Consider the following 115,692-nt stretch of genomic DNA (forward strand, 5'->3'; position numbering starts at 1 on the left):
AAGCAAAGAAAAGATGGACAGCTTTGAACATAATGCATAGTATTTATTATATAGGCTTTCTTGAAATGGAAATTTATTACTCAATATTTTGAATCCTTTCTTTTTAATATTCTTTTTTTTTTTGGAGGAGGAAAGGCAGGGCAATTGGGGTTAAGTGACTTGCCCAAGGTCACACAGCTAATAAGTGTGTCAAGTGTCTGAGGCTGGATTTGAACTCAGGTGCTCCTGACTCCAAAGTTGGTGTTCTACTCACTGCACCATCTAGCCGCCCTGTGAATCCTTTCTTATGTTCTGCTGTGCACATGGCAATGCTTTTTTTCTTTTCTTGTTTAGTATTTGTTTTAATATTTAAGCTTATAATATGTTTCTTTTTCTTTTGTTACTGTGCATTTAAGTTTTTTGTAATTAAGTTTAAAATAAATTAATTTTTTAAAAAAGAAAAAAAAAACCCAGAATACAATGTCTTGGTTGCCAGACAGATTCTTTCCTGGGCTGGGTCAAGCAGGCCAGGCTTCTCATTGGTCTTGGTGGCTGTGGCTCCTTGACTTAGCAATGGATGCCCCTAGGTAGACCTCTCATTACTCTCCCAACCTTTAGAAGCTGACAAGGTCATAACTTGGTTTGTTTTTTCTCCAATATTTATTTATCTAGGATCAGGAAAGAATATGTTCTACAGAGAAATGGAGACAGAAACAGTCAGTCAATAAACATTTATTAAGTATCACCTATGTGCCAGGCATCATGCCAAGTGCTAGAGATACAAATAAAAGCAAAAACCAGTCTCTGCCCTCAAGTAGTTACAGTCTAACGGGAGACAACAAGCAAACAAATATATACAAAGTAAGCCACATACAGGATAAATAGGAATTAGTCAATGGAGGGAAGTCATTAGAATTAAGGGGATCGGGGAGGACTTTCTGTGGAAGGTGAGATTTTAGGACTTGAAAGAAGCCAGGATGTGGAGAGGAGGAGGGAGAACGTTCCAGACATGATAGATAACCACCTAATTATTATTAATATTACAGCTAATACTAATAATAGCTAACATTTATATAGTGTCTTAAGGCTTCATTTTATGCTCAAAATCACCCTGGTTAGTAAGTTGCCATTATCATTTTCAATTTACAGATGAGGAAACTGAGGCAGACAAAAGTCAAGTGACTTGCCCAGGGCTGTATAGCTAGTAAGTGTCTGAGGTCAAATCTTAGCTGGCTCCCCACATCTGAACTTAGGTCCTTTAGACTCCAGGTCTAACACTCTGTCCAGTGTAACAATTATCTGCCTCTGAGGTGATATCGAAAGTCTCATAGGGGTCCCACTAACTCATAACATACAGAAGTACACATATTTGTTAGCCTGGTTCCAAGGGAAGCATTTCTCTGTATTTAGTGCATATTCTGAGTCCTCTGCCCAAAGCAGGACCTCTTCTCTCAAATTCTGACTTAATCCAGGGCCATGGTAATTTGGGGGGCAGAGAGAAGGATGGCAAAGAATTTCTGGTGATCTCCATGACCCTTTCTCTCACTGAGTAACATCTGTACTGTTCAAATGAGATAATGTTTTTAAAGTGCTTAGCACAGTGTCCAGTATATAGTAAGTGCTTAATAAGTGTTTGTTTTCCCTCTTCTTCCTTGCTAGCCTAATTCCAATTGGCAAGAAGGTGATCAATAGACTTGTCTATTTTTGTTGTTGTGGAGTCATTCACATTCACAACTCTTTGCAACCCCATTTGAGGTTTTCTTGGTAAAGATACCAGAGCAGCTTGCTATTTCCCTCTCTAGCTCATTTTACAGATGAGGAAATGGAGGCAAACAGCGTGAAGTGACTTGGTTGGGGTCACACGTAGTAAGTGTCCTGAGGTTGGATTTGAACTCATGTCCTTCCGACTCCAGGGCTGGCCCTCTATCCACTGCGTCACCTAGCTCCTAGAGCGGTCTATGCCATTCATCTATTCAACAAACTCCTGTGGCTCTAATCCTTCAAGATAAAATGTAAAATCCTCTATTGGGCTTTTAAAGCTCTTCACAAACTGGTCCCTTCCTATCTTTCCAGTCTTTTTACATACACTTCCTTCGCCTTCACATACTCTGTGATCCAGTGAAAATGACCTCCTTTACAAATAGCTCTCCATCTTCTTTTTAGGGGAGGCAATTGGGGTTAAGTGACTTGCCCAAGGTCCCACAGCTAGTAAGCGTCTGAGGCAGAATTTGAACTCAGGTCCTTCTGACTCAAAGGCTGGTACTTTATCCACTGCATCACGTAGCTGCCCCTGCTCTCCACCTTCTGATGCCAGGCATTTTCACTGGCTGTCCCCCATGTCTGGAACTCCCTCTGTCCTCATTTTTATTTCTTGGCTTCCTTCAAGTCTGTAATGTTAATGGAATAGGAAGATCTTCCCTGTCTATTAATAAGGCCTCTGTGACCATATGTGTTCAATCATGGATGCTTTGAACTCCAGCTCACAGCTGTAATACATCCTGAGTCACATAGAGCCCATTGGGGGAGGAACTTGTTTAAAGGAGAAGCTTGCTTATGAGGAGGCTTGCTTGTAGGAAGGCTTTCACACCTTTTGGTACTTAGCTAATTAGGCACTGAGTCACAAGGGTTGTGATGCCTTCTGGCTCTGAGCCTATTAGCCAAAAGGGCATATATACTCTGAGGCAGTATTTTGCTTTCGGGGTTCGCTTATCAGAAGGATCTTTTGATTCTCTGGATGGGACTTTGAATAGCTATTTGTTAAGAGATCCTGGACCACTCAAATGTATCTGAGCTCCCCTGATCCAGTGGTATATGTAGGTGGTTGTATTGCTTTGCTCAGGCAGTTGGAGCCCCTGTCTGTTGGTCTTTGTGCTAACTTCTCCGCTTGTATTTTCTCCATGTTCAGGGTGCTGACCTTTCCCTTGAACTAGTGAATGTAATTAAAGACTCCTTTAAAAGCGTATTATAGAACTGTGCTAGCAGGCCGTCCTGGATGTGCCAGGGTGCTTGCTGTTACAGTCTCAATTCAAATCCCTTTTGCCTTTCTGATCCCCCTTAATTCTAACACCTTCCCTCTGAGACCACTCCCGATTTATCCTGTCTATATCATGTTTTGTACATCATTCTTTGCTTATTGCTCCCCCCATTAGATTATAAGCTCCCAGAGGGCAGGGATCATTTTTGCATTTCTTGCCTACCACAGTGCCTAACTAGCAGTAAGCACTTAACAGATGCTTGATGACAGATGCTTGTTGAGAAAGGAGGGAAACAAGTGCTAGAGACTGGTATCCAGGGGTGATTTTCTTTTCTTTGCCCTTGAGAGAGATTTCCATTCTGCCACACCACATATAAGGGAGTGAGAAGGCAGCCCGAGTTTCTGTCTGCCAGCCACAAAAAACTGGCAAGACTATTGGCTTCAGAGATGGCCTAGAGTGATAGACTCATATCAATGCCAGTGACTTAAGCAGCTGATGGACTACAGTAGGCAAAAACTCGGCAGCTAGCGTGACTTCTGTTAGATGGATGAGAAGGGTGGAAGACAGCTTCACCCCCTGGCCTTCCTCTTATCACCCCTTGATATAGCCCTAACCCTAAGTCTGGCTCCTAGGCACACATCCCCTCCCTTTGATTTTTCTTGCAACCTGTGCTAGTCCTGGAGTTACAGATGCTTCTGGACTGTCCCTGGGGGAATGAAAAGCTGAGAGGGCACATCAGAAGAAGTTTCGGGACACAGTTGGAGGTAGAGTGTTCCAAGCAGGACAGCTGTAACCTTTTTACATCCTTATTTTTTGTTTTGTTAAATAAACTATCTGGCCATGGTCTTATTGCCTTTGTTCTGTATGGAATGTTAGGGATCACTTGGCCTGAGAGAGGAAAGACCAGATGTGGGATGAGGGTGAGATTTTTCTTTTGTCTTAAATAATTCTAGGCAATATTTCATTAAGACTTGGTTAAAATTTAGCACCTGGCCAGCATGATTTTTAACTGACTAGAGTGACTCTTTGTTTGTAGGTACGACTAAAGGGCAAAAAAGCCCCAAAAGGAACAGATCATAAGCCAATGTGGATTAGCCTGGCTACTTCGGTGGCCCAGGTTTCTTATGGTGCACACACAAAGAGGCACAGAGGGCCCACAGGTGTCTATCCTATTTCACATTTATCTGCCGGCTGGCTGGACAGTTTCACAGCTTTGGCCCTCTGATGCTGTTGAATCTATTATTTGTTGGCACCAGGCCAAGTGTCTGCCTTGTGAAGCATCCAAAGAAAGGGATGAGCTCATTCCTGGGCTTTTACCAAGCCCGATGCAGTGTGGGAGCTCTGCCCCTTGCAGGCTGGGACAAATGACCTATTTTGCAACCCAAATCTCCAGAGGCCACAATTTGAATTTCTTTCTTCTCTCCCTTCAGCTGAAATTTGTTAAAACATGGCACTATCTTGGGTGAATTTTTTCCTTTTTTTTTTTTCTATTGATGCCACCATCTTCTCACAAAGGAAAACACTGAACACTAATAGAATATGTAATCCCTCACAGCCACAGTCCTCACCCCTCTACTGAGAGGGGAAAAACCAGTTTCATTATCTGTCCTCTGGAACCAACATTAGTGATTGCTTTTAAGCTGAAAGTCTTGCCTTCTGAAACAAAGTTGGGAGGAAGGCGACAGAATTCCTACCTCTCCCTCAGCCAGGATATATGCTATAGATCTGACCTCAGATACTCGCTAACTGTGTGACCCTGGGCAAGTCACGTAACCTGTTTGTCTCAGTTTCCTTATCTGCAAAAAGGGAATTATAATGGCACCTACCCCTCAGAGTTATTGAGGAGGATCAAATGAGATATTATTTATAAAATGCTTACAATAAAGTACTTTATTATACTTTAAAGTACTATAATTTTAAAATACTTTATTAACCTTTAACTTTAAAGTACTATAACTTTAATGTATTATATAAAGTTTAAAGTACTATATAAATGCTAGCTAGATATTATGATTCAAGAAATATCCTAGGTGGCACAGTGGATAGCATGCTGGGCCTGGACTCAGGAAGACTCATCTTCTTGAGTTCAAATGTGACTTCAGACATGTACTAGCTTTGTGACTCTGGGCAAGTTAAGTCTGTTTGCCTCAGTTTCCTCATCTGTGAAATGAGCTGGAGAAGGAAATGGCAAACTACTCCAGTATCTTTGCTAAGAAAATCTCAAATGGGGTCACGAACAGTCAGACATGACTAAAACATCTGAACTGATATTAGGGTAGTAATGGCTGGTGAGAAATATAGTGAGGGACCACATTGGAATGAGTATTTGAGCTGATAGCAGTAGAAGAATCTTTATCATCATTGTAGCTAGCATTTATATAGTGCCTACTGTGTGCCAGGCACTATGATAAGGACTTTACAACCCTTGAGGGCAATGTAGCCAATTGCACTCTGGAGCCTCAACCTGTTTTTGGAGAGTAAGTTGTTACATTTCTATCACCCAACAGAGTGCCTCACACATAGCAGCTGCTTAATAAATGCCTTTTGGCAAGGAAAGGGGGGCAATGCCCACTGTTCCCCCATCATCTTTGCCCCCTTTTCTCATTCTAACAGCCATTTCCATCCCCTAATTGTGCCCCAACCACCATGCTCATTTATCTTGCCAGTGTCGACTTGAAAATAAAAACGTCATCTCAGGCTGCATAGCAGATGTGAGGACCTGACTTACCATGGGGGGAAGGGATGTTGGTATCGATGGGCTCAACACGCTCTGTCATCACATTAGTCCTCAGGCTCAAGGAGATTAAAAGAGCTAACAGTCCAGAGGGAATCAAGTCATCTGCTGCTGTCTCTTCCCTCTATTTCTGGACTCCAGAGAGGCGATGTTGCTATAGTCTGTGGTAGATTTTGGCAGTCTGTTCTCCTGCCCTACTGACTTAAGGCTTCCTAGGGAAAATAACCAGATTTAATTCTTATCTATCCTTTACATATTTGTCTTGAATTCAAGAATCATTTGTTAAAGCACTCAACACATACAAGGTACTTGGCTAGGCCTGGGAGATATAAAGGTGAAACAGATACCATCTTTGTGATCAAAGAGTTTATGGAGGGATAGATATGCGCATAAATACTTAATTTTTTAGTTAAGAGACTTGCCCAAGGTCACGCAGCTAGTAAGTGCATCAAGTGTCTGAGGCCAGACTTGAACTCAGTTCCTCCTGCCTCCAGGGCTGGTGCCCTATTCCCTGAGCCACCTAGCTGCCCCTTGTTTGCATAAATAAATAGGATAAATGGTAGAGTGTGTTGAGGCAAAGGGGAGATGTAGATGAAGGGATCTCAGAAAATTTGAGGAGAGAAGGAACACTTACACCTTCGGGAACAGGAAGGGCTTCATGGAGAAGGCACCACCTGAATTGGGACTTTGAAAGGAAAGGATCCCAAAGGTGGAGACATAGAGAGAGGGCATTCTAAGTGGGGGTGACGGCTTGAGCAAATGCATGAAGGTGGGTAAGTGAAGGAGATCAGAGAAAGGCTAGTAAGCTAGTCTGGCCAGAACACAGAATGTATAGAGGTAAGTAGTATGAAATAAGACTGGAAAAGGTAGGTTAGAGATAGTGGTATGCCTTAAATGTCATCAGATTTTATCCTATTGGCAATAGGGAGTCACTGATGGGTTTTGTTTTGTTTTGAGCAAGGAAGAGACATATTCTGACTTGTGCCTTATGAAGATTCTTTTTTTTCCCCCAACTCTGTAAAGGATGTATTGGAGGAAGGAGTTATTGGAGTCAGAAAGACCAGTTAGGAGACTGTTATGATAGAGCTGATGAGTTTGGTCTTGTATAGACTATGTTTGAGATGCTAATAGGACATCTAGCGGGCAGTTGTAGCTGTGGGACAGAAGCTTAAATGGTGAGTGTGTGTGTGTGTGTGTGTGTGTGTGTGTGTGTGTGTGTAGCCTGGCTATTAATTCCATATAGTGATAATAATTGAAGCTGTGACAATAGCTCACCTAGCCAGAGTGTAAGGAGAGAACCAAAGAGGTCAGAGGATAGAGCCTTGGGATGGGAGGAAAATGATGAACAAAGAAAGGAGAAATTATCCAGAAGAAGGGGGCGGTCATCAATATCAAAGACTGCAGAAAGGTCACAGAGGATAAAGATTGAGAAAAAGCCATTCAATGTATCTGGCAATTAAAGAGATCACTAGTGACCTTGGTGAGAGCAATTTCAGTATAATATTAAAAGCAAAAGTTGCTGAAAACGCTTAAGGAGGGGGTGAAGAATGAAATAGAGGCAGTTAGGGTAGATTTCATCCTAGAAATTTAGTCTCACTTTCTTCTATACAAAGCACATACCCTTACAGCCACAATATTTCGGGTCCCTCATCCCTATCTCATCAGCATTCCAGTCTAACTGGCTCAGCAAAGACTCCTTGAATCATACAAGGAGACAGCTGTCAACGAGGAGGTTTAAATGAGCCTGTTGTGTAATATCTGCTTTGGCCACAAGGTGGTGGTAAAAGCCAACAAACCTCTGAGCCAGCCTCAGTCTGAACACACCAAGGGTTGGCAGCTTTCCCTGCCCACAATGTGATGTTTCTTTTCACATGTGGTTTTTCCTTTCATTCCTGTGCTCGGTGTAGTCTAAGAAATGAAACAGGACGTTGGACAATTATGAAAATGTGACCTCTGCTTTTTATATCTGGTTTCCACCCCTCAAGAGTGTTACACTGTCTCAGACTTTCTCTTTCTTTCCTTCTTTCTTTCTTTCTTTTTCTTTCTTTCTTTCTTTCTTTCTTTCTTTCTTTCTTTCTTTCTTTCTTTCTTTCGTTCCCTCTTTCCTTCTTTCTTTCTCTCTCTTTCTCTTTCTTTCCTTCCTTCTTTCTCTCTTTCCTTCTTTCTTTCTTTTTCTTTCTTTCTTTCTTTCTTTCTTTCTTTCTTTCTTTCTTTCTTTCTTCCTTCCTTCCTTCCTTCCCTCCTTCTTTCTTCCTTCCTTCCTTCCTTTCTTCCTTTCTTTCCTTCTTCCTTCCTTCTTTCCTTCCTCCCTCCCTTTCTTCCTTCCTTCCTTCTTTCCTTTTTTCTCCCTTTCTCCCTTTCTGTTTTTTCTCCCTGCCTCCCTCCCTTCCCCCCATTTCTTTTTTTTCTATTTTATTTTTCAATCAGCAGAAATCTAATCTATTTTATTTCCCTCCCTCCACTCCTAACCAAAAGAGAAAAAAAAACATCAAACCTCTCTACAAGGAGGTGACGAGCATGTTTCACCAAGTCATTATGTTTATCAGAGTGCCTAAGTCTGTCAAATTCTCAGTCCACTTTCCACTGTACTCAGACACTTAGTATTAGTATATTCATAGTAGAATAAGATGCCAAATAAAGACAAACTTTACTGTGTCTGCACTGTCAGATACGCTCCAGATTCATTCTTTACCTTTTTGGGGTCCTGGAGTCCTTGGGCAGAGTCTGGTGAAGCCTATGGGTTCCTTCTCAGAATCATGTTTTTAAACATATAAAATAAAATACAAAGGACTACACAGGAAGCCAGAGGTTAGTGAAAATAAAGAGATTTTTTTCCTCTCCAAGTTCATAAACCCCCTGAAATGGGTGATTCATGGACCCCCATTAGGGACCCCAGCCTTAAGCCATAGTTCGTGGGCATGTAGTTGTTTGCATATTGTCTCTCCTATCGGATATGAGCTCCCTGATGGAGGTGACTGTTTTTGTCTTTCTTTGTATCTCCAGTGATTAGCACTGGGCAGAGCAAATAGTGAGCCCTTGGTAATTTAGTTAGCTAGCATATGTAGAGCACTTTACAGTTTGCAAAGCACTTTACAAATATCTCATTTTATCCTCACTACAACCCCAGAAGGTAAGTGCTACTATTATCCCCATTTTACAGATGGGAAAATTGTGTCAGGGGTTAAGTGACTTACCTTTGGGTCACATAGCTAGTGCAAGTCTGAGGCAAGATTTGAAACTAGGTCTTCCTGACTCCAGGTGTAGCGCTCTCTCCATTGCCTAGCTGCCTTTACTGGATTAGCCATACATCTGGGGCTCGTCATAAGGAAAGGAGGGAGGAGCCTTCATGATCATTCTCCCTCTCTGGTCTCAGGATCATAGATTGAAGACAAAGACGGGGAAGGAAGCCTAAGCTTCTCCAGCTGGACAGCCTGAGAGGCCCAAGAATTGTCTTAGTAGATGTGGGGCCTTAGATGATCCTGGGCCTTCAAGGGAAGGTTCTCTCCAAAGTTACCAGTGACCTTTTGATTGCTAAATCTAATATTCTTTTCTTAGTCCTTGTGTTTTTTGATCTCTCTGCAGACTTCCTTGCACACTTTTTCTCTCTAGGTTTTGGAGACACACCTCTTTCTCTCCTGGTTCTAGTCCTACCTGTATGACTCTGTCTTCTTTGCTGTATCTTCCTCCAGGTCACTGACAGTGGGGGTCCCCCAAGGCTCTGTCCGGGCTCCTCTTCTCTTCTCCCTTTATATTCCTTCACTTGGTGATCTTATGGGTGTCTTTGGTTTCAACCATCATCTCTATGCTGATGATTCTCAAATCTATTTGTCTAGTCCTAAGGTCTCTGCTGGACCAGGTGATTCTGAAGATCCTTTCTATGTCCTATGATTCTATGGGTCTCCTAAGTCTTTCCCTACTATTCTAGGTCATCTTTTTCAAGCATTGGCTTTAGTTCATTTGGAAAAGGACTTGGCAACTTCATTAAAATGCAGAGTAACCTTGAAAACCTTCCCATCAGAGTTCTGGAACATGTACCAAGTACCAATTTTGTCATAGGCGCAATTGACTATCACAGGATTAGACTTCTCCAAATATATACAGAGTCTAAAGCAGCTCCTTGAGTGGTTTGGAGTAGAACTTATACCATAGGGTCTCCAATTATAGCAGTTGCCTGGATTGACCTCCTGGAGCCAGGAGTCATTAACCATCTTCACCCCAAGCTAAATCTCAGCTGCTGGGGTTTAGGAAACTGTCTAGACCCTTTAGGTCAGCTGTCATCCCCTCACCCCACCCCTCTGCAGAGCCACAGAGCTCTCTGGAGCTGCCTCCCCCCACCAATGCTGTCACATGCCTCTCCACCCCTATCTGGCTAATCTCCTAGACTGGCAGAGGAGACAGCCACATCAGCATACTCTTGAATTAGCAGCCAATTTGGTCTTCTGGGAGTGTGTTCGTGTGTATGTTTAGATGTGCTTGTGGATGGGCAGGGATATGTTATGGTCTATGTGGGCATTTACACACACACACACACACACACACACACACTCACACGCACAATCGTACCCTCTCTCCCAAAGCCTGTGGCTTGTGTACACAGCCATCATCACTGGAAATGTCGATAGAGGTAACTGCTCACTGGTAATGAGCCAGAAATTAACTGAGGAGGTAGGAAGGTGTAACAATAAAAACCTACTGGGGCCAGGGAGCATGTTCTATAGAGGGCTGCCAGGTCTGGACTCAAAAAGACTGGGTCAGTCCTGAGAGGAAGGCTGGCCAGGGGTACATTTCTGTTTGTTTATTGTTTCTTCCAACCCAAAGGAAAACTGAGGAAAATCTCTATAGAAATGTTTGGGTAGGTCTGGTGTCAAGAGTCTTCCCAAAACAGGTCATCAGGGTACCTTCCACAAAGGTAGTCAAAGAACGAAGTAGATATGAGGTCAGTAAAATGGTATTTATTAGGTGTCTGTTAGGTGCCTGGCATTGTAGCTGATTGCTGGGGATATGAAGAAAAGCAAAAATGTCCTGGCTCTCAGGTGTTTACAGCTGATGAGAGATGAGGACAACTGTGTACTAACAAGATATGGGCTGATATTATTCATATGTGTACATAGAGACCACTTATATATCACATCTATGCTATATCTTACATATGTATATATTGACATTTTACATATTATACCTATATTATACAATATATTTTATGTATGTATATGGAGACACCTTATATATTATATATAGTATATCTTATATCTGTATGTAGAGATACCTTCTATCTCATATCTATCTTATATCTGTATATAGAGACACCTTCTATCTTACATCTATATTATATCTTATATCTGTACATAGAAACACTTTATATCTTACATCTGTGTTACGTCTTGTATCTCTATATAGAGACACTTTGTATCTTACATCTATATTATATCTTATATCTGTACATAGAAACACTTTATATCTTACATCTGTGTTACGTCTTGTATCTCTATATAGAGACACTTTGTATTTTACATCTATATTATATCTTATATCTGTAAATAGAGACACTTTATATCTCACATCTGTATTACATCTTATCTCTCTATATAGAGACCCTTTATATCTCACATCTGTATCACATCTTATATCTCTACATAGAGACACCTCTATTTTACATCTATATTTATCTTAAATCTGTATATATTGTTGTTGTCCTTTAATTGTTTTTCAGTCATGTTCCTGACTCCAAGCCCAGTATTCTGCCCACCGTGCCACCTAGCTGCCCTGTCTATATATTACCTCTATTTGTTGTGTTGTTTCAGTTGTGTCTGACTCCTTGTGACTCCATTTGGGGTTCTCTTGGCAAAGATACTGGAGAGATTTGCCATTTCCTTCTCCAGCTCATTTTACAGATGAGAAAACTGAAACAGATAGGGTGAAGTGACTTGCCCAGGGTCACCCAGCTAGTTTCTGAAGCTGGATTTAGTCCTTCTGATTCCAGGCCTAGCACTCTATCCACTGTGTGACCCTAGCTGCCCCTATATTACATCTATATTATATTATGTATGCATATATACATATACACACATGTGCATATATCATATATAAGTATGTATCTATATAGAGGCACCTTATATATTACATCTATATCTTATCTCTCTGTATTTGATAAATAGGAGATATTCTTAGAGGGAAGGCAGTGAGATTAAGGACTAAGAAAGACTTCTTGTAGAAAGTAGGACTTTAGAGGTGTGGTTTGTCTTTCATTCTCAAAGAGGACCATGCTATCAGGGAAATGATGACATGACTTGCAGTTGACTTTGATTTGAGTGAGGGAGGGCTGTGCAAGGTCACCAGCCTCACTTTCTTCTCCAGAGCCATCTGGGTCCGGTGGCCAGATATTGATCAGGGGGACTTCAGATGAGACTTGAAGAGAGCTAGGGAAGCCCCAGGCATGAGGCACAGCCTGAGAAAAGGCCTGGAGGTGGGACATGAGCATCTTAGGAGCTAAGGAGATCAGTGTCACTGGAGTGAAGAGTACCTGGGGGGGCAATAAGGTGTAAGAAGACTTACTAGGTAGGAGGGGGCTGGGCTGTGAATGCCAAACAAAGGGCTCATGTCCCATGAGGTATGGGACAACTATAGGTTTCCTCCACTAGGAAAGAAATGCTTGAGACCCAAACTAACAAGAGGCAACATTTCTCTAGCGCTTCAAGGCCTGTAAGCTACTTTGTTTAAACCAGTCCTCTCAACAGCCCTGGGTGTTGGGTGCTAAGTAGTCACCAGCAAAGACATTGATGATGAGGAGGATGATAACGATAGCTAGCATTTTGAGATTACTCTAACGTATGCATTGAACATATGCCACCTCATTTGTCCCTCAAAACCACCCTGTGAGGTAGGAGCTGTTGTTATCTCCACTTCGTTGTTGTTCAGTCGTGTCTGACTCTTAATGACCCCCTTTGGAGTATTTTTGGCAAAGACACTGTAGTGGTTTGCCATTTCTTTCTCCGGCTCTTTTTACAGATGAGGAAATTGAGGCAGACAGGATTAAGGTACTTGCCCAAGATCACACAGCTAGTAAGTATCTGAGGCCAGATTTGAACTCATGTCTTCCTGATTTCCTCTCTTCAGGCCAGGTACTCTCTCCACCGTGTCACCTATCTGCCCTGCCTTACAGATGTGGAAACTGAGGTTGAGAGAGAGGAACTTGCTCAGGGTCACACAGCTAACAGGTGTCTTGGGCAGGATTTGAACTCAGGTCATTATACTATCAATTTTTCTACCTAGCAGGCTACCTCAGAAATGCCACATTGACAAAGATAAAACATTAAACAGTAAGCCCTAACTACTATTTTCTTCTCCTGGGAGGTTGATATGTAAAACCATATTGAAAATCCATGAAACATTTTGTGGAATGGCTGAATAATCACTTGGTCTTTACCTAAGCTCAGTCCTATGTGAATATCTCCTTCAAGGTTCAGATCTTCCAGAAAGCCAGACTATGGCTTAGGCTCCTTCTTCTGGCCATGGGCATCTTCTCCTCTAAGAAGCATCATAGGATCTGCAGAATGGTTGGATCATTTCAGAGCATCACCAGCCATGCATTAATATTCCTGTTTTCTTGTAGTCTCTCCAGCACTTTCCTTTTGTGTCGTCTCTGATGTGTGAGAGATGGGACTTGGGAGTTACTTTCATTTGCATCTAATTCTATCTTCACCAATTTTTGTGCAAAACCTTTTTCAATTTTTGTAACCAAAATTGTCTATTTTATCTTTTATGATCTCCTCTGTTTAGACCTTGTTTAATCACAAATTTTCTCTTTGTCCACAGCTGTCAAAAGTACTTTCTTCCATTCTCCTGTCATTTCTAAATGGTCTGGCCTTTCAGGTCTCTTACCTATTCTGAATTTATTATGGTACACAATGTAAGATATTAGTCCAAATCTAAAGTCTGTCAACTTGCTTTTCAGTTTTTTTTTTTAGCAGTTCTTGTCAAAAAAGAAGCCATTCCTTCAATTCAGATCCCTTCTGGAGGAGGTCACACATTCAGAGGATAAGTGTGGGGTGAGGGGTTCTCATTGGAATCTTAGGGAGGAGCCATAAGAATAATTATTTCCTTTTTGTGGAGAGTCCAAACCATGAGGGGGCACTACATGTTTAGTGTGGGAAGGCACTTTACCTGAGGGAAAGAAGGACTTTCTGGACCGTGGGGGTGGGAGTGATGTTTTGTCCCATTGGCAACCCCAAGCTCAATTGTTTTCAGAGGGAAATTCAAACCACTACGTGATACTAAAATCTAGGGGATTTTTAGGACCCTGCATTAAAAAGATAAATGCCATTAAGGCAGAAATATGTTTTTATATGGTTTGTTGGGAGTCTGTTAACATGGTTTCTGTATTGCTTATGGGCTATTAGGAATCCTTGGTGTTTATGATGGGGTGCTTGTGCTTGAATCCTAATTCTAACATCACATTTCCCCTTAGCCTCTGCTTGGGTGCCTGTACCTGAACTCCAGTTCTAAAATCACATCTCTCCCTAGCTTCAAAGCATTGGTCCTAGCAGTCTCTCTCTCTGGCTAAGAGGCAGCATGCCACAAAGTTATCTCTGCTTCTTCCTCAGTAAGCAGCTATGCCCAATTATAGATTGATTTCCAGATGATACACTGAGTCTGACATATATCCTAGACATAGTCAAATGCATATTCCCTTACATTAATCTTGTCTAACAAGACACGTGATGGAGTCCACCCGGATATCCCCAGTCAGTCGTGAACTTTTGGTGACTTAGTGGTGTTTCACAGCAAAAACCACACCCACAGGTAGCCCCCCTCCCCTTGGGCCATTTCCCAGTGACTCTGGGTAAGATACTTATGCAGTAGACACAAAAAGTGCATGTTCCTTTAAGAACTGATCACTTCTTAATCATGCCTTAAACACTCCCTAATCCCACCCCAAAACACCTAATTGACAGGTTTCATCCCTAAATCTTGTACTTAAACTTTCCCTGTAGCCCTGTATGGTTGCAGGTTCCCTAAGAACTCTTGCCCACTTTATTTACATAAAGCGTAATAAATCTTTGCCTCCTTGACTTAAAGAATGCTTGGGTCCCCGAATTCATTCCAGGCAGCCTTGCCTTGGGAACTTTGGTTTGGGATTCCTACATCTCAGGATTTCTTTTCTCCCTCGACATTTCCACATAATTTGTGGGGTTAAACAAAAACTGACCAGTACCCTACAAATGCATATCATCTTGAGTGCTTGTACAGGATCTAAGAGCTGTTTTTTCACTCACATCTATGGAAACTGAGACCTGTATTCAGAGATTTTCTCAGAGTATTATGAGTCAGTTACCCTTGAGATCTGATCTGATCCATGTGAGCCCAGAGGAAGGGATGCCAAAGATTTCATGTGTACATGTTATATTCTGTCATCCTTCCTTGGTGTCTGGATTACTAATGCCCTCTCCACAAATTGTCATATAATTATCCACATACATGTTATATCCCTTCCATCGCCTTCCCTACCTCCCCGCCCTGCCCCCCCCCCCATGTAAGTTCCTTGAGGTAAGAAACTATTTTTCATTTTATATCTTTGTACCAACAGCACAATGCCTTACACATAGTAAATTCTTGGACAGTCAAATTCTAGACCCCCAAGTAACACTTTACAAAGGAGTCTTCTTCTCTCCAGTGACCCCCATCACCACCCCCTTGTCCTAGGTCCTGGGGCTACCTGTCTGTGGTAGTTCTATCTCAGCAAAGGAAGCATCCAAAGAATTAATATCCTCTCTTTTCTCAGGAGAGAGGTGGGGACCTATGGATATAGAATACTGCATACATGCACACAGCCACTGTTCTGATTAGTTTTGCCTAACTTTTTCTTTGCTACAATTTTCTGTGTTACAATTTCAATTGTAGGTGGAGTAGGGGCTGTGCAGGGGTGGGACGGCATACTCAGAAATGTGAACTAAGAGCAAAAAGGCATCGGTAAAGATAGCTAAAAAGAAAGAATGAATTTCACTCATTGCATTTTCTTGTGTTGCATTACTTCGATTTTATTTGTTTAGTCAGAGGCACTATGAGCCATAGTAGGCTTCCCCCCAAAATATTTTTTATCATCCAGAGGCTTCCCAAAAAAGTTAAATTGCTTTTTGTCCTGCTCACAACTACAATAAAACACAAAAGTTCCCAAGGTAATACAGGAACGGGAAGTGTTTTTAAGGCCCACCACCAACATGTCTTTCTAGGCCTAAATTTGGACACTGATCAGCCTCCCATCTGGGCCACTAAGGTGTCTTGCTGACTTCCTAGGTTGTCTAGTCCTGGTAGCCTCAGGATCCACTGGAAGTCATTGCCCCAGATAAATGGAGGAGATGTCCCCCTGATGTCTCGTCAGCAATGCAACCGACTTAGAGTTTCACAGATTGCAAAAAGCCTTAGAAAAATCCATCCCATGCGTAGGAGTGAATGTCTCATCAAGCTTGGAGTCAAAAACACACAAAACAAAAACACACAAACCCACACACATGGTGTGGTATCCTGAAGCTCTCTCCAAAAAAACCCTATAATAAGCACTTAGCATGCGGGGACAGAAATAGATGAGGCATCATGGGAGAGCTCACATCTCAGCATCCCAAAGGGATTCAGGCCCATCACCCCTATAGCAAAGATGATCATTTCTGACAGCTCTCAGGGCTTTGTCTCTCTGGTGATGCTGGCCCAGGCCAAGAAACTTCATGAAATGTCACAAGATTTATTTTGGGAGTTGGGAGGAATCTTAGAGATAGATCACTCAGTTCAGAGGCTCTTCACCTGGGGTCTTTGAACTTGTTTTTAAAAATATTTTGATAACTATATTTCAATCTTATTGGTGTTATTTGAAATTCCTCTGTATTTTATTTTATGCATTTAAGATATTCTTCTGAGAAGGGGTCCATAGGCTTCACCAGACTGACTGCCAGAGGGTCAAGGACATGCAAAAAAGGTTAAGAGACCCCATAACTAGTCCAGCTTCTTAATTTTCAAAAGGTTGGACCTGAAGAATCTGAGCAAGTTTAGGGAGGTATGAGACTGTAGAATCATAGATTTAGAGATGGGAAATTAGAGGTCTTTTAGTCGAACTTCCTCATTTTAGAGAGAAGGAAAGGGAACGAGTCAGTCTAGATCACAGAGGTAGCAAGGGGCAAGCAGAATTTGAACTCAGGCCCTTTGACTCCCTTTGTGTCTCAGGAGACTGCCATTTGCCCAGAGTCAGAGGGATAAGGAACAGAGCTGGGAGTGGAACCCAGAACCCCTGTGCTCCAGATTTGATTTTTTTTTCTTCTACTACATTATGTTGTCAAGGGAAGGTGGTTTATAAGGGCCACTGAACACATCGACTCACAGTGGACCATGCAGGCACTGGGCATCCCTAAGTGTTGCCTGCTGGGAATCAGACATGTGTATAGTGAATCAGAGAGGAAGGGCCACATGGGTCAGGCAAACATCCCTCTTCTTTGTAATTCAAATGTGTAACCGTTTTTGAATGGTGCTGGTGTTTTTTCAATCTTCAAAGTGGAGCAGCGATATATTCATCTTCTGGCCAATCAACTCCCCCCCTCTTCCCTCCAAGGCACCTCTATTCGTAGAAATACTGTTTAAAATTGAATTTTGAGAGCTGGCACCAAACAGTCATTGTGGTTAGGTATGAAGTACATATGGCAACAGCTGGCCTGGGGCTGGGCTTGTTCCAGGTCTGGAGCAGCAGCTGTGATTTGTACCTGGGGTAAATGGTACAAGTCGGGGGAGAGTAGGGTGAGGCAGGTTCACCTGAGTTCTTGGAGGTGGGGCCTGGACCACTGAGAGATATTTAAACTCCTCAAGGGAGGGGAACTCCACCTCAGGACAAGACCGCCACTAAAGAGATGGAATCTGGAGAGCTGTTGGCACCCTCTAGGTTTTTCCACTCTTGAGCAGAGCTCTAATCACCCAGCCCATGTTATGCTTCTATTGGGGAAGAAGGAGCTGGCTGTCAATTTATTCTTAAGGAGAAGGGGAAACAGAAGAAAAGAGGGAAAGGAGTTTTCTGAATGAGCACTCTACCAAACCCTATTCAACTAATGCCCAAGAAACACTAATGCCTTAGGGAAGAGAAATTCCATTTAGCAAACTCTCAAGGCCATTATTTATCAGTTCAGCTTTTCACTAACTGGAGTCACACTGGGCCAGTGGACAATCAACACACGTTCTATGGTGGTTCCTTCAGTCCTAGGAATTAATTTCTCTCCAGGGAATTGCTTAAGCAAGATGCCATAGGAGGACCTGGTCTGGATGACCAAAGTGAATAAAGTTTGTTCCCCCAGAGAAATGGCCCCAGGGAGTCTACATTCCAGGAGAATGCAAGCTCCTGAGGGTAGGACTTTTTAGTTTTTTTGTATTTTGTATGCTATTCAGTGCCTTGCACATAGTAGGTCTTTAATAGATACTTGTTGGATGGAGCTAATGGAAAATGGGAAAGGGAGAGAAAGGAGAAGGAAAAGGCCAGGGATGCATGGAAAGTTGTCACATCTACACTGTGAGGTTGTGAGTGCCTCATTTAATTGAGTACTTTTCATTTCTTGATGGGGTGGGGGCAGGGCATGCAGCTGGGGAACAAGGCCAATGCATTTCTGTAAAACAGTTTTTGTAAGAAAATGGGGCAGGACTCTCACTCCAGATAGACCTCTTGGAGAAAGAGGGCTGCCCTGCAGGAAGTGTTTTAAGAAAAGGTCCCAAGTACTATCCCTGGACTCTTGGGGAAACAGCCTGGGATCTCTCTCTCTTAATAAGCTTCACAGAAGGGTGGGGGTAGTAGAGATAGGATTGGAGATCATAGGATGCCAGATGTTGAGTTGGAAGAGCCTTTGAGGCCAGCTGGTCCAACCACCTATTTTTACAGAGGCCCAGGGAGATTGTTAAGTGATATGTCCAAGGTCACTCAGCTGGTAGGTGTCAAAGGTAGGGTTTGAATTCACATCCTCTGACTCTGGAGTCCCAGTCACAAACTCTGAGTGATGTTTCTATTACTTAAATGTAGTGATAAAGAAAGCCGAATCTTTTCCTTCTCTGGTGAGAAATGCTATTGGCCATCTAATCCTTTTGACTTGGAAAGCTATTACCAGAACCCGGAAAATATACTAGCTGTTTGATCCCATCTCTAGGGTTGGACCCAACATGGTGGGAACCATGGAACCTCTGAGGATAGAGAAGGACCTTTCCCACTCCCTGGTCCCAACCTTGGCCTCACTCCAGAAAAAAGGCACAGAGGAGGGCAATCAGCCTAACTAGAAATGGCATTGAGGATCCTTGGGCTGATATCCCCAAGCAGGGCACAGAATGTCTGGTGTCTATTCTCTCCCCCTCTCTACCAATCCATGTAGTCCCCTAGACTCGGAGCTAGCCTGGGGTTGGGCAAGCTGACCCACTGCAGCTAATGTTTGATGTAGGGCAGAGTGGATACATATTAAGGGGTGTGCCTGGATCCTCTGAGGAGAAAGTCAGGGATAGAAGTGTGAGGAGGGCTCGCCAGGAATGAAGTGGCTAAGGACATCCACAGGGAAGCTAGAGGCATCATCCCCTTGAGAGGTGAATCCTAAATGGAGCTTGTGGGCAAAGTCAGATTGAATCTGGTGTCCTTCAGACCTTCTTTTGTCCACAGAGGAATTGACCCTCCCCCCTTCCATTTGCCCGAGAAGCGAAGGTGGATTGGGAGACCTAGAGACTGTTGCATGTGAATCTGAGTGCACTCTAGGGGTGAGGGGCAAGATATGTCACATACAGCTTTTTTCCAGACCCCACTCCATCCCCATGCAGACATCAAAATGGACCCAGCCAAAGGAAGAAAAAGCAATTTCCAAGAAAGTGTTGGACCTGGGAATATGGGAAGAGGTATGGGGAAGGTGGAGGGAATGAGGGAGGGGGATGCCAAGCCCATCCACAGGGTCAAGGCACCACGTGCCACCACTTGAAGGCAAAGGGCTTCCGGCAGACATTGGTACCACAGTGGACCTCGCCCATTAATTTGTGATAGGAGGAAATGTCATCGATGAAGGTACAGGAGAAACCCAGGGGCTGCAGAAGTGAGCACACGTGAGCTTCCAGGCAGCACTGCTCATCGATCAGGGGCCCATAGGGCTTGGGCACACCCAGGTCCTTGTCAAGCACAATCATATTCACCTGTATGGGGAGAGGGAGGTACATGTTTGTTGTGTGTAGGAGGAGAAGGCTTGTCTGAGGTTACTGGTGCAGCCTGACAGGGTAGGAAAGGAGCAAAGGTGGATGTCAGTAGTGGAATAAGGGCTGGACTTGGAGATCTGGCTAGAAGTTCCAGTTCTTAAACTTAATAGATGTGGGATCAGAGAAAGGACTCTTATTTCTCTAAGCCTGTTTCCTCATCTGTAAGACCGGGCTGGCAATAGGAAATAACAGGATTTTAGAATAAGAAGGACTCATCTAATCTAGATAGCTCATTTTACAGATGAGGAAACTGAGGCCCAGAGAAGTTCAATGACTTGCCTAAGGTCACGCAGGTAGTAAAGGCAGCATTTGAACCCAGGTCTTCTGACTAAAAATCCAGTGCCAATTGTCTCTGTCAAAGGGCCATTGTGAGGCAAGTGCTTTATGAGTCTCCAAGCACTAAAGAAATATGAATTATCATCATTTACTCAGATGATCCAAAAAATAGAGGGTACGGTAATAATGATAGTTAGCATTTCTATGGCACTTTAAGGTTGGCAAAGCACGTGACAAAAGGATAGGTCAGATTTCTGGGCCAATCTGAGAGGTTGAGAACATGGAGGCGGTGACAAGACGGGGGCTCCCCCCCAACACCGGCCAAGGCCAGCTCGTCGTGCCTTCCCTTCCCCTCATCTTCTCCTTGATAGCTATTGTAGAATTGTAGCTTCAGCACTGGACAGCACCTCAGAGGTGCTACTCTGATCCCTTCATTCTACAAAGAGAACCCAGCTCCCCTGACTCCGGAACCAGCTCTCATTCGATTGCCACTGTGGCGCCTCATTGATCAATGAAACAGCTTCCATCCCAGGACAAGGGAACCCTTTGTCCTCTGTCGAATGTTAAAGGTCAAGGGTGAGAATTGGTACCACAGAACAGTAGAGGGCATAAAGAAATCCCTCCCCTAACTGATTCTCCTCCCTTTCTTTCTTCTACAGGGGATAATTGCTTCAGGAGCCCAACCTAGATCGACTGAACATCAGAGGATCTTCCCTATGCCTAAAGGAAGACCTGAGGTCAAACCCAGCTTCAGACACTTACTGGTTGTGTGATCCTGAACAAGTCACTTAATCCTCTGTCTGCCTCAGTTTCTTCATTTATAAAATGTGGATAACAATAGCACTTACCCCTGAGGGTTGTTGTGAGGAGAAAATGAGATATTTATGAAGGGCATTGCAAAGGCTAAAGCATCATATAAACGCTAATTGTCATCATGGTCAACTTCACCACCAGAGTGCCATGCTGGGCTGAGCAATGAGGGTACAGGACAACGAGGGATGAAACAGGGTCTGGGAGCATAGGGCTGAGGTAGGATAGAAGGGACAGGAAGAGTTTCTGGAAGTCCAGGCAGGATGGAAGGTCTTCAAAAGTGGACAGGAGGGCCATTTGTTAGGAATGCTGAGGAAGGGCTCCTTTCTATCCATGGACAGGGGGGCCTGGACATCCTCTGAAGTTGCTTCTAGACTTGAGATCCTGCCCTGTATTTCAGATCCCCCCTCAATCAGGATCTTCAATAATGGTTTGAAATACCGAGCTCTGCCATTAACTAGCTTTGTGACACTGGGCTAATTACTTAACCTCTCTGAGATGGGTAAATTCCCTTCTTTATCCTCCCATCTTACACTTTTTAGCATCTTAGCAAGAATGCCTCCCTTATTTAAGCTCATCTGTGATCTAAGGATAAAACACTACTATATCACAGGGTTGTGAGGAAAGGAAAACCTAAGATAATGTGTGAGTATGAATTGTTATTGATCTCCCTAAAGTTCAGGCCTGATCATATCACCCGGGTCAAAAGTTACTAGAAAGCCACAATTTAAAAGGTGAGAGAAGAGACTACTTAGCAAAAGTATCATTTCCTAGTCAAGTACCATGATTCAAGTATCAGAATCTCCCATGAAGGTATACGGGTCAGAGAAGTCTGGGATGGGGGGGAGTAATAAAGGGGCACGTCAATGTTATGGGTATATTTTACCTCGAAGGCAGCTCAGTGCATCTCACTACTCCCCAATTCAATAAACTCTAATGGCTCTTAATGACCTCCACTATGAAATATGAAATTCTCTGCCTTTAAAGCCCCGCACAACCTATTCCTCCAACCCCCACCTTCCCAAGCATCTTCCAGCTTACACTTTCCTCCCTCCCCCAACCAGTGATGCTGGTTACCTGACTGTTCCTCACAATCAACACTCCCTGGGCATTTTCTTTGGCTGTCCCTCATCCCTGGAGTGCTCTCCATGGCTCCAGTGCTCCAATGGCTCCTGGCTTCCCTGGCTTCAAGTCCCAGATAAAATCCCACTTTTTACGGGAAGCTTTTCCTGAAGCCCCTTAATGCTAGCGCTGTCTCTCTTTTGATTATCTCCAATTATATGCATATATAGTAATATATATTATGTAATAATATGTAATAATATATCTCTACAATATACAGATACATGAAAATATATAGTGTCACTATATATAGTATCTCTATTTATATGTATATACATACACATATATATATATATATATATATATATATACATAGGTACAATCCATCTGTATCTCTCTCTCTCTTTCTCTCTCTCTCCATATATCCAGGCAATAGACACAATCTATCTGTATCTGTATCTTTTTTGTACATAGTTCTTTTCATTTTTCACTATTTGGAGAGCTTCTTCAGAGTGTCTTTTTGCCTTTCTTTGTATCTCCAGCCCTTAAGCATGTTGCCTGGCACACAGTAGGTACTTAGTAAACTCCTATTTACATGATGCTTTTAAATTAAAAAATGCACTGACTTTGCCTTTCAACCTCAGTGTCTTCCTCTGTAAAATGGGATCAGTACATGGGTACTTCTTCCTTAACAGGGTTGTGAGGAAAGTGTTTATTATTTTTAAAAATATTTTAATAAATAATTTAAATAAAATATGATTTTATTAAAGTTCTCTAAAAGAGGGAGTTACTGTTATTCTTAGATGCTCTCAGCAGGGAATTTAGTTGTTATTAACTCTGGGAGGAAGGTCAGGATCTGGATCTGGAGTTAGGAAGACATGAATTCCAATCCTGCCTCAGATGCTTACCAGCTGAGGGGCCTTGGGCAAGTTGCTTAACTACTCTCAGCCTCAGTTTCCTCATTTGTAAAATGGGTATTAATAATATTAGTGGGTATTAATAATACTATAATATTATTGTTATATTAATGGCTAATTAATTACTAATGATGGTAATAATAATAACCACAGGGTGGTTGGGAGGAGCAAATGAGTTAAGATATGCAAAGTATTTTGCAAAGCTTAAAGTGTTATATAAATGCTAGCTGTTATTCATAGTGACTTGCTAGTCACTAGTGAGTTACTATAGCACAGTGAGTTATTAGTAAGCTGGGCTAACTAGAAACTTGGATCAACCAAGTAGCCAGTCTGTGATCTAGGTAGGGGTGGAGAAATACATCCCTCCTGGGACCTCATCTGAACCATTGTGTTGACTGGGTGGTAGTGACCAGAGTCCTGAATCAGAATTAGGAGACTTAGGTTTGAATCTTAGCTTCACTACCTACTAAAGGAGTGACCTTGGCCAAGTCATCTAAGTCCTGTGGGCCTCAGTTTCTTCATCTGTAAAATGAGAGGGTTTGGGCTAGATGGCCTCGGAAGTCCTGTCTGTCTGTAGAATCTATGAATTCACATCAGTGTCTTCACATTTCTAGTGGCTTGGAGGGGGTGGTGAGGAAGGGGAGTGAGCTGCTTACCATGTTGGGGAAATAAGCCATGGCTTGGCCATACTCATTCAACTTGAACAGAGCTGGGAGGTCGATGATATCTTTCTCTGTCAACCCCAATTCTTTTTTCAGGATGTCCCGGTTCCAATCCAGGCATCGCTGAGGAGAAAATGGGGGAGGGGTGAGAAAGCAGGGATAAAAATATACTTAGTGTTGGGATACTGGTAGTACTCTAGAGCCCCAAGCCCCTTGCTACCTTGGGCAAGTCATGTCCCCTCTTTGGTACTCAGTTTCCTAATGTATCAAATGAAGGGGTTGGACTTGGCCCCCTCTGGCTCTGGCTCTAGGATCCTATGATTATAATATTTCTATGATCCAACCTCTAACAGGTGTCCCTAAATAATAGTTTAAGGGCCACTGGGACCCCGCTATTATCTTTAATGAGCTCTTCCTTCTGATCTGTCATCACCCTCAGCTGGAAATGAGAAGGAAGAGAGAAGACCAAACTAAGCAATGACAGCCTTAAATCTTTCTCTGACTCTCTCTCTCTGTTTCTCTCTCTCTCTCCTGCTTTCTCAGTCTCTCTCTGTCTCTCCCTCTGTCTCTCTGTCTCTCTCTTTCTGTCTTTCTCTCTCTCTCTCTCTCTCTCTGTTTCTCTCTCTCTCTCTCTCTCTCTCTCTGTCTTTTCCTCTCTCTCTCTCTGTTTCTCTCTCTCTGTCTTTTCCTCTCTCTGTTTCTCTCTGTCTCTGTCTCTCTGTCTTTTCCTTTCTCTGTTTCTCTCTCTGTTTCTCTCTCTCTCTCTCTCTCTTTCTTCTTCTTCTTCTTCTTCTTCTTCTTCTTCTTCTTCTTCTTCTTCTTCTTCTTCTTCTCTCTGCCACTCTCTCCTGCTCTGTTATTAATCAATATGCTAATTGTTTTGTCAAGGAATATACTGTTGTGAATGTTTGGAGGGATTGTGTTTATTGGGAAGTATTTACTGTGTAACATCAAAATGAATCAATAAATTCTTAAGAGAAATGAGAATAAAAATAAAATTGAATTAAAAAAAAGAAATGAGAGTCTTCAGGGAGTCAAAAAGTTAATTTGGGAAACTCTACCATACATGCAAAAGTATGTAAATGAACATGAGGTTTAATAGTTTGAAACTGCACTAAGACTTTTGGTACACCCTAAGTATGGGTCCTCGTGACTGTTTCTCACATCAGGATGTGGCCCCTGACATCCTGGTCCTAAGAGCGACTTTAGCTCCCCTGTGATACATGGCACCCTTCACAAGGGTAACCCTGCCTGCTTCCGATATGTTCTCAGCCCTCCGTGGACCAAGGCTCTTCACTATCACATTCCTGCTAAGTTTGCATGATTTGGGCAAAGCCCTGAGCACTCCTAGTCCCTATGCCCACAGGAACTTCTTTGTCCCCATGTCCCCGCTTTGGATAATGGTTCATATCCTTTGAGCGCCTTTGCATTGGGGAGTGGCTGCTGACGTTATACATTTATGTACATTCCCTACATACACTGGATCTCAGACTTTTATCAGCGATGCAGACATTCCCTTGCCCTATCCTCTCACCATTTGGGCTTCTCTATTTATTCTATTTTCATTGATTTTATGTGTGTAAATCTTTTTAAAATTTGATGTGATTGAAATTAGCCTATTCCCCATGCCATTCCTGATGGATAAAGCCAGAGGATCTGGGGCTGGCCCACCAAGGCATCCAGCAGGGCGATGCCCCTCCTGCTCTGCCAGGCTCCAGGCTCTGCCCTTACCTGGGCATACAGGTTCTGCTGCACCAGACTCTCATTGGACAGGATCTTATTGATGGTAATCCGTTTGTTGCTCATGCCCCCCAAGCCTGCAGAGGGGGAAAGGACAGGACGGTCATAGCCCGAGGCTCCTGGCACAGTCTGGAATATTTAGGCTATTCCCTGTGATTCTAACAGCCAAGTGAGTAGAACACAAGACTAAACATCAGGAAGACCTGAGTTTGAATCCTGCCTCAAACGCTGCCAAGGCTGTGCGGCCCAGGCAAGGCAGTAACCTCTCTCAGACTCAGCGACCTGATCTATAAAGTGGGAATAACAGTTGTTCCTACCTCACAGGGTTCTTTTGAGGAGCAAACGAGATAACCTATGTAAAGGACATAGCTTAGAGCCCTTAAAAATTACAGATCATCATCATCATCTTCATTATTGTCCTCCTCATCGTCATCATCGCCATCATCTTTGCTGTTGACTACTTGTGTGGCCTTGAGTGGTGGCTTCACCTCTCCTGTGAGGTGAGGGAGATGGGATGGATGATCTTGAAAGTCCCTTCTGCTTCTACAATCTATGATTCAATGGAAGGAGAGTTGGCCAGGCATGTCTGATGAGGGCAGAGAGCATGGCATCTGAGATGCTTCCAAATCACCTACTCTTTCTCCCGGAGGTATATACCTGTGCCTCTACATCACATTTCTGTAGTTTTTCTGGTGCACTCAGAATACAAGAGAGACCCTCTAATGGGCTCTAGCTTTGGGATCTAGGCCCTTGGGCCCTCAAAGTATGGTGTTTTTGCCCACCATGGCACTACAGGCTGATATAACTGCATGGCTATGCTTATAAATGCATACGTCTACCTTTAAGGTAAGCAGCTAGGTGGCGCCATAGTGCATAGAGCACCAGGCCTGAAGTCAGGAAGATTCATCTCTCTGAGACACAAGCTGTGTGACCCTAGGCGAGTCACTTAACCCTTTTTGCCTCAGTTTCCTCATCTATAAAATGAATTGGAGAAGGAAATGGCGAACCACACCAGTAGCTTTGCAAGAAAACCCCAAATGGGGTCATGATGAGTCGGACATGACCGAAATGACTGAACAATGATTTTTTTTCCTCCCTCAGTGTTGAGGAACTTAAAGTCCGACTTCATCTAGTTTGCTTGTCTCTTAACAACTGTATGACTCTGGGCAAGCTATCTGGCCTTCCTGTGGCCCAGTGTCCTTGATTCAGCAAATATTTACTAATCATCTAATAAGTGCAAGACAGAAGCTGTCAGGGACACAAAAACAAAAGAGAAATAGTTCTTGCCCTCAAGGGGCTTCCATTCTGTAGGAAAGATACAACATTTAAATAGACCCATACAATGTACTTGGAGGTGAGAAGAGAGCATTAACAAAGGCTTCCAGTAAGAGGGGGTACCTTGCTTGAACCTTGGAAGACACCTGAGGAATCTAAGAGGTGCTGGGGAGGAGAGTGCATTCCAAGCATGTGGTACAGCCAGAACAAAAGCATAAAGGTGAGAAATAGGATGCAGAGTTCAGGGAACAGCAAATAAGTCAGTTTGGCTGGAAATGGGGAGTATGTGAGGGGAGGAATATGAAATAATCCAGCCAGATTCTGAAGATCTTTAAATGCCAAGCCAAGGAATTTGCATTTTATGCTAGAGGCAATAGGGAGGCATTGAAGCTTTCGGGCTGAAGTTTTAGGGGGGATTATTTTGGCAGTTTTGTAGATGATAGATTATAGAGGGGAGAAAATGGAAGCAGGGGTTCCAATTAGGAAACTATTACAATACTTCAGGAAAGAGGTGACAGGTTTCTGAACGAGAGTGTTGGCTATGTAAGTGGAGTAAAGGGGATGGACATTAAAGATGCTGTAGAAGTAGAATCAACTAGGCTTGTCAACTGATTGGATATGTGGGGGTAGAGGAGGGTAAGGAGTTGAGAGTGATTTGAGGTTGCGAACCTGGATGATAAGAAGGATGGAAGTGTCCCTCAAGAGAAACAGTGAAATTTGGAAGAGGGATAGATTTAGGGGGAAAAGTAATGAGTCTCACATTGGGCGTGTTGCACTGGAGATACTCATGGGAGTACCAGGTGGAGATATCTGGTGGGCAGTTGGTGTGCATGACTGGAGTTCAAGATAGGTGTTAGGTAAGGTCTTGCTCCTCAGATAGAGACAATAATTGAATACATGGGAGCTGATGATATCACTGAGGAAGACAGTATAGAGGGAGAAAAGAAGAGGGTCCTGGATAAAGCTTTGGAAGATTGTCTGGGGGTGGAACTTGGATGATGACCCAGTGAAGAGATACAGAGAAATAGTTGGGACAGGTAGTAATAATCCTGGATAATTCCACAAAATAATCCTGTAGGACTTCTATGGGAATTGAATGAAATAATGGATATGAAGCATTTTGTAACCTATAAACAGCTAATAAATGCCAGGAGTGATCATTTCTGTTGTTTTGTGTGCCTAGCAGAGTGCTATGTATTTAGTCCGTATCTTATGATGATAGTGATAAGAACATTCCATCTTTCTCAGCTTCATGGGACATCCAACCTAGGACCTCTCTTGGATGAAGTCACCAAGGGATGGCTTGTAGGAAGTTCTATGAATCATAAACATCCTTCAAAACATCCCTAGTTTATATTTCAGTTGCACTCCATCTTATGGTTAATCTTTCCTCCCACTCAAACACTTCTTCTCATTCCCTAGCATGGGGCTCTGGGGTCACTTACCTTTGAACAAGATAGCTTCTCCATGCCCCTCTTTCTGCTTTTCCCGGAAGAGCTTGTAGCAGGCAGAGGTACTGGCCATGAGCAACCGGAATTCCTGAAGGAGAGGACCCCCGGGAGTGCCACGGAGTAGGGGGAGGAGACAAAGGATGAGGGTTACAATGAACATCTTAATATGATGCCTTTCCCTAACAGTCTCAAAGCAGCTTCTAGATCCCCTCACATTCCTCAACATATCCCTAGGTAGTAGGAAGCCAGCAGGGATGATTCTCCCCTTTACACAGAGAAGAAAAATTGAGTCAGAGAGAGGAGAATTGGCCTTTCTAGGGGAAGCCACTGAAGTAGCTGGCATGCAGTCTATCTCTGTTGCCTCCCAGTGTAAGGTAAGATAGAGTTCTTCAAAAGGCCACCTTTGGGGAAAGAGTATTTGTTACTGTTTTCTCCTATGAGAGCAATGAAGGCCTGGGTTTGGGTTCAGAGTATAAAGCATTTGCGGGCAAGGTAGAAAATCCTTCCTCAAACAGGTGTGCCAATTCTCAGAAGGCCAAGTGGCATTTTAGGACCTTAGGTCTTGGCTACTCCCTCTCTCCATAAAGGCTGAACAGGATTGATCCTGCCTCAAGGCACTAAGCAAATATCTCATGATACCATGATGAAAACATTGGCTCTGGAAGCCGATGATCTGGGTTGATGCATGCTCTTGATGCATCCTGCCCATGTGAGCTTGGGCCCCCCTTCAGGGCCTTAATTTCCTCATCTATAAAAACGAAGGGGTCGGACCATCTAGGTCCCCGAGGTTTCTTTCCGCCTTAGATCTAAGACGTGATGACTAATAGCTCATGCGATACGAATTGCTGTGAGGGCTGTAAAACTTTTTCCTTGTAAGATCCTGGTGAGGTAGGTAATGTGACATTATTCCCATCTTGCAGGTGAGGAACCAGATTTAACAGGATCAAGAGGTTTAACCCACAGTCATGCAGTTAGGAAGTGTTACAACCCAAACTGCAACTCAGGTCTTTTGAGTACAAATTCAGAATCTTGGGATCATAGGTCTAGAGCTGGAAGGGACCTTAGAAAAGTCCTTCCCCCTTTAACAGATAAGAAAACTGAGACCCAGAGGAGCGAAGATGCTTAAGCTCACACAGGCTTAGTGAGTCGCATGTTATATATTATATAATCATATGGGATAATGCTGTATTATGATGTGATAGGTACTCTATATGTTTTATCTACTGCACTCCACTGCCTTTCACTGTGCTGCTTCTCCCAGGATGGTGTGACCCTGTTCATGGGAACATCCAGGCTTCACCAAGCTTCTACCACCAATGCACACCACCTCCCAGCCTACCTCCTGCTTCCTCCCCTCCCCTCTCCTTCCTGTGGACACCATCCTATGCTGGCAAAGACCAGACGGGCAGTGCCTGGGCTCCGTTAAGCCCATCGTCCCTGCTCACCTTTCTTTTGCCCGGCATGGGAACGAAGGTCATAAATTCATCAACGTGGCCAACGATCAGCCAATCAGAATACAGCTCCACAGGTGACTGTACTACCTGGGCCTGTAGGAAATCTCTCACGACCTTTGTCATCCTCCTCCCGCCAGACCTGGGAATGGGAGGGTTAAGAAGGGCTTCAGAGAGGCTTCCTTCCTTGCCCCTTCCCCTTCAGCGAGCCTGGAAAATCCTCATCTGGTAACAGCTCAGACTCATATATGGGGTGTCCCAAAAGTCTTGTTGTTCATTCTGGTCTGACTCTATGTGACCCCATTTGGGGTTTTCTTAGTAAAGATACTGGAGTAGTTTGCCATTTCCTTCTCCAGCTCACTTTACAGATGAAGAAACTGAGGCAAACAGGGTGAAGTGACTTGCCCAGGGACACACAGCTAATAAGTGTCTGAGGCTGGATTTGAACTCTAGGCTGCCTGATTCCAGGCCCACCACTACATCACCTATCTGCCCTCCTAAAAGTCTTAGTGCAGTTTTAATCTTCAATAGTTTAAATAGTAACTAATAAGATTTTTTGGGACACCCTGAAGTGCTTTTAAAATTTATAAAGCACTTTGTTCCTAATAATCCTGTGAGGTAGGTCATATGTGTATATCCCCTCCCCCATTGGATGGAGAAACTGAGGCTCAAAGAAGACAAGTAACTTGCTCAAGATCACACAGACAAGCAAATATTGTTGTTACACAGCTAGCAGGGGTCAAAATCAGAATTATACTTAGCTCTGACCCCTGGCCTTTAGCGGGCTTATAGCCACGTATCGAATTAGAAAACTGCAATTTAACATTATCTATGTTGTGTTGTATTTTCTCTTATTATGTTGAACATATCCCAAGTACATTTTAATATCTAGTTCAGGCTTTGAGTTTGATCCTGCTGATGTAGAGGACAGAGGACTGGATTTGGAAGACTTGATTTCGTACCCCATCTCTGTTTCTTATCATCTGTGCGAGCGTGGAAAAATCACTGAATGATGAGAGTCAGCATTTCTGCAGCACTTTAGGGTTGCAAGACTCTTTATCTCCTTTGATCCCCACAACAATCCTGGGAAGTGGGTGCTATTATTATCCGCATTTTACAGGCAGAGAGCAGTTAAAGTGACTTGTCTGAGAGTGCACAGCTGGCAAATGTCTGAGGCAGAATCTGAGCACGTCCTCCTGACTCCAGACCCAGGCACTGAATACTTGGAGGATGGTTGATTCTTGTTCCATCGTCCCTTGGGAGCATTTGTCGGGTAGCTCTCAGCGCAGCGTTTTCCCCAGTGATTTTATTACCTACCCTACAGGAACAATCGGGGCATATCGAATCATCTTTTTCCTTAAGTTTGCCAGATATCATTTCAAAGATTAAGGGCCTTTCTTTGCCTTGAGAGGATGAAGCATTTAGAGATTTAATAATTATCTTACTAAAAAGAGAGTTAGAGGCAGCTAGGCGCTACAGTGGACAGAGTGCTTCAGGAAACCAGCCTCAGACAGTCACTAGCGGTGTGACCCTGGGCACATCACCTAATCTCTATATGCCTCAGTTTCCTCAACTGTAAAACAGGAATAATGCATCACAGGCAAGTCACTTTAACTGCTGTCTGGGATAATAATGTATTAGTATATGGTATATTACAAAAGCATATATTATAAGGGATAATGCTGTATTATGGTGTGATTTATAAGCATATGTTATATGGGGTAATAATATATTATTATATGGTATATTGCATAAGCAATGTGATAATGCTGATGTAGAGGACAGAGGGATATACATGGGATAATGCTGTATTCTGATGTGATTTATTATATATGCATATGTTATATGCAACAACATATATATGGGACAATGCTGTATTATTATGTGGTATATAAGCATATGTTATATGGGGTAATAATATATTATTACATGGTATATTGCATAAGCATATATTATATGGGATAATGCTGTATTATGATATGATATATATACATATGTTATATGGGACAATATATATTATAAATGGGATAATGCTGTATTATTATGTGGTATATTATATAAGCATATGTTATATGGGATAATATATTATTATATATTATATAATCATATTATATTATTAAATAATATATTATGTATGGAATAATGCTGTATTATGATGTGATATATAAGCATATATTATGTGGGATACCAATATATTATTATATATTATATAAGCATATATTATATGAAAAAATAATATATTATTATATGGTATATTCTATAAGTATATATTCTATGGGATAATCCTGTATTATGTTATATAAGCACATGTTATATGGGATAATAATAGCAAGGAGCACCTATTTAGGAAATCTGCATTTAGAATATAAGCTCCATGAGGGCAGGGGATGTTTTTGCTTCTTCGTTGCATCCCCAGTGCCTGGCCCACAGAAAGCACTTAATGAATGCTTGCTGAGTGGTTGAAAGTGCAGACCCCAGGAAAAGAAGGCAAAGCTTACCCCAAAGGAATGAGTGGCGGAATTTCATGCATCATCAGCGGATATTTTAGAGGGTGGGTCAGAGGAACCTCCCCAGTGATCCTTGAATCACACACCATGTAGGCAACAACCCACTTGGCCTACGTGTAAAGCTGACCCTGCTGGGAGCTTTGCTGGCTGAAGGGCTCTCTTACAGGGGGAAGCTGCTGCCGATGAGGATCCTGCCCAGGGGGTACTCCTTCCCGTTCACCGTCACTGGGGGGCTGACCTCCAGGTTCCCAAAGGAATCCAGGCTGGTGACTTTCTCAAAGAGTGGCTCCCGGGTGACATAGCCAAAATCTGGCCCCTGTAGGGACAGCATACTTTGTTAGCCTTCCTCATCCACTGAGCACATCCACCGTTTCCCTGGCCATATGTTTGCCCAATTCAGTGCAACACTCAATTCTCTATCATGAGCTGGATGGATTTGCCAAGGTCTGCTCATCAGTTGAATCCCAGCCTGCTAACAGAAGGGATGTGCAGGCCAAAACTTGGGGGTCTGGGCCCGGATGGGATGAGTGAGACACAAAATGTGTCTATAACAGGGGCTCTTAACCTGTGACCTTAACAAAAAATTGATGACCATTTCAATAGCATTGGTTCCCTTTGTAATCCTATGTATTTTATTTTATGGATTTAAGAAGATTCTTTTGAGAAAAAGCGTCCCTGGGCTTTTCCAGACACTGCCAAAGTGCTCTGTCTAGCACACAAAAGAATGTAAGAGCTCCTGGTCTTGAATGTTTGCTGCATCCTATATTCCAAGGTCAAACACACAGTCATGAGGCAGCATGGTGGTAAGAACTCTGAAACTGGAATCAGGATAAAAGGGATACAGAATCCCAGATGTGGAAGGGACCTCAGAAGACATCTAGGCCAACGGCTAACAGACTGGGAATCCCCTTTATAACACAACTCACAAGTGGGCAACCAGTCTTTGGGGAGTGGATGGTTCCTTGGACTTAAGAGACAGGAAAATCTGAATTTGAATCCTGCCTCAGACATTGACTAGCTGTGTGACCCTGGACAAGTCATTTAATCTATGACTGCCTCAGTTTTGTCATTTTTAAAATTAGGGAATTATGGTCCCTTCCAGTTTAAAGTTGATTCTCCTAACACTCCTTCCAGTGAGGAGTACTCACTGCCTCTCAAGATGGCCTCTTCTATTTTTGGCTACTTCTGGTGTTAGGAAAATGTTCATTTCTGTCCCCATGTCCCCAGGGCTTAGTACAGTGCCTAGCAGGCACTTAAGAAATGCTTGCCCATGGATCAATTGATTACTTTGAGTCTGGGGCAGATTCTTTGGACCTCCTATCCATTGCTTCCAGTTCTGATCTTTGGGGCCAGGCAGAAAAAGTCTAAGTTGTCTTTCCTGTCTGAGCCCTGCAAATGATAATATGGGGGGAGGTGGGGGTGAGGGTCCTTGATCAAGGGAGTTCCATGACCATCTTGATGAGTTTATAGGATGGTGAGCCTTTGTCAGGGATTTTGTATCTTCCTCTGGAGCCTCTAGATATGCCCCTTGGTGTCTCCTACAGAATGAGTTTTACTTCTGCTGGTTGAATTATTGGCTTGAACTTGAGTGGGATGCTCAGATTTAAAGAGCTACCCCTTTGTGTTGGCCTATGAAAGGGAGCTTTCAATGATATGGCCTCTATGGGGTTGTGGAGGAAGGAACTGCATGGTCTGGGTGGTGAGAAGTGCTGAAACCTAACTTTAACCAATCAATAAACATTTACTAAGCACTTACTGTGTGCCAGTTAAATGCTGGAGGTACAAAAAGAGGCACAAGGCAGCACCTGCCCTCAAGGAGCTGATAATCTTACAGTAGAAGGAGCTTCTGGAGGCTTCTTGAGAATGCATTTATGGGAGCTGAAGATTCCCAGAGCTCAATCTTGTACCAGAGAAATAGGGTTCTGGTCAGTACCTGTCATAGTATCTCTAGCAACCCCATGTTCCAGAGTCCTAGAATCTGACCTTCTATGGAGAGAAGGGGAAGGTATGGGCAGAGATGGCCCCTTGGGGAGGAAACAGCATCATGCATGTGGCCCTCAAAGGTGTAGGAAGAGTAATGGACTACAAGATGGGGGAGCGGGGGACCTAGATTTTGCTCTCCATTCTTACTGTGAGTTATTAGATTGAGGGGATCTAATGGAAAAGGGTGGGCAGGGGAGGGTTGCTGTTCATCCAGCAGCCTTATGCACTTAATATATGCTTGCTGATTGATAGATTCCCTTTCTGGAGAGTACAAGCTCTTAGAATGATAGCCATAAGCTAAGACTCCCCCTGGGTGCTAGGTGGTGCCACAGAGTGCCAGGCCTGGAATCAGGAAGACTCATCTTCCTGAGTTCAAACCTGGCCTCAGACACTTCCTAGCTGTGTGACCCTAGGCAAGTCACTTTATCCTGTCTGCCTCAGTTTCCTCATCTGTAAAATGATCTGGAAAAGGAAATGGCAAACCACTCCAGTATCTCTGCCAAGAAAACCCCAAATGGGGTCACAAAGAGTCAGGCACAACTGAAAATGACTGAATGAGACTCACTCAAATGTCAGTGTTTTCTATCTAGAAACCCCATTCCTCTCTTCTCAGGTTAGACATTCCCAGTTCCTTCAACTGATCCTCCCATGGTATGAACCCAAGGACCTTGATCATCCTGATTTAATTTTGCCGACTACTCCGCAATTTATTAAAATCCTTCCTAAAATGTGATACCGAGAATTGAACACAGTAATTCTGATGTGGTCTGACCCTAGTGGAGAACTTTAGGACCATCCACCCCTGTCTTCTGGACACTCTGCTCTTAATGACATTTAAGATTGCATTTTCTTTCTTGGCTGCCAAATCATTCTGATGACTCAACCTGAGTGCGTAGTCTGCTGAGACCCAGGGCATAAATCCAAGCTATGCTACCTACTACTTGCATGATCTTGGGTGAGCAGCTTAAACTCTCTGGGCCTTAATATCTTCATCTGTAACATGGGTTTGTTTCACTAAATGATCTCTACAATCCAATGCACTTCTCAATTCCATGAGCCTATTAACTTTTTTTGTGCCTTGGTTTTGAATGCTAGATCTGGAGTCAAAGAACCTGGTTTTGGATCCTGGCTCTCTCCCCTTGCTGCCTATGTGACCTTGGGCAAGTCACTTGATCAGGAACTCAGGCTCCTCAACTGCAAAATAAAGGGAGTAGACTAGAAGACATAGAAAGCTCTAATTCCATGATCTCTGAGGTTGTCTCTACTGTAACGCTACCCACCTAGGGTTGGCTGCACTTGGGATCTCTCATATAAACCACGCCATAACTGGGCCCGAGGCCAAGTTGCAGTCTCCTCTGCCATTGTGGGGCCCGAATGACAAAAGGCAGGGAAGGGGGAGGGGGAGGAATTTGGCCTGCCACAGTCACGTTGTAATTCTCCATGAATAGTCAGTCCCGGGGGTGCAAACAAATAACTAGGGCTTAGCACGTTCACGCCTTGAAAATCCTCATAGGCCAAGTGTGCCATGTGGGGCCCCAGGGCAGCTGGGGAGTTTTACAACGATGGGACCAGGCGTGAAGCATAAAGCCGACAAAGTCAACCTGGCCCAAGTGCCTGGGAACCATGACAGCACCAGCTTTAGACCATGCCGAGGACACTAGAAACAAACGGAGACTGAGGAGAACTGGGAAATCTCAATCGCTCCCCCCACCCCGGCTCCATCACTACTGGGCTCTTGGTGCTAGTGGGTGCTGGTGCTCACATGTGAGAGGGGATGATGTAGTGGAGAGTGCTGTGCCCAGAGGCAGGAGAGCCTGGGTTCAAATCCTACCTCAGATACTAGGGGTATAACTCTAGGCAGGTCACTTCAACCTACCTAGGTTTTAATTATAAAACATGGGGATTGGATTCTGTGGCATCTAAGGTCTGTTCCAGCTCTAAACTTATGATCTGTTCGAAAAGTCTTTAATTTTACAAATGAGGAAACTGAGACTGAGAGAAATGCAGTGCTCTGCCCAAGGTCACACAGGAACAAATGGCATGAGACAGATGCATATGTAGGACCTCTGACATGGGAGTATAGATTTAGAGCCAGGAGGGAGGCCAGCCCTGTTCAAACTGCTCCCGACATACCATTTCCTATGGGTCCTTCCCTGATCTTGCAGTTTTTTGGCCCCAAATGCCAAGTCTGTAGAGATCATGGAATGCTACAGCTGGAGGACACCCTAAAGAACACCAAATCCTCAGGTTACAGAGGCGCAGCTGAGGCCCCGGCCTGAGGTCCTGGGGTTATGCAGCATGTTAGTGGTAGCCTTAGAACCAGAATCCAGCTCTCCTGATACCAAGCCTAGTGGGCATTCTTTCTTCTTGGCCAGCTGATCATATAAAGGTAAGGGGATTGAGAGATCACATTAGGTCTTAGAGCTGGGAGTGACTTTGGACATCATCTAGTGTCCCTCCCTAATTTTACAGATGAGGAAACTGAATCCCACCCACACAGACAGCTGGGGAGCAGGTTGGAATTTAAGCCCAGGTCTTCTAGGGCTTTTTCAACTCAGCTGCCCCCTTACCTCGTTCTTCCTTATCCAGGTCTTCTGCCTTCAAGTGCAATTGTTCTATGCCATCAATGCCTCCCCCTTGGCTCTGCGGTTGAATAGTCAGCCTCATACCTTTAAATATAGGTAAGAAGCTATAGGGAATCTTACCAGGAGTTCCTTCACTGGGAAATCTTTCAGGTTCCCATCTCGGGGGGAATCTAGGACCACCGGAAAGCCCTTGTGGGGAGCATCAATGTAGCCAAACTCAACTTCATCCTATTTGGGGAAGCAAAATGAGCCACCATGATTCTGCCCATCTGGGTTTGCACTTGCGGAGTAGCCACCACTAGGGGGCAGACAGACCTCAGCTTGGGCTAACCTGCTCTTGAGGCTAGAGATGAGGACCACTTTGGCCTCAACTGAATGACAGCATCCAACCATCCATCCATCCATCTATCCATTCATCCACCCACCCACCCATCTGTCTGTCTGTCTATGCATCCACTCATCCATCCATTCATCCCTCCACTCACTCACCCATCCATCTGTCCATCCATCTGTCTGTCCATGCATCCATCCATGCATCCATTCATCCATGCATCCATGCATCCATCCACCCACCCACCCATCCATCCACCTATCCATCCATCCATCCACCCATCCACCCACCCATCCGTCCATCCATCCATCTGACCGTCAGCAAACCTTTGTTCAGTAACGTACCTCCTCTTGTTCCAAACTTATATCGTATGACTCCCCCTCTTCACATCTCCCTCCCCCCATCACCTTTCATTAACTCTTAATCTCTCTCATCTCTGTGTCAGTTCAAGACATTTCCCCCATGCTTGGAATGGAACCGACTAAGACGCCATCCCCTGCAGGAAGCCTCTTGATCTCACCCTTCCCTCCCCAACTCTTGGGAAGTGGTTTTCCCCTCCATGAAATTTTCATTCATATTTTGCTTGGACCTCTCCCTCTCTCTCCCTGGTATCATATTTATTTACCAACAACAATAGTAGCAAACATGCCTACAGCACTTCCAGGTTTCCAAAGTGTTTTACATATATTATCTTTTTTGAGCCACATGACAACCCTGGGAGGTTGATGCCGTTAGTCCCATTTTATAGATGAAGAAACTGAGGCTGAGAGAGGTTATATGACTTTGCCAAGGTTACACAAATAGCACGTATCTGAGGCAGGATTTGAATTTAGGTCTTCCTAAGACCAAGTCAAATATCCTATCCATTACTCCATCCAGAGTTTCCTATTTATGTTGCCTTTTCCCTCCACCTCCTTACAATCCCATTAGAGAGTAAGCTCCTTGAAAACAGGGTTTGTGTCATGTCTATCCATCTAGCCACTGAGCTTAGGTCTTGAATATCCTATGTGTGGAAGAAAGGTTTGTGCAGCTGAGTGATCGTGACCAAGCTTGGCTCTGAAGAAGGGCTAAGAAAAGATATCTCCTTCTTCTTTGCAGAGAAGTGAGGGCTTGGGGGTGGTGCTATGGGCAGCAATGCAGATACTGTCAGACTCAGGTGTTGTGATACAGTGGTTATTTTTGTAGAACAGCTTTCTTCCCCTCTTTAAAAATACTTTCTTACAGGGAGCAATCCCTGGAGAGGGGCATATACTAGGAATTAGAGGGGATGTAAAAACAAAAATTAGGGGGGAAAGTTTGTTCAGTTGAATTGAAATCATAGAAACTCTTCTACTCCTGTAGGAGTGTCTTGGGGATTTGTCTGCTTTGCTGGGGATGTCTGACCTTACCGAGACCTTAATATAGACAGTATACCCATGCCTACGATATTCTTCCTTCTCCCTTCGGCCTGCCTGTCTTCCTTCGAGAATCAGCTCAAATTCTACCTTCTGCAGGAAGCCTTTCCTAATCCCCTAACCCCCCTGCTAGCACCTCCTTGCTGAGATTATTCTCCATCTGCTCTGTATGCAACTTGTGTGTACATGGTTGTTCGGATGTTGTCTCTTCTGTTAGAATGAGATCCCTGAGGACAGGGACTGTATTTTTGTAGCTAGGCACAGCTCTGCATATGTAGTCAGGAAGACTTCAAATCCAGCCTCAGATGCTTACTAGCAGTGTGACCCTGGGCAAGTCACTTAACCTCTGTCTGCCTCAGTTTCCTCATCTGTAAAATAGAGATAACAATAGCAGGGTTGTTGTGAGGATCAAACAAGATAATATTTGTAAAACACTTTGCAAAACTTAAAAGAGCTAGATAAAATAATAATTATATATAATATAATATATATATATAATATAATATATATAATAAAATAATTATTATTCTGTATCCTCAGTACTCATCTCAGTGGCTGGCACATAGTAACCCCTTAAATGTTAGTTGACTGACTGATCACCAAATTTTCCTGAGGGGAAGTGTGTGTGTGTGTGTGTGTGTGTGTGTGTGTGTGTGTGTGTGTGATGCTTCTGCAATAACTTCATGGCACTTGGTTCTACCATCTATGTTGGTATTTTCTGATACCCACAGGCCCCTTCTCCAGTGTCTCACTGGGGCCCTGACTCTCAAAGACTTTTCTAGTATTGTGCAAACTTTGGATCCTTGTATATGAATCTAAGGCCCATGCCTCAAATGGATTCCTCTTCCCTATCCCCATCTCCATCTTATTCCAGCTTTGTTGAACTGATGTGTACTTTCCAAAGCTCTCCTACTTCTACAGCGGTGTCCTGGGAGTCTGCCATGGGTCCAGGGATGGGCCTGGTGCATAGTACAAGTATTTAACAGATGCTTACTGATTGGCTGACTGGTTAACAAGGAGGACTATTAAAAAAGTGCAAAACTCATGGGCAAAACTCCCAAGTGCAGGGTGAATAAGATTAAAATATCATTGGGAAATGTTTCATGAAATAAATAAAAAAACAATATGATGTAGATAATGGCTGTGGGTGGTTTTTTCAGTCAGTGTGCAGCCTGCAGGGATCCCGTTCCATTTGAGTTTGACCTTACTGGTGTAAAATACACTAGTGTCTAAAAATGTAGGAATAGACTTAAAGAATGTCAGAGTTGGCAAGGACCTCAGTGGACATCCAATCCAACCCATATCTAACCAAGTGCCATAGTGGGTGGAGAGTCAGAAAGACCTGAATTTGAATCTTGCCTCTGACACTTACTAGCTGTGTGGCCCTGAGCAAGTGGCTTAACTGCTCTCTGCCTCAGGTTACCCATTTGTAAAATCAGTGTAAGTATAGCATCTAACTGCTTTCCTTCTGAATGGGTGGGGGTGGGGCTGGAGGGAGAGAATTTGGAACTTAAAAAAAATTTTAAAAACCCACTTAACTCCCTTCCCCCCCAAAAGAATAGCATTTACCTTACCAAGGTTGTTGTGAGGATCAAATAAGGTAACCCATGTAAAGTGCTTTGGCAATCTTAGAGCTTTTCTCTATATAAATGCTAGTTGGTTATTAAGAATGCCCTCATGTTTCTGACTCTGCCCCTGCTGGAGGCTTCTCACCTGGATCCAACGATCCCCACGGTTCATGTACTGGAAACAGATCTTAAGCTTGCAGTCAGTTTTCTCTATCAGGTTCTTTATCTCCTTGAGGAACAGGTAATTGTCCTTCATGCTGAGCAGAGAGAGAATGGAAGGGGGAAGACAGAAGAGAGCAATGAGGGACCAAGGCTCACTGGGGGTGGGGGAAAACAGCTAGATCAGCGTGGGTGCTCACAGCTCCCTCTAGTAGGTTTTTAGGGGAGGGACATTCAAGTATATAACCCAAGATATCTCTTAAACCTAGACACACACTTGGTGTTAACACAACAACCAACTAAATGAATAAGAGAAATACCCCTGAAGGGGTGAAGTCATCACCTCCAAGTCCAGTCAAGTTTGGAAGACTAAGATCTGTTTACTGGAACCATTCTAGAGTGAGAGTGATGGACCCAACAACATCCAGAAGTGACTCTTTCAGCCCAAGGCATCCATTATCAATCCACAAGCATTAAGTTCCTACTACGTGCCAGGCACTAGGCTAGGAACTGAGAATACAAATAAAAGGAGATGATTCCTGTCTTCTCTGAGTATAAATTCCACATTATTTTCATTCATCTCCTTCTAGCCTCCTTTCTATGGCTTGGCCAGGATGGGTTTGAGTGCTCATTCCTTGGGAAGCAGTAAACTAATGCTGTATGTGGCAATCCTGGCAACCTCTCCACCTTCAAGGAACATCTGATGGATTGGAATGGATCAGAATGGAATCTCCATCATTCCTGAAGTGGAGGAAGAGGAGCAGCTTACTTAGAGTCCCCAGCATGGCTGCACTTTGATGTTCCATTAAGATGGAGACCTTGCTTATTTCCCAAGGGCTAGGGGATAACCAAAGCTTCCCCTGGACCTCCTGAAGCCTTTTCAAGTCTCATCTATGGGCACGCTAGGAGGGTCCCAGCTGATCCAAAGAACACCCCTGGTAATTCCAATAGGTAGCCAAGCCCTGGCTAGGTACACCAGTCTGTACCCTTACCTGCACACTAAAACTGACACAGGAGGCAACGTATTTGGGGTCATGATCCATGGAGCCACATGGAAAGTCACTGTGTCCGTGTAGATTGGAGTTTGGGGAAGTCCCTAGGAGAGAGAATGGTGAGAAAAAGTGGTAACTAGCTTGCCCTCTGGCTAAATCATTTAAGATCAAGGATCTGAGGGAGAAACGGTAGTTCTTTTTTTCCTTAATGGTATTTTATTTTTTCCCAATTACATGTAAAGATAGTTTTCAACATTCATTTTTGTGAAATTTTGAGTTCCAAATTTTTCTCCCTCCTTCTCTTCCCTCCCCCCTCCCCAAGACAGCAAGCAATCTGAAATAGGTGATATATGTACCATCAGAATGATTTGATCTTCATCAGTCAGTCTGAGCCCTCATCCCACTCTGATGAGGTCTACAGTGGCTCAGATTGGTGTGCTTTCCTCTCTATAGGACGATACTCCTGAGCAGACCAGTAACTAGGGTAGGGTTATTGGGGCTTTGTCCTAGGGTGCTGAGTTTGGAGGGTGATGACAGTCCTCGTAGTCCTCTGGCAGCATGGAAACAAAAGACCTTAGCCCTCTGTCAAGGATAAAGCTCCTCCCTCTTCCCTCTCTTGATGGCTCTCCCTCAGTGAGTCAGTGTTCAATCTCCCCACTTCAACTAAAGTCGTGCTGATTGCTCCAGGTACAGAAATCTCTGGCTAAGGCTCTTTTCTTGAGCCTCCAAGTATGTTGAGGGTCTTCGCTTTGGACTGCAGGTTGTTCAGCAGTAAGGGTGGGCTGTTCTGAGTTATTTATACTCCCTTCTCTCCCCTCCATCCAAATTCTCTTTAACTGAGATGGCCAGGGTCAGGGGAGAGGACCCAGGCTGAGGGATCCCAATAGAGTTAGTAGTCCATGTCCACAGTTAAGGGTGAAATCTAAGGTCAGGGAATAGCTTTTCTCTGTATAGATTTAACTAGCCCACGTGGACAGCTGAGCTTATGATGTGTGTATGACATTAGTCAGTGTGGTCAAGAGATGGGAGAAGACCTGGGTTTGAGTCTCTACACAGTCTACAGGGCTCTACTCTGTGTAACCTTGAGGAAATTTACTTCAACTCTCTGAGATGAAGTTTTACAGCTGTAAAATATGGGCCAACAACCCTGATGGCATTTACCTCCCAGCGTTACTGGAAACCATATAGATCATATAAAGTGTTCTTTTGTTTGCAGAGGTGGGGGACCATGGGTGTGGACATAGCATACATTACTGTTGTGCAGGTTAGTTTTGAATTCCTTCTCCTCTTCTCCCTTTCTTTTTAACTCTTTCTTTGTTACAAGGTATGGCTATCTGCGTTGGAGAAGGGAGAGGGATATCTCGGGAAAGGAAGGTGACATTTGAAAAAATGACATTAATAAAAAAAATTTAAAAACACTACAAAGTCCTATGGAAAGAAGATTAATTTCATTTAGGCACACAGTAGACATTTGATATACACATTATTTTATTACAGTTTGCTGCTCACCAAACAACTGAGTGTATTGTTGGAGAATTAGACATATTCTGACTTAGAGGCATAAGGGCAGGAATTAGGCTGATTGATGCATTATAAATCAGCCCAGAAAACCTGGCCCACCTGAGGTTTCCTAGTATGGTAGGCAAGCATGGGATAGTGGGAAAAGGGTCTGGAGTTGAAATCAGGACACTTGATTCTGCTGCTTCTTAGTTGTGTGATCCTGGGCAAGTCACATCTACTGCCTCGTCTTTAAAATGTGGATAATAACTCTAAGTACATGAGGCTAAGAGTTTGAAAACTTTAAAACACTATGGAATGAGAAGCTCAGGGAGGCAACCTTTCAGGTCAACTATTTTCCTCAATGGTATAGAAGAAAAAGAGGCCCTGAGTTCAAATTCTGACTCTGCCACTTACTCTCTGAAGTGACTCTAGGCCAGTCAATTCACCCCTGTTTCCTCGTCTGTAAAATGGATTGGACTAGATAGCCTTTATGCTTTAAAGGTATGAAATGAGTTGTTAGGTATGATGCTAGAGGTGCTGAGGCTCAGTTGGATTGGAGGATGATGGCAGACTTGAGGCCTGGGATATACTTGGTGGGGAGCTCATGCCCAAGAGCTTGCCCCTATTGGCCCTTTCCTGGGAAGGATGGTAACAATAGTCCAGCCATCTAGAGAATGACCCGTCTGGCCTTGGGGATAGCTTCTAACCTTGGCCACCTCTCTCCTTCTTTTTCCCTTCTACTCCTTGCTTCTTCCACCTCCTGGGAAGTTCTCCTCTGCTCTCCCTCACCTCCCATCCCTTCCCACAGCCCATGACCTCTCACCTCCATCAGAAGTTCCAACAGGCTGACATGGATGGAGACCAGGCCGGGGAAACTCTCGTCAGGGAAGCGAAGGCCTTCCACAAAGAATTCCAGCTCGGCTTTGCCACCTGTGTACTTTACCACGTGGAAGAGCTTCTGCCGGCCGAGAATGTGCATGTAACGCTGGCCAAAGAATGGATCTGGAAGGAATACGGACTGTGAGCAAGAGAAAGACCCAGAGGGAGAACCCCTTGGAGGGGCCCATAGCAAGGTGGGAAGAGAATTCTTAAATACAACTGGGATAAGTGAGTAGGGAAAGAGAGAGATGAAAGAGAGTGGGGACTTCTCCTATAGTCAGGATATGAACAGTATCTTTGCCAACATAAGATACCTCCTGGAACAATCCAGAGGCTTGGGTTCAAGTGCCAGCTGCCTCTAACCAGCTGTGTGACCGTGGGCAAGTCATGGCACCTCTGTGAGCCTCTGACTCCTCCTTGGTGAATGAAGGGGTTTGGGCTAGAAGATCACAGGGTTTGGAGCTTGAAGGGAACTTATTTCAATTTCTCATTTTGCAGAAGAAGAAACAGAGTCCCAGAGAAGTTATGTAAGTGGCCCAAGATCACCCAACTAGTAACAGCAGAGCTAAGCCTTAGACTCTAGTTCCCTGATTCTAAATCTCAACTCTGAGATTTACTATTATAAAGTCTTTTTAATTAACCAATGCATTAAGTTCCTACTATACAATGCTCCACATAACTCTCTTAATTGCAAAGGAAGTACTGGTGGGCATTGGTGGAGGGAATGTCCTTACTACATTTTATCTCTCTATCCATCTATTCACCTACCTATCTACCTATCTCTAGCTACCTCTTCTTCTTCTTCTCCTCCTCCTCCTCCTCCTCCTCCTCCTTCTTCTTCTCTCTCTGTCTCTGTCTCTCTGTCTCTCTCCTTCTGCCTCCCTCCCTCCCTCTCTCTCTCTCTCTGTCTGTCTCTCTCCCTCTCTCTCTATCCTCTCTCTTCTCTTTCTCTTCTCCCACTCTTCTCTCTCTCTGTCTTTTTCTGTCTCTCTTCTCTCTGTCTCTCTCTCTCCCTCTCTTGCTCTCTCCCCTCTGTCTCTCTGTCCTCTCTGTTTCTCTCTCTCTCTCTCTCCTCTTTGTCTCTCTCTGTCTCCCTCTCTCATTCTCTCTCTGTTTCTCTCTGCGTGTCTGTTTCCCTATCCATCTATCTACCTCATGTTTTCTCCCCACACACATATATGTATATATACACACATATGTATGTGTTCATTCATTCATGTCTTTATGAATATGGTCTACTGGTCCAGTAAATACAAGTGTGCCAGATGCCATGCTGGGCACTAGGGATGCAGATGCTGAAGTGAGATAATGCCTGCCCTCTAGGAGTTTACATTCTACTGGGGGTTACATCCTGTTTACCACAAACACACTGCGATCAGAGGCGTGGTTCTTGGCTCTACCAACAACTAGGGCAGCTAGTCAATTAATAGTGAATAGAATCAATGGACTGGGACCTGAGTTCAAATTCTGCCTCAGACACAAGCTGGGTGATCCTGAACAAATGACTTAACCTCTCTGGGCCTCATTTTCCTCATCTGAAAAAAAGAAATGAAATAAACATTTATTAAGCACCTACTATGTGATGGTCGTTGTGCTAAGCACTTTATAAATATGAGCCTCACAGCAATCCTGGGAGGTAGGTGCTATTATCATCCCCATTCTACAGCAGAGGAAACTGAGAAAGATAGAGGTTGAATGGCTCGCTCAAGGTCACACGACCAGTAAGTATCTGGGGTCAGATTCGAGCTTGGGTCTTCCTGATTCCAGGCCTAGCGCTCTGTCGACTGTGCCACCGGCTGCCTAAAATGAGGGGCCTGGGCTCAGTGACCACCAGGTCCCTCCTGGCTGTAGATCTAAGGGCTCACAAGTCCATGACGTGGGAGAATCAGGAAAAGTCTCAGGGAGTGGGTATTGCTTGTGGTGACAGTTACAGAGCCAGGAATTCCGGGAGAAGGCGTGAGGACTGAGGGCTTTCCGGACTTGCTGATTCTGTTTTAACCTTTGATGCCCTAAGGCCTCTTCCTGCTCCGGTGCCTGGTGATGCTCTAGGGATGCTCTCAGTTGTGACAATCTGGGTTCCAACTTTCTCTGTTCCATCATCTTTTCCACCTTGGCCACCTGCTGAATTATTTTGCCCGAAGGTGCTAAGGCCTGGCTAATCCGGGCAATTACCAATACTACCATGGGTGCAATGGCACTGCCAGGCTTTATACCCATGCTTTCAGCGACATTTCCAGTGACACTCTGGGGAAATCTCCAACTCCAAAGGTCAGAGGGCGGGGAGGGGGTTGGAGAAGGAGGGAGAGAAAGTTGAGTCATGCCCACTTTAGACACCGGATCCTCAGCTGAATGACTCTGCTTTCCCTGGGAAAGGCCGAGGATAGCTAGAGAAGAAAGCCAGGCACTAGGCTGGGCAGGAAAGGCAGGGCCACAGCCATTGGGTTTCAATCCATCTGCGGGCCTTGCTCCCTCCCTTAGTGGCTGGGGACAGAACCTGAGCCTCTGAATCTTAATATTGTTTTTCTTTCAGGGCCCTCGGCCACCGTCCAGGCAGACATTCACTGCTGGGGACAATCTCGACATTGTTCGGAGGAGACCAGCCCCCCGGCTCTCCATCAGAACCTTCCTACTTATTCCCTGCTGGCTTTCTCTCCCCACAGAGACCAACAATGCCATTCTGTGGAGCTGCCCCATATCATGGGGCCTCTGGCCTGGAGCCAGAGTTGGAGGTCAACCTGAGTTGCCAGTGTTGTTCTCCACCAGCCGGCTCTGGTCCCAGGATCACAGCACAGAGGGAGGGAAGGCACCTTGGAGATTACTGAAGTCAACCCTCCCAATTTACAGCTGGAAATGACTTGTCCAAGGTCACACAGGTAGCAAGGGGGCGGAGCCTGGATTTGGACCCAGACCTTCTGACTCCAAAGCCATCGCTCTTCCTGTTGGATGCTATGCCTCCCATTTCTGGGTGGATGCTAAGCAGCCTGGAGGGGTCAGTTCCACAAACATCTAAGAAAATGAAGACAATCCCAAATGAACGATGATCTGCGTGTGGTAAAGGTGTATGTGATTCAGGCAATAGTCTTGCATGCTGAGTCAGACTCATTTGGTGCAAGACATGCTTTAGAGGTGTGTCTTCCTCTTTCTAAGCAAGATCGATAAATACATTCTAAATCCCTGAAGTACAATGTTGATGGTGACTCCCTACTCTCCACAGGATAAAAAGCAAACTCCTTAGTAGTCCAAGGCTTCCACAGGGACAGCTGAATGGTGTAATGAATAGAGTGCCTTGAGTTCAAATCCAGTCTCAGTCACTTACTAGCTGTGTGGCCCTGGGCAAGTCATTTAAACCTCAATCTGCCTCAGTTTCCTCATGTGTAAAGTGGGGACAGTGATAGCACTTACCTCTTAGGGTTGTGGTAAGGATCAAAGAGATAATAATCCTAAAAGCTTAGCACAGTGATTGGCACACAGTAGGTGCTATATTAGGCAGCTGGGTGGCACAGTGGCTAGTGTGCCAGGCTGTATTGGCAACCAAAAATGGGCTCCTTAGCACTTAGTCAACAAGTGCCCTTGACTAGTTTGGCTTTTTCCCCTGAACTGAATGCTGTTTGTATGTTGGACTGGAGTAAGCTTGTCGGCCCCTTCACCTTGCTTCCCTTGCTTAAGCTGATGGAAAGAACCTGTGCTTTCCCAGTCAACCCCTTCACCTTGCTTAAGCAGATTGAAAGAACCTGTGCTTTCCCCGGGGTACCTTACACCCCCCCGCAGAAGCTGGATGGTTAAAAGCAGCTCCCGTTGGAGCCAGAGGCTGCTACAGCCTCAGCCACAGCCACAGCTGAAGCAGGAGCTGCCAGTAGCAGAGCTGACCTACGGGAGGAAGCTGAACAAAGACTTCAGGCCAGTGGGTAATCTTTTACCATAGAGGGGGAAGCATGATTTTGCTTTATGCAATCATGCTTCTCTGTAGCCTCCTGGTTACTCTTTCAAGGCGTACTTATTGGTCCTGGAAGCTTTTGATCAATATATGAAAATGGGGTTGCTGGTTCATGGGTTGGTTACTGTGGAGCCTAAATATATGTTTTGATTCTTCTGCCTTCTACTTTGAGAGTTTCTTATATCCGGCGGTTCCGAACCTTTCAGACATGTTTATGATCCTCTTTGAGATTATAAACTCTGCCCTCCTAATACACAGGCCCAGAGTCAGGAAGATCTGTTTTCAAATCCCAACACAGACACTTACTAGATGTGGGGCCCTGGACAAGTCACTTCACCCTGTTTGCCTTAATTTGTGCCTTTAGCACAGAATGCTGAATTTGTCATCAGAGGACCTGACTCCCTATTTTAGCTTTGTGCTGTTGGTAAGTCATTCAGTAACTTAGAAGCTGGATTTGAACTCGGGTCTTCCTGACTCCAGTCCAGGCCCTCTATCCACTGCCTTTGGCACATAATAAGCACTTTATAAATGCTGGTTGACTTGGCTGGACTCCCTTGGCCCTGGGGTAAGTGCTGCAGATACAAAGAAAGGCAAAAACAGGATTCCTGCCCTCAAGGAGCTCCCATTCTAATGGAGGAGGCCACCTGCTCATAGCCAGGTACCTGACCTCAGTGGATGGAGTGGTGCTCATAATGCCAGAGATTTAGAGCCAGAAAGATCTCAGAAGGCCATGGAGTCCAGCCTCTCATTTCATAGATGAGGAAACAGAGGAAGAGAGAGGTTAAAGGCTTTGTCTGGGGTCACACGGCTACTAAGGGTCAGAGGTAAGATGAGAACCCAGATCTAAGACCAGTGACCCCTCCACCAAACCACCCTGCCTCCATTAGGCCAAGGGTGGAAACCAAAGGGAACTGCCACCTGCACCCCTCCGGAAGCAAGGCCATCTAGCTCAGACAATCAAGGGTTAGGAGACCACATTCCCATCCATCCTCCCAACACTCTATGCAGCAGCGGGCATTGGAGCCCATGGTCTAACGACATACCCTCGTTGTACCTGAGAATTGCCCTAGCCTCATGGCAACCTGGCCCATCTCTGGCCCAGGGGGGACAGTAGGGTCAGCCTGGCTCCCAGAGGAATTCCGACACCCTCTGGGGTCACCACCCTGGGAGTTGGCTGGAGATGAGGGGGGATCGGGACAGCAGCAGACATCTGGCATTGCCCTCCACATACCCATGCCCCCCAGTAAGTCTGGGCTGTCCAGGTAGGTCTTTAACCTTGGCCATAGACTTTCAGAATGTCTGAGCTGGACATGATCTCAGAAAATATGCAGTCTAGCCCTCCTCCTTTTATAGAGGAGGAGAATGACACCCAGAGACGGGGAGGGGCCTTGTCTGTGATCACAAGGCTGGGGCCTCTGGGTCCTGGAAGGTTCTGAGAAGGTTCTTGGTGTCAGCCTTCAGTGAATTTGTGGAACTTTCCAGAGGAGGGGGCTTTTGGTGAAAAGAAAGCATTGAAAGCTCCTACTAATGCTAAGCTCTCTGCTAAGACAATCCTGTTGAGTGCTGCTACTATTCTCATTTTAAAGTTGAGGTAATAGAGGGAGACAAAAAGAGCATGACTTGCTCAGGGTCACACAGTAAGTGTCTAACGCTGGATTTGAATTCAGGTCTTTCTGACTCCGGGTCTAGCGAGTTAACAACTGTACCACCTGGCTTCCTTTAGGCCTTTACAGTTTGTCTCCCAGCTTCAGGAGTCCCAGTCCAACACACTGCAACTTTGACAAGTATGTGGCTGGTCCCAGGGGTTGCAGAGACAGCCTTTCTCCCTATACTTACCCTTTCATTTTATTAACATAATTGAATACGTGGATATTTCTGGAAATGCTCATCTTATTCAATAGAAATGAACTGACTTGTAAATATTGGAGGAAGATTTCTAGCTCTCTGTTCTAAGGGCCCTGACATCTTGTGTTCTAAGGGCTCTCCCAGCTCTGACAGTCTGTGTTCTAAGGGCCCTCCCAGCTGTGACATTCTGTGTTCTAAGGGCCCTCCCAGCTGTGACATTCTGTGTTCTAAGGGCCCACCCAGCTCTGCCATTCTGTGTTCTAAGGGCCCTCCCAGCTGTGACATTCTGTGTCCTAAGGGCCCTCCCAGCTCTGACATTCTGTGTTCTAAGGGCTCTCCCAGCTCAGTAAATTTAGGTTGACTTGAGGAGTTTTCTAGAAGGAGATCTGGGGCTGTGGGTATGGGAACTAGTGTGGACTGGGAAGCTGGAGTCACACTCACTCTCCACATAGAACACGCCCACTTTGTCTGAGTCACTGATGGAAATGTAGAGAACCATCTCATAGCCTGCTGGGAGTTGAGTGGGGCCGTTGGTCCTCAGGATCATCCGAGACATGTCCTTCAGGTCTGCAGGGGGACAGGGAAGACAGAGGATGAGTGAGCTGGGGATGTTGTCAGGGTCCCTTGACCCTGTGCCCTCCACCCTTCTCGTTCCCCAGGAGTTACAAGCTGGAGACTGATGCCATATTTGTTCAGATCAGGATAACCAAGCACAACCATCTTAAGCTATTCCCTTTTGGCTCCCAAGAAAAAGGAAAAAAAAAAGATGCATCTTTTCCTCCTCCTATCCCCAGGGAACATGTTGCTCACCCCACCCAAAGGACCCCTTGGAACTATCTCCAATACCTTCTTTGGTGTAGATCTTGTTATCAGAGCAATCTTCCTTGGGCAACCAGGGGATCTCCCTGTCACAGTTCACCAGCAGGATGGCCCCCTGGCCATCAGGGCCCCAGGTCCAGGACGCCTGTAGACAAAGGGAGTCAGGCCAACATGTGAATAGCAAACCTTGTTCCTCTTGCCCCCTGGAAGGCCAATACCTGCTGACTCCCCCATGTCTATAACACATGTCTTGTGATACCCATGAATAGGGAGATTTCATAGGATTTAGAGCCAGAAGGATCTTAGAGTCATATACATCAATTCCTTAATTTTGCAATGGAGGAAACTGAGGCACAGAGCAGGGAAAGTGATTGTGATTTGAACCTAAGCTTTTTGATTTTTAATCCAGTGCCCTTTCCATAATACACACTGCTTTTGAGAAGAGTCATCTCCATGGGCCCCAGGGCCCAGAGAGAAGCTTCCGGTTGGCTGGAGTAAGAGGGGCAGAGGGAGAGTCAGTGGTCAGCTTTATTCTTACCAGCCCAGGCAATGAGAGACTGCATAGGCTAAGCTAGAGACCAAGGCCATCCTAGAAGCAGCGTGACGAGAGAATCGGGAGACTCGAGATCAAATCCTGCCTCTGACAGCAGCCTAGTGACCACAGCTCTGGGCCTCAGTTTACCCAACTATAAAATGGAACCAATAATACATATATTAATCATTCAATCCAAAAGCATTTATGAAGCTTCCACAGTATATGTGGCACTCTGCTAGGATGTGGGGATACCAAGACAAAATGAAAGTCTTTGTCCTCAAGGACCTTACATTCAATGGGGGGAGATAACATGTACACATTTATGTATGTATAGGATCATAGTGGGTTTTTTTGAAGGCATTAGTACCTGGGGGATTAGGAACAGCATCAAGCAGGAAAGCAGGAGGTGGTGTCTGAGCTGAGCTTTGGAGACAACTAAGCCTTCCAAAAGGTGGAAGAGAAGAGAGTGCACTCCAGGCATGGGGGATGGCCGTGGGGGAGGGGGAGAAGGGCCATAGAGACAGGCAATAACGCACATAAGTTTAAGGGCCTGGGTTCAAATCCTGATTCTGACATGTACTGTATAATCTCAGAAAAACAAACCCTTATCCACTGTTAGTTTTCCCATCTGTCAAATGAGGATTTTAGGATACACCTTACCTCCCCCGACTATTGTAAGGCTCCTACATGGGAAAGACATTCATAAATTGTCAACTATAATCAGCAGCTGCCACTGCAGCATCAGAGGCACAGAATGTCAGACTTAGCAGCGGCTTTGGAATTCTTTTAACTCAAGCCCTTCGTTCTACGGCCAGCCAGGTGGTGCTGCAGTGGATAGAACACCAGGCCCAGAGTCAGGAAGACCCAAGTTCAAATCTGGCCTCAGACCCTTACTAGCAATATGACTCTGGGCAAGTCACTTCACCCTGTTTGCCTCAGTTTCCTCATCTGTACAATGAGCTGGAGAAGGAAACAGCAGACCACTCCAGTATCTCTGCCAAGAAAACCCCATATGGGGTCACAAAGAGTCAGATACAACTGAAACTGAAATACAATTGAATAAAAACAACAGCCTCTTTCTACAAGTGAGAAATGGAGGATCAGAGATGTTAAATGACTTGGCCAATATACACAGCCAGGCTAAATTAGAATTCGGGTCTTCTATCTATCATTCTTCCCACTATACCAAGTTTTCTCCCTTATTATTAATAAATAATAGCATTCTTTGGGGACTCCACTTGGAGCATAGTGGATAGAGGGTGGGATTTGGAGTTTATAAGATCCAAGTTCAAACCCCACCTGATAATCTGCAGTCTAAACTAAAGGTTTACTAAACCAAGGTTTTTATTCTCATATCTCTTTTCAATAACAACTACAAAATGTGTTGTTAACCCTCAGGGTAATTTGGCACACTACTTATAAATATTCTTTTAGTTTTATTCATTAAGTGCTTACAATAATTACAACGGTCACTTTTGCCCCCAAAGCAACAAAATAAAACTTACATTATATACTTATAATTATAAAATAGAAAATTTCACTCTACTTAAAATTTTGAAAACTCTAAATATAAAATTGTAACATTCTAATTATAAAATAATTATGAATATTTTGTATCTCCTCTTAGTGAAGGGGCTTTAGTTCGAGGAAAAGGCAGGGAGCCGAACTAAGAGGGGATATTTCTGTCTGGGCACCACAGGGTCATAGATTTAGAACTGATGGCACCTCAGAGGTCATCCAACACCTTCATTTTGTTACTTTTTTTGGTTAATTGTTTTCCAGTTAAGAAAAATCCCCCTTCTCTCCTCTGGTCCACTCCCACCCCCACTGCCCCATCCCCATTGAAAAAGAAAGAAAAAACAATACCCTTGTAACAAACATGAATAGTTAAGAAAAACAAATTCTCGTATTGGCTATGTCCAAAAAATGTTACCATCTATACCCTGTGCCATCACCTCTCTGTCAATAGGTAGAGAGCATGTTTTATTATGATTCCTTTGGAATTACGGCTGTTCATTGGGCTGACCAGAGTTCTTGTGAATTTCAAAGTTATCTATCTTTACAATGTTGCCGTTATTGTATACATTGTTCTCCTGGTTCTGTTCTCTTCACTCTGTATTAGTTCATAGAAATCTTCCTAGGCTTCTCTAAAACGGTCCCTTTCATCATTTCTTACAGTGCAATAGTGTTCTAATCTTTTCATTTTATAGAAGACAAAATGAGCTCAGAGTGTCCAAGGCAGTATAAGTAGGTGGGATTTTGAATCTAGATCCTTTATAAGCCATGGGGCCTGTGGTTCCTTGCCTAAAGGGGAGGGAGTATTAAGTGTGTGAGTCCTCAGCAATTTTGCAGTAGGGACCAGCCCCCTGAGGATTGGCCCTGCGTGGTCCAGCACAGATGTCCCCTTTTGCCTCTGGGAGGCAAGCCTGTCAGATGGCTTTCTTTTATTGGGAACAGAGAAGGCACAGAAGCTGTCAGGGAGAGATCATGAGATGAGAAAGTTCATCAACCACTTGTCTATATATATGGAAAAATGGATTCCAGGAGAGGGGGCGTGATATACCCAAGGTCACATAGCCCATTTATGAAAGACTTGGACATGGGCCTCTGCCTCCCACTCCCCATTCAGCAATCCGCCGTGCTTTAGGGTTACATAGACAGGCTTTCTTTTAATGTGTTCTGGCTCCAGACCTAGACAATGAGGCTTTTTACAGGGCAGGTTTCTATTTTGGCTGACTCTGGGAAGCACGATTTATTGGGTGCTAAATTGTAAAGGGCAATACTGTGCCTGTGGGTTGTGTTTTCTTTCATTCCTAACAGTCTAGTGACCTCCTCACTTGCTGGTGTATAGGTGGGGTGGAAAGATAGAGAGAGGGCTGGGAGAACACTGGACCTGGCGTTCTGGAGATCTGGGGTCTAATTCTACTCCTGCTGCTGATTTACCCTGGGACCGTTACTTATGTCTCCTGGGCCTGGTTTCTAACTCAAAAATCGGAGCTCGCTGAAGACAAGGACTGGATTTTGTGTCTTTAATCTGGGAGCTCCCTGAGGTCAGGGACTGACCACCCTCAGTCTATGCCTCCCATGGAGCATAGTCTCTGACTTAGCCCGCTCACACCCACCCTGGGGCCCAGGGCTCTTCATGGGTGAGGACATTCCATATCTGTCTGAACCCAGACCCAACATTCTGCTCTCTGACCATCTTCATGACAGGCCTCCCCATGCAAGGGACGACGCTTCCCCTTCCTCATTTAGATGTAATGTCTAGAAATAAAAATAATAGCGGGCATTTATATAACACTTTAAGGTTTGCAAAGTGCTGTTCATGTTATCTCATTTGCTCTTTTAGAATATATGCTTCTTGAGGGCAGAGATTGTTTCTTTTCCTTTTCTCCCCCTCCTTTTTTCTGTATTTAAATTCTAGTACCAAGGACAATGCCAGGAACAGTTAACATACTTTAAAAAAATCATTCATTCATTCATTCACTCATTCATTTTTTCCCCCTTCAGTTTGGGAGCTCCCTGACACCAGGAATTAGGTTCTCCCCTTCATACTGGACTGGGAGCACAGTAAAGGCAAGAACTCTATCTCCTCATGAATGCCTAAACCAACACTCTGCTCAGTGGGCTTATTCAGGGAAGTAAAGGGGAAACAAGCATTTATGAAGTGCCTACTATGTGCTAGGCACTGTGTTAAGAACTTACAAATATTACCTTGTTTGATCCTCAGAGCTAGGTGCTATTACTGTCCCAATTTTACAGATAAGGAAACTGAGGGGAGGTGATGTGCCCACAACCAGGAACTCAGCCCAGCCCTTGGTGTGGACTGACCCATCAGTCACTAGCCTGGGCACTAAGCCCCACCGGGGGTGCACTGACTTACCTTCTTAGGATTGTTCTTTTCCACGATTCCATCTCGGTCTGCATCCACATCCAGGGAGATCTCTGGGGGAGACAAAGCCATCGGGTTTACTCCTCTGAGCCAACAGACCGGGGGACTTGGGCGTGGGGAGCCCTCACTTCTCCACTGGGATCAGGAGGGGAGGCAGCTGCGTCTCACCAGAAGGGTCTTCACTCTCTTTCGTCCCCTCACCTCCTCTATTTCCCATGCTAGCACTCGGAGGGGCTTTGTTGGGATCATCTAAGTGAGCCTCGATCTGATCTGACTATCTATTGTGATCTAAGAGGGTTTTCTTCACGACAACCCTGTGACACAGAGAGAATAAACATTTTTACTCCCATGTTACAGATGAGGAAACCAAGTCTTTGTATCCTCAGTGACTAATAGTGGCTGGCACATAGTAGGTGTTTAATAAATGCATGTCAAAGCAATATTGTTCAATGAAGCATTGGGAATGACTTAGCTATTCTCAGCAAAACAACTATCCAAGACAATTCCAAAGGACTTATGATGAAGCGTACTATCTGCCTCTAGAAAAAACAAAACAAAAACTGACATTGCTTGAATACAGACTGAAGCATGCTACTTTTCTCTTTCTTTCGTTCTCTTTCTTTCTTTCTTTCTCTCTCTTTCTTTCTCTGTCTCTCTCTTTCATTCTTTTTCTTTTATTTGAGTCTTCTTGTAGAAAATGACTAATATGGAAATGTTTTACATGATTGCACATGTATAATCCATATCTAATTGCTTACCATCTCAGGGAGGGGGGAAGGAGAGCCAGAGTGATAGAATTTGGAACTCAAAACTTAAAAAAAACCCCAATGTTCAAAATTATTTTAACATGTAATTGGGGAAAAATAAAACTATATAGTCTTATAATAAAATTAATATTATAAACAAATTAATTTAATAATTAACTCAAATCAATAATTAAATTAGAACAATGAAATAAATAAAAATATTATAAATATAATTAATTACATATTATCTAATCATTATATAATCATGTCACATAATAATATACTATGATAAATAATTGAAATTAATTATAATAAAATTAATGAAATATTATAATAATATATAATACAAAATTATCTCTATGTGCCTGTTGATTGACTGGATGGATGGGAATCCATGGGAGTGGGAATGCCCGTTAAGGCACTAGAGAAAATCGAGTAATTAATATTATCATCTCCTCTTAGGTCACCTAGTTAGTCTCAGAATCACAACTTGAACTGGGGTCTCAGGACTTTGAGTCCAATGCTCTGCTCACCAGACCTCACTACTCCCCCACCCAGACTGAAAGCTGTCACCTTAGCTACTCTGCTGCCATCCTTACAGCTGCTGCTGTGCCGCTCTCTCCTCCTGCTAATGGGCATTCACATAGTGCCTGAAGGTTTGCAAAGCATTTAATGTACATTTTTTGACCGGATTGGAGAAAGAACTGGGAACATTTAGCCTAGAGAAAAGTCAGGGCAGGGGTAGGGGGAAGGACATGATAGTGGTCTTTAAATCTTTGAAGGGCTGTCAGACAAAAGGGGGGAATAACTCTGCTCTGCTTGGTCCCAGTGAACAGAACTACAGAGCAGTGGGTAGAGAAGCTGACGAGGCAAACATTGGCTGGATAAGGAAAAACTCTAATATTTATAGCTGTTCAAAAATGAAAAGAACCAAGGGGGGTTGTTGTTCAGTCATGTCTGATTCTTCAAGACCCCATTTGGAGTTTTCTTGGCAGAGATACTGGAGTGGTTTGTATTTCCTTCTACATCTCATTTTACAGATGAGGAAACTGAGGCAAAAAGGGTTAAGTGACTTGCCCAGGGTCATACAGCTAGTAAGTGTTTGAGGCTGGATTTGAACTCAGTAATCCAAGCCTGGTGCTCTATCCACTGTGCCACCTAGCTGCCCCTCCCGGGGAAGTAGTGAGTTCTTTATCCATGGAGGCTGTCAAACAACTAGCATTTCCTAAGCACCTACTATGTGCCAGGCATTGTACGCAGACTAGTGACTCCTTTACAGCATCCCTGACATGTGATCCCCTGTTTGAGTATAAGTTGACCTGGATGTTTCCTGAGGTGATTTCCATCTCTGAGATTCTCTGCCCACTTCAGTGGTACCTTAGATAATGTCGAGTCCAATCTGCCTCTGCCTGTTACCTAGATCTAGAACTTAATCAATAATAGCAATAACTCATACTTCTGTAGCACTTCAAGGTTTACAAAACATTTTCCTAATAGAACCCATTAAGGCAGCCCCATTTAACAGATAAGAAAACTGAGACCCAGAGAGTTTGATGGAAATCTTTGCAGCTATACAGGTGCTGAGGAAGAAGTTCCTGCTCAGGTATGAAATAGACTACATGTCCTCGGAGTCCCCTTCTGATTCTGATTGTCAATGATTCTTAGAAGGGACCATGGAGGAAAAGAATGTAGTCATGGGCACCTGCCCAAGGAACCTCCCAGGAGACTTGCCCTTCAACTGGGCATGACCTGGAGCCTTCGACATATGGTGGAGATGGGGCATTTCTGGGTCAGTCCTGTTGGCAGAGGCTCTCATCTCCAGGGGTGAGGGAGAGGAAGAGGGTCCTGGAACAGGAGGGAAATGAGGTCCAGAATTTCTGCCTACCCACTGAGCATCATGCCCTTCAGAGTGATTTCTGCGGGACCTTTGGGAGTGGTCTCCAGAGCCAAGCTTATCAGCCACAGAGGACAGCGTCTCTTATCTGTGCTATATTAGAAGAAGCACTAGATTAGGACTCAGAGGGCATGATTTCGAATTCCAGCTCTGCCACTTGGTAGGTGTGCGAACTTGGGCCTCGCTTTCCCCACCTGGAAAATGGGAGAGTCTCTGAACATTCTATGATGCCTTTACATTCACGACTGGGTTTAGACTTCAAATGGTGCTCCCCAGTCTGCTTGCTGGCCGCCCCCATTGCCTGGAATCTCTCTCCTCACCTCTGCCTCTTAGACACCATAGTTTTCCTCAGGACTTAGATCCAGTGCCATCTTCTAAGAATCATCACCCTGTCCCCAGGAAGCTGCTAGGGCCTTCCTCACAAAACATTTTCTGTCAGTTTTGTATCTAACCTCTAGATGTACAGGCTGTCTCCTCCAGCTAGACTGTAAGCTCCTTGTGGGCAGGTAGTGTTTCACTTTTGCCTTTCTCTCCCTAGAACCTCAGCCTAGAGCCTGGCATATATACAGTAGGTGCTTAATAAATGCTTTTTGGTAAGTTGACCGAAGTCACTTAGCTAAGGTCAAATAGTTAAGCTGAGGCTGGGCCAAGAACCGAACCCAGGCCTGGTGAGTCCTAAGCCACTGGCTGGACCTCTATGCCCCACTGCCTATCTTCCTGACCATCCTTCTTACTGCATTAAGAGAAACCTAGTGTCCAGAGCTCCACCACCTCCTGGCCAGCTGTTTTCCAGGTTTTCCAGGGCTATCATATGTGAAAGGGGAATTAGGCTTATTTTGCTTGGCCCTAGAAAGCAGCACTAGGAGCCATCGTGGGGCGGGTGAGGAGGGAAGTGCAGAAGAGGCGATGTAGACTTAGCTTAAGGAAAAACTTCCTCACTGGTCATTAGATCTATCCAAGAGCAGAACCGGCCAGGCCGGGCACTGGGAGCTCCCTTTCCTGGAGACTTCCAAGGAAAGCCTCAATGGCTACAATTGATTGGATTATGTTGTTGGGGAGATTCACATTCAGGGGCAGGTTGGGCAGCCACGCCCCTCCCCTTCCCCATCCTTTCCAAAGCTGAGGCTCTGTGTCTCCCCAAAGGGGCAAAGCCCAACTAGGGAATAATGGAATGATCACTGTATTTGAAGGCAGGAGATTTAAGTTGAAAGCTTGGCTTTAGTAGTGTGACCTTGGCCAAGTCATTTCCCTCCCCCCCTTAGCCTCAGTTTCCTCATCTGTAAAAGGGGGACAATGACTATTTACAACCCCCCACCCCCCCTCCCAAGCCTTGGGGCTGTTTGGGAGTGAATCACTATAGAAATATGAGTTGTTATGATTATGATTATTATTGTGTTTGTTTCGCATTCCACTTCAGTCAATTATCCCATTACAACCCCTTGCCCCAATGATCTGGTCTTGGTGGACCACTCTAGCAGTGTACACAATCATGGGGTCATAGATTCAGAGCTGGAAGTGAGCTTAGAGGCCATCGAGTTCAAACACCGCCCCCTCATTTTACAGACAAAGAAACTGAGGCCCAATGTCCCACAGCTAATAAGCATCTGAGGAAGGACTTAATTATTAGATAGGAATTAGATACAAATTAAATCCTATTCAATTATCCTAGCAGCCCCTAATCATCTTTTTGTGACTTCTTTGACCCTCCTCATCAGGGATTGACTGTAAAATGTTGAGGAGGTAGGGAGGGGGAGGCAACCAGTCCCACCTCCCGGAAGGCCCCACCCCCCATTTTTTGCTTCTACACTGTGTGTGTGTGTGTGTGTGTGTGTGTGTGTGTGTGTGTGTGTGTCAGAGGTGGTGGTAGGACGAGGCTGGAGGAGTTTGGCTTTGGGCCCTCCCAGCCCAGGGAGATTCTCCAAAGGCTCTGGCTCCTAGGTCAGCTCCCCAAAATAGTCCCAAGGTGTCAGGTGGCACACTCACCGGCGGTGGGCAGATTAAGGGGAAATGTCAAGGGGATTGGGTTCAGGGTAATGTGGGGGGTGGGGATGGCACAAGAGGCTGCTGCCTGCCTGCCTCGGCTCCCTCCCTTCCCCCCTGGGCCTCAGGACTCAAGGTGCTAATATCCTACCGTGGATCCGCCCTCCCCTCCTCCCCGCCATGGCTAGGCGCCCAGCTCTCTAGCTTCCTGGGGCAGAAAGAAGGCCTGCCACGGTGTTGTGCTAGGTGATGGGGGTAGTTCTCCACTCTCTGTGCTAACCCCGGAGCTGGCAGATTAGGGTGATCATGCTGGTCCAGGCCCTGGACTTTGAGAGCAGAGGGCATGGACTAGTGACCTAGAAGTCCCCTTCCATGACTGAGGCAAGGCCCCCGTGTGGCAGCTTGACTCTGGGGGCGGAAGATCCGGACTCCAACCCCAGGTTTGCCGCTTATTAATTAATTGTGTGATCTTCAGCAAGCCACAACCACTCTAGGACTCAGTTTTCCCATCTGTAAAATGAGGCAGTTGGGCTAGAGGACCCTTGAGGTTCCTCCCCACTCTGACCCTATGATCCCATGATTCTCTTCCCCGTCTTTATACAGTGCTCCCCCTCAATCTACGTGTCACCCTTTGTGTGCTTTAGGACTGCCTTCTTGGGATAACTGGGTTGGGGGAATGCTGTGGGGGAAGGTTGGTACTGAACACACTTTTGCCCCAACACCGAGGCCTCCGTAGAGATAATCCTGCCCACCGGCCTCCTCCTAACAGGAGCGTGTTAAATAGTAGGAAAATCAGGGCAGAAATCCCAATGTTGATCTCTCTGAGCCTCAGTTTTCTAGCTGTAAAATGGGAATGAGGGGCAGGATGGTGTAGGATAGCAGATAGAGAGCTGGCCTTGGAGTCAGGAACACCTGGCTTTGAATTCCTCCATTGACACATAACGGCCTTGTGCCTGGGGCAGTCCACTGAACTCTGTGTCCCAGACACTTCTCCAAGACCATTAGTTACAGACCAGTTTGTCTGGATACATTCGTTTACACATTTTCTTCTCAGTTAGACTATAAGCTCCCTGAGGGCAGGGATTATCTTAGTCAGTCAACAAGCATTTATTAAGCCCTTACCCAGTGCCAGGCACTGTGCTAAGCAGCGGAGATCCACAGAAAGGCAAAAGCCCCAAGTTTTAGCCAAGTTGCCAACCTGCGTTGGGGGAGGGGGTTCTTTAGACCTGTGTAACCCCAGGTCTGGACACAAAAAGAATTGATCGATCAGTCAGTATTCATTAAAGATCTGCTGTATCCTGGCCCTGTGGGGCACCCAGAAGAATCCAACACTCCCTGCCTTCCAAGAGCGCCTGGGAAACTTTAATGATCTCATCTGATCCTCTCAAGAGCCTTAGAGATGGGAAGTACAAATATTATAACCATTTGTGGATGAAGCCAAGAAAGGTGAGATAATGTGCTAGAAGACACACAGCGAGTAAGGAACAGAGCTGGGATTCCTGACTCTAAATTCAGGGTTCTTTCCACTGTACTAGCTTCTAGGTCATGTTCCAGAGGGTGACTGGGGGCCTAGGAACTTTTGCAAGGGTTAGCCTGTACTATTTATTGGACCCATTCTTTGGATTCTCATTCCTGGCTCTTTTCAAATTGACTTGAGTACCATCCAGGAGCAAAGGAAGGCCTCCCTTCTTCACAGTCATATTCTCTCTACCTTCTCACCCTTCTCCCAAGCCCTTCCCCCAAGCAGGGACTCAAGCCTCTTTGTGGAACAGCAGAAAGGACCAAGGAGGAGAGAGATGGATGAGATTTGGGATCCTAGGGTCATAGACTTAGAAGGGGCTTTAAGGCCATCTAATCTAAATCTATCCCTTTATAGAGGAGATCATACCCCAGTCACACAGGTGGTATCAGGGTTGGAATTTGAATACAGAGCCTCTGACTCTGAATCTAGCTTTTTCCGCATCCTAGTGGATTCAGCGTCTCCTGTCTGTTTCCTCCTTGCTGTCTTCTGGATGATTGGGGTGGAGTCCAAAACTGCCTCCCTAGGAATACATTCTGGGAGACGTTAGAACCCATAGGTTCTCACAGCTGGAAGACGATGATGATCTCAGGAGACCAACCAGCCATCTGTTCAGGGCAAGGACCATTTCCCCTTCTATAGTTTCCCTTCACAAGGGATATAGATAAGCTGTTGGAATACCTCACATAGGAAGTATGGGGTGGTGGAGGAAACAGTAGTCTGGAGCCAGAGGGTCTGGATTCAAATCCTGCCTACCTGGATAACCCTTCAGCAGGGTCCAGTGGAAAGAGCAGGGCCTCTGGACTCAGGAGTTTGTTGTTGTTCAGTTGTGTACAACTCTTCATGACTCCATCTGGGGTTTTCTTGACAAAGATACTGGAGAGGTTTGCCGTTTCCTTCTCTGGCTCATTTTTGCAGATGAGGAACTGAAGCAACCAGGGTTAAGTGACTTGCCCAGGGTCATGTAGCTACTAAGTGTCTCAGAGGAACTGGGTACAAATTCAACCTCTGTCACTTACTACTGTATGACCTTGAGCAAGAGATTTAGTCTTCCTGGGCCTCAATTTCCCTAAATGTAAAAACTACAGGAATGGACTAGATGGCCTCTGAGGTCCTTTCCAATTTCAGATCCATGATCCAAGTGGCTCCTCAGAGTCTCAGTTTCTACATGTGTGATCTACGCCATGGACCTATTGGAGGAAAGTGGTTTTCTAAACTTTAAAAGTGTTCCAGAAATGTGAGCTGTTATTAATATGACTTCAGGGCATGGCCCATGCCAGGACTGTGCTGTTTCCCTTGATATCATGGTATACCTCTTTCCCCAACTTGCCATAGTCTCTCTCCACAGGCCACACAGCCCGTCTGTTCCCTGTGCCCCACGACAGAGCACTTCTTCAGCACAGGGTCACAGGAAGATTATGTTTCTGAAAGGGTGAGCTAGGGATGTTACCTGAGACAGCTCAGTCCCTCTGCCCATTGAATTGGTCACCGCAGCTCTAATAGCTACCATCCTGGGAGCTCTGCTTATTATCCCTCACAGCCCTGGCCTGGCTACCTCTGTTCCTGTCCTCACCTACGTCTCTCTTTTCTTTCTGTCTCACTGTAGTGACCAGCATGAAGAGCTGGAAATCTGGGGTGGTTAGTTCAGGGGAGCCACCAGTGGGGCCCTGGCAGAGTGCCTTGGGCACTAGATCCTGGAGTCACGGAGCCCTGGGCACTACTTGCATCCCCTGATGAGTCTGAATTATTCAGGAGAAGTCTGTAAAACCAAAAAGCTGCCTGTGCCAAATCTGATTGAAAATGGTATCAGCTGTCATTAACGCGATGAGTGACCTTGAATAATCTCAGGGACTCTGCTCATCCATAGAATGGGGGTGGGTGTTGGAGTAGATGGTACATCCCACTGTGACATTCTACATTCAAACAATTCAAGTTCTGAGGTCCCACCCAGATCTGACATTCTCTGTTCTAAGGTCTCTTTCCAGTTCCAACATTCTATATTCTAAGTGTCCTCCCAGCTCTGATATTCTCTGTTCTAAGGTCCCTTTCCAGTTCTGACATTCTCTGTTCTAAGTCTCTTTGCAGTTCCAACATTCTCTGTTCTAAGGGTCCTCCCAGCTCTGATGCTTTCTGTTCTGCAATCCCTTTCTTGTTTTGACATTCCCTGTTCTAGATCTCTTTCTAGTTCTGACATTCTGTATTCTAAGTGTCCTCCTAGTTCTGACATTCTCTGTTCTAAGGTCTCTTTCCAAGTCTGACATTCAGTATTCTAAAGGTCCTATCAGTTCTGACATTCTCTGTTCTAAGGTTCCTTTCCAGCTCTGCCATTTCATGTTCTAAGGTTTATATTTTATGACCCCTGCCAGTCATAACATTCTATGCTCTGTCCATGTTTTAAGGCCCCTCCTAGCACTGCAAGTTGAGGATTTCATGATGCTAAATGGGCTATATCAGCCCTTAGAAGAGGCCAGATCTCTGTAATATTGGTTGTCACTTACCAATAGCTGTGAGGAAAAGGCCAGCTTGGTCAATGGGCGTTTTGCTATCCTCTGCATAATAGTTGACGGTGACCTGAGGATCCACAATGGGAGAAGGAAAAAAGGAAGGAGGCAGCTGATGATGTTCCAGAACATTGTGCACATCCCCCCCCCCCACCTCCCACCTCTTAGCCTACCAAGCCAGTTCTCTCTCCCATCATGCATTTCCTCTTCTATGAAACTCTATGGGTTAACCTGAGGACAGATTTTTTCCTACTTTTAGGCTCTTGGTAAAGGCCTATGCTCAAGATAAAGATGCTAACACCGTCCCTTCAAACTTAAGATCCTCCTTCCTACTGCTGACCTGGCAGGTGCCCCTCCTCTTCCCCCTGCCTCCAACCCAACCCTCCAGGTTCCCGTACCTTGTCACTGCTGATTTCTGCACTGGGCTGGCTCATGCTGACACGGAGAATGGTGCTGGGGGAGAGGGCCCATCGCTTCTTGCCATTGGCTGTGGCCTCCTCAGCCTGCCCATCAACCACTGCTTCTACCTGTACAGCATCTGTGTGTTTCAGGCTGAAGGTCTTGGCATCAGCGGGGGCTGCACTGCGAAAGGGAGAAGGGTTGGGTTATGGAGAGGCTTCTACATGGCTCTAGGGGGATGAAATCTTAGACTATTTTAAAAATCTAGAATCTTAGAACTAGAATGAGCCTTGTACTATGTAAGGTCAGAGGCGGGAGGGCCTTGAGAACAGAGAATGTCATGACTGGTAGGTATCTTAGAAGACAGAATATCAGAGCTGGGAGGAGCCTTAGAACACAGATTGTCGGAACTAGGAGGACCCTTAGAACACAGAATGTCAGAACATAAAATGTCAGAGTTTGGACAGGGGAGGTGGGGTGGTTCTTAGAAGATGAATTGTCAAAGCTGAGAGGGACCTGGGACACAGAATGTCAGAGCTGAGAGGGCCCTTAGAATACAGAATGTCAGAGCTGGGAGGGCGCTTAGAACACAGGATGTCAGAGCTGGGAGGGCTCTTAGAACATAGAATGTCAGAGCTGGGAGGGCCCTTACAACACAGGATGTCAGAGTTGGGAGGGCCCTTAGAACACAGGATGTTAGAGCTGGGAGGGTCTTAGAGCACAGAATGTCAGAGTTGGGAAGGCCCTTAGAACACGGAATGTCAGAGCTGGGAGGGCTCTTAGAAATCATTGAGTCAAATGCACTCATTTTATAGATGAGGAACCTGAAGTCCAGGAAATGGAACGGGCTTACTAAAGGTCACATAGCTAATAAGCTTGCCTGAGGTCATTAAGAACAGTATGGACCCTGAATCAAGCTGTCTCCACACTGGCCTATCTCCACCGTCTGAAGTACCACCATTTACAGTACGTTTCCTTTGGGCTGTCTCGGCTCCAGTGAGGACACAGGCACCAGGAAGGGGGAATCCCACTGTGCCACTAACACCTGGGTGTGAATTGGTTCATCATATCCTTCCCAGATCACAGCTTGCTGAGGGATCTGTAAAAACCAACACTTGGAGAGAATAGTCTAGGAAAGGGAGGGCTCTGTAGGAGGGAGGAGGGAGAGAAGGTGGGCAGCAGCCCCCAAAGACAAACTCTATTGATTTGACAGGCTCACAGAAAGCCAAGCCCTGGGGCTGGGAGTTGGGTTTTTGTGTGCCTCATAAGGCTAAATTTGGACAAGAGATCACAGGGGATTATGTGGGCTTCACTTGGGCTTTGTTAGCAAAACACCAACATACCATCTCGGGTCTCTGGAAAGGGCACCGAGCCACTGGCTTTAAAGGCGGAGGTAAGGCTGAGTGTCAAACAAAGGGGATCACTGCTAACTCACTGGGTGACCTTGGGTGGGTACTGAGGATTCCTTTGTAATATAAGGACTGAACTAGGTCATCTCCAAAACTTCTACCCCTCCCAGATTGATTTTTTTTTGACCAGGTAAAAGAGGTCATTCTTTGCCTCATTTCTTACCTAGCCTTAATCACGGAATGGGTGTTGCCTCAGACAAACTGAAACCTGGGAAAGACCTTAGCTTAAAAAGGCCAAGGTCTCCCACTGCGTCTGGGGCCGTCTTCAGTCATCCTGATCTATATCTTGCCACTGGACCCAGATGAGTCCGGTGGAGAAAGTGAGGCTGGTGATTTTGCCCAGCCCTGCCTCACTTAAATCCAATTCACTTGCAAGTCATGGCATTGCATTCCTGATGTCATGGTCCTCTTTGAGAACAAAGAACAAACAACAACTGAGCTCTGATACTCTCTTCTAAGACCCTTCCCAACTCTGACATTCTCTGTTCTAAGACCCCTTCCAGCTTTGATATTCTGTGCTCTAAGGTCCCTCCCATCTCTGACATTCAGTGCTCTAAAGGGACCTCCCAGCTCTGACATTCTGTGTCCTAAAGGTCCTTCCAACTCTGACATTGTGTTCTAAGGCCCCCCACCCCCCAGCTCTGATATTCTGTGTCCTAAGGGCCCTCCCTGTCCTGACATCCTGTGTTCTAAGAGCCTTCACAGCCCTGATATTCTGTGTCCTAAGTCCTCTCCCAGTTCTGACATTCTAGGGTTTTGTTACATTGCTACAGTTGGCATATTACTAACAGGAGATGCTCCCAGAATTTAGAGAGGAGTTTAGAAAAGAATGACTCTCTGAAACTGGGTAAGATCAGCCATCTATAGGCCCGATTGTCCCTAGAGATTCCTGAATGAGTTGCCAGGGAGACCAGTATATCTTTGAAATTCAATTCCTGGAGGCCAGGGTATCTATCAGGGACCAGAGTTTTTCCTGAAAGTCCTTTAGAAAGATCCCAATACAGAGTATATCTATTCTAAAGAAAGCCACTAAGTTGTATTATAACAGGAAAATTGTAACAGTGTGAGGAAAGAGACGGGGAGTCTAGTCAGCCAATAAGCATTTATTAAGTGTTTTAATAGGCGGGCAGGGAGGATAAGAGTGGAGTGGGGGATGGGGGCTAAAGAAAAGTCTAGGAAAAGAACATCCAAGGAAGAATGAGTCAGTATTTATCTGGTGCCCTGTGGGGAGAGAAACACTATATGTGAGAGATTCTAGCATCTTCGTTACTGAAAAGTTATGGCTCCCACCGCCAATGAATAAATTGGCGACCATGCTCACGAAAAAGTCTGCTGGAATCCTGGACCGTCAGAGCTGGGAGGGACTTTATATCAGAGAATGCCCGAGATTGGAAGGATCTTAGAACAGAGAATGTCAGAGATGGAAGGAGTCTCAGAGATCACTTACCTCAGTCTCCTCATTTCTGCCAATGAGGAAACCAAGGTCCAATCGGTGGCAGATTCTAAGTAAAACTCAGATCTTCCAATTGCTGACTCAGGTTTCTTTCTTGTGAGTTTGGTTAGCATGATGCTGATTTTTCAGAGCCAATATCCTCTGGGCAAATATGATAAAATCCAAGGTTCTGGGCATGTAAGGATAAGAACCAGATCCTGGACTCCAGGTGACTCCCAAAGTACAAACACCCTCAGAGAAGCTTACTAGGTTCCTGTTCATTTCCTCCCTCTTTCTTCTCTTGCCCCTTCTCCTACCTAGTCTAATAGATAAAAAGAAGAATTTGCAATCAAGTAGACCTGGGTGTCAATCATTTCTCTGACATTTGCTCGCTGTGCCCGTGGGTAAGTCACTTCATTTCTGAGTCTCACTTTCCCTATCTATAAAATGGGGTCATTATAAGGGTTTTAGGTTTAGGGTTAGAGTTAGTGCTTTGTAAACTTCAAAATATTATAGAAATTTCAGTTACCATCATCATTATTAATAAATGATACCATTATCCTCCTTGTTAATTCCACTGTCCTTCTGCCCAGATAGGGCTTTGCTACTTAATGTCTCAGTCCCACAATAGAGGCCCACTCCCCACCCCCATCTCCCCAGGCACCAGGCTTGAGCAAACAGCTATTCTAGGAGCAGGCTCCAAATCCAAACAACAAAGGAGCCCATTCACCCTAGCCTAGGGGGTTCCCAATTGGTGCCATCTGTGCCAAGGACAGATGCCCTTACCGAGGGGCTGTCTTTAGGGGTCACGGGCCAAAAGTCTAGTCATGTCGCAAAAGTCCTCTTGCAAAGCAGGTATGGAAGGACCAGAGGATACCAATGGGGGGGATGTGAGGTGCGTATGGGGTGGGGAGGTAGGGGAAGGTGGGGGGTGGGAGGTAGGGGGACAGGTGTGACTTTAAAAATAGATCATGAAAAATGAAGAGTGAAATGAACAGAACCAGAACATTGTATACAGTAACAGCAAATATTGTTTTAAGAACGACTTTGAGTGAATAAATTCTTTTGAGTATCATAAATTCTCAAATTAAATATAAAGGACATATGAAGAAAGACGCTATCTACATCCAGAGAAAGAACTGATAAATAGAAGTATGCACAGAATAATTTTACATATATATTATACATTATACAGGCACTGTTGTCCTTTATTCTCAAAGAGGACCAATGGCATCAGGAGGGCGATGTCTCGACTTGCAAGTGAATTGGATTTAAGTGAGTGAGGGCTGTGCAAAGGTTCACTCTCTCTCCTCCAGAGCCACACACACACACACACACACACACACACACACACACCCCTACTTATGTCTAATGGTAGCCATCTCTAAGACAGGAGGGGGGAAGGGAAGAAAAAAAAATTTACATGATGATTTTGTGGCATATTTGAAAGAAATAGCAAGTTGTGCATAATAGATTTGCAGTTTCATATGCAATCATCATTTTTTATTGTACTATGTTACAGAAATGCTTGTTTTAGTCCATAAATTAAAAATGAAATTAAAAAATAAAAATAGAGTGTAAAACAGGAGTTTTTAACTTCCCCTCTTTGGTAATCTGGCGACACTCTCGTCACTCTCCTATTTTTTTTAAAGCATCAGATAAAATGCCTAAGATGACGATGGAATCCAGTGATATTCAAATATAGTTATTGAAACATTAAAACACACACACAAGTTCACAGACCTTTGGTGTAAGAGAACAGAGGAAGACTAGATAGTCTATGAGGTCTTGAAGCTGAATGGCATCCAGGCCAGAAATTGTGGGGGCACAGGGGAGAAGAAAGAGGCCCAGTCTCTATTCTCATGGATCTCCCAATCCAATGGAGACAACAGAGCTTTTGCTCCCAGGGAACCTCTTGCCAGATAGAGTTGAGGAGCACCTAATCCCCAGGAGCTCCCAACCTGTTTCTAAATTAGGCTATTGACCTAATTTATAAGTGCGAAAAGAATTCCTTGGATTACCTGAGTCAGGAAGGGTCAAAGGTTTCTCAGAGGGAGTTTTGAATAGGTTTTAGAAGGAAAAGATCAACAGGGGAGAATGCCACCCTGGGTCATCTTGGTAAGCTATGGACTAAGGACCTCTGGGGTTCCAGTTGGGACATAGCACTGAACTACATAAAGTCCCATACAACTTCTTGTAGTCCTCCTCAGCCTTTCTGGTTCTTTCTTACCTGAGAATGATAGAGCCTAGCTTCCTAACACCCTCCCAAAGAGGCAGGATTGGGGGTGGCAGATTGGGGCACGAGGGACCAGCCCTGGTTGGCATGGAACCCACTTCAATCATACCATCTGCCTTGGGTCTCATTAATGCCAACCTTTCCTGGAAGCTTGGGGAGGGAAGGAGAGGTGGAGCAAAGTGCTCAGGGTGCCCTGATCATCTGCCTAGTATGAGGGCAAGGGGCCCTACTGGTATCATTGGAGGGGGCAGGAGCTTCTGGTGTTTACAAGGTGACAGCCCTTGCTTCCTACTTGTCTCTGGAGCCCATTGACAAGAGCCTGGCCAGGTCGAAGTAACCCCAGAGAGCTGTGGTGGGCGGGGCCCTGTGCCACTCATAAAATAAAGAGAGGGTTTTTTTATATACAGTAGAACAGAAGAAAAGATAATCGTCCATGATACTGCAGGACCCTATGATGTATGGCTTACTTTTCTTCTGAAGTTTGTAAGTTCAACCTGTAACTTTCAAAGCTATCCTGTTAGTCTGTGCTGCTTTTTGAGCTCCCTCCTATTTGCTATTCTATGTTTAAAAAAAGATACTTTCATCATTTTTTTTGCTATCCTCTCTTTATTTCCTTTCTACTCTTCCCTCCAGTGGGTAACATGATAACCAAGGCTAGTATCTTGTGCCCCACTATCTTTTCACTCCTCCCATTGGAGAAAGAAAAGACAAACCTTTTCTTTCTTTTTTTTAATTTATTTTTTGTTTTTAGTTTACAACACTCAGTTCCACAAGTTTTTGAATTTCAAATTTTCTCCCCCTCCCTCTCCTTCCCCTTTCCCCCCAAGATGGCATGTAATCTGATATAGGTTCTACATATACCTTTACATTAAACTTATTTACACAATAGTAAAGTTGTGAAGAAGAATTATAACCAATGGAATGAATAATGAGAAAAAAGAAACAAGCCCAAAAAAGAAGGAAAAAAAGAGAGGGAGGGAGGGAGGGAGGAAGAGAGAGAGAGAAAGAGAGAGAGAGAGAGAGAGAGAGAAAGAGAGAGAGAGAGAGAGAGAGAGAGAGAGAGAGAGAGCAAATAGTATGCTTCCATCTGCATTCAGACTCTGTAATTTGTTCTCTGGGTGTGGATAGTTTTTTCCATCATGAGTCTTTTGGAAGTGTCTTTGAACCTTTTATTGCTGAGAAGAGCGTAGTCTATCAAAGTTAGTCCTTATAGATACCGTGTGTCTGTAATCATGTATAATGTTCTCCTGGTTCTGCTCCCCTCACTCAGCATCAGATCATGTAGGTCTTACCAGGTTACTATGAAATCCGTTTGCTCATCATTTCTTATAGCACAGTAGTATTCCATTACATTCATATACCCCAACTTGTTCAGCCATTCTCCAATTGATGGGCATCCCCTGGATTTCCAGTTCTTGGCCACCACAAAAATTGCTGCTATAAATATTTTTGTACATACAGGTCCCTTTCTCACTTGTATGATCTCTTTGGGATACAGCCCTAGAAGTGGTATTTCTGGGTCAAAGGGTCAAACCTTCTCTAAAAAATAAGCAGAGTCAAGTAAAATAAATTCCTGCATTGGTCATGTCCACACATATGTATCTTATTCTGAAGCCCAAGTCCAACACTTCTCAGTAATCTTGCTTCCTTGAAAGTCGGTCTGATCATCAGGGGTTCCTCTGTAACCACTAACTAATTTATTTTGTAAAGCACTTTAGCTGAGGCACAGAGAAGGAAAGTAACTTGTCTAAGGTCATAAAGATTGTAAGTAGGAGCCCTGAGACTCACCCGGGCTTGTCCCAGCTCATCTGCCTAAATGGGAGAACCAGATCAGAGGGTCGGGGATTTAGAGATCATAGGAATCTTAGAGGGTAGGTCCAGCTGCCTCATTTTATGGATGAAGAAATTGAGGAACATACAGGTCAGATGATTTACATGGCTAGTATGTGTCTGAGTCAGAATTTGAATTCTGACCCTTGGACTCCAAATCCAGGGCTTTCTACTATGATTTTTCTGCCAAATTCTCCTTCTAAGTTTACAGCCCAGTGGAACTATATGTGTGTGTATGCACACACACACACAAATATGTACTATATATGTGTATGTATAGATATATAGTCTTAGTCTGTGAACTCCTGGTATGGAAACTCCCTCCAACTCATCAACTATCCTGAGAGGTTAAATGACTTTCCCACAGTCACACAAGTAACATATGTCAGAGGCAGGGCTTTCTGCCTCCAAGGCTCACCTTCTGTTCTCTTCTCCATCCCACAGGACAAAAATAACAGGAATAATAGACTTTTTGGCTCACCAAGCGCTTTGCTTACACTGTCTCATTTGACTGTTACTATTCAACCTCAAAGGAGCACCCTCATGATAGAGTAAGAAGGGTATTCCTGGGAGGAAGGAGGAAGGGAGAAAACAAGCATTTATTAAGCACCTACTATGTTCCAGGCACTGTGTTAAGTGCTTTACAAATATGATCTCATTTGATCCTTACAACCACTCTGTGAGGTAGGCATTGCTATATTATCCCCATTTTACAGATAGGGAAACCAAGGCAGGCAGAGGTGAAGTGACTTGCCCAAGGTCACACAGCTTGTTAACTGTCTGAGGCTGGATTTGAACTCAGGTCCTCCTGACTCCAGGCTCAGCGTTCTAATCTACTGTGTCATCTAGCTGCCTCTGAAGTCTAGGGACATGACACATGCACCAACTCTGGTGAGCAATGATGCAAGCATCATTCTGTCCTTTTTAGAGGTGAGGGAACCAAGGCATAAGAGAGAGGGAATGACTTGTCCAAGGTCACACCTCAGATTTGAACTCATCCTTTCTCTCTGGCTGGAGCCAAGGCTCTTTCCAGTATGTTACGACACCCTCTAATGAGTTTTCATTGGGAAGACAGCATGATTTAGTTGAAAGAACACTGGATTTGGAGTCAAAGGATCTGGGTTCGAATCCTGATTCTTTTGCTTAGTACTTATTTGCCTTGGGCAAATCACTGGCCTCTAAGGGCCCTTCAAGCTTTATGTCTTTATTCCTATTATTCTCATCTTAATTTTAGGGAAAAATGACCGACACCTTCTTTGATCTCTATGTGCTCTAGAGTTTTCTCGTCTGTAAAATGGAGCTTGTCATCCTTGCCTGTCCCTTATTCCCAGAAATGAGATAAAGGCGGTGAAGTAGCTCTGGGTGAGTAGCAGGAGCCATGGTCCAGGGTTCTAGCTTGGGCTCTGGTCCCGACTTTGCCCCTTCGTTCTCTGTGTGACCTAGGCCCTTCCTGCCTCTGGGCCTCTGGTCCTCATCAGACCAGGGGCCTCTCTCCCAAACAAAGGTGCCTCTTCTTCAGCTGCCTTGTCTCTTCCCTCTCCACCAACCTTAGCCACTAGGGGAAAAAAGGCTCCAAGCGGGTATGGAGCAAGGGTTGCAGTCCAGCCTAATCTCCTATCTCTCAGAGGTAGCCTCTTCCCTGAGGGCCTTGGCACTGCAGCTGGACACCTGTCCCTGGAGCCAGTCCTGGCAGAAGCCAGCCTTTTTAGGGCTAGGCATGCAGGGGGTGTTACCCTGATTTATGGGGGCCATCTGATCACACCTTGGGACTGAGATCCCCATGAGCTCTGACAGGCTCCGGGAGGGGTGGGATAGCTGGGCTTGGTTCCATCTCACAACAATCTGTGCCCCTCGCCAGGCCTGTATGTGTGCCCTGCTTGGTGGGGTGGGGGTGGGGAGGACGGACAACTCCAAATACAGCTATTTCTCAGCTCATGGCACCAACTACATACTGTGGGGCAAAGACAGCACAGATAATCCCAAACTGATGAATGATCTTAAAATAGCACCTCCAATGGGCAGTTAGGGATACTGTATGGTGGGAAGAGCACTGAAAATGAAGACCTAGAAGACGTGGGTTTGAATCCTAGCTCAGAAACTTACTAGCTACATCACCTTGGCCAAGTGATTAAGCTTCTCTACACCTCAGTCTTCATGTCTGTAAAATAGGGATTATAATTACTAACACTCCCTACTTCCTTGGGAAGATCAAATGTGAAATGGAAAGTTATCAATGAGCACTAGGCATTGAGGACCCAAAGACAAAAACTGAAATAACCCCTACCTTCAAGGAGTTTGCAATTCATACAGGCAGATAACACATATGCAAATTATACACAAAATAAATTCCAGGTAGTTTTGGATGGGAGGCCCTAGCGGCTGGCAAAGGCGGGACTTCATCTCTGCCCCTGGCTCCCTTCAAGTCCCAGCTCAAAGCCGCCCTTCTACTACGAGAAGCCTTTTCCAATCTGTGTTAATCCTAGTGCCCTTCTTCTGCTGATTGGCTCCCATTCATCCCATCTGTAGCTTGTCTGTATATGGTTTTCTCCCCAGGAGACTGTAAGCTCCTTGAGGACAGGGACTATCTTTTGCCTTTCTTTGTACCTCTGGTACTTAGCACAGCGGGCACTTAATTGAATGGCTTTTGACTGAATGATGCATAGAAGGTTGAATTTGAGCTGAACTTGGAAGAAATCAAGGGGTTTCAAGAAGGAGAGAGGGCATTCCAGGCATGGGGAACAGTCTAGGCAAAGGCCTACAGATGGGACTGTATTAACGATCTCTAAAATCCCTCCCAGCTCTAAATTCTATGACCTTTTGGGACTGTTTCATCATATATAGAATTAAATGATTGAATTTAAGTGATCTTTAAGTGTTAGCTACTAAAAGAGAAAAGGGGAGAAGCTGGTTAAGAATTTAGGGTCAGGGCCTCTAGGTGGCATGGTTGATAGAACGTAGGCCCTGGAGTCAGGCGGACCTGAGTTCATATCCAGATTTAGACACTTGATATGATACTTACTAACTGTGTGACCCTGGGTGAGTCATTTAACCCTGACTGTCTTGCCCCCCCTCCAAAAGAAAGAATTTGGGGTCAACTGTTAGGAAAATATTTAGGCAAAGGTTAAAAGACCCTTGTTCTGTAATAGAGATAAGAGGTGGGACCCAATGATGTCCCAGAGGATTCTGGTTCCAGAGCTAAAGATCACCCTGTAGATGCTGCAAGGTTGAAGTTCTGCTATAGAGAAGGGTGAGGCCAGGCTGTTGGCTCCTGCCCCATGCAGGAGCACCCTGTGTGAAGCTCTGGCTAGGCTGCTATGAGGAGCCCATCCACAGTGCAGAGGAGTCATTCATTGGTATCTAAGACCCATAGACAGGAAGCTGGGCCATAGGCTCCTCAGTCTGGCTCCTCACCCTTCCCATTGTGAAGTACCACAAGGGCTAGCCCAGGTGACTCTAGGAACACTCAGCAATCTGAGGGCCTACAGTAGGTCATTCTCTATCCCCAGGAGGAGCCATACGATCTGGAGTTTTGAAAGACATAATACTCGTCTTCCAATGATTCTGCAAGATCCCTACCAGCTGTATGGGTCTATATTCCATAGCCCATCCTAGCTCTGACATCCTGTGTTCTAAGGTTCTCTGTTCTAAGGCTTTTTCAGTTTGGAGGTTCTATGTTCTTCTGGCTCTACGGGTCTTTTCCACCAATCTGTTCTAAAATCCTTCCAGCTCTAAGGGTATTCTAAAACTTCTAATTCTGACATTCTATATTCTAACATTCTTGGTTCTAAAGTCCCTTCCATTTCTAAAGATCTTCTAACAGCTTCTGTTCTAAAGCTCCTCCTAGCTTGGACCTCTATGTTCCAATGTTCTCTGTTATAAGGCCTTTCCAGTTTTGAGAATCCCTGTTCTAAGGTTCTTTCAGTTCTAAGCATCTTGGTTGTAACATTCTTTATCATAGGGTCCCATTCCAGCTCTAATAGGGTCCTAAGACTGTGTTCTCTCTAACACCTAGAGAACAACAGGGCTTCTTCCCTCGAGGGGGTGAAGGAATGATGACCTTGGAAGACCTTTGCCTTGTTGGCATGGGGACATGGAGAAGGGATCGGGCGTGGGGGAATGGGGTTAAGCCCTCAGTCACTATTAAATTACTAGAGTTTTCCCAATCACCAAAACCCAACTTTCTTCTTCTTCTTCCCACTTTATCATATCTCCTCTAGAGCTCCCTCCCTTCCCTGTCTTGTCTCATCCATATGCCCAGGAAGGGGGAAATGAGGGCACCCACTGGAACTTTTCTTTCTCACCCCTTCCTCCCCACTGGCCTTTTCCTGGCCCCTCTTCATACCCCTTGCCTGCAGCTGAAAGTTTGGCATGGCAGTACCAAGAATGCCCAACCATAAATAAACAAGTGTGTATAGTGACAGCCCTGGCTTAGGGGATTAGGAGGTCTGGTGACAGACAGCTCGCCCCAAATGCAGCCTCAATTTAGGGGGTGATAGAGCCTGAAAATTAAAAGAAACTTGTTGACAAGGAGGCATTGTGGTCCAGTGGCAGGCTCTGACAACTGAGGATGCAGGTTCACATTTCAGCTGTATCACTTGCTGGCTACGTGATTTTGGGGAAGGAGTTTTACCTCCCATGTCTTTTCCCCTCTATGCAATAAAGGAGTTGGACTAGGTGGCCCCTAAGTCTGTTCCAGTTCACATCTGACATTCTACGATATTGTCAACCACTCTCTCCTCCTTGACTATGGAAGCTCTTTGGCTTCCATAACACTCTTCTCTCTTGGTTCTTCTACTTCTTTGACTGTTCCTTCTCAATCTCATTCCACAGATTATCAAATTCCTCCCATCCACTAAGTGTTGAGTATTCCCAAGGGCTCTGTCCTCACCCAATTTGCTTCTCTGTCTCACTCTCTTTCTCTCTGTCTCTGTCTGTCTCCACTATCTCTCTCTCCCCACCTCACTATCTCTCTCTCTCTCTCTCAACCTCTCTCTTCTCTCTGTCTCATCATCATCTCCATCATCATTATCATCATCATCACCATCATCATCACCATCATCATCACCATCTCCTACTGGGTTCAATTATTATCTCTCTGCTAGTGACTCCCAAATTTAGTCTGTCTAAATTCCAGTGATACATCTTCAACTACAAGCTTCACCTGGATGTCCCAGAGGTACTTCAGACTCAACATATCCAAAACCAGAACTCACCATAACCCACCCTAAACTTCCCCTTTTCTATTGAGGGTGCCACCGTCCTTCCAGTCATCCATGTTTGCGACCTCAGAGTTAGCCTGATCTGTTACTCCCCCTCCCACCCAGGGGTGTGGAGCAAATCAACCCAGCACTGCTATTTGCCCCGTTCCTGCCGTCCCTCACCATTGTGAGGTTCAAGTGAGATAAGGGATAGAAAGGACTTTGCCAATGTTAAAGTGCCATATAAATGCCAGCTATTGTTATTATTAACCCACAATCACCAGGCCTCCCAGTCCAGTGATGATTTAATTGGCTGAGTCTTCTACTGAACTCTTCTGAGCTTAAACAATGTTTATAGAGAAATATAGGAGTGTGCTGGTAAATGTTTAGCAACCAGGCTGGGGGGTGCAGGGTATACATACATTTTTAAGTTTAATCTGTGTTAATAACACTTCCTTAAGTTTGGAAACCAATAAAGCAATCAATCGGGCCCCGAATTGCAGTAATTGAAATTTGTGGGCTGTAAATGCTCGCACTGAAAATTTAACAGTGAGCAGCTGGCTCCAGCACAGCCATATCCAGTTAGTTGCCACATCGCAACTCTACCTTCTCATCATCTCTCATGTCTGTTCCCTTTTCTTCCTCTCCCACCAAAGCGCCCTTATTCAGGGACTCATTACCTCTTGTCTAAATCATGGAGGAAGCCTCCTCATTGGTCTCCCAGCCTTTAGTCATTACCATCCCCAGCCCATCTTCCACCCACCTGGTGGATGGATATTCCTCAAATATATCTGACTGGGTCACTCTCCTGCTCAAAAAAAAAATTCATTTCAATACCTCCTTGTTGCTTCCAGGCTAAAATTCAGACTCATATTGGCATTTAAAGCCCTCCACGGTTTGCCTCCCACCCATCTTTCTATTCTCATTTCATATTTTTGACATTCACTCTGTTCCAGTCAGACTGGTCTGCAAAGCGTTTCCCATAGACAGCATTCTCTTCACCAGGGTCAGTGCCTTCATCCAGGTGGTCCTCCATGCCTGAAGTCCGCTCTGCTCATCTCTTCAGAGTCCCTACTTTCCTCTCAAGCATAGCTCAGGGACCACTTTCTCCACAAAGCTTTTCCCTATTCCCCTAGTTATTAGCGCTCTCTTTCTCCAGAAATGACTTTGCATATACTTTGTATTTATTTACCCTCCTTGAGGGCAGGGCTTGTTTTCTTTTGTCTTTGTATCTCTAGTCCCTTGTATTGAGTCTTTCACACTTAATATGTGCTTGAACTAAATTGACGACAGTGAAGGGGCTCTTTCTAATACCCAGGGACCCCGGTTGGAGGAACCTTGCCCTGGGGCCCTCTCCTCTGTGGGGGAAGGAGTAATAGTGTCTGGAATGCCCAGATGAATGGCCTGGCCTCATGGGGATGCTATTTGTTTTAGAGTAGGTTGGATTAGACACTCTCTGGGCTCCCTTTCAAATCTGGGCTTCTGTCATGGTCTGGCCAGTTAATCAGTCAACAACCACTTACTGAGTACTTTGTGCCAGACACTGTGCTAAGCATTGAGGAGACGGTTCAAGAGTGTGTTTCATCATTTACCCCTGAGAAGGTGCCTGGTAAGGTTCTCCTCTGGCTGGTATGTTTATATGTATGTCATGGGCAATACTGCTGATGGGGTGCTTGCTTGGGTGATTGGACTCCAATTCCAATGCCTAAGATGAGTCAGAATTTATTATACTGTTTGGCTCTAAGGCAAATTGGGAAAATGCATAGACCTGAAATTTGTTAACTGGGTGACCTTAAGCAAGTTAGCTCCATTTACCTCACATGATTGGAAGGTGCCTAACACAATGCCTGGCAGAGGGCAGACACTATAAATGTTAACTATTATTATTAATTCCTTAATTAGTTGTGACCAGTACACAATGTTGGCATTGATGAGATGCCCGATTTTCTACCTAAGGTAATTTGGAAATGCATTCAACAGAACTGGGTTCCAAGCACAAGCATCCAAGCACCCCAATCATTGCCAGGAGAATTGGAAAACCCTTCTTCCATCTTCTACCTCCTCCTATCTCTAGGAGCCCTATTTTAGTTACTGCCATCTCTAGCCTGGCCCCTGGAGGCTGGAGTCCCTTTTCTGACTTTCATATACTTTCACACCCAAAGAAAAAGGGGAAATGGACCAACAGGAGGAATCTAAACAACGATTAGGCGACCCCATGGTGCATAGAGCCCTAGGCCTGGAGTCCAGAAGACTCATCTTCCTGAGTTTAAATCTGGCCTCAGACACTTAATAGCTGTGTGACCCTGGCCAAGTCACATCACCCTGTTTGCCCTGGTTTCCTCATCCATAAAGTGAGCTGGAGAAGGAAATGGCAAAGCACTCCAGTACCTTAGCCAAGAAAACCCCAAATGGGGTCACGAAGAGTCAGACATGACTGAACCACAACAAAAAAACCCAAACAATCCTTAAGCCTGGGGTGCAGCTTAGTGGGAAACAACCCTCTGGTTGTACCACAGACTCTTCCAGAACTCAGAGAGGTGAAGGCTGGGGAAGGATTCTGGGATAGGGGCCCTTGGTCAGAGTTCAGGAAAGATCACTAAGGTCATCCCTGTGGGACTTTGAAACATTAGCTGCAGGGCAGCCCCAGGGGGCCAAGATTCCCAGAATCATATCTCTCTCCTGTCCTCTCTAAGGGGTAAGCTCTGGGTCTGAGCTAACCTTTCGAGAGAGCTCAGCTGAGATGCAGGGAGAAAGAGAAGCTAGAGAGGGGATAGGGAGAGAAGGATTGGGAGTAGAGGAAGCCAGGGAAAAAGCCAAGCTGGGGCCAAGGAAGACCCAAGGAGGAGGTGGCTGACAGAGAGGGGGTGAGTTGGAAAATTGGGGTGAATGGCCTAAGGGAAAGGAATGGAATTGGGGCAGCAGTGAGGGAACTTGTTGGCAGGAAAGGGACAGGAAAAAGGAGGAAAGAGATGGGAAAAGTGGGGAAAAGAGGGAGGAGGAAGAAAGGAATAGTGTGGGAATAGGCGATGAACAGAAGGGAGAAAACAGCAGACAAGAAACTAGGAAGCTATAAGGAGAATGAGAAAGGCAGAGCAAGGAGGGAGAAGTAGGAGGGGGTGGTACAGAGATAAGAACTATATATAGGGTAAGAAGCTCGGTGGTATGGAGAAGTAAGGGGCAAAAAGGAAATGGGCCAGAGCAGAAAGAGGAAGAGGAGTTTGGGAGCACAGACTGAAGCCTGTATTGGGGTAGAGAAAGAACTGTACAGGGGCAGAGGGGAGCAGAGGGGAGTTGAAAAGGACTGGGATGGGAGCAGGAAGGGTGTGGGAACAAGGCAGAGGGCTGGCGGTGGGGGAAAGACCGGGACTGGGACAGAGAAAACTGGAGGAGATTGGGAGGAAGACAGAGGCGTGGAGACTGGGATGGGGACCCAGGAGGATTGGGACCGGGATGGTAGTAGAGAGAAGAGAAGTCAGTCAGTAAACATTCATTATGCACCTACTATGTGTCAGGTGCTGTACTAAACGCTGGAGATAAAAGCAAGGCAAAAGAGAGTCCCTGATCGACCGACATGCGACCAGCAGAAGAGGGGATGTGGAAAACTGGGATGGAGAGAGAGAAATGGTACTTGAGAATTCGAGGCAGTGGAGACGGGGAAGAGAGAAAAAAGGAGCTGGGATTATAAGATAGGGCAGGTGTGGGAACAGGGGCTCACTGGACCCAGCAGAGGCCGGACGCGAGGGGGCTTCCGAAGGTGAAGAGAGGTACCGGAGAGGGTCTCCATGGGGAGGGAAGAGGGAGCCCAAGGGCGGGGGAGGTGCCAGGGAGAGGCCGTGACTAGGCAGCAGCAGGGAGGCAGGAGGCGGGCTGTCCCGGTGCCCGGGGCCCTCTCGGTGCGGTCGCAGGAGTCTGGGCAGACCGCTCTCACCTGTAGACATCGACCCAGAGCCGAGTGCCCAGTACACACACCGCCTCGATGCGGTTCCCGTATTGTAGGCGCACAGTCCGTTCCTGCGGCATCTTCCTCGCTTTCGCTCCCGGGCGTAGGGTGCTGGGTGCTGGGTGCTAGTGCTGGGTCCGCCACCTGCCTCAGGTGAACCAGAGCCAGCAGTTGTCCACAGGGCCACCGCGCGTAGTCTTATCCACAGACAGGTCGGGGGCGGGGCCCCCACCACGGCTCCTGCCTCATTGGCCTTCAGACGTGGCCCTGCCCCGGGGTGGGGACGGGGGAGGAGTACCCCGAAGAGTCCCACTAATCGCAGCAGCTCTATTGCTCCGGCTACCTCCCATCAGCCCATGCTCGGCTTGCGGAGCAGGACAGCTTCTCTTGGGGGATGGAGTGGGGTGCTCACATACATTCTCCACGGAACCCCAACATTTTCATCTCCAGCGCTGGCTCCTTTGTCCCTCCAGTCTCTGACACCAACACACCCCCACGTATCACTAACCCACATTCATGCAGGCACCCATACCTTCCTTCCCTTCCCCCTTATTGTTTCCTTCCCTTCCCCCAATAATTGTTCTGCAACAACAAATTTAAAAAGAACGTTTGCTGACACAGCAATGCCACGATTAGGTCTGTTTCCCAAGGTGATCAGGGAAAAAGGAAAAGAACCTATATACTCTAAAATATCTATAGTAGCCCTCTTTGTAATGGCAAAGAGCTGGAAATCGAGGGGATGCCCATTGGTTGGGGACTTGCTGAATAAGTTGTGGTACATGATTGTGATGGAATACTATTGTGCTGTAAGAAATGATGAGCAGGTTGGAGACCTGGGATTAGAGACACTTCCATGAAATAATGCAGATTAAAATAAGCAGAAACAAGAAAACTGAAACAGCAATACTGTTCGAAAAGTAACTGTGAATGACTAAGGTATTCTGAGTAATATGATTATTCGTATCAACTATGAAGGACTTAGGAAGGAAGATACTGTCCACCTCCACAGAAAGAATTGATCCATGGAAGTATGTATTGTATGGTTCCACATATGTATCTGTGTCAAACGTTAGCCTTCTCTAATGCACGGTTGGGAAGGAGGGAGGGAGACAAATTGGAACTCAAAGGTAACAGACTAATAAAGGGTTAACAATTCCTGTCTCCTAACAGACTATACTTGGCATATTTCCTTTTCTTTTTCAAGGCATGTGTAGATTCCTGGATTTATTGAATCAGAAACTATCTTGTGAGCCCCCATCCATTGGCAACCACCTTCCTCTTCTTAGGGTTAAAAAACTCACTACCACTTTTATTGATTTTTTTTCATGCCACAGTATTTTCATGATATAAAACCCCTCCTCCACCCTAAATGCTCTCTTGTAACCAAAAACCAAACCAAACCAAAAACCAATTAGGCAAAACCAGCCTACGCGGTGCCAAGCAAGTGCACGTATGTACCATTTCTTACTTACAGCCCCCCACCTCTCTAGTAAGAGGAGGGTAGCCAATTTCATCAGCTGTGGTCTGAGGACAAGATTGCTCATTTATACTTGGTCTGTATACTTGTATACAAGCTGCTGTCATCCACATCCTGCTTCCTGGAAAGAGGAACTGAGTCTCAAAGTCTCCGGAATCAGGCTTTCTGGCAGGCCAACCTCATCACAACTTTCCAGGTGGGGTGATCTCAGGGGAACCCCGGAAGCCAGTAGAAAGGGTTACCCAGCTGGAGGTTGGGTGGAGGCAACAGAGCACAATATGAGCAGGGGATGGATTTCTCAGGTCTTTCCTGAGCACCAGGCTTGTACTCTGTGTGTATTCAGCCCATGTACTCTGCATGCCTCAATCCAGAATCCCATCCCAGACTCCTCAGAGTTGGAAGGAACCTCAGAAAGCATCTACACCAACCTGTACCTGAAGAAGAATACTATTGCCAGAGGCCCAGAGCTACTGGCAGAGCTCCCAAGATGGAACAAGATTGAAATGCAATTGGGGAATATTGAACAAAGTGAACAAACATACAATATGACCTAGACAATGTTATCATGTGGTCTTCTAAGTCAATATCCGGCTTGCAAGAATCTGTGTTCATTTGAGTTTGACCCCCTCGCTCTAAAACATACCAGTCAAATGGTCACTCAGACTCCATTTGAAGACCTCTAGTGAAGTCCTCTAGTGATGGGGAGCTCACTATCTCGTAAGGCAGTCCATTCCACTTTTGGCCAGTTCTGATTATTAGGACATTTTCCTTTATATTGAACCTAAATTTACCTCTCTGCACCTAGTTCTGTGATCTGATTGATAACCATACTTAGAATCATACAATGTCAGAGGTAGAGATATCATCTGCTCTAGTCATCCACCCAACCCAGAAATTTTCTTTAAAGGAGCTCTGACAGGTGGTTTACTTGTTGATTGGTCTGTACTGAGTACCATTGAAAGGAGATTAAAATATCACTTGTCCTGAGAATGGGGGCAAAATGCCAAGACTGGGAACTCAGTGTGGGGGACAGGAGCACAGTCAGGGAGATGGGGGCTCAGTGAGGGAAAGGGGAGCTCAGTGTGAGCAGCTAGGTTCAGTGAGGCGATGGTGTTCAATTAGGGCATTGGGCCTATTAAAAAAAAAGATAGGGTGCTTAGTCACAGGATAGGAGATGGAAGCTCAGTGAGGTGAATAGGGGCTCATTGGGAGACGTGGGGTCACAGCGAAGGGATCAGAGCTCACTATAGAGATAGAGAATTCAGCATAGGGGATTGGAGCTCAGTGAGAGGATCAGAGCTCCTCTGGGGAGTTGGGAAGTTTAATGTTGGGATAAGAATTCAATAAGAAAATGGGAAGCCTCAGGCAGAGGGGTAGGGAGCATAGGGCAGGGATGGGAGCCCATGGAAAATGCTGGGATTCAGTAAGGGAGTGGGGAGGGTCAGAGAGGAGAATGGGGGGATCAGCATCAGGGGTGGAGCTCAGGAATAGAGCTCTATCCTGGATTAGTCATCCTAAGGCCAGCTCTGTGATATCCTGAGGGCAAACTTGGTGTTGAAAAGGAGTGTAACAGGTGGGAACTCTGGACGCTACTGGATGGGGAGATAGGCTGGAATGTGGGAAGAAGAATGACCTTGATCAGAGCTGCAGTCCAGCCAAGGCATCTCAGAAACTCAGGCCAGGTCTCATGATTCTCAGGGGCATGAATTCTAAAGACTTTAGTAATGGGACAGGGATAGTGGGAGCACTGCCTGCTGATTGGTTCTAAGTGGAGGTCCTTTCTCCAATCAGGAGAAAGCAGAGCCCTCTGTGCCTAGGAAACTTCCAGACTTGCTCTCGCTTTAGTACCTTACCCCAAATTGTAGAACATTACAGCTGGAAGTGACCTTTCAGATCCAGTGCTTAGCGTAGTGTATGTTCCAGACATAGTAGGTAGAACATCGGAGGTGCTTAACGAATTGATTGATTTATCTAGCCCAATTCTCTCTCTAGCTCAATTTTACAGAAGAGGAAACTGAGGCTGAGGGAAATCACTTGCTGTAGGTGCCACAGCTAGTAAGTGGCAGAAGTGGGAAGACAATTGGGCAAGAAAGAACATGTGAGTCTTGTTTCAGAGGCTCTCAGATGGCACAAAGGACACAGGTGCCCACTTGTCTAGCTTATTGCCTCTACCCAGAAAACATAGACCACTGCCCTGTATATTGTCACTAACTCCCCTTTCAACTACAAAGTCTACAAAATTCAGAGTAGAAAAACTTTGTTTGCAGGTCATTGAAAATAAACAGAACTTTCATCAGAACTGATGACTGCCTGTGAGTAACCCCTCCCCTGAAATCTTTATAGCCCCAATCATTCATTTACAAGGGCTCTGCTCCTAGGAGACTATTGACTCTGGAAAGCCCCAAAGTGGCTCCCACTGCAGCCTCCAGCAATGGCTGGCACGGTTCCTCCCGCACCATGTCGCAGGCTAATATCTGACATTGATTCAGCCTGTGTAGTTCTCCCACCTTCCTGGGCAAGAGGTGGCTTTGCCTGCAATTTACCCAAACTCTCCTGCTGCTAACCTGCCTTTTCCAGAGTTGGGGTTGAAGGAGTGGGGTACTTTATATAGCCTCTGGCTCAGTACTATGGGTCTGGAGTATTTCAGAGTTTCTCTGTCACAGAGATTCAGTATCTCCTTGGACTACAATTAATGATGCCGATGCTGATGCTGGTTGGTATATAGTACTCAGTGGTTAGACTTGAGCTCAAATCCAGGCTCAAACATGTCCTAACTGTGTGACCCTGGACAAGTCCTTAACCTCTCTTTGCCTCAGTTTCATATTCTGTAAAATAGGGATAATCAGAGCATCTCCATTCCAGAATTGTTGTGAGGAGCAAATGAGATAATTGTATGGTGCTTAGCACAGTACTGGAGAAGGAAATGGCAAACTAGTCCAGTATCTTTGCCAAGAAAACCCCAAATGGGGTCATGAAGAGTCAGACAGGACTGAAAAACAACAGAACGGCAACGACAAGCACAAAGCCTGGCGTATAGTAAGATACACACACATATACACATACAGGTTAGTTGTTGTCCTTCATTCTCAAAGAGGACCAAAATGCCATCACTATGCTAGACTCAAGTTTTAGTGTGTCTGACAGTGGCTGATGAGACCAACATGAGCTTAGAATGCTCTGCCACAGGTCAGGCACAAATAGTCTGTGTGAACATTTGGGGTGGATACTCCAAACTTGTGCATCCTGCGTTTCCTTTGAGCTGTCTCAATTCTGCTTTGCTCATAGGGCACAGCACCTTCTCTGACATGGGCACGCCATGCTGAGCGGTCCTGTGCCAGTGTCTCCCAATCAATTCCAAAGTTCTTGAGAGAGAGCTTAGGAGTGTCCTTGTATTGTTTCTTTTGACCACCCACCATGTGAGCTCTTGCCTTGTGTGAGTTCTCCATAAAACAGTCTTTTTGGCAAGCATACATTTTGCATTCAAACCACGTGGCCAGCCCACAGGAGTTGTGCTCTCTGAAACAGGGTTTGAATGCTTGGCAGTTTAGTTCAAGTAAGGGCCTCAGTGTCTGGTACCTTATCCTGTCAGAATCTTCCTAAGACAATTTAAAAGGAAGCGATTCGGTTTCCTGGCATGGCGCTGGTAGACTGTCCAGGTTTCACAGGCATACAACAATGAGGTCAGCACAATGGCTCTGTAGACCTTCAGTTTGGTAGTCAGTCTACACAGTTTGTAAGTCAGAGAAATGGATTTAAACCCTATTCTCTTAAGATTCCAAGTCTTTAACTAACTTCTCTCTCATACTTTCCTTCAGAGCCTCCCAAACACTGAGCTAGCTCTGGCAATGTGTGTGTGCATCAACCTCATTATCAATGTGTACGTCTCTGGAAAGAATACTGGCAAGGTAAGTGAACTTATCCACAGCATTCAAAACTTCTCCATTTGCTGTAACCGATGGTTCCATAAATGGATGGTGTGACAGCGGCTGAGGGAGCACGTGTGTTTTCTTGGTGTTAATTGTTAACATATCTATATAGTGAGTACTATATCTTTAGCTGTTTATTGTTGTAACTTTTATTGTCTGTGACAAATCAGAACCTATTAATCCTTTGTACTGGAAGAGAGGAGAGAGAAAACAAAAGAATTGTCTCTTCTAGAGATAGCACTGGAGGGGACAGCAGGTGCTTCCATGTAATGGATTTGGAATCAAAGAATATGGTCCTGACTCCTACCTACCTCTGCTACTAATCCACTGGGTCACCTTGGGAAAGTTACTTGGGAAGGCCTCAGTTTCCTTATCTGTAAAATGAGGGAGGCATGGGTTGGGCCAGATCCCTACTGAGGTCCCTCTTAATTACAGGATTCTATGACTCTTTGGGGGAGTTTGATGAGATGATCTCTGAGGTCCCTCACAGCCTGAAATCTATTGTTCTAAGAACCTGGCTTCTTAGCTTATCCCAGCCCCTGACTAACAATCACGTTCTTGTCCATTCATTAAACAAATATTTGCTAAACTCTAATAGGCAAAGTCTTGTGGGTGATAAAAAACTGAATAACACGTGGAGCTAACAGTTTAGCAGGGGAAAGGAGAGATAAAATACAGGCAATATGTGCTATGTGCCAGATGTGAGGAAAGGCCATTAAAGGCCTCTCAGACCTTAGAAATCATGGAATCCAGGACCAGCCTCCTCATTTGAAAGAGGAAGAAACTGATGCTAGGAGACATTAAATGCCCCCAGGCCACACAGTTTGTAAGTCAGAGAAATGGATTTAAACCCTATTCTCTTAAGATTCCAAGTCTTTAACTAAAGACCCTTCTGGGTTCCACTGTTTCCTGGGTGATCTCTTCCTCACTAGTTTGGTTTCCTGGAGCCTACAGCTATTTGATTTCCTTTTTGGATGAAGACAAATGGAATCAGGAAGGCAAATCTGCTTGAAATTAAAAATATAAGGCATCCAAATAGAAAATAGAAATGATATTCACATTATCTGGTATTTTGTGTTATCCAGGGTACGGCTTTTTGTCCTTAGTGTAGAGAGTCAGAGTTGATGCCAATTTGTTTAAAATGATTTCTTTTACTCTTTATGTATTTATCTCTCAGTATTCTAAGCTACTTTCTAAGATTATAGTCTGCAGAGCAGTGCCAACCTGCATGTGTACAGGGAATTTCCTTATGAGGAAGTTCCTTATGCCAGCAACATGCTAGAGGGAGCACCCCATTGCTAAATTTCCATCGTGAACATTTACACTTTAGAATTAGGCAGAATCACGGGCTGGATGAACTGTTTTGTTAGTTGTCTAGACTTAAGAAAGTGTTAATAATACAGATTAAACTTAAAAAGTGTGTGATACTTTTTTTTTGGTAGAGTGCCTGGTTGTTAAATATTTACCACCACACTCCTTGAATAGCTCTATAAACATAGTTTGAGTTCAGAGTGAGTACAGTAGAAGTCTCAGGGAATGAGGTTATTACCAGATTGGAGACTTAGTGATTATAAACTACTAGTCCTAGTCTTTCTACTACTCCTTGTATTACTACTAGTAATAATAGTAATAGCTGGCATTTCGATAATGTCTCTTTAAGGTTTGCAAAGTGCTTTATGTTCGTTATATCTTTTTGGCTTCACAACATACCTGTCTATACCAATGAAATCATAAAGTCCCTATTCTTATATCTATGTATTTATCTAAAAAATCGTATTGTTACAAGATGTTTCCTCAACAGAAGTGCCCTTCATCAATGAAATCACAGGTCTAGTTTCCTGCCACCTCCCCCTCCCACATGTATTAATCCATTAATGACTAAGCATATGTTAAACAAATCCAAAATCCAAGAATCCTTGCCTTTGAAGAATTTACATTCTAGTGTTTGTGTGTGTGTGTGTGTGTGTGTGTGTGTGTGTGTGTGTGTGGTAGGTGTAGGGGGGCAGTGGGGAATAAAACATTTTCAGAGAAGGGAACATAAGATCTACACAAAATGATCTCATGGGAGTGGAGGAGGACTAATTACTAAGGGAATCAGCAAAGGTCTTGGAGGGAACTAGGAATTCGAAGAGTGGGGGCGAGGAGGGAGAGTAAGTACAAGATGCTATTGTGTTGATTAGGCAAAAGAATGGGACTCAGGAGACCAAATCTTAGGCTTAAAGCGTCTCTTCTAACAAGGTGTCATCTACACATAGGTAGAGAATATGTGGTTGGGTTGTTTAATAGAAAGATATGCCTCACCTCACAGGGGAGATAGAATGCATAGATATAAGTTAGATATACAGACATCTATCAGCTATAAGAGAGATATGCATAGGTATAATCTAGGACCTGGCCCAACATGCCTTGAAGAAAGTAGGTGATTGCTGCCTTTGTGAAGAGAAAGAGAAGGTTCATAGACCAATTGTGTAGTTTGCAGCAAAGTGGGGCAGACAGGATCCAGGACTTCATGGCTAGTTGGTCTCTCCCACATTCTACTACTTCTAAAGGAGGGAGGGAGATTAGGCTAGAATCATGTCTGTTTACTACACCTCAAAAAAATCTAGAAATATAATAAGGGGTTCAGAAGAAATAGCAGTTTCTGTGATTGCTCTCAAAGGCAGAGTAACACTTAGTACATGATTGCCAGCTTAGCTCCCTCCCACCAAACGTTGGTTACCCAAAAGACCACCATGAATAGCGAGTAAGCCTCTTTATCAAAGTAAGCAGTAAAAAGAAATTGGAGATGAATATAGATTAGGGTAGGCAGTAGAAGGCACCAGAGCAAATGAACTTTTTGATTTGAGGGTAAGATAAAAAACTCAGCTCAACCAAGGAGAGAATGATCTTATCATTCACGGTGTATGGGGAAGGGTTGGGGGGAGGGAGATGAGGAAGAGCGTTGGTGGGGTCTGCAATTACTTAGAAGCCTCTAGGGTCATTAGCACTGGAAATCAGGTCCATAAGGGAGGACAGCTTCCCCACATGTCTACAGTTTTGGGGAGATTTTCAGACAGCCATAAAAAGTGTGCACTTGCCTCACACCCCTCCCCCCCTCTCAAATTCCTCTAACCCTTTAAAGTCATATCTTCCTCTTCTGCTCAGAGGTTTCTTGGCCAATCAGAGGTCATGTCCCCTTACACGTGCACAGCATTACAGGACAATCCTTAAGGGAAACTGTCCCTGGCTTAGGTGGGAAGTGGAGCTACACGTACATTATATCTATGTATCGCAAGTGCTTAAAGAACCATTTTGAGCTGAGTTCAGTTGAACCACAAAGTTAACCTACCCAGTGGGCTATCAATAAAGTAAGTGAAAAAAGGAAACACATATGCCGCACCAAAGTTGTTTATCACTATCTTGGAGGATGCCTTGTGCAGAACCCAAATGCAAGAGTCACCTAGATGCTTTTGTTTGTAGATGACATTTTGCTAGTTGCCTTGAGCCTCCTCAGTGAGATCTATGGACTCTCCCTAGAGAATGCCCTAAGACTCCAGACAGACACTGGCCTCCTTGCTGTTCCTTCTTTTGTCTTGCGTTCCATCTCTAGGCTCTTGGCATTTTCTCTATCTATCCCACTTGCCTGGAGTGTTCTCCCTCCTCCTCATCTCCTATTGGCTTCTCTGGCTTCCTTTAAGTAAAGGAACTAAAATCTCATCTTTTACAGGAAGTCTTTCCCACCCTAGTGAGAATTCTAGTGTCTTCTTTTTTTTAATTATTTCTTAATTATCCCACATATAGCTTATTTTGATTTATTTGTTTTCTTCCTGTCACCTCCATTAAGTTGTAAGCTCTTTGGGGGCAAGAACTGTCTTTTGCCTATTTTTCTGTATCCTCATCACAGTGCTTAGCATATAGTAGGTGCTTAATAAATGTTTATTAACTGACAAATAGTTGATGGCATGCAATTGGATGGATGGCCCCGGCAGACAACAGACTAGGCCAGAAATGCCTGGAAGGGAGGGCTAGGCTCAGGTCATCTTGGGGAAGTTTCCACAATATCTTTAGTGACTCCAAGTTGATTCTTGACATGAAAGGTCATCTTCTGAACACCCATATTCTGCAGGTAATGGCTATGAATCCTGGAATGCCAGGATGTCAGGAGAATCAAAACTGCAGATGACCCAGAAGGTAATGTTAAGATGTGATAATAACAACTATCCCACTTGCCTGGAGTGTTCTCCCTCCTCCTCACCTCCTATTGGCTTCTCTGGCTTCCTTTAAGTAAAGGAACTAAAATCTCATCTTTTACAGGAAGTCTTTCCCACCCTAGTGAGAATAACAACAACAGGATAATAACAAATATCCTGGGGGAGATTCAGAGTTCTCCCCTTCTTCCAAATTCTTGATTTTAAGAAGTTCAGTCTCTTGAAGGCCATTACTGATAATAAGATTGAATTAACTCTTCTGATCTTAGTCAGACTCCACCCAACCTTACAAGGAATTTAATCTAAAGTGGGGGAAGCCCATTGTGTTCTACTCAAGCTTGAATAGAGACAGATCCTTTGGTCCAAGTAGTCCAAGGCTGGGGTAGTCTGAGTTTAGAGATAATTTCTCTGTTTGAGGGTGACTGATGGTACCCTCAGCCTCTCATTGAACACATACTATGTAAACTGTGAACCCTGCTGCCATGATTATCTTTGGTCTAAGTGAGAGGCCTTTTATTAATAACCTGCTGGCCTTATTAATAAAATGATTAAATTACCCAGAAATGATATCTCTCGAACCTTTTTAATTGTTACAGTTAGGCATGAATAGCATAGTCATAGCAGGTCACCAAGTATGACATGGTGTAAATGCCATCTTCTTTGAGGATTCAAAGGACTGAAGAGAGAAGTAGAACCATCTTGTAGTGAAAGGGATTGCTAACAGATGGACCGCCCAAATTTTGCCTTCGTGGCCATGATGGGGGTGCTTGCGTGCTTTTGCTTGGACCCTAATTCTAACATTTTTCCTTAGTTTCTGCTTGGGTGCCTGTGCCTGGACCCCAATTCCAAAATCACATCCAGTTCTAAAATCACATCTCTCCCTAGCTTCAAAGCATTGGCCCTAGCAGTTTCTCTACAGTGTGGGGCAGCATGCTTTAGCAAAACACTTATCTCTCCTCCTGATACTGTGGCCAGATGCACCTATAGAATTTATTAGTTTGGAGTCCCTGTGTATGCACTAATTGGCTGTGCACTGGGCCATAACAATATTTACTACTTACTGACCTTCCTGATATGTATCCTAGACTTTGTCAAATGTATACTTCCTTACATTCGTCTTGTCTAACAAGACATTTGATGGAAGCCACCTGAATATTCCAAGTCAGCTGTGACTTCTAGTTGACTTAGTGACATTTCATGGTCAAAACCACATCCCCAGGTAGCCCCTCCTTGGGCTATTTCCCAGTGAACTCTGGGTAAGATACCTGTGCAGTAGATACAAAAAGTGTGTGTTCCTTTAAGAACTGGCAACCCCTTAACCACTCCCTAATCCCACCCCAAAACACCTAATTGACATGTTTCACCCCCAAATCTTGTATTTAAACTTTCCCTCTACCCGTGTAAGGTTGCAGGTTCCCTAAGAACTCTTGCCCGCTGTAAAGCATAATAAATCTTTGCCAACTTGACTTAAAGAATGTTTGAGATCATGAATTCATACCAGACAGCCCTGACCTTCTCCAGTACTTGGGTCTTTGAGGGGTACTCCCCCTCAACAACCCCATCTGGGAACTCCAGTTTTGGGATTCCTGGACCTTGTCTCCCTCAACCCTCAACAGTCATAGAATGTTAATAGATCCAGAAGTGTGACCCTCATAGGTAGAAGGAGGTGAGTACACTAATAGGACCAAGGGTCCAAACCTGTCTCTCAGAATCCCAGAATCTTTGAGTTGGAAGGAATCCTTAGAAGCCATCAAGTCATTTAAGCCCGTCCAGCCTTTCTTTCCTTAAGTGTAAAATGGGGACCATTACACTTATGTTGCCTACCTTACAGGGTTGTTGGGAGAAGTAAAAGAGATGGTGGCTATCAAGTACTATTATTGGGTAGGGGGTGGAAAGATGCTTTTGAAACCCATGCTCTGTTACTGGCCATGTGACCATATCTTTCATTAGGAACCAGGACAAAATTTGTTGGGAAGAGAAAAAAATATAGTAACAAGCTTTTTAAGTTTTTCCAATTTCCTTCCTTTATTTCATCTTCACTGGACTCCTGTGATTTTTGTCTAAGTCCCCCAAAGAGGAAATGACTCGTTCACAATGACACAGCTATGATAGTCAGATATTCTGCCATCAAAGCTTTGCATAATACCACTATTTTATGGAGAAGGAAACAGGCTCATATAGGTGAAATGTATTTTAGTGAAGGGGAAGCAAGGAGACCCGGTTCCGGTTACGCCTTTGTTACTACCAGAATGATCTTGGGCAGGCGCTGCCCCTTTCAGGGCCTCAGTTCCTCTATTTGTAAAAAGAAGGGGTTAGACTAGCCCTTTTAGAGCTAAATCCTGTTGTCTTATATTCACTACTGCAGACCATCAAGTGAAGGAGGCTTCAAGGATCTGAAAATGTTGGGAAAGTCTTTAAATAGCTGAAGTGGATGTTCCTTGATGTAATATCTAGGTGTGGAAATGGGGCTAGAGGTCTAATATACCCCCTTCCCAAGAACTTCAAGGGAAATGTCAGGGGACAAGTTTCCTTGTCTTTTTTTAATCGGTGTTAAGTGACTTGCCCAAGGTCACAGAGCTAGTAAATGTCAAGTGTCTAAACCAGATTTGAACTCATGTTCCTTGTCCTTTTCAAGGAAGCAGAGTCCTGGCCCAGAGCCATTCTTCTTTAAACTCTACCCCATCCCTCAAGAATCCTACCCCTTCTCCTTCAGTCTTCCCACTGGTACCAGATGATACCCATCTTCTTCTTCCATCATTGCTTTTCCCAACATCCCTATAAGATAGGCAATGCAAATGTGATTGTCCCCATTTTACTGGTGAGGAAAGAGAGGCTGGGTGGGCTGAAATGATTTGCCCTATGTCACACAGCTAGTTAGCAATAGAGCCAAGATTTGAACCCAGGTCCTCTGTATCCAAGTCTAGCACTCTAGACTGCCTTTGCACTGTTGCTTTCTTCTGTTCTGACAAATGTTTATCCTAGCAGCATAAATAAAAGTTAAGTGACATGCCCAGGGTCAGCCAGCATGGCCCCATCTGGGATGGTTTCTTGTCAATAGTTTTTCCTCATTCACTCAGCATTCACTTACTGAGCACCTTTTGTCTCCATGGTCTTATGCTTAATGCTGTGTGGAGGAGGACAGAATCATGAGACCATAGATTTCATGCTGGAAGGGACCTCAGAGGCTATGTAGTTCAAATCCCTCATTTTACAGAGGAGAAACTGAGGCACAGGGGGGTTTGCCCAAGGTCACACAGGTAGTAAGCATCAGAGGTGGGATTTTAAGTTGGGTCCTCTAACTTCAGAGCAGGGGTTCTTTCTACTGGAGAGAAAGGGCACTGACCCAATGGAATCATAGAATCACACAGAGTCAGAGACTCTCAGAGATGGAAGGGATCTAAGAAGCCATCTATCTAGTACCCAAAACACAAGTGTGTCTTAAAACATCCCCAGTGAGGTGGTACGTAGCATTTGCGTGGAGACCTCCAGTGATCAGAGGGCATGTGCATCATTGATTAATAGCTGGAGGAAGACTCAGGGGCCATTTAGTCCTTCCATTTTACAGATGACTAAACTGAGGCCAGAGAAGTTAAGTGATTTGCACTTATATTCCCAATGCTTGGCACATGATAAGGGCTTAATAAATCTTTGTTGATTTGGCATTCTACTCTGTGGTAGCTCTTATGGTTAAGAAGTTCTTTCTTACAGAATATAAAGCTGAAGCCTGCCACCAGGCAACTTCCCCTGCAAGCTTCTGGAGGGCAATCTGTCTTGTTTTTGTCTTTGTAGGCCCTAGCGGGGCATAGTGGATAGAGATCTGGGTCTAGAAACAGGTAGTTTTTTTAAAATTAATGAATTAATTAATTTCTAGTTTACAACATTCAGTTCCACAAGCTTTTGAGTTTTAAATTTTCTCCCCCTCCTTCCCCTGCCCCTCTCCAAGACAGCATGCAATCTGATATAGGCTGTACATATACATTCACATTAAACATATTCTCGTATTAGTCATGTTGCAAAGAAGAATTATAACCAATGGAATGAACTATGAGAAAGAAGAAACAAAACAAAACAGAGAGAGAGAGAGAGAGAGAGAGAGAGAGAGAGAGAGAGTGAGAGAGAGAGAGAGAGAGAGAGAGAGATTGAGAGAGAGCAAATAGTATGTTTCAATCTGCATTCAGACTCCCTAATTCTTTCTCTGGATGTGGATAGCATTTTCCATCATGAGCCTTTTGGAGTTGTCTTAGAACCTTGCATTGCTGAGAAGAGCTAAGTTTATCAAAGTTAGTCATCGAACAATGTGGCTGTTACCATGTACAGTGTTCTGGTTCTGCTCACCTCACTCAGCATCAGTTTATATAAGTCTTTCCAGGTTTCAGAACCGGGAAGTCTTGAGTTCAAATTCAGCCTCAGACACTTCCTAGTTGTGTGACCCTACTAGGCTAGTCACTAGTCAGTCATCTAAACGTATACAAGAGATTAGCTTGTTAACTTTACAAACTGAGAAAAGGATTCATCACTGAGCAAATGTCCGTGGGAAAATTGGTTGTGGAGGGAAGACGGTTTCTTTCAGTTTAATTAATGGAAGCAATGACTGGGGACAAGTCAGCTATATCTGGACTTTAATTAAAAACTAAAACATAATTAAAAGAAAAATCACAAACTATGAGAAATATTTGAGGCAAACATAAGGGAGAAAAACTTGACATTTAAGATAAATATGGAACTGTTGAAAAGTTACAACAGTAATCCCTTGTCCACAACCGATAAATAGCCAAAAGATATGAATAGACAATTTTATTTTTATTTTTAGTAGTATTTTATTTTTCCCCAATTATATGTAAAGACAATATTTAGTATTCATTTTTACAAAATTTTGAGTTCTAAATTTTTCTCCCTCCTCCCTCTCTTCCCCTCTTCCTCAAGTGGTAAACAATTTGATACAGGTTATATATGTGCAATTATGTAAAACATGTTTCCATATTTCACAGTTATAAAAGAAGAAACAGATGAAAAGGAAAAAATCATGAAAAAAATAAAGCAAGTGAAAAAAGTGTGTTTTGATCTGCATTCAGAGGCCATCAGTTCTTTATCTGGAGGTGGGCAACATTTTCCTTTGTGAATCGTTTGTACTTGTGAATAGACGATTTTAAAAAAAGGAAATGTGCATCGTTAATATCACTTGAAAAAATACCAAACTCACTAATAATAAAAAAGATACGAATTGTAACAATCTTAAAGCACCACCCTGCACCCATAGAATTGGGATAAAAAATGGAAAGCAACCAAATTCAGTGTGAATGGAGCTGTGGTAAAGGAGGTATGCTCATTCATTGCTGGGAGAATAACAAATTTGAAGAATATTATTCAGGATAATTATTCAAAAGAGCAGTCCGGCGGTACACAGTAGTGTTTACAAAGATAATTTCGACCCAATAATTCCTTTGTAAGTCATGTAACCTGATAGTGTTATAAAACGTAAATTAAAAAAAGGCATTATCTAAAGTTTTTCGTAGGAGCATTTGATGTATATTTGCAGCCCCACCCCTGCCCAAACATAAGCAACTTAACTATTCAGCAATAGGGGAATGGTTGAATAATTTGTGGTTCAATAATGTTGCTGAATACTATGAAGCAATTAAGATGAACAAGAGTGATGATTATAAAGAAATTTGGAAAGACCTTTATGGAGTAAAGAAAAGTAAAAACAAAAAACAAAACCACGTAGAACCAGAAGAATGGGGTCCACATGAACGATGATCCTATATGCCGAAAAATGAAGGAGAATGAACAGGGACTCTTGATGGGGACTTGGAGGAAAAATGTGGGAAAAAAATAAGATTATACTTTATGCATTGGACTCAATTACCTTAAATGTAAGTTGTCATTCTGCAATAAGAATTGTTTTTATTGGTGTTCAATGCAAAATCTCTAATAAAACATTTCATTTAGAAATGTAGCCCCACCTTAGACAAGAAAGCTTCTCTACAAAGGTATAGAATGAGGGTGATGTGGCCGGGCAGAAGCTTGTTCCCCTCACAAGGAAACTCCAAGAAAAGCCATGTCCACTCATTGACTCCATTTCCTTACCTTCCACTCAACTTCTCAGCCCCTTGTAATCTGGCTCCAATCTCGATGAAATTGCTCTTTTCAGTTACCAAAGATCCCTTAGGTGCTGAAGTCAATGCTCCTTCCTTAGTTTAGTGTCAGGGATGTTGGTGAGGCCGCTGTTGAGAAGGTATTAGTTGGCTTAGATGGCCACTGAATTCTTGCCCTGCTAGGAGATTCTGGGATTGTTTGGTTCTAAGAATCTTTGAGATCCTAATTTAAAATTAAGAACAACAAACTCGACTTCAGGGTTAGGTTGTTCCAGCGCAGTGACCACAAGGTGGCAGCACATCCCTATATTGCGGACAAAGGATGCTCCTGGTAGCCCCAAATGGTTGAGCGGGCCATCTTCATTAGCAGGACTGTGGGCTTTTCTACTCGGACTTTGTGTTCTTGATTAGCCTCATCCATGGCTCCAGCATCCCCTCAGCCTCTGGTCCCACCCTCCTCACTACTGGCATCATGGGTAGGGCTTCAGGGAGAACCATATGGGGCTCTGATGTTTCATCTCTAAGCCTTAGTATTTCACTGAATCACAAAGACCTTTCCCCAAGGGGCTCCCAATGATGAAGGGTTTCTTTTTTGGGGGGGGGGGTGGAGTATCCTTTTGCTTGTGTATCCTGCCTCCCTCTCAAACTAGATGCTTCTTGAGGGAAGGAACCAATTTCTAACAATAGACCAGGACTATGTTTCCTATCTCAGATTGAGGGATATCTGAGGGCATGCTGGTGATGCTGAAAAGGTGAAACAACAGAATTAGAGCATTTGTGGGGGAGAGCTGGGAAGTACTGCTTCTCCTCCTCCATTATCTCTGCTGGTCTTCCAGGTACTGCGTCTTACCTACCGCTGTGGGGCAGTGGAAGGGCCTTGGATCTGGCATCAGAGGACCTGAATCCAAATCCTGGCATTGCCACTTACTTTATGTGTGACCCAGGGAAGGGCAAGTAACCCTCCTTGGGCCTCCGTTTCCACATCTGTAAAAAGGAGTTGGACTAGACGTCCTAACCTGGGGGTCTCCCCGAGGGTAGGGATTATGCTTCCGTTCAGACTTAGACCTTCTTGAGGACAGGGAATGCTTATCCTTCCAAGCAAGGAACTAAGGTGTCATTTTATGAACTTTCTTTGTAGAGACTGCGGGTCTTGGGGAAATGTCACTCCCTCAGCTTCCAGCAGGTGGCAATATCGACCTACAGAGGCCTCCAATGAAGACTAGACAAAAGGAAGACAGATAGGTTGGTCTCTGGGCTAAGCAAACTCAGTGCCCATGTTCCCTCCTCATTCTTTGCCACCAACTCAGTGTACTTCCGAGGAGGGAAGTATTCACATTCTCCTTTACAGAGAGCTTCCCGCCTCTGGCCATGGCCTGGGTGCTTTGATGTGCAGGCTATGGAAGATTTTTTGCTTGACTGAGGGGGGCAGAAGCAGGGTAGAGGGTGGGGAGAATAGGAAATGGGGGCGTTGAGCAGAGAAGCCAAAAACCAAAGCCACAGTCACACTGGTCATAGGCGCTCCGAGCTGGAAGGGGCCTTAGATATCATCTGGTTCAACCCACAGCTGGACAGAAATCCTCTGTATGATGTGCCTGACAAAGGTGATCCAAGCTTTGCCCTAGATCTCCAGTGGCGGGGAGCCTATCCCCTTCTAAGGCAGCCCATTCAGTGTTGGAGAGATAACTTCAAATTTTTAGAAAAAGCCTAATTTGCTTCTAGGACCTTTTTTCACTATGTGCCATCTAAGGCCATGGAAAAAATGGAGTTCTTCCTCCCTGTGACAACCCTTCAGGTGGCTCAGGGCTCTCTCTGAATCTTATTTTCTCCGGGATAAAGAATCCCAGTTCTTTCAATTGATCTTCATATGACTGTTGTTGTCGAGGCCCCCAGACAACGTGGCAGCCTGGGATTGGGATCTGGACACAATTCTCAGGGAGCTTAAGGCTCCATCAGCCTACAGGCATCTAAATCTTTCCCAGAATGCAGACGTTGTGATGTGTGTCCATGTCCCACTCTTTGGAATTGTGGTATCATAGAGAGAGTCCAGGGACGGATACGGGAGGCCAGGATTCTAGGGTCTGCTCAGCCCCTTCCTGGCTATGGGATGCTGGGTACGTGATTTTTCCTCTTGGACCTCAATACCCTTCTCTGAGAAATGGTATGGCATTCTCTGTCCTGAGGTTCTTCTTAGTTCTCCCATTCTCTGTCCTCGGATCCTATCCAGGTCCGAATTGTATATTCTGAGGTCCCTTCCAGGGTAATGGACAGAGTGCTGGGCCTCGAGTCGGGAAGATCTGAGTTCAGTCCTGCCTCATGCACTTATTAGCCGTGTGACCTTGGGCAAGTCGCTTTACCTCTGCTTGCTCGGTTTCCTCAACTGTAAAATGAAGATAATAATAGGGTTCACTTTGCAGGGTTGTTGTGAGGACCAAATGAGGCAATGATTGTGAAAGTATCAAGTATGGTGCCCAGTATCCAGTAGGTGCCATATAAATGCTCTCATTATTATGTTATGTTCTAAGGTTCCTCCCGGATCTGAAGTTCTCTGTTCTAAAGCCCCTCCCAGCTCGGACAGTCTATGTTTACAATAATAATAGCTAGCATTTAAAGATTTGTGAAACACTTTGCATCACAGCAACCCTGCAACGTGGGTGCTCTTATTATGTCCGTTTTACATATTGGGAAACTGAGGTGAGGTGCTCAGGCTCACACAGCTAGCGAGCATCTGAAGCCAGATTTCCATGGTTTCTTCTGTCTCTGATGTTCTGTGTTATAATATTCTGCTCTTCTAAGAGATCTTAAGCCTATGTACTAGATGGGGTTTATTTCAGTGGCCAAATGGAGCCTCGTAATCTGGTGACCACTGTGGAGAGAGCAGCCATATGCATTAGTCAGGTCAGAAATGATCTTTGGGAGTGGGGTGTCATCATGGACAGAGTGCCCGAGGCATGAGGCTCAGATTCAAATCTAGCCTCAGAAGCTTGCTAATTGGTGAGACCAAGGCAAATCACAACCTCTTAGGGTGTCTGTTTGCTAATCTGTAAAATGGGGACCAATCATGCTCCCCCCTACCTACATCACAAGGTTGTTGTGAGGAAAGTGCTTTGCATTCCCTAAATTATTGTAGAAATGTGACCTACCAGTATAATTACTAGGGGTAGCTAGGTGGTTCAGTGGCCAAGCTCAGGGCTTGGAGTCAAGCATCTGTAAAATGTACCAAATGACTCTAAATCTATGACCGGACAAGCCTGACGCGTGATGGGAGATGAGGGTGGGGTATGGACTGTGCACTGCTGCACTGCACACTCATTCCTCTGCACGCACAGAGACGTGTGCTCCTGACCAAGCATCTCTGGGTGTCTTCTCCGAGGTGCTTTCTCACCACTGGGGTTGGGCTGCACTGAACATTCTGCCTCTCTATGGGTTTCCCTTGTGATCAGTGGCACACATCTGTGACTCAGCTGTCAGGGGATGAGACTATTCTTTGTGACCAGGGAACAGAGACTCTTTTTGCGCAAAGGTTACCGACCTGTAGAACTAAAACCCACAACCTTAGTCTCATCAACACTGGGGTCTAACCACTGACTTAACCAGCCCAAATGGTATGTATACACAAATACACATGCACGCGTACACACACACACACACACACATTCATATATACATGCTTATCCACTCATAGAAAGTCACAGAGACACTCACACGCTTATACGCTCACAAACTTAGACACAATCACCCACATATGTGTATGTATTTATCCATGTGTTGTATCATAGGATTTAGAATTGGAAGTGACTTTAGAGATGATCTAATTTAACTCTGTCATTTAAAAGGGTGAGGAAACTTGGGCCCACAGAGATACAGTGAGTTGTATTATGAGATGTGAATTCAAATTCTGCCTCTGACTAGAAAAAACTAGGTGGCTCAGTGGATAGAGTATTGGGCTTAAGTCAGGAAGACCTGAGTTCAAATCCTGCCTTAGGAACTTACCAGCTGTGTGTCCCTAGGCAAGTCACTTAACATCTGCCTCAGTTTCCTCAGTTGTAAAATGGGGCAGCATCTCCCTCTTGAAGATCAAATGAGATATTTGTAAAGTGCTTAGCACAGTGCCTGGCACATAATAGATCCTTCTTTTCTGGCAAATCAAATCAACTTCTCAGTGCCCCTGTCAACTCTCTAAGGCTACAAGTTGCAATGAAGGTATCGACCTTCATTGGTCAGAGGCCTTAAGTTCAAATCCTTACTCTGCTAATCATTACCTGTGTGACCTTGAGTAGTTCCATTAACCTCACTGGCCTCAGTTTCCTCATCTGTAAAGTGAAAGGGTTGTACTGAACCTTTATCCACCCCCATATCCCTTAGTTTTCAGTAGCCCTTCCCATTGTCTCTATTTAATAGGAAAGGAAATAAGTTCTGGAGTTTACCATGCATGTGCACATAAGAAATAAAATGCATTAATGATTGTTTTCATGAAGGAAACTTTATTTCACAGATAATTTTTTAGTATCATAAAGTTATTAGATATTTGTCAGAACAGTCAAATAAATTAGTGAGACCCTGATTGTCTTTCCTGTCAACCAACAGTTTATTCTTAGTATAGTTTTCTGAAAGAGATTCCCACAGATCACATCTAGCCTAAAGATTGTTTCTTGCCCTGAATTTAATTAGGAGCAGGAATGAGAATCTGGATTCACAGAGATTAATTATAAACAGAATTAAAGCCTTGTGAGAATCTCTCTCTCTCTCTCTCTCTCTCTCTCTCTCTCTCTCTCTCTCTCTCTTTCCCTCTCTCCTCTCTCTCCTTTTCTCTCCTTCTTTCTTCTCTCTCTGTCTTTTTCTCCCCCCTCTTTCTTTTTTCTCTCTCTCCTCCCTCTCTTCTCTCTCTCTCTTCCTCTCTCTGTCTCTCTCTTATCTTGTCTTTCTCTGTCTCTGCCTGTCTCTCTCCTCGGTCTCTCTGTCTCTTTCTCTCTCTCTTCCACATATACACAGACCTATAATGCATAAATACATAGAGCAGAGGCAGTTAAATGGCTCAGTGGATAGAGCACCGGACCTGGAGTCAGCAAGACCTGAGTTCAAGTCCAACCTAAGACATTTATTAGCTGTAATGATCCTGGGCAAATCACTTAACTACTGATGGCCTAAGAAACAGCTAGATGGCTAAGTGGATAGAACCCTGGCTCTGGAGTCAGGAAGACCTGCCTCAGATACTTAATAGCTGTGTGACCCTGGGCAAGTTACTTAACCTCAGTTTGCTTTAATCCAGTGGACAAGGAAATGGCAAACTACTGTAGTATCTTTGCCAAGAAAAATCCACGGACAGTATTGGCATGATACAGTCCACAGGGTCACAAAAAAATCTGACACAACTGAACAACAATATATAGATACATACATTAAAAAGAAAATAAAAGTATATATATATAACATACAAAAAGCATACATGTATATATATATATATATACACATGTAGACATACACATAGATACTTTCTTTTTACTGGACTTATGATTTCATGAGAATAAGGCACGTGTGTTGAGGAATTGTCCTTCTCCCAACATAGATGGCCACTAGTTCAAGCAACTTCCAGTCTTGAAGAGTTGCTGGAGGCATTGAGAGATCAAGCAGCTTGCCCAGGGTCACACAACCAGTACCTTCTGCAGTCAGGACTTGGATTGCCAGGTCTTCCTAATTCTGATGCTGAATTTCCATTCATTTTGCCATATTCTGCTGCTGCTCTAATGGTATCTCATGGATTTAAAGTATTTATTACTTTTCACAACTTGACCTGAGTCCAACAAAATTTCCAGCTTATATCACTCTCTTCCACATTTACTGTAATTCAGTAAAACTGGTCTATTTACTGTTCCTCATGCATGGTTCCCCCCCTTCCCCCTTGCCCTGATGATTACTACCTTGTCATGGTGGAAGGGATTGTGTAGCTCAGTGGAACTCTGAGCTATGCCATGCAGGGTTACCCAGGTATCCAAGATGGATAGGGCATAGAGGAGAATTCTTACAAAAGGTGATCCATTTGAGAAGGAAATGGCAAAGCACTACAGTATTTTTGCCAAGAAAACCTTGTGGAGAGTATTAAAATGATTAAAAAAGATGACATTTGGAAGATGAGCCCCTCAGGTCGGCAGGTGTCCAACATGCTACTGGGGAAGAGCAGAGGACAACTACAAGAAGCTCCAGTACTAATGAATCAGCTGGGCCAAAATCAAAAGGGATCTCAGCTATGGATGTGTCTGGTGCCAAAAGGGAAGTCTGATGCTGTAAAGATTGATATTGCACAGAATATAATGAAATGTAAGGTCTATGAACCAAGGTAAGCTGCATGGGGTCCAACAAAGATGGAAAGATTAAACATCAACGTCTTAGGTGTCAGTGAACTTGCTTAAATGGACAGGAATGGGTGGATTTTATTCAGATGATCACCACCGTATAGTAGTGTGGGACAGAATCCCTTAGAAGGAATGGCGTAGTCAAGCAGTACTGTGTGGACAGAGAAGTTGTTAATATCATGACAGAAATTGTTAGTATCAATTGTAATATTACCTATCATTCTTTTTAAATGACCCTAGTAACACCAGAATTTCAGTAATGTCTCTGTATTCCTATTCTTAGGATATTTGCTGTTGACTAGGTTGAGTTGAATCACACGCTAAGTCCCCCCACCCAGAGATTTTACCTTAAGGAACCTAACTGGAGCTGGATCTCATCTTCTAATGTCATTGCCCCCTTCCATTGGGATTCATGGTAGGAAGGGCAAAACAGCCAGAATGAAGTGGTTTTCCTTGCTCGGATTGCTGAGGGTGGTTGGCGTGGAGTGACCAGGCCTCACTATCTAATGTGACTCCCTCCTCCTTTTCTCCTAAAAGTGTAAGAACCTTTTCCTGCGAATCTACTGGTGGGACCTCCCACAGGGTGGCAGACTTGCTACCCCTGTTGTCTTGATTATGCCTCCACCCATGAGTTTGATTTATTTCAGGACTTGACAGGGATAAAATCTCCAAAATGACTGAATGATGTCTATTCGAATCCAAGGCAAACCATTCAACTGCTGCAGTAATACAAGTCTATGCTCCAGCCACTGATGCTGAAGAGGCCAAAGTTGATAAGTAAAGTTGAGCCCCACAGAATGGGTGCTTTCCAACTGTGGGGCTGGAGAAGACCACAGTGGTCTGCTGGTAATGGGGAGGAATCTTTAGGAAGACAAGAAAGAGCCCAAATTCCCCTGAGAGTCAGCGACAGGGGTGGGGCCAGGGAAATGGGTGTGGCTGCCTCCCTCTTTTCCTTTAGTCTATTAAAACAAAAACAGGCAGAAACTCCACCTTGTTATATCCCCCTGTGAAGCCCTGGCTTCCAGGCCAGCTCTCTGGGAGCTCTTCACCGGGGCCTTGGTGATGGCATCACCTCCCTGATGTCGTGGTCCTCTTCGAGACCAAAGTACAAACAGCAGCAGCAGCAGCAGCAGCAGCACCTGGCCCTTAGGGGAAATGCCAACAGAGCCAGGCTCCTCATTTTCAGTGTAAAAGCCTATTAAGGACCTGACTTCTCTTCCTTCCTCCTAGAGCCTGGCTTGGCCTGGCCTCTGTTGCACCGGGGGAGGTTCCCCAAGTAGCTTTTCAAAGCTGTCATTCAGACAATTCCTCAAGGAACAAAACCCAACTCACCTCTTCCAGGAAGCTTTTTTGGACTAAATGGCAGAGGGAGAATGTGTCCTCCAAGGCCTGCCCTGTCTAAATATGTGACTTTGACCCAGGAGTTACTCATACATTCTCTTCTTACTGTGTTTAAGATGCACATCATAGAACCATAAAATGTCAGAGCTGAGACAGACTTTAGAACTGAGGATATCCAAGCTGAGAGAAGATTCTAGAGCAGAGAAATGCCAAAGGTGGGGGTGTCCTTAGAACACAGAATGTCAGAGCTAGGAGGGCCCTTAGAACACAGGATGTCATTGCTGGGAGGGCTCTTAGAACAGAGAAGGTCAGAGCTGGGAGGTGCTTAGAATACAGGAAGTTGAACTGGGAGGGCCCTTAGAACACAGGATGTCAGAGCTGGAAGAGGTGTTAGAATGTAGATGTCAGAGATGAAGAGAATTCTACTCTATATTCCTCATATTTGAGAAAATAGGTTCAGATGGGGAAATGTTCTAGGTAACACACCAATTCAGTGAAAGTGTTGGGATTAGGACCTAGATTTCCTGATTTTCTGTACTATTCTTTCCAGATTCTGGTTGGATTTTGTGGTGATGACTGACCGGAGACAAAGTGGCTGTGGTCAAAGGTGTGGAGGCAGTCTATTCCTCGGGTCAAGTTCTCACTGGCCTCTCTTCTTCCAAGGTTGAGCTATTCAAGTCTCAGCCCTTTCTAAGATATGTGGAATACTTCCTTTAAGCCCTGGACAGCAATTCCTTTATGATTCAATGTCTCTATTCTTATCCCTTGAGACCTTCAGCCCAGCTTCAGTCTGGTTGGGGCACAGTCTATATTGTAACATGTGCAGGGGGTGCAATAGCTTCCCTCGGAGGGAATTTGCCCCATGTATGTCTTGTATTTGTACAGTTGTTTGCATGTTGTCTCCCCCATTAGACTGTAAGTGCCTTGAGAGCAAAGACCACATTTTTGCCTTTCTTTGTGTCTGCAGGTTTAGTGCCTGGCTCACCCAGCAAATGTTGAATAAATGCTTTCTGACTAGCATTTCACAATTTCTTTGGTTCTCTGGACTTCTTTACTTTTTTTCCTCAGCAAATCCTCCTTCTTCTGGTTGGCGATTGATGATACAGTTCAGGGTGGCCAGGGGATGGTCAGTCACCAAGGGGGACCCAGCAGCTGGAGACAATGAATCTTCTCTGGTGGAATTCTGGAGGCTGGGGGTTGTTTTCCAAGGGGCCTCTCCTGCCATTCCCCAAGAACAACAGGAAGGAAGGAAAAGGGAAAGTTCTCAAAACTTTGTGATCTCCATTCATTTAGAGCTGGAAGAGAATGAAGAAGTCATGTAGCCCATCTACCCCCATTTTACAGGTAAGGCTCAGAGAGGTTGAGCAACTTGCCCAAGGTCACACAGGAAATGTAGCTGAAGCAGGTATTCTCCATCTCTCCTCCTCTCATGCAGAGATTGTCTCTCATGCCTGGAATGCTCAACCCCATTGTCTCCACCTCGTGGTTTCCCTCCACACTCTGCAAGACTCAGATCAAATGCCACCTTTTGCAAGAGGCCCTTCAAGTCCTCCCAGCTGCTAATGCCTGCCCCCTGGAGAGTAACTTATCTTCTTACTCTGTGGACTCTGGATGTGTCCTGTATATACATAGTTATTTGCATGTGTTCTCCCCCATTAGATGTAAGCTCCCTGAGGGCAGGGGCTGTTTTTTGTCTTTCTTTTTATCTCCAGTTCTTAGCACAGGTTAAGTGCTTAATAAATGATTGTTGACTGACTGAAGGGCTTCTCCTCCCTTTGTGCTGAATAAGCGACTGTTGACTGCCAGATGGGCTCCTCCTCCCTTTGTGATGGCCTGGAAAGATGGATCACTATCACTCTCTTCAGTTTTATACTTTTGTCGTTGATTGTAAGGAGCTCTGGACTTCAAGGCAGGACATACATGGGTTTAGATCCCATGTCTGATACTGACTAGCTGGGAGGCCTTGGAGAAGTCACTGAACCTCTTGAAGTCTTGGCTTTCCTGTTTGTGAAATGGGGATGACTGTCTCCCTCTCATAGTTGTGGTGACGAAAGTACTTTGTATACCTTCAAGTGCTATTATTGTTGACACTGGTCATTGCTGTCATAATTGTCACCCTAATTGTCATCATTCCCCAAAAACATTAACCTAATTGCACCAGGCTTTACCCTAGGCATGGTGAAAAGAGTTGTCAGAGTTAGGTCTCCAACTCTGGACTTGTGATTCAAGAGGCTCAGTCTTTGAGCCTCAGTCACTTTTTATGTAGATGTTTGGGGTGTTCAGGGGGGACTAGCAGCTCCAATGTGAGGGCTTGCTGAGCCCCTTTCAGGGCTGCTCATCTATCTTTGGTGTCCACTTGGCACCCAGCTCTCAGCTGCGACTCCAAAAAGCTGCAGCATGGGCAGCGGCCACACCCCGGTAAACCATCTAAGCAGACGGGCTAAACCAGGTTGAGGGTAACTGATGGGTCACGAACCCATTGGTGAGTTAGGGGGGTGTCTACCTCAAGCATGCACCCCAGGAAGAATGGGTGGATGAGAATAATTTGTTCCAATGGCCATAAAGGCGGCTGAAGCATGTGCCATGGAGCACTTAGAGCTTGGTTAGGTATCGAAGATGCCAAGGTCATCTTGACTTTTGTCCTGCCACTGGACTTCTGTGACTCAGGGAGAGTGAGGCTGACAACTTTGGACAACTCTGCCTCACTTAAATCCAATTTACACAGGAGTCAAGACATCACCCCGTGATGTCATTGGTCCTCTTCAAAAATGAAGGACAAAATACAATGACAGTCACCTTTTATGTAACTGCAGAGCTTGAGCTAGGTGATCTCAAGCACCCCCCCAATCCTGAAAATTGACATTGTGTATCCTAAGGCCCCTTCAGGGCATAATATTCTATTTCCTAAGGTCCCTTCTAGCTCTAATATTCTATATTCTAAGGTAGGGACAATTCTGACATTCTATGTTCTAAGATTTCTTCTAGTTCTAGCATTATGTGTTCTAAGGCCCTTTCTAGCTTAAATGTTTTATGTTCTAAGGCCCCTTCCAGCTTCAATATTCTATGTCCTAAGGTGCCTTTTAACTCTATTATGTTCTAAGGTGGGAATAATTCTGATATTCTATATTCTTCTAGTTCTAACATTCTGTTTTAAGTCTTTTTCCGGCTCTAAGGTGCTGTGTTCTAAGGTCCCTCCAGTTCTGATGTCCCTTTTAAAGTCCCTTCCAGGTTCAACATGCTATATTCTAAAGCCTCTTCCAGCTCTGATGTTGTTTATTGGAGAAGCATTGGTGGTAAAATAGTTATCATTGTAACTTGCCCTGAGTTTGATTTCCAGCCAATACATATTATGTTTTGAGAGGCAGCAACGGTGCCTTTCAATAATGGATAGATTGCTGAACTAGAAGATCTGGGTTCAAATCTTGCCTCAAACCTTTATTAGCTGTGTGACCTCTGGAAAGTCACCTGACTCCTTTTTGCCTTGGTTTCCTAATCAATAAAATGAGAAGGCTGCACTAAATGCCCTCTGAGATCAAGTCTAACTCAAAATCTCTGATCCAATTACACCTCTTGCTTTGACATTTTTTGTTCTAGACTTCCTCCCAGCTCCAACATTCTCTGTTCTAGGGCTCCTCCCAACTCTGTTGTTCTGTATTCTACGGTCTTTCCAGCTCTGACATTCAATGACTCTTTATCTGTAGATCTTGTCATTCATTCATAAATATTTATTAAATGCCTATTATATACAAAGTACAATGTTAGGCTCAGGGTATAGAACATTTGTGGTCTAGGATACTGGTGGAACCGGAGAGGTGTGAGTTAACCCCTCTCCCCCTTCCCTTCCACCTTCTACAGTATCATCTGGGCTTTTTTGAACTCAAAATTTAGTGAGCTATGTAAATGTGCTATGTAAATCTTTTCCTTTCCTTCCCTTTCCTTCCCCTTCTCCTTCCCTTCCCCTTCTTCTTCCCCTTCCTCTTCCCTTCCCTTCTTCTTCCCTCTCTCTTCCCTTCCCTTCTTCTTCCTTTTCCCTTCCCTTCCCCTTCCTCTTCCCTTCCCTTCTTTCCTCTCTCTTCCCTTCCCTTCTTCCCTTTCTCTTCCCTTTCCTTCTTCTTCCTTTCCCCTTCCCTTCCCCTTCCTCTTCCCTTCCCTTCCCTTCTTCCCTTTTCCTTCCCTTCCCTTCTCCATCTCTTCCTTTCCCCTTCCTATTCTTTCTCCCTTCCTTTTCCCTTCCCTCCCCCTTCCTCTTCCCTTCCCTTCTTCCCTTTCTCTTCCCTTCCCTTCTTCTTCCTTTCCCCTTCCCTTCCCCTTCCTCTTCCCTTCCCTTCTTCCCTTTTCCTTCCCTTCCCTTCTCCATCTCTTCCTTTCCCCTTCCTATTCTTTCTCCCTTCCTTTTCCCTTCCCTTCCCCTTCTTCTTCCCTTCCCTTCTTCCCTTTTCCCTCCCTTCTCCATCTCTTCCTTTCTCCTTCCTATTCTTTTCCCCTTCCTTTTCCCTTCCCTTCTTCTCTCTCTCTCCCTTCCCTTTTTCTTCCTTTCCCCTTCCCTTCCCCTTCCTCTTCCCTTCCCTTCCCTTCTTCCCTTTTCCTTCCCTTCCCTTCTCCATCTCTTCCTTTCCCCTTCCTATTCTTTCTCCTTTCCTTTTCCCTTCCCTTCCCCTTCCTCTTCCCTTGCCTTCTTCCCTTTCTCTTCCCTTCCCTTCTTTTTCCTTTCCCCTTCCCTTCCCCTTCCTCCTCCCTTCCCTTCCCTTCCCTTTTTCCCTTTTCCTTCCCTTCCCTTCTCCATTTCTTCCTTTCCCCTTCCTATTCTTTCTCCCTTCCTTTTCCCTTCCCTTCCCTTCCCCTTCTTCTTCCCTTCCCTTCTTCCCTTTTCCTTCCCTTCTCCATCTCTTCCTTCCCCCTTCCTATTCTTTTCCCCTTCCTTTCCCCTTCCCTTCCCCTTCCTCCTCCCTTCCCTTCTTCCCTCTCTCTCCCTTCCCTTCCCCTTCTTCTTCCTTTCCCTTCTTCCCTTTTCCTTCCCTTCTCCATCTCTTCCTTTCTCCTTCCTATTCTTTTCCCCTTCCTTTTCCATTCTCTTCTTCTCTCTCTTTCCCTTCCCTTCTTCTTCCTTTCCCCTTCCCTTCCCCTTCCTCCTCCCTTCCCTTCTTCCCTCTCTCTTCCCTTCCCTTCTTCTTCCTTTTCCCTTCCCTTCCCCTTCTTCTTCCCTTCCCTTCTTCCCTTTCCCTTCCCTTCCCTTCTCCATCTCTTCCTATCCCCTTCCTTTTCCATTCTCTTTTCCATAATAATGCCAATAGGTGGCTGTCCACAGAAGATGTTGCTGCTGTCAGTGGGCATGTGCTCTGAGATGGAATTCCAGGGGTGGATGAACTTACCATGTCTCACGTATATTCTCTTGCAGAACTTGATAAGCATCAAGATGGAAACATTGACCCAATTTGTTAATGGATAATTGGGAAGAGTATGGCAATATCACGTACAGGTCAAAGGGAGTGATTTGGAATGTTTCATCTTCCATTACTGAATAGATTCTCCATTGGCTGGAGATAGAGATAGATAGATAGATAGATAGATAGATAGATAGATAGATAGATGGCTGGACAGATGGATAAAGTATTGTTTAAACACTTATTATGTGCCAAGCACTGTACTAAGTGCTGAGGATACAAATATAAGCAAGACAGTTGGAGATGCTGGACTGACTCCTTTCCATGGTTTTTCTTATAGCGTGAGTAGCACACCTTGGCCAAATTTCTCCTGACTCTGTTGACTCATCTGCAAATTGGGGATGATTGTCCAAGTCATTGGCCTGCCCATCTAGGCTGTTTGTGGAGTTTATTAAAAACATGAACTCTCGAGGCATCTTGGTGTAGTGCGTAGTGAGTTGGCCTTGGAAGCAGAAAGACCTACATTAACTTCCTGCCTCTTACATGTAATGGGCTGTACGCTCTTGCCAAACTCTGGCTGCACCTAGCCCTCCTCCAAAAAGCAACCATTCTGAACTTTCCAATCTATGTGTCTTTGCTCATGGGCTGCTCTCCTTGCTGAAATGTCCCCCATTTAACTATTCACTTGGTGACCTCCTTCCCATCCTTTAAAGCCCAACAAGTCACCTTCTGTAGGAGGCTTCCTCTGACTTCTTGGGGGCACTGATGAGCTTTCTCATTAGATCTGACAGCGCATTTACTAAATACATGCTTGTTGATTGACTGATGGACAGCACTTTGCTTTTACCTCTCCATTGCTGTATCCTGCATCATTTTGTATCTCTTCATGTGTCTTCTCCCCCTATTAAACTGTGAGAAGGGAAGTGGTTTTTCCAAGGTCATATAAGTATGTTAAAGTCAAATCTGGAGCTACAACCAGGTGTCCTACACACCAGTCCCAGGTTCTACTTCTACCTGACTCTCCAGTGCACCATAATCTATCCATCAGGGCTGCCCATTAGAGAAATTTGAGCAAAGTCTATCAGACTGTACAATCATAGACTCATAGGGGCATAGATCTAGTGTTAGAAAGGCCTACAAAGGCCATCCTATATAGTCCCTTCATTTACATATAGAGAAACTGAGGTCAGGGAGGTGTAGTGATGTGCCCAAAGCCTCTCACACACTTTAGTATGCATCAGAGGGATGGTACCACTTGCCAAAGGTGGCAGAGAAGGGTTCAGTTCCAGGTGGGACAAGATGAGCTCTGAGGTCCTTTCTGTCCCTGAGGTTCTGTGACCCATCTGTGGTCCCAGCACCTTCTCAGTGAGTTCCTCTCCTCAGGCATGGCAGTGTCCCCCTCTCCTGGTAGTACAGGTTTCCAGGAAGATCTGCTGATATGATTCCAGGTAGAGAGCTGGCCAGGCCTAGCCCTGCCCTGCCTTGCCCTAGAACAGGCCTCAGCTCCAGGAGTAATCCCAGGTGTAGCTGAAGTTTCAAGGTATTATTAGCACCAGCAGCCTGAGTTTAGGGCCTGGTGCGGTTAATATATTGGTGACTAATCAGCAGTCTTTCAACTCACGGTGTTGCATGCAGATATAGTCCCAAAGGGAAGGGCCTGGACAACCACTGCAGGCCTCTGTCTCATTGGGCCTCCTGGGCACTAAAGAAACCCTCAAAGCTTATTGATTGATGGAATGTCTCGCGGGGACTAGGTGGTGGCCAGCAGGATCTTTGCCAGAATCTATAAAAACCATAAATCAAGTAGGGAGATGGCAGGACCTCATCATTATTGTCTTAACTCATTTACACAGTGTTCCTAGGTTTATAAGCTTTATAAAGGTTCATCAAGATCTTGAGTTCGAATTCTACCTCAGATGATTGACAAGTGACCAGGCAAGTTAGTTAACCTCTCTCAGCTTCGGTTTTCTCATTTGTAAAATGGAAATACTAGTAGCACCTATCTTATTGGTTTGTTTCAAGGACCAGATAAGACAACAAGCCTTAATGAACCTTATGAATTCTTGCTGTTATTTTGTCTTTCATCTTTGTTTTCCCCATTGCTAGGTTCAGGGCCCTAAGATTGTTAGTCATTTAATAAATACCTCAATAAATGATTATCGAGATGAAGCATGGTACAGGGGAAAGAGTACTGGATTTGGAGTCAAAGGACCTGTGTTCAAATCCTGACTCTACCTTCTTACTATTTTTGTAACTTTGGACAAATGATTTCCGTTTCCTCATCTATAGAATGACAGAAGTGGGCTAGACGAACCTATGGAACCTTCTAGCCCTAAGTCTAGGAGCCTATGAATTTGTTGACTTTTGTGAGGCAGAAAGTGCAAGTGCTGTTGACTTTGATGAATTACTGATGAGTTACCTGAAACTCAGAGGTGAGATGACCGCCTGGGGTTTGAACCCGGGTCTTCTGACTTGAAATTTAATGATCTTCTAAATCTGCTCTGAATGGGAATGGAGGGCCCCTAATATCAGAGTTGGATTCACTTTTAGTGCTTTTAAAATTTACACTCTTCAAATTGAAGCCAGATCTCCACCATCTGGACTGACCATATTCACCTGTAGCTCTCTCTTCAGTTTACTATTCGACACATTCCAAAACTTAACTTCATCACAAGCTCTAGAGCAGGAGTGGGGAACCTGAGGCCCTCTAGCGGATTTGTTCTGTGAAGTTCAGATTTAGCCAAAGAGCTGCACTTGAGAACCTAGAAGGTCAAGGCCACAGGTTCCCAGCAGTACTCCCTGCTCTAGAGTAACCCAGGAGTATGTCTGGCTATTTTATTTAGAATTAGTAAAATGACAGCCTCTCTCTACCTAATTAATTAGTTGGCTTGAACCCTAACTACACTTAAATATTATTTGTTGAATAATCTGAAGAAACTTCCTTTTCTCTTTATACCAAATCCCTTATGATTAAATAAATATAATTACTGCATCTATAATTTGTGAAAAATGTTACAAGTAATAACACAAAGATATTGGTAATTGCAATATTTTGGCTATGAGAAAGGTAACAGCCAGAGTCACTTTAAACACTCATTATAACATGAGCTACCTATCGGTATCTATCTATCTATCTATCTATCTATCTATCTATCTAGTCTATCTATCTATCTAGTCTGTCGTTCCATCCATCCATCCATCCATCCATCCATCATACCTACATACATACATCCGTCTATCCTCCTCTCGCCTCGTCTTTTGTCTATCAGCTGTTTTCATTCTATCTATTCTATCTATCTATCTATTTTTTCCATCCATCGGCCATCCATCCCTCCATCATCCATCCATCATCCTCCATCCATCCGTCCTACTGTCCGGCTATCTATCGATCTATGTATCTAATATCTTTCTATCTTTGTTCTATCTATCTGTCCTGTCTATCTGTCTATCCATCTATCTAGTATGGTCATACATATCTTTAATTATGTTATATAGATATATATTATACATATATATTATTATGATATGTAACAAACATTTCCAATAACAAACTTCACACACAGTGTCACTTGAGATAGCTGATTAAAGTTTCTCAAGAATCCTTTTCATAGTATTTACTTCAAGAAGGGGACGCTAGTTCAGTTGCTCGGGAAATAAGTTTTATTAATCCTTTTCCTCTGTCCTTCCTTCAGCCATTTGGGAGCTAGTTTTTCCAGAATACACTGCTAATTCCTCACAGACTCTTCATAAAATTCTCCTTAGAAAAATGTGTCCACATTTCAGGGAAAAAACATGGCAAGATCTGTATAAATTGATGCACAGTGAAGTGAGAAGAACTGGGAGATCATTGTGCACAGCAACAGCCATCTTGTAATGATGCTTAACTGTGAAAAACTTGGCTAATCTGATCAGTCCAATGATCCAAGACAATTCCAAAGGACTCATGATAAAAAATGCTATCCACCTCCAGAGAGAAAACTGATGAACTCTGACTGAAAATTGAAATAGAATTTTCTCCCTTTTTTCTGGCAATATGGCAAATATGGAAATATGTTTTCCATAATTCCACATTTATAATTAATTGATATCATTAAGTTTGCCTTCTCAGTGGGTGGGGAAGGGGTATTAGGGAGGGAGAGAATTTGGAACTCAAAATTTAAAATGAAAAGAAACTTAAAAATAAATAATATTTAAGAAAAGAAAAAGAAATATAATATAACACAAAATAACAGTTGACAGTCCTCAATAGAAAGAAGTTTCTCCTCACCTTCTTTCCTTCTGTCTTCTTCATAGTTTTTCACATAGATCCTCACAAAGTAAAAATAGCATACCCATTCTCTCGGATTCATAGGGAGACATAGAAAGACAGCTACAACTGCAACTTCTGGCTTTTATCTTTAAAGATAAGTAACAATTTCTCTAGTCTGTAGGAAAGCTTTTGACATAAGGGTTACTTAGTTATTGTGTATATTGTTCCTTTTGTGCTGTTTATTTCATTCTGTCCTCCTGCTTCCCAGGGAAGTAGAGGCTTGGAAAGGCTGACGGCAAGGATCCGGGGGCAGGAGTATGGTCCACAGATTACAGATAATAACCATAACTCATATTTTCATGGACTTTACAGTTTAGAAAATATTGTTTTTCATGACAATCTTGTGACATAGGGCAGGTACTATTATTCCTATTTTCCTGTTGACTGGGGCCAAGAGAGGTGAAATGATTTACCCGCAGTCACACAGCTAGGTGTCAGAGCTGAGTTTGAACTCAGGTATCTGGACTCTAAGTAAATGCAGCAAAATTCTCACAAGAAACTCTAGGAACAGGATGTCTGTCTCTGTCTCTTGTTTTCCCCAGAGTCTCTGGAGCTGAGGGAGATAGGGGCCCTGACTTGTCTGTTAATGCCTGCCACAGTCAAGATCTTCAGGCCTCACACCATTTCTCCGTTTCCTTCTCTTTTCCTTGTTCTTGATCTCATTTCCTCTAAACTTGGCTCCCATCCCTCACTCAGACTTTGTGTCCTGATCCACTCTGGTGCATCTTACCAGCTTCTTTCCTTTCCCTTACTGGCTGAAATACCTTCTTTTTTTTTTGTTGGGGGGGGGAGGCAGGGCAATTGGGGTTAAGTGATTTGCCCAAGATCACACAGCTAGTAAGTGTGTCAAGTGACTGAGGTCACATTTGAACTCAGGTCCTCCTGACTCCAGGGCCAGTGCTCTACTCACTGAGCCACCTAACTGCCTCTGAAATATCTCCCTGCTGGCCAAAAGTTAGAAACGTCCCTCTCCTTCTCTCATTCCCACTGTGTCTGCATCATTAGCCTTGACTGCTCTGGGCTTCAGAGTAAAATGGGAAAAGTACTATGAGCTCATAGGATCTTAGAGTTGTTTGCAACCTTATAGATCATCTAGTTTAACTCCTCATCTTACAGAGGAGGAAACTGAGGCTTAGATTGGGAGAATGGCTTGCCAAAGGTCATTCAGGTAGTAAATGACAAAGCCAAGATTAAAACCCAGATCTTCTTCCTCCAAATCTGGTGGTCTTCCTGCTAAGCATTCACTGCATTCAAGGATCAAAGAAAGTAGAGGAAGAAAGGGCCAGGAGTAGTGGCCATGATAGTCACGGTGGGTGCTTTCCCCTTCATCTTTTTCTCTGGAGCCTGAGAAAGGGAGCACTGTGGAGTCAAAGGGAGAGAATTGTTTCTGGGAACTCTTTTTCCCATTTGTCAGATGGACAGACTGAGGCCAAGAGATAATTAAGTGGCGCACCCAAAGTCACTTAACAGGGAAGCTAATGGTGCCTGACTCTGAAAAATAGGTGTAGACACTAAGCCCATGATATTGTTTTTTTTCTCTCCCAAATAATCCTATTGACTCTGCCTCCTGGCTTTGCCAGGAGGATGTGGATTCCTCTTCCCTCAAGGTCATCAGATCAACCTAAAAGTATAGGACTCTACATTTTCCCTGCATTTTACAGATGAGCAAATTGAGACCCAAAGAGCTGGCAGAACTTGTATGAGGTCTCGCTGTGATTAAACAGTAGATGGGACTCAATCCCAAGAACACTGGCTCTAAATGTGATTCCTTTGCAAACATGTTGTTTTCTTTTCTAATTTTTATTGGTTGCCTTTTTGTCTTTATGTCATAGTGATTTTTTGGGGGAAGAAACCCCATCTGCCTCTATATTGAGCCCTTCTTTAAGAAAAAGAAAAACAGTTAAACAAAAATATTCAATACGGTGACTACATCCGACCATGCACCATTCTGTCCCAGTGGTCCTCCATCTCTCTGATGGGAGGAAAGAGGTATGTTTTATTATCTGTTCTCCAGGAACTTCACTGATTTTTCCATTACTTAGAGCTCAACTTCCTTTCAGTGACCTTTTCATTTATATCGTTATTCTCATTGTGTGTATGGTTTTCTTGAACCTGTTTATTTCGTCAGTTTATTGCATCAGTTCATACAAACCTTCCCATGTCTCTCTCAATTTCTCATATTCCTATTTTCTTACCTCACCATAATATTGTATTCATATGCTATAGTTTTTCAGCTATTTCCTAATCAATGACCACCCATTTGATGCTTTGCTCCCATAAAGAATGCCATTATTGGTATTTTGAGATAGACTGGGTCTTTAACTCGGTCCTTGATTTTCTTGGGGTGTATGGTCCTTTCCTACCTTTTCAGTCTTCTTATGCCTTATATATGCTACCACTCAGTGCCAATGGCCTCCTTGTGGTTCCTTGAACAGGACACTTCATCTCCCATCTCTGTCTTCTTTCATTGGCTATCTCTCATGTTTTGAACTCTCTCCCTCTCCATCGCTACCTCTCTGGCTTCATTCGAGTGTCAGCTAAAATCCTACCTACTAGAAGAAATCTTTCCAGATATCCCTTGACGTTAGCTCCTTCCCTCTTACCTCCAATTTATCCTGTATGTATCTTGTTTGTATATATTATTATTATTTGCATATTGTCTCCCCCACCAGACCATGAGCTTCTTGAGAGCAGGGGCTATTTTCTGCCTTTCGTGCATTCCCAAAGCTTAACACAGTTCCTGGCATACAGTAGGTGCTTAATAAATGTTTGTTGACTGACTATACACAGTCATGGAATTGTTTTTTTTTTTAGTGTTTAAATGTTTTATTGGGTTTTTTTTTAACAACACTATCATTTTTCAGTACATTGTCTATATCGTCATTATTCAGTAATAGAACTTTGTCTCATAACAAAGGAGCACAGTTAATAAAAAATGGACATATTGGTCATGTCTGACAGGGTGTACCTCATTCTGCACCTGGAGTCTGCTACCCACATACCAAGAGGAAAGAGGTATACTTCATTGACAGTCCTCTCAAAGTCAAGATGGGCCCCA

The 115,692-nt window shown here is 44.5% G+C and overlaps 1 protein-coding gene across 1 annotated transcript; it reads right to left on the reverse strand.

The window, feature by feature from the left end:
• Positions 1–15,696: 15,696 nt before the first annotated feature.
• Positions 15,697–79,786, reverse strand: PADI2 (peptidyl arginine deiminase 2). Its single transcript, XM_036746181.1, has 16 exons — positions 79,560–79,786; positions 63,526–63,709; positions 63,125–63,197; positions 54,479–54,540; positions 50,088–50,205; positions 49,683–49,808; positions 43,407–43,585; positions 41,084–41,187; positions 40,078–40,189; positions 36,760–36,867; positions 32,236–32,387; positions 29,559–29,706; positions 28,108–28,201; positions 25,379–25,464; positions 23,642–23,770; positions 15,697–19,860 (listed from the first exon to the last, which is right to left on the reverse strand). Exons 1-16 carry the CDS (start codon positions 79,649–79,651, stop codon positions 19,627–19,629), a joined length of 2,001 nt encoding a protein of 666 aa, XP_036602076.1. The 5' UTR covers positions 79,652–79,786; the 3' UTR covers positions 15,697–19,626.
• Between the last annotated feature and the right edge of the window lie 35,906 nt (positions 79,787–115,692).

The sequence above is a fragment of the Trichosurus vulpecula genome, chromosome 2, assembly GCF_011100635.1.
Source record: "Trichosurus vulpecula isolate mTriVul1 chromosome 2, mTriVul1.pri, whole genome shotgun sequence".
In the NCBI taxonomy this organism is placed as follows: Eukaryota; Metazoa; Chordata; class Mammalia; order Diprotodontia; family Phalangeridae; genus Trichosurus; species Trichosurus vulpecula.

Excerpts from the sequence above, each read along its gene's own strand:
- PADI2 (XM_036746181.1), bottom strand. The coding sequence starts at position 79,651 with ATGCCGCAGGAACGGACTGTGCGCCTACAATACGGGAACCGCATCGAG. Across the intron at positions 50,206-54,478 it reads AAAAGAACAATCCTAAGAAG|GCGTCCTGGACCTGGGGCCC; the intron begins GTAAGTCAGTGC and ends CTTTGTCTACAG. Across the intron at positions 40,190-41,083 it reads GTGTCAGTTTTAGTGTGCAG|CATGAAGGACAATTACCTGT; the intron begins GTAAGGGTACAG and ends CTCTCTGCTCAG.